This window comes from Tachysurus vachellii, chromosome 14 (genome assembly GCF_030014155.1).
Source record: "Tachysurus vachellii isolate PV-2020 chromosome 14, HZAU_Pvac_v1, whole genome shotgun sequence".
NCBI classification, from domain to species: Eukaryota; Metazoa; Chordata; class Actinopteri; order Siluriformes; family Bagridae; genus Tachysurus; species Tachysurus vachellii.
Genome location: NC_083473.1, coordinates 19,376,518 through 19,520,696, shown reverse-complemented (window position 1 = coordinate 19,520,696; position 144,179 = coordinate 19,376,518). Strand labels below are relative to the sequence as shown.

At 40.0% G+C, this 144,179-nt stretch overlaps 6 protein-coding genes across 17 annotated transcripts; 2 read left to right on the top strand and 4 right to left on the bottom strand.

Moving 5' to 3' along the window:
• Positions 1-4,450: 4,450 nt before the first annotated feature.
• Positions 4,451-10,293, bottom strand: btg1 (B-cell translocation gene 1, anti-proliferative). Its single transcript, XM_060886131.1, has 2 exons — positions 9,935-10,293; positions 4,451-7,496 (listed from the first exon to the last, which is right to left on the bottom strand). Exons 1-2 carry the CDS (start codon positions 10,077-10,079, stop codon positions 7,093-7,095), a joined length of 549 nt encoding a protein of 182 aa, XP_060742114.1. The 5' UTR covers positions 10,080-10,293; the 3' UTR covers positions 4,451-7,092.
• A 26,153-nt stretch (positions 10,294-36,446) lies between these two features.
• caprin2 (caprin family member 2) lies at positions 36,447-44,436 on the bottom strand. Of its 3 annotated transcripts, none has more exons than XM_060887443.1 (20): positions 44,309-44,436; positions 43,552-43,795; positions 43,390-43,452; positions 43,224-43,310; positions 42,878-43,113; positions 42,677-42,759; positions 41,911-42,045; positions 41,786-41,823; positions 41,383-41,643; positions 41,265-41,306; positions 41,051-41,185; positions 39,589-39,679; positions 39,457-39,506; positions 39,254-39,367; positions 38,558-38,683; positions 38,305-38,476; positions 37,983-38,168; positions 37,683-37,780; positions 37,521-37,587; positions 36,447-37,435 (listed from the first exon to the last, which is right to left on the bottom strand). In XM_060887443.1, exons 1-20 carry the CDS (start codon positions 44,311-44,313, stop codon positions 36,891-36,893), a joined length of 2,778 nt encoding a protein of 925 aa, XP_060743426.1. In that variant the 5' UTR covers positions 44,314-44,436; the 3' UTR covers positions 36,447-36,890. The 3 variants fall into 3 exon arrangements, with proteins under 3 accessions (XP_060743426.1, XP_060743428.1, XP_060743427.1); XM_060887445.1 differs by having other exon boundaries at positions 38,046-38,168; XM_060887444.1 differs by having other exon boundaries at positions 39,613-39,679.
• Positions 44,437-48,136: 3,700 nt separating this feature from the next.
• sinhcaf (SIN3-HDAC complex associated factor) lies at positions 48,137-55,837 on the bottom strand. The gene is made up of 6 exons (XM_060887244.1): positions 55,685-55,837; positions 53,027-53,154; positions 52,685-52,784; positions 52,457-52,580; positions 51,589-51,739; positions 48,137-51,439 (listed from the first exon to the last, which is right to left on the bottom strand). Exons 2-6 carry the CDS (start codon positions 53,152-53,154, stop codon positions 51,181-51,183), a joined length of 762 nt encoding a protein of 253 aa, XP_060743227.1. The 5' UTR covers positions 55,685-55,837; the 3' UTR covers positions 48,137-51,180.
• A 3,631-nt stretch (positions 55,838-59,468) lies between these two features.
• dennd5b (DENN/MADD domain containing 5B) lies at positions 59,469-96,472 on the bottom strand. 10 transcript variants are annotated; one of them, XM_060887455.1, is made up of 24 exons: positions 96,107-96,472; positions 85,915-85,974; positions 83,632-83,741; positions 80,286-80,982; positions 79,350-79,537; positions 77,299-77,853; positions 76,904-77,135; positions 76,426-76,576; positions 75,488-75,581; positions 74,861-74,971; positions 71,716-71,847; positions 71,364-71,516; positions 71,094-71,175; positions 70,929-71,010; positions 70,474-70,602; positions 69,791-69,912; positions 68,936-69,081; positions 64,765-64,806; positions 64,172-64,290; positions 62,785-62,972; positions 62,607-62,689; positions 62,373-62,499; positions 61,736-61,910; positions 59,469-61,637 (listed from the first exon to the last, which is right to left on the bottom strand). In XM_060887455.1, the coding sequence occupies exons 1-24, from the start codon at positions 96,201-96,203 to the stop codon at positions 61,454-61,456; spliced, it is 4,059 nt and encodes a 1,352-aa protein (XP_060743438.1). In that variant the 5' UTR covers positions 96,204-96,472; the 3' UTR covers positions 59,469-61,453. The 10 variants fall into 10 exon arrangements, with proteins under 10 accessions (XP_060743438.1, XP_060743437.1, XP_060743430.1 ...); XM_060887454.1 differs by having other exon boundaries at positions 75,488-75,578; XM_060887447.1 differs by lacking the exon at positions 74,861-74,971 and having other exon boundaries at positions 96,107-96,471.
• A 3,041-nt stretch (positions 96,473-99,513) lies between these two features.
• Positions 99,514-121,323, top strand: pkp2 (plakophilin 2). Its single transcript, XM_060887047.1, has 13 exons — positions 99,514-99,797; positions 103,015-103,073; positions 103,279-103,877; positions 103,973-104,108; positions 106,870-107,077; positions 108,570-108,747; positions 109,725-109,842; positions 110,031-110,201; positions 112,610-112,786; positions 113,144-113,297; positions 113,852-114,038; positions 115,650-115,737; positions 118,038-121,323. The coding sequence occupies exons 1-13, from the start codon at positions 99,593-99,595 to the stop codon at positions 118,104-118,106; spliced, it is 2,349 nt and encodes a 782-aa protein (XP_060743030.1). The 5' UTR covers positions 99,514-99,592; the 3' UTR covers positions 118,107-121,323.
• Positions 121,324-133,571: 12,248 nt separating this feature from the next.
• Positions 133,572-142,175, top strand: nudt4b (nudix (nucleoside diphosphate linked moiety X)-type motif 4b). The gene is made up of 5 exons (XM_060886869.1): positions 133,572-134,072; positions 138,492-138,602; positions 139,802-139,846; positions 140,021-140,108; positions 141,627-142,175. Exons 1-5 carry the CDS (start codon positions 133,977-133,979, stop codon positions 141,806-141,808), a joined length of 522 nt encoding a protein of 173 aa, XP_060742852.1. The 5' UTR covers positions 133,572-133,976; the 3' UTR covers positions 141,809-142,175.
• The last annotated feature ends 2,004 nt before the right edge of the window (positions 142,176-144,179 follow it).

The window sequence follows — 144,179 nt, the reverse complement described above, 5'->3', positions numbered from 1 at the left end:
ATGGGCTGTGTTTGGTCTCAGATGAAATCCTGTGCACTGCCTTGTGATTTAAACACTAATTTTCTGACATAATTGTTCATACTTAGCCAGTGTCCAAAGTGTGATTTCAAAAAAAATGTTTCATTTACTTTTTGCTGTTGGACTAAAGCAGGGAAGTGACTTGATTCCTTAATTTGCCTTTGCTTTACCTAAAGTGTTGAAATTTATTTAATTTATTCAAATTTATCTTAAAATTCCCTAAGATCCTTTCTAATTCTATTGTCAAATTTTACTTTATTTTGTTTCTTTCTATAAATTAAGGCTTAAAATTCAAACTAAAATGTCTGTGTGAATAAAGTTCAAACGGACAAAAGTCGATCGACTTTTGTCCGTTTGGACTTTATTCACACAGACATTTTAATTTAATGTCATTTTATTTACAGAGCTGTCAGATCACTGATGATGTTTTTTCTTCTCTACACCAGCTGCTGATCTTCTACGCAAGTTGTAACACTGTCGTTACTGTGTAAAGAAATAAAGTAAAGGTGCAGCTAAAGAGCATGTTGTCTGAGTCACACGTCAAACACTTTGTTGTGTGGTTTACAGCAGGATTGATGAGAGCCTGCTTTACTTTGTGGGCTCAAGCTACAGCACAAGGAACAGAGTGTAAATATTGACTGCTGTTCTTGTTCTGCAAAACTGAGTCTAGCTTTATTTGTGTGTGTGTGTGTGTGTGTGTGTGTGTGTGTGTGTGTGTGTGTGTGTCTTACACAAATAGATGCTGCTATAAAATATCACAGAAAAACAAATTAGCAGGTGGGAGTGTGTGTGGTGGTGTGACTCATAGGTGTGTTATTAGAAGGGTGTAGATTTGAGTAGGTTTTTACTAATACTGATATGAAGGATGTGATTGTGTGTGTGTGTGTGTGTGTGTGTGTGTGTGTGAGAGAGAGAGAGAGAGAGAGAGCGAGAGAGAGAGAGAGAGAGAGAGAGACTTTAAAAGATTTTAAGGAGGACAGGAAGACAGCACTACTCTCTCTTTCTCTTTAGCTATGTGTGTGTGTGTGTGTGTGTGTGTTTCTCAGTTTGCGGTGTTCTCTTCAGCAGAAAACAGGAAACAGCTGTAGTGCTGACTTCTCTCAGTTCTCAGAAACACTGATGTGTGACTCTTCTTGTTTACAAGCAGTGGGCTTTAAATTCACCACGTGTTTTTTTCTCTGTTTTTTGAGCCATTCTAAACTGTACCTGTTACACAGCTCTAGAGACGTGAGAGGTAGAGAATTCAGAGGTGTGTTTGACTCACTGTAAATCTCTTTATCCATGTAAAGCTGAGATCAGCTGGCTCACATGTCAATCCAACCCGGGGTAAAGAGAGAAGCTGTGTAAAAGATTTCTGCTGTTGTCATTATGAGTGGAATTTTTTTGAATTACCACAAGAAGCCTCCAGCCTTCAGAAAGAAAGTGTTTTGGTTTTTTTTCCCTTAGTTTCTATGCAAGTCCCTAACCCTAGTTCTTCATAAGAGTCCCAAAGAAAGTACCACAATTGCCAACTTCATGTTTTTCCTGTCTTCTGTAACCGATGTAAATATCACACAATCCTGAAACTAAACATCGGCTCTAAAATCTTCTACGTTAATTTCATCCTGCATGTATGATATCCTGCTCTCATAGGACACATAGGACACATAGGACACATAAAAGAAGAAATAACGCGCTCCGGATTGTGAAATTAAACCATTCGTAACATGAGTGTCATGACTACTGGTTGCCATAGTAAGATGTCATATGGAAATCAGCTTTCTTGCAGCAAAAATGAACCATTCTGAGGGAGATTTGGTGTTTGTGAATAAAATCCACCAGTGTTTATCTGCATCATAATTACATATGATGCCCTTTGTCATGGATCACATGCACTCTACTGTGTTTACTCCCATTGGTAGTCGATGCTCTGAGTTGGTCCTTATTTGATTAGAATTCCCCCGCTCTGTAGTTTACGTCTTTTAATTACACCCCGTCTCCTTTACAGCTCTGACGTAAACCTTTTGAAAAGAATACGTCTTTCCCGCAACCTCGATGTCGTTACAGGTGAGAAACAGCTGGTGTGACTGCATTCTGCCCTGGAGCAGAAGGTAGGAGAGGTTCTCGCCTCTCATCTCTGCCTTCTTGCAGTAAAGGTGCACATGCATGACCCACGTGAGAGACCTGCTCAAGGACAACAAACACGCCAAAGAAACCTGTTGTGGCTTTTTTTCTGCACGTTTGCATGTTTCATTTCACAGCAACAATAAACTAACTGAATTATGTTACTGAGCAGTTTCATCATATTAGTTATTTACTGCTGTTTAGGTCTGAAGCTGTGTTTTGGATTACAAATGTAATATTTAAACCACCTCAGAGCTTTCGCACTGTGCTTAATTCCAGGTAGAGGAGCGTTTCACACTTGTACCATAGAATTCAACTCAATTCATTTGTTTAGCGCTTTTAACAATTCACATTGTCTCAAAGAAGCTTTACAAAAACACAGAAACATAGAATAAAATTGTAAAGTTTAAAATTAAATGACTATTTATCTCCACCATCTATCCCTAATGATCAAGCCTGAGACGATGGTGGTGAGAAAAAACTCCCTGAGATGATATAAGGAGAAAACCTTGAGAGGAACCAGACACAGAAGTGAACTCATCCTCATTTGTGTGACACTGGACAGTAAATAATGTAAAGGTATATAACGTTCTTTCTAGCCTTTCTAGTTTATAGTGAATTGTGCAACCAAGAACTCCTAAGGAACTAACAGGTCAGCGTTCACACAAGTTCCTAACAAACTTAACACTAATTCCTTCCTGCTGAAGTTTTCACTGATGAAAATCTGAGCAGAAAGCTGACCAACACAACGGCAGTTCAAGAAGCAAAATCTTCACATGTATGCCATTTGGCAGATGCCCTAATACAGACTGACTTACATTTATTTACATCTCATTTATACAGCTAAGCAATTTAGGGTTAAGGGCCTTGCTCAGGGGCCCAGCAGTGGCAGCTTGGTGGACCTGGGATTCAAACTCATGACCGTCTGATCAGCAATCCAGCACCTTAACCACTGAGCTACAACAGGATCAACACTGGTTTTAACCCAGAGTTATGAAGGTTTACAGTGTGAAACCATGTTATGACTAGCAACAGAAACCTAATCAGAAATGGAGCAGCAATTCAGCTTCATATCACCTGCTTTGTACAGCCCCTGAAACCTACGTGAATTAGAAACGGTAGTTCTCTCATGGATGATGTGCACAACAGGACATGTAAACATCAATGTCAAATAATTTCCTTCTCTGTGTTTTTGTCTTTCTTGTCTTCATGCATCTAAGAAGGCTTAAAACATTAAAACAGCCAAGGAGGTGATACACGGTGGCGTTTTCCCTCGCTGACCGTGATGTGCAGTTATTTAATCCGATCATGGTCGTTGATATGCAAATATGCAAATCAGATTGAGGTTAATGAATCTAGGGTTTGGAATGTACAGTGTGATACATCTGATTATTAAGATCCAGGATTCATTGTTCATCCCGGGTTGTGTGAACAGTGTGAAATATCAAATAACCCAGGATTCTGTTTACCAAGAGTTTAGTCACCCACAGGAGCTATTTCACTACTGCTTCCTTTTACATTGATCTCTGTTCTACAGCATAAACCTTCACCTGAGTTTTGCTCAGCCGCTGCAGTGCCGAGATTTAAACTCACGACCTTCAGAACAATCGTCTTTAAACCTGCACGAACACGCAGATAATCGATTGACACCGTTCAGCCCTGTTTTGTTCCTTCTTCCTCTCATTCGCGTGAACCGAGCGGCTGCTAAGCGTCTTCAGGAAGTGGAAGGAATAAAAACAGAGCTCTGTTAACACAAGCCACATACTGTTCACAGGAGTCAGCGTTTTGCAATGCCACGACGCGACACGGCCGACACGCACATCCTCCGTTCTGGTTATAACAACCAGCTGCTGTTATTTGTAGTGTGTAGAGAATACTGTTGCTTTATATGTGTAGAAGCTTTATGGTTTTCAGCTTCTCTCTGAGCCAATAACTGACTTCACCATACGGGGTGTGTGTGTGTGTGAGTGTGAGTGAGAGTGAGAGTGTGAGTGAGAGAGAGAGTGTATATAAAGAGACGACAATATTAAAGAGCTGTAATAATGATGAGGTATTATATTGAGGGCCAGGTGGCTGAACTGCATGTTATCTGTATGTGTGCTTTAACGCCCGTTCCACTTTTTGGCAGGACAACAGCTGCAAAGCTGCTCTGGCCAGGCCCATCTTCCCCTGGTGGTTTTCACATCTACCGTCTGTCATTTCCTGCTATAAGAATGGCCCGTTTCCCGTTTAACTCGAGCGCACGGCCGTCCGATTCCGTGACCGAGGAACCAGCACAATGGACGGAGGGAGGAGTGAAGAACAAAAAGGAGGCTTTTGTGAAAACCGATGCCAAGATAGGAAATCTTTTTATTACAGACGGGAGAAAAAACCCTTTTCTTTTCAAAATATAGAAATCTATACAACTTCCTCACAATCAATTTACATGAACTGTACAAATTTACAGCAGTTCATTAAAACATACCCAAGAAAAAGAAAAGAAATGAAGAAATAAAAACATGATAAAAAGATACACTGATTACAATGTAGACAGCTTTTCAGATCATCTTGGGTAGCTCAGGGTTTTTTTTTTTGTTGTTTTATAAGTTAAAGAAAAAAAAAAGAAAAAGAAAAAAACAAACACCATGAAGGGGAAGGAAAAAAAAAAAAAAAAAAAGAACAAAGGATAAATCTATTGGCACAGAGCATGGAAACATTTACGTACCAAAACAACTTTGGTCCTCACCAACACTCCTGACACGAATGGCTTCGTTTATGAAAGAGCGATCTGTGTTAAAATATGAAATACAAAAGGAACATATTGAAACACCTCAAAATAGAAATTATTGGCACTTCCCATTGTGTAATGGTAGGTCTGTATTCTATGACACGTTACGACTACAATACATGTTACAAATATGCAAAGCAGCCCATGTGTGAAAGTGACAATAATTTGACTTGAAAAGAGTGACAAAAATAACGAGAATAATAATAAAATGACACCATTGAAAGAAAGGCCCTTCCATGTTGCACATCTCGACACGTTTCACTGAATGTCTGAGGCCTGAGTTTGGCAATACATTCCTTTAGAGACTTTTCACATCTCAGTGTCACGTGACTTCACTGTTTAACATAGTGCATTTTATGTGCTCTTTTATTATTTCCGTGAGATCTTGGATGTTGCTGAAGCCCACTTAACTCAAAGGCTCAGCGTGGGGCTCTGTGTTTAGGCAAAGGAGGGCTAGCTGTTCTAAAATTACAGGTCCTAAAAACATTTTAGTTTGAAGTAAAGTGTGGTGAAATGCTCGTTTATGGTCACGCTTTGACTAACCTGGGGTTTGAAAAGAATTAACGCTGAAGACTGTGTGCGAGAGAATGGTACATCACAACACACACACCTTCCTTACACTGATCTCTTGTAAACAGGTTCATCATGAATCCATCAGCAGCACCTTGAGCCAAAGCCAGCTTCACTCTCGCACACTAAGGCTCAGTGGGTCTGGAGTGCAGTGTGTATTCAGGCTATTCAGTGAGTATGTGGAGATAGGGTGGGGGTAGATCAGGGGGAAGGGTTTTTAGCTGCCCTGGTCTGGTGTGTGTGTGAACCCCCGCCTGCCTCGACCCATCCTACCACATCCACCCAGCCTGAGGAGGGAGATATATGATAAGTGGGATCCAGCTCTTTGTGTGACAGCAGGCCCAGTAGTCCTTGGCAGAGACACCTACATGCTGAGCCTGGTGCGGTACGAGGAAATGGTGGAGAAAAACCTGCTCCCGCTTCGGAAAGGCACAAGAATATACTAGCCGATCCGGTTCGGGGTGGTTTAGGCATTAAAACAAACGTGATCGTTATCTTAAGCTTAAACACACACACACACACACACACACTCCACGTCCAGACAACCAGTGCAGGCTCATTAACACTCTCCCTGCTCAGAATGGTCACAGCTACACTTAAGCTCATGCCACTCGGTCTTGGTTTGAAATACACTGGAACGCTAAAACCAACATGTTGCAGATTCCTAAACGAACCGTCATGTTCAAATTATCTTTAAAATGATCTTTACCAGGTTGTGGTCACCCCCCTTATTTTTTTTATTCTGAGCCTCAGTCTAAGATGAAATGTGATGAAGCAAATTCACTTCATACAAATGTCAGATTTTCTGCCATCACAATGTCAAAAAAGTGCCTTAAACGTCTTGTCTATGAGACTGGGACGACTATGCTACGCATTCTTTTGGTGCCACACAATGAAATGTGTCTCTAAGGGACACTGCTTCAGGAAAAAAGTGGAGCATGTAAGCTTGGGAAGAAGCTATACATATGACCACATTTCCTTCACATTTCTGTCACAGCAGAGTGAAAAGCGGTGGCATTCCCAGTGAATTGAAGAAAATGGGAAAAAGAAACTAGGATTTCCCAGAGGCCGAGATGGAGATTAAAACAAACAGTTCTTCGTGGAGCGCTGGGGGGGAGGGGATTTAAAATAAAAGGGCAAAAATTATAATAAAATAAAAGATTTAGAGGCAGCCCCTCAGCACCAGTGCAGCAGCTGGTACATGGGCTTCAGAGCAACCGTTTTGGTTTATTACCATGTTTTCAGTGTTGGTGATGCTGATTGTGGTGGTGATGGTGTGTGGTAAACTAACAAATAGAGCAAAAGTGCAAAGTCACCATTGATAGACACGAGAAAAAGCCCCAAGTCCAGTCACAAAAACCAGTCTATTCCAGGAAGAGGGGCAATATCTCGCATCTTCATAGCTGCCCCAGGGTCTAAGCCTCTGGTTGATTAGACACAAAAAAAAAAAGAACAGACAACCAAAAACGACTGAAATTACACCTACACGGTTTCTATCACCTGAACATTAGGTTACATCCTTTGCTTTTTTTTTTTTTCTCTCCTCATTCATGATTTTTTCCTCTCTTTTTTTGCATTATTTAAAAAGGAAAGGAAAAAAAAAAAAAAAAAAAAAAAAGAAGGCCATGGCTCCTTTAGCTGGACACGGTCATCATGTAGGGCTTAGCCGGGCTGGTTCGACCGAGCACCAGCAGCTCTTCCTTGCAGCTGATGTGACTTTCCAGCATGGACGACACGGAGCTGCTGGTTCCAGTGGAAGAGTTGACGCTGGCGTTCATGTTAGCGCTGGGGATGGGGATGGGCTGGGATTCGTAAAGAACGCAAATAGAGCCGTCTTCACCGATGCGGTAGGACACCTCAAACGGGTCGACCCAAAGAGTGAGCTCGCTGGGAAGCAGAAGGTAGAGCTGCTGTGTGCTGAGGCCGATGCGCTGACCTGCCTGGCCCACCAGCGGGTCCATCTTGTGGTTGATGCGAATGCAGCGGTAGCCCGAGCCCTTACATGGCCGATCAGGAAACCAGTGGTGCTTGTATTGCTCTGTTGGGAGTAAACAAGCAACGATTATTAATAATACAATTATAAAATACAATTATGAAACAAACTAAACAAGTGTCTGACAAAGAAAAACATGCATAAAAAAGTATCAAAATGTAGACGATTTAAACCATTATATACCTTAAAGATTATAAACAATAATCTGTATAATAGCAACACATTCATGCACGTTACAATAGAGAGATAAAATTATGCCATGATAAGCAGTTCTGAATCTTTTTTCTTTAAACTAAATTCAAGCAGTTGCTTCCATATAATTTGAACCTACGTTTTTTGTAACCCACAAGTTTAAGAGATTCTTGTTGGGTTTGAAATTTTATTGGAATTCAATTAAAGTAGCATCAAACTTAATTTAAACAAAATTGTTTTTGTTCATTTTTACACGTTCAAAGCATCATTTTCTATTTTGCCTGGAGTCTGTTACCTAAATTAATGATTATTATTTTTTTGTATAACACAGCCTTGCTGCAAATGTGTTTACAGCTTGTGTCCAAAACTGTTTATACAGTACCATAAAAAGCCAAAGTCTCGGGAGATTTGTATTTATGGTGAGAAAAGTATTGCTAGCTAACTGATAAACGGCCATAAAGCGTCTCACAAAGGCTACGGGACGCGGCCATATGATTGCACAATCCCCCTTGGCCCGTGCGTCACAAAGTCCTCGATTGATGGAGCTGAACAACAAGAGCAAAAGGTTCAAGCCCTGGCAGAGCAGCTGTAGGGGAGGAGCTCTGCTCTTAAAGAGACGCCGTCTCAGCTCAACCAGCTGCTCTCCAAACAGCGCTCAGAGGCTGGGCTTGTTCTGTGCGTCGAGTGTAAACATGCGACCGATATACATTTGGAGGCGGTTTGCAAATCGGTTTGCGGATTGTATCACTACATGGCACGGTATTTTTGTTCACAACATGCAACAAAAGCTTAGTTTATCATCAGGACAGACCAGGACACTCGCCCTCTCCACCTCTCTATCTGAAGCAGTATCAGGTTTCAGGAAAAGAACAGAAGATTACAGCATTTTAGAGACGCCTAAAAGAGGCCAGGCCACGAAGGCTACCTGCAGACATGCGCCAGATAACGCTTGATGTGTGCCATCAGGAAAATGGCATCCATTTTATATATTAAAAAAAAAAAAAAAAATCCACACAAGAACCGCCTTATGGACTTCTACGGACACGTAAAGCAAGTTATATAAAAGTCCTGGCACATTTTTTGTAATGAATCTAGTCACCGCATACCGTAACAAATGTAGTCAGGTATTTTAATAGGTCACAGTTCACTTTTATCAGAATAAATAACCAGGTGTTGGACGACTAGCTCCTGAGATCTGAGGAAATTGCTGACACAAAAACAGTAATGTTTAAAAAGGCTGAAGTCATTACACCCGTATTTAAACTGAGCATTTCTTAAAAAAAATAAATAAAAAAAACTCTAATAAAACTCTAAAAACCGAGTAAAAGCAAAAGCTCAGAAAACTCCTGAAGTGAAGCTGGAGACTCCAAGCCCCTCTCCTCCCCCAGCTGCGGCCATTTTGTCTCAGAACGACAAGAACAGATGTTTACAAACACCACCACAGCTGCATGGAGCTCAGCGATGTAAAGAAAACTACAATCGAAAACATTTCTAGCTACATTTACGTGCACATTACCACTAAACTAAATAGAATAGCTCCGTTTAATCCAGACTGTACAAGAAGAGACACGAGGAGGGAGAAAAAAAAACAAAAAAAAAACATTGGATCAATTTCTAACAAAAACAAATACAATTAGATTTGTTTTTCTTTTACAAAAACTATTATATTATATATTAATGTGATATATTTCTGTCCTAAATGACGAGATAAAACAAAACAATAATAAGCAGAAGAACAGAGTAGTCGTGTGCATCATAATGGGGATGTTTTATATAAAAACAAGGTGTTTTATTCAGTAAAAACAACAACATGTAGATCTATATAGTATATAGTCTATACATGCACACACCGTAGTGTATATGCAGAATTGTTATGCATGCATATGTTTGTTTGCTTCCTGAAGCATTACGTAATCCTCTTGACTTTTCAGGCAGTTCTCATGAGATGTTTTTTTTTTTTTCATCACAACAAACAAAACAGAGCAAACAGAACATTCTACCACCTCTTTAACACCGTCCTAACCTTACAGGAAACTTGTAAACTACCGAAATAGAGACGTTATACGCAGAGTTTTGGGTCGTTTCTGGTGTGTTTATACGTGCTCGTTTCCGTCTATGTGGCTCCACGGGAACACAAAGACACGGTGCGTCTCGTGCAAACAAAACACAGCGAGGAAGGAAGGCGCGCACACGTACGCGCAAGCCAGTTTTTTTCTATTTTTATCGCCTTTTAGCAGGATTTTTTTTTTTTTAAATGTTAGTCGTCGACCGTCGCGTTCTTAGCGTCTTACCTGCCATCATGTCCTGGAGTATCTGGCTGAACGTCTGAAGTTGTCGGTCGTTTACGTGTCCCTTCACGCGCAGGAATCTGGACAGGAATCCGACGGCGGCGGTTATCTCGGGCTTCATGGTTCCTCGTGCGCAGAGAGGATGCATCGGGGAATCGAACACCACACGGCGTCTCGCGCGCGCTACGAGGTCAATTCGTCGGTCGATCCGTTTTTCGAGCTGATTGTTTTTTCCTTTTATGGCCTACGCTGGGCATGTATTTTTCCAGGAAAATAATTTTGTTGTTGTTTGTTGTTGTTGTTTTTACTCCGAAACCGAGCTAGGTCACCGAGCGTCACTTCCACGTCCACGGAGCTCTCTGAAGTACTGAAGAAGAACTGAGAGGGGGTTCACCTGGGTTTAAATACGGCGACAGAGCCCCGCCCACAACAACAACACAGCAACAGGACCGGACCAATCAAAGACTAGCGACGCTGTGACGCATGCGCGGAGGAGGAGAGTGTTTGCGTCACACCCGTAGGAAAACACAGGCTATGTTAGAAAGGGCTGAACGACTAGAAAAGAAGATGGATTTTACTTGTTTCATGTATTAGAAAGTATTATATTCTCCCACTCAGATAGAGTCAGAGTGCAGAGTCAGAACTGTGTTAAAGATGTACAGAGGGTTAAGGGCCTCACTCAGGGGCCCAAAAGTGGCAGCTTGGTGGTGCCAGGACTTAAATCCTTGACCTTCTGATCAGTAGCCCAGACAATGAGCATGAGAATTGACTTACAAAATTTATTTTAATTTATACAACAGCAATTGAGGGTTAAGGGCCTTGTTCAGGGGCCCAGCAGTGGCAGCTTGGTGGACCTGGGATGCGAACTCATGACCTTCCAGTCAGTCATCCAACACCTTAACCACTAGGCTACCACATCCCCAATTATCTGTCCCTAAAGCCACAGCTGTCCCTTTACAACAAGAAAGATAGCTTTCAGGTCCACAAGATTGAACAGGATACTTATTCTCATATCATAAACTTATTTATGGTGTAAAAATAACTTAGGTTTAATATGCATTCTACTGTGTTTTTATTCATCTCTATACAGTACACGGTCTAAGTCAAAGCCTCTGTCTCATTCCAGAGTTATTATTTAAGAGAGTCTATAAAAAACACTGTACATGTATACGGTATAGATGGTGTGAGGGCACTTTTTCTTTTACCTTACCAATACTGATACTGAACCTTCGAGTACAGAGCTTTAAAATGTTTTTTAAAAAGAACAGACAGCTTTCACACAAAAATCATTTACACTATACATTTACATTTACAGCATTTGGCAGACGCCCTTATCCAGAGCGACTGACATTATCTCATTTTATACAACTGAGCAACTGAGGGTTAAGGGCCTTGCTCAGGGGCTCAACAGTGGCAGCTTTGTGGACCTGGGATTTAACTCACAACTTTCCGATTGGTTTAACCAAACACTTTAACCACTAGGCTAACACACACCCCATATAATACGATATAAATACAATCGAATCTCTATAGACATCTTTTCCAAATCCAATTCCAGTGTTTTTCATTTGTTACAAGATCAGATTCTTTCTATCTTTTATTCTTTGTTATAAAATTGACCAATACTGATCCTGGGTATGAGATTCTTTGCTGTCTCTAGCATAAGGGGAATTCGGGTATATTGGAACATTGGGAACGTCAGGATAGTTAACTTGAGGTAGATATCATACAGTATACATGCTATAGATGTTCAAAAAATGAACAAGAGTGGCATAAAGGTTGTACAAATCATGTACAGATGTTATTCATTTACTCCTTTTAATTTTTGTTATATTTTTATATATATATATATATATATATATATATATATATATATATATATATATATTTTTATATATATATATAATAGACAGTGAGTAAATAGAGATAACATTTCACACCAGGACTTTTACTGCTTTTCATTTAAACACGCAGATGACTTCTGCAACATAGACTAAGGAATTACCCACTGAGTAAGGGGAAATCCTGGGTGCAGGGCCACTTTAAATGTCACTTCTCTCTTTTCACTGCTAGTTTCATGACAAAGTGCAGGTTCCTTAGGTCAACTCATGCTACTGTGCTTTATTTCCATTAATCACCCTTACCTGAAAGTGATCATCCAGGAAAAAGACTTTTTTAGGCAAAGGGGAGGGAAAAATTTCCCTGAGACGAGATAAAGAAGAAACCTTAAGAGGAAGCAGACACAGAAGGGACTCAGACTGTGATTATAAACTCTTCTATGACTGTGTATTATATGCTCAAATCATTTATTTGTGTAATTAGCAAATTCATTCTAAATTTTTTAACATGAAGTCTATTTTGTTGAACTGTTCACTGAGTTCAAAACTGTTCATGGCATTTAGATGGCCATGATAGCAACTGTGGTCAAAGCCATCATGACCAGCTTTAGACAAATACTACTACAAACTCGCTTTATTCCAAATAATATCCCCAGTTGTTTTTTTTACACAAGTTAATCCGTCTCAGGGAAAGATAAACCTGTATGGCTGTATCGGGTAGAAATAAAATCAGGAAGAAACACTTATCTATTTGGAAATTTATGACCTTGCTATTCTAGACTTACTGTGTGTTTTCCATGTGTTGGACTGATGCTTTATCAGAGCTGTCAGCACTCGAGAGACACTTTACTCAAGGCCCAATCAGCTTGAGTAGCACGCTTGATAGGTAATCAGCCAGTCTGTGCTCGTTCTTGCTTTAAATGGTCACTTGGTTTGTGCTCTTTGACCAATATGGCTGGAGTCAGATTGGACTGGCCTTGTGTTTGTTTGTTATCTATAATGCCCTTTTTAAAAGACTCAGAAATATAAGTCTTTGGAGTAATGTGTTAGTAAACTGAAAATGACAGTATCTATATATCTATATCTAGAGGGTTTTTACAAAATGATGTGAATACCCATTGTTCTAGGGGTTAATATTATTTGTGTCGGCTACTGTGAAAAAACAGACGTGGTGACTAGAATTTATTTCTTTTTCGTTGTTATATATTGTCAAGGTTGCATGCCTGTATAAAACAAGTTGTGCTCAGCAGTTAAATACATTGTTGAAATGGGTGACTTGTCAGACTTTTACAGCCCAAATGTTTGGTGTTTCAAGAGCAACAGACTCCAGCTTGGACAGCTGAAGAATGGAAATGAGTGATACGGTCTGATGAATCATCATTTATGTTATTTACAACAGCAGGTCATGTTTATGTATGAAGAACCCCCCAAGGCTGTATATAACTGGGACTGTCCGGTTCCAACTGTCAGTCATAGGGGTGGATCTGTAAAGATTTGGATGGCCAGATCTCAGTATTCTGCTGGTCTCTTCATTAGTCTACATGGTTGTGTTACTGCCAGCAAGATATTCTAGAAGATATTCTGCTAGATGAATGGTAAATAATTCCTCAAGAAGATAGTCAGAAGTTGTATGAATCTATTTGAAGACGTTTGGAAGCTGTATTAAATGCAAATAGTGGTCCAACACCTTATTAATAAATAGATATATAGTTACATATTTCATCAGTGTTCACATTAATTTGTAGAACCCATATATATACACACTGATCGGCCATAATATTGAAAACATTGATCATCTCGTTACATAGATCACCAGTGAACCGGTGATAAGGTCATGGACGTGCAACCTAAAGTTCAGTAAAACTGTGAATAATGTACTAAAGCTCACATCACTGGGGAAGTATTTAATGTATATATTTGCTAATATATTGAATTTGTTGTATCATACGCTTATTTTTATTTCCTCCTTCTGTAACTGAATGAATAAAACATAGCCGGATGGAAAGTGAGGAGGAGGCACTGACTCTGATGAGTCAAGCCATCAGAATGTGTAAGCAGCTTTTTATTCCCCATGCCCAGAGCATGAAGACACGTGTAGCCTGAACACAGACCAAGCCATTTTTCTTTTTAACAATATAATCTGGGAACAACAGACAGATTCATGGAAATCTGGGGAACAGGTTTAGGACATTACTATATTTTATTACTAGTTTATATTTAATGGTTTAAAAACTTGTTTTTCTCTGCTTTGGCTCCTGACTTCAAATTTCATGGAACTGAACAAAATAACAGAGAAAGAGTCACAACACTAGCTTCAAACGTAGCCAGAACTGAGGAGAAGAAATCCAAACACTGAGCAAAAATACTGACAAGTCATACACAAGGCAGCTTCTATTTAATGAAGAAAACTGGTAATATACTTGAAGTGTCCCTGATTACAATAGTGTCAGTGTTAGTACAACATTGTATGAAATCACTGACTGATTTCCAACCAGATGCTTCATTTGCTAGTGGATCAGTCAGATTAAGTTTGTAATTCTAAGTTTATGGGAGGATATTGCTGCTGTTTCAGACTGCCTTAAGGTGTTTGAGCGCATGTGTAAACAGGCAGGAAGGTGTGTGTGTGCGTGTGTGTGGTGGGGGCTCCAAAGGAGACGTGCTAACAGCAGCACTACTTCCTGGAGCAAAATACACGAGAGCAAGCTTTAACTGGACGTGTGAACAGTCAATTAATCATCTGTCAGGTCTCAACTTCACTCAAGGTGTGATCCCAGTCAGCAGGGAGCCTAATAAACGAGCTGTTTCATGTCTCCTTGCAGGTGTGAGAGTCATGGGACGAGGGAGGGAGACGAGGACGGCAGACTGAGTAAAGCCACTCACACCCCATGACATGACACACAGGGACACAACAATCTTAACACACACTCATTCATTCAAACATGCATTTATTATGAACAAGCACTTACTCATTATGGAAGAAAACTTGGTGACGTACCAGCAAATTCGTTGCTTTTATTACTTGCATTTGTGCTGAATATGAACTATTAAACTATGCAGCATTCAGCAAACCTACACAGACTGAATGATGTTTCCAGACAGCATTACTTTCACATTTAGCAAACTTTAATACTTTCACTTGATTTTTGATACAGTATGCAATATTTGACCAAAAGTGTGTGCACCCCGACCATCACACCCGTATGTGCTTCTTCCCCAAACTGCTTGAGGCAAACAGATGTATACTGTAACAATTTCCATTCCATCACCAGAACTAAGAGACTCAAACACTGTACCAGCATGACAATGCCTCTGTGCACAAAGCACAGAGCTCCTTCAAGACATGGTGTGGAGGTTAAAGTGGAAGAACTTGAGTGTCCTACACAGATCCCTGACCTCCTCACTCTAATAACAGCAGTGTCTGATCTCAATAATGCTCTGAAAGCTAAATGAACACAAATCCCCAAAGCCATGTTCCAACATGTTTCATAAATAAGGAGATTATTAAAACAGCAGACACAGAGGGAATAATTCTGTAATAGGGTGTTCAAGAAACACATATAGATGTGATGGTCACCAAGGTGTCCCCTTTCAATTAAGTATAATTTCACAATACATTTTATTTAAGAGGCCTATGGGGAACCTGTCACAACATATCAATAGTGAATGGTGAATACTGAGTACTCACCATAATAACAATAACCCTCCCATGAGGCAGGCTCTACAGACCTTGGCTGTATACTGTACTTCTCACAGTAGTGAGATATTCAGTTACAACATTCAGTCTTCTTCCATTTATTATTGTTCAATATATATATAATTTTATGGAACACTCAGAAAAAATATTAAACAATGGGTCACCGATTCTTAGCTATTTTTCCAAATAACCATTTTTAATGCTTTTAAAGGTTAAAGATTTTTTTGTAACAGTGTAGATATTAAAAAAAGGGTAAAATAAATTGACCAAAAAGTGTGTGTGTGTGTGTGTGTGTGTGTGTGTTTGTGTGTGTGTGTGCGTTTGTGTGCGTGTGTGAGAGAGAGAGAGAGAGAGAGAGAGAGAGAGAGAGAGAAAGAGAGAGAGAGACCCAGAACAGTCGTGAGGGTTTTTCTTTTATGCCTTGAAATGATTTTGTCGAGTCACCAGTGGAATTGACTGAATTCCTTACTGAAATTTACTTAATGTTTTTAAGTTCCACAAACACGCTATTTCTTGTCTAAACCTCTCAAATCTAGGAATTGTGTCAGAACATCCACAAGCAGATTAAATGTGAACAAACAAGAGCTCAACACAATATAAGTCCCTGGAACTGTAGCATGAGAGTGAATTTGCATAATGAATGACACTGATACTGATGGCCTAAAGGGTGTGTGTGTGTGTGTGTGTGTGTGTGAGAGAGAGAGAGAGAGAGAGAGAGAGAATGACACAAACAAAGCTTTGAGATTGCCCGCAGTGCAGTGACAATTCTATTACCAGAAGCTGTTTCATCATACTTGTCCAACTTGAATAGTAAATCTGTACGCGATATGCCAGCCAAAACAACCTCAGAGATAATTAACACCTTAATTGAAAATGAACTGCGCTCCAACCAAAAAAAAAAAAAACGAATAGTCTGATCGGATAAATCATGAATAAAAGTGTACTGTCTGATGTCATGGCTCTCTGAATATGGTTTAGAGTTGTAGCTTTGCTGGAGCACTGCAAGATTGTTAAAGATAAGTCGGAGACTCTTACACTATCAGCTCATGTCCCTGAAGTGGAAATCATAGCCATCAGTCTCTCTTCAGACCGCACTCACTCTATAAATAGATGGGAAGTAGAGACCCACTCAAGCAGGCTAAATGAGGCTGAAGGGACATGTCGAGACATGGTGAACTGCTTCTGTTTGTGGCCCCTGGTACAGAGGAGACTCATTTCACCATCTGCAGTTACAAAAATCACCAAAACTCTTTTACCTTTTGCTCTCGGATACCAGCATCTTTTCTAAATTCTGCTCCATGTGTCCACTTTTATAGTGAAAGTGACTGAATAAATGAGTATGACTAAACAGTTACCTTAATTCCCAATACGCATTGAATGTCTTTATCACGTCACACACCACAGTGGTGGTTAATATGAAGCTCATATGAAAGAAGACACTCAGGGTTTTCAAAGGTTTTTATCTTCAAAGTAAACCGTGATATCAAACCCATTTCTGTTTTCTGAGCATAAACCATTTCTGTTCTCATAATCAGCTACAATTTGAAGGCGTCATCATAAACCTCTAAAATTCTGTGTAAGTTTATCCACAGAAGGAAAAACTAATGAGTTCTGAACATTTTAGATCAGACTTGTGTCCAAAAAATAAAAATTCATTTGCACATATACTGAATGAAAATGTCCCATAATTCAATTTCCAGTGCAAGTGTACTGATAAAAAAAAGGGCTAAGTAAAGTTAAATGTCAAATTAGTTGAGACTGAAAATGGTTTAAGACAATTGATTTACTGATAGTTTCACTTGAGATATTGAGTAATATGCTCAAAGATCACACACTGATATATTTTGTTGTGTTTGAGGTGAAGTTGCAGCTCCACATTCTGTACAATCAGTAAAAATCACAAGAATAAAAGTCTTCTTAACTACCACTTCCTTTGCTGTTTACAGAGTAACGCCAAATTAACATAACCACCCTCTCTTTGAACACTGTAAAGTCAGTGTAAAAACTAATCTAAAGCATTGATTATATTGATTGTATAGTTTGGAGAAGCTAATCATCAACATTAGTGTTATCGCTAATGTTAGCTGACTAGCTTGACGCTAAGCTAATTTTTATTGGTAGCTGTTGTTGCTGCACTGTTGCTGCTTCAGCTCAAAGTGTTGCAGGAACATTTGAAGTTCACTAACAGTAAAGTAGATCCAGTAGACTCTCAGGTCTGTAACTGTAAAAGTGCATCTAAAGTAGGGTTTTATGAGCTTTACATGTTCTGACAGAACAACCTGAACACGCTTTTGCGGAGGCGTCCATGTAGTTTTCCACATCATGTGTCAACTGTGCCAAGGTGGAAAATTACGTTATTACATCTTGCAAATTACCACTTACAGAGTAGCAGCATTATCCAGAAGTTTTAGAGGTTAAATGCTAAAATGAAGCTGTTTTGTTTCTAAACGAATCTGTTCTTAGAAAAATGGCCTCATTATCAGTTCAAATCAATAGTTCAGTTCAATTAACAGACAGTAATGGATTAATGAAGCTTTGCTGCTGTGTTAGTTGGTGTGTTAGAACAGGGATTTATCAATGGTCAAAAAGGATAGTGAAAAAACTGACGGCAAGCTGCTAAAATCCTTCAAGGTCACAAGAAGCAACGGACGAATCAGACTGTGTCCAGGTTTCAGACCTTTCACTCCCAATCACACAAGAAGGTCAGGTTTTGTTCCTGAGAGAGTTTCACACACACACTTCATAAAGCTACTTTATCCACAGCCAGCACTGACCCTGGCCAAGAAAGGTTATACACACTAGGAGTGTAAGACAATGCCTTTATCTATCTCTATCACTTTAGTGCTCACATTATTCATATCTTTTTTCATATATGGATTAAAACCAAAGTGGGCGTGGTCTGTCCCAGAAGAGTTTTGTGATTAACTGTAATACTAAGCCCTATATAACACACTGGATAACACAGGACACAGGGCTGGTGGGGGGAAAAACATAAATAACAGCAATTTCAGCCTGAACCTGACACATTTTACTTTCTAAACCCTTTTTATCTATCTATCTATCTATCTATCTATCTATCTATCTATCTATCTATCTATCTATCTATCTATCTATCTATCATCCTGTATAACTGCTCAGGAGCCTACAAATGGCCCACGTCTTCATTTGTCACATGGAGAAAGGGGGCTCTGTTGATTAAACCCACTTAATGACGTGTGTCTGTTCTGTGGACATGAGGTAATCTTGGTTCTTGCAGCAAGTTGCTATCTTTGTGGCCACAGACGCAGTGATGTAATGTTTTGAGCCAAGCTGCATTTATAGTCCTACTAAGGCTGGAGAGCAGTTGGGTTTAATAGGAAGGTTCTTATGTGAACATGTGTGTGTGAACGTCATGTTCACCACCATTTGAACGTCATGTTCACCACCATTTGAACGTCATGTTCACCACTACCATTTGAATATCTATCTGTATTTTTATTAGCTTTTTTACTGTATCTTGTGTTTCTGATCAATTGGAGATGAGCTTCATCATTATCATGTAACACTAAATGATCATCATTAAATTGTGTGTGTCTGGGAGATACGGGCACGGGTGAAGGGAGGCATTGGGGGTTAATTGGGGTCTTCATGCCGGGGAATTCTAAGATAAGGTGGGATAAGATGACAGTCATGTTTCTGGAAATTCTACACTCTCCCATTTGTCGCAGTATCCTGAAGCTTGCCGATGAAAGAATTCCGTTGTGTTAAAGTCATTCAGAGGAATCTTAGGCTGTAGATTCTGATAAACAGCTGAAGCTTGACAGCGTTACATGTAAAAATCCCTGCTGAGACAGGCACAATACCAGCTCAGGCATGAGGAGTGGCAGCTAATCAGTGAACTAACTGCAAAAAAAAAATACATAGCATACAGTGTATTAGTGTTTAGGAAAGTCATGGTAGTGCACTCATATGCTATATTTTGTCTATTTATTTTTCATGGTACAGCTAATTCAAATTTAAATTCAAATTATATTAGTCACACAATCTTACAGTGCTTTTTTACGACTGTCCGTATTATAAAAGAATCAAGCGCTCGTAAAAAAGCATTCCACTGAATTTAGTTGCATTTATTGTGAATTTTATTCCAATTTATTTGATTTTCTTGTTAAATTTCATTATTTTGAATATTTTTATTTAGGCTCATGAATAGTACTTCACTGCATGGTATACTGTGTTATGTGTGTCTTTGACATACACTTTGAATGTAAATTTCAATGTATAGCTATAATTATTCATTCATTCACTCATTCATCTTCTACCACTTATCCGAACTACTCGGGTCACACACACACACTCTCTCATTCACGCACACAATCACACACTACGGACAATTTTTCAGAGATGCCAATCAACCTACCATGCATGTCTTTGGACCGGGGGAGGAAATCGGAGTACCCGGAGGAAACCCCCGAGGCACGGGGAGAACATATATAATATTTATGTTAATAATTATGTTAATTATGTTAATAATTATATTATTATAATTATAATAAGAACTTGTAGTATATACAGTATATATAAGCTGAACTAAATGATTGCAAATTACTGTAAATATTGTAAACAGTAAACATTAACACTTACTGTGCTCCCTTTACTGCTCGAATTTCTGGCACTTATAAATAACTTTGGTAGGCACAGGCTCCCCGTGACCCGAAGTAGTTCGGATAAGCGGTAGAAGATGAATGAATGAATGAATAAATAACTTTGGTTTTCTCCAGATTGAAAGTTGTTTCTGCAATACTTGATTGAGTTACTATGGACTTTTGTGTGTGTCTGTGTGTGTGTGTGTGTGTGTGTGTGTGTGTGTGTGTGTGTGTGTGTGTGTGACTGTGTGTTAATTGTTCTCATGTCTTTTGCTGCTTTTTCAGCCAGGTTACTTACTCACCCAACAGGATGAAACTGTTTTTTCTAAACAGTACCTTACTGTAGATTGTAGATTAGCAGAAAAACACTGTTAATTTCACAGTAACTAAATGACAACCGCTGCCAGTTGTTTAAATGTTTTTATTTCCATGTTTTACAGAGTAGGAACATCCTCTTTTTAACTCTCTCAATTCTTTACTCTCCCTAAAATGAAGTGCACTTACACTTCTGCTGAAGCATTTCTGCATGTCGAACAGCAGCTGCTCATTTCTCATTTCTCAGGTTTCAAGTGCCTGTGTGTGTGTGTGGGTGTGGGTTACTAATGAAAGTAATGGAAGGATTGGGACTGTCTAGGACTGTGTGTGTGTGTGTGTGTGTGTGTATGAGGGGGGGGTAACACACCGAGACGCTGAGCAGGCTGTTGGTGGATTTACCTGTGGGAGACGTCTGCTAAGTAACGTTTGGCAAACATCCGGATCCAAAGGAAAGATGCCAGAAGTTGGTGTCAAGCTGTACAAGCAATTTGGAACACACATGCAGACACACACACACACACACACACACACACACACAACAGGAGCAACACCTATGCGACCTTATCAGGAGCAACACCTATGCGATATGGCTGCTTATCCTTCCTTTTACTGAAGCGGTCTTTATATTTCTATTACACACACAGACGTGTGATAGGGAGGTAGACCATTAGTTATTCTTATGTAATCTTCCAAACCTGATATCAACAATAAAGTAAAATCAGGTGATTTTGTACAGGTAAGTGTGAAGTGGTTGTGTAAATGCAACCCCATACAACACACACAATCATTTCCTGACCGTTCATGTTATCGATCCATATCCACCTTTCATGTTGTTTTCATTTACAAGCACAGCACCGTTGCAATATTTGGGTGCAGAAAAAGGCAGTCCTTTACCAAGTGGTCTGTAATAATTGCTTCTTTTTGAAGGCTCTTTGAAGATTAAAACGCTGTTTTTTGTCTGCTTGAGCTTTGAGCTTTGATTCATTCATCAGCTGAGGCACAGACATGATGATTTTTTGCTTGGTGTAATTATACAGAATCCATATTTTCTCTGAAGAAGAAAGTCGTGCTTATCAACAAGCTCAAAATGGAACCTTATACCAATGTCAATCATCTAAAATCACGTGTGTGTGTGTGTGTGTGTGTGTGTGTGTGTATGTTTTGAAACCTCTTACAAAATCAGTGGGTTGCATTTTAAACCCGCAGAGATTGTTTTGCAGGAAATTGTGCCAGAGAAGTCAAATAGACAACACTGGAAGAGAGATTTTTATAAATCTGACTTCAGATTTTGTCTCGTTCTATTTTGCATCAATCTCCAGTGAATTTATTTATTTTTTTTCCATCTTGTGCTGCTATGGGAGCTAACAAGGAAGTTTTGGATGAGTTTCGGACATTGACTCCGGCTCCATTTTCATCCGTTTCCACGATTCCTTGATGTCACACGAGCCATGACATGACATGTGTTATCTTGTACTCGTAGGTTAACTTGCCTCATCTGGCTAAAGTAAAAATACAACCAGGAAAATATTTGAGGCTTTGACACACAAACCCATGCATTCACAGCTAAACTGCTGGTCTTCACTCTGACACACAGAAGCAAATAAATGGACTGTGTTTCTAAACAACGGTCATGAAAGCAGGATATGTTCTCACTAAATAAACAGTGAATTTATCTACATGGGTTTTTTTTAATACACTTCACTGACCAGTGTTGACAGATTCTGGCAGATAAAAATCTGCTAGTAAAGTTAAGCGTCTGTTTAATACGTGCAGACTATATATGTTGACTTTCATCTGAAATTTTGAAACTCATAGAATTTGTGATGAGGATTCATTGTGACATCGTGTTGAGTAATGAAGGGAAGTGAGGATATAGAGAGTGAGACTCTGTCGACATGGTCAAGTTCATTTTCCAAAAACACCTTTAATACTTTGTAATTTGTCACCAGTTGTTCCAAATACAGATAATTAGTCACCTGCATTGAAATTACACCTCAGAGGTTGCAGGATTTTTCTTGAACAGAAGTGTCAACAGCATCTACACCATTGCTTTTAACCCTTTTTTACCAGTACACTGGGACATTTTCCCTGACCTCCAGTTTGATATAAAATGAGGCAGGACTGTTTTTTTTCCTCTGTTAATAACTGTACACAAGATTTTAGTGAAAGATCTTAGCTGCTTATGATCAAGCACTTGGGGCATCTCAGAGAGCAGAAATGAATTTGATATCAGTTACTTTGAAGATAGAAACACTCACTCTCACTCATTTTCTACCGCTTATCTGAACTACCTCGGGTCACGGGCAGCCTGTGCCTATCTCAGGCGTCATCGGGCATCAAGGCAGGATACACCCTGCCAACCCATCGCAGGGCACACACACACACACTCTCATCCACTCACACACTACGGAAAATTTTCCAGAGATGCCAATCAACCTACCATGCATGTCTTTGGACCGGGGGAGGAAACCGGAGTACCTGGAGGAAACCCCCAAGGCACGGGGAGAACATGCAAACTCCACACACACAAGGCGGAGGCGGGAATCGAACCCCCAACCGTGGAGGTGTGAGGCGAACGTGCTAACCACTAAGCCACCGTGCCCCCAAGATAGAAACATTTGTGTGAAAATATATAATATATAAAAACAAATTCTGCCTTCAGGTCCATAGAGCTTGTTTGGGATTGAATTGGCCTCGACACAAATGGAAATTTGGATTTTCATTTCAATCACAAATAGTTTGCAATTCCTTCTGAAAAGTGTCAAAAAAACCTCCATTAAATGCAACCCTTACTTATCCTCACAGGTCAACGAATGGTGATTGTTCCTGTCATTTATTGTCTTCATCTCAGATTATTCACTTGTTTTTCCTAACAGATCAGATTCCCATTTAGGACACTTTGAGAAATGTGTAAGTTCTAGACACTGCTTCATTGCTTTCATTGTATTGTAATAGCGTGTTATAAAAACTGAAAACCAAACAAAGTGATCATTTTAGCTTTACCTGACGCTGCTCTGTGGGGTGTTTGATAGATGATTTCAGCCTCTGTGCCATTCACAAGCTGCTGGTCAAACCTGGCACAGATGGGTGTCACGTTAAGTTGTTTTTTTGGGGGGTTTTTTAGTACATTTTTAACACCCCCTTATTGAAGCAGACTTTAATGAAGAATGCAATGTTAATGAAGAGCAGTGTTAACTCCTTGGTCATATACAAAGCTGACAGTTTAAACAAAATTTAGTTTATTTAGTGTCATGAGGAGAGATTGATCGTCAAAGTTTGGTTTCCTTTTGATCCACACGAATCAATCTAATCGCACCAAGAGCTGGAAATCTGAGAAATTACTGAGCTGGATTTATAGAGTAGAGCACCGGATATAGAGCTGATGTCATTCCCCCAACAAAAGGCTCGGTTTCCAACCTTCTCACTAATGTGGACAGTTCGATTTGTGTCTTTCAAAAGGCAGACTGGATGTAACTCAAACCTACAGAAGAGATCTAGCCTGAAAGAAAATCCTTAAATGGTCTTCATAAGCAAACACCCACAAGCCCACGCCTCACACCACTGTTCCCAAAAGGTTATACACGGGAAATGCACGCAGGAGACAGTGATGTCATTGGCATGATCAATATGAGGCTTTAATGTAATGCTGCCTTATAGCCCACAGCTACACACACACACACACACACACACACACACAGTGTCATGAAAAGACTAGATAACATATTAAACATTTCGGGATCATTATCAAGAAACAAGAGCCAAACCTCAACGCATTAACCTCACAGACTCGCAGCGAGGATGAGTCAGTGCCTTTGTGCTTTTGTGTTAAAAGGCAGGAGGCAGGAGGATTTCTCCTTCATCAAACCTACACTCACCGTTCACTCAGTACAATGTCTAACCCATTAAGCACTTATCGCTCATGTGGAAGGGATTTTTTTTGTTAAATGTGACGTGGCAAAGAGAATCCATGTGTGTATACACTCACTCACACACACACACACTAAGAGCTTGATTAATGCTGAGGTCTTAACTCTTAACTCATAATGCCTGACTTCCAACCAGGAAAAAAATACCCTCTGAGTTGGGATCTCAGGATGTTCCTCTGTGTTTGTCGACGTGGCTGCTCTGGAAAGCACTTCTTACCTTTACCATGTATATACAAGTATACTCAATATGCAATCATGTTAACCGGTTAAATCTAGAACAGTAACTCGACATAACATTGACCTCTGCTTGTTGCTAACCAAAGACAAATATTGAGTTGTCTGAGGGTTTCTCCACTCTGATTGGTCGGCCAGTTTCTCTCTTCTGGATGCCTGGCCGTGGATTGCTGTGATGTGGCATCATCAGGATACTGTCGATAGAGTGAATGTTTTAAACACAGGCTACATGCTAGCTTGTTAAGCTACATGCCAGACTATTCTTCTTGTTCTCTTTGTATTTCATTCATTCATTCATTTTCTACCACTTATCCGAACTACCTCGGGTCACGGGGAGCCTGTGCCTATCTCAGGCGTCATCGGGCATCAAGGCAGGATACACCCTGGACGTAGTGCCAACCCATCGCAGGGCACACACACACTCTCATTCACTCACACACACAAACTACGGACAATTTTCCATAGATGCCAATCAACCTACCATGCATGTCTTTGGACCGGGGGAGGAACCCGGAGTACCCGGAGGAAACCCCCGAGGCACGGGGAGAACATGCAAACTCCACACACACAAGGCGGAGGCGGGAATCGAACCTCCAACCCTGGAGGCATGAGGCGAACGTGTTAACCACTAAGCCACCATGCCCCCCCTTTGTATTTGCCACTTATAAAACTGTATAGCGGTGATGTTGTCTGGATCACACATTATCCTGTCAGTTGTATTTTTACAGACTTACACAGACTGTGCTAGTCATGGCGGTATTCTGTGCTAGCCTGGACTGCCATGTTTGGAGTTGTTGACATCTGGGGGTAGTCTTTGTCGCCGTTGTCACAAATAATCTCATGCCATGTTGCATGAATGTGGTCTTTCTTTAGATGGAGGCAGTGGGCTGTGGTGGTGGGGGGTAATACTACCTCATTCAGCTTTGTCCAAGTCACACTCGGTCATGAGGCATGACGAGGCTTTTAAAAATGCACAGGGTCAAAGAGTCCAAGCTGCAGGGGTGAGGACTCTATTGACCAGCAGTGCAGACAAAACAACAATGTCTGTCTGTGATTTGTCTACATCACAGTGCTGTTCCTACTCATCCCAGCTTTTCATCACAGACACAGACAGATACGTAGTTATAACACACACACCAACAAATTACCTAACTAGATTTTATTATGGCACACAATGGATTCATTAAAGTATATCATGGGATTCAAATGTTTAAAACATTTATTTCCTTTATTGAACAGAGGATCGAGTGTATTTGTGTAGAGGTGTGTGTGTCTGCTAAATCTCTGACAAGCTTGTGCAATACACCAGCAGCTTTCTATAAGGAAGTAAGTCAGATATTTTCACTTCCTTCCCTGCTACTGAAAAAACACCTCCAAAAATGCCTTCTATATATACATATTTATATATAAAACAAGGCTGAATAAATGTTTTTAAAAATAATTCATGTAATAAAATACATAATTCAATATTTGGTTGTTGGTGTTGGTTGTTTTTTTTAAAACAACATGCCTCAGCTAGTCTCACTGATTTACACAGTGTAATAATATAAGGATTAGTGAGCAGCATGAATCTGAATCTTACCTATTTTTCTGGGGAATTTTGTTCACACTGGCTTCTGTTTTTCTAGTTAAAACCTGAAGTCTTCATTAAGATTTGGGTCTAAAAACTGGTCAGTTCTGTAGTACAGTATGTTGCTTCCTTTACTGACATACAAACATCTTTCTGTGTCTGGAGCACAATTTTACTTGTTGGAAATTTCATTATATATTTTTATAGATATATGAGCATGGAGCATTCGGCACTCCAACATGTCCAGCAGGTCGTCTCCACCCCTAGGTGTGTCATATGGCATGTGCATTCACTGGCCTTTCCATATCTGATATTATCAGCTGTGTTTGCATGTTTCTAAAACCCTTCTCTAATGAAAACAGAAAAACAGCCTTAGGCCAATGTGCTTCTTTAAAAACAAACCAGCATCTGCTCGCCCACTCACTTACACGCCCACACTCACACACACACACACACACACACACGCCCACACACACACACACCCATACACACAAACACACATATATTTCCCCAACCTCTATCACTACCACATCCTCTATCATAGGTGATGCGGTGCCTATTTGAAATGTCTTTAGTCCGCCATGATTCATCCCCCACACACTGAGATTCAGTTCATCTTTCTGTTCTTTCTGTTCCTTTAATTGCCATGCTTATAATATTAATATTAGCATGAAAACTGATAAAGAGCAGTGACACAACACTAAACAAAATGGCCCCAGAAGCCCCAATTTCGTAATTATGTGATGTCAACCAAAAGTCTCACAAATCACCTGCAGTAAGCGCTATATACTGATCAGGATAGCAGTGGAATACACCATACATCGGTGCACACATACATTCACACCTAGAGACATTTCATATAGGTATGTTATTGGGAAGTGGGAAGAAACCGGAGAACCTAGAGGAAACCCACACACAAAGAGAACATGTAAAGACCAGGCACTGCAACTCGAGCTCAGGATCGAACCAGGGAGCCTGGAGCTGCCAGGTGTCTCAATCTTCTCCAAATCTGGGAAATCTAATCTTCATGACTTTGTGATGCCCTGTAACCTTTTGGTTGACTAAAAGTAATACTTAGCAGTTGTTTACTGGGTGGGTGTGATGGATATCTTACAGGTAAGCTTACCAGCATACATATGGGTGTTCTCTAGAGTCAAAGAACAAGCACTGGCTGATCAAGTTGTGCTGTTTTCTAATTTGTATAACAGCTTGATTAAATCACTCACACAACACAAGCACCACACATCTTTGATCACTGCTGTATCCATAAAAGCACAAATATTTGAACCAAAAAAGGCTTTGTGCTACATCCAAATTTCATTGGATTGGGCAATACCATGTGTCTATATTAAATGTCTATATGTTGTATATCAGATGATTGAAATGTCAGATGATTGAATATATAGCTGCAGTATCACACTGTTTGTTTTCGGTGCAGCCAACCTGCTGGAAGTTCTCCTTTGAAGACCATAAATACACCCCTGTTAGGACTCCTTTGATGCAAGGCAGATTTACATACCCTGTATTTCTTTGGTTGCAAATATTAATGCCCACAGGAAAACACACGAGTCCCAAGTCACTCAATCAACCAGTTAACCAAATGTAGTTGATAATTGCCTTTGTTTAGATTAGACATACTTAGGTGTGATTAATTTCATCCCTGATGACTACACATCACTAAACACATCACTTTCCAGTGATATTCATTCATTCATTTTCTACCGCTTATCCGAACTACCTCGGGTCACGGGGAGCCTGTGCCTATCTCAGGCATCATCGGGCATCAAGGCAGGATACACCCTGGACGGAGTGCCAACCCATCGCAGGGCACTTTCCAGTGATATGGAGTAAAGTAAAAGGTTTTACCAAGAAACACACACCATGCTACGATTAATAGAAATCTGGATTCTGGAAAGCCATTTCATGGAAGAGTAGTGAATCTTCACAGAAGTAGAAATTCAGAACTCAGATAAGAAGTAATGTTTATTATTCCACCATTAAAAAGAGACTGGGTAAAAGGGAGATGTGAGAGGGACAAGGCAAAAACCACTGAGGAACACTTTTTTGATGATCCATCTAGATCTATATGAAAGAGTGGAAAGTGTTTTGGAAGACATGGGTTCCATTATAACTAGTGTAAAGCTAACACAACAATAAGAGCATCATACTGACAGTAAAACATGGTGGTGGAAGCGTGATGGTGTGAGGATGAATTGATGGAACCGTGATAGTGTTCTGCTCTCTAAAAGAGGTTATACAGCAAGACAATGTTCCAAAGTGCAAGAGCCAGTCTGAATGGCTCAGAAGAAACATGATGTAGATGTTTGATGTAGATGTTTGATGTAGTCTGACCTGAACCCCAGTAAGATGCTGTGACAAGACCTTAAACATTCTGTTTAAAAGTAGCTCAGAAATCCTCCACTGTCATTTGAAAGACTGATCTCCAGAGCATACTATCAGGAGTGTTTGTGGATGCTAAAGGTGGCACAACTGGTTAGTATTGCTCAATATCAGTAATTACTGACCTCTGACCAGGAGAAGTAAAAAAATGTAAAAAAAATTCAAAAAGCCGACCAACAACATCCACCTCATCTCGCAGCTTCTACTCTTGACCTATGGTTATTCTTCTCAAGTTAAGGCTCCAGTTAATGGAACGACAAATCAAGCACAGCAACACTTCTTGCTATTAAATGAGTTATAGATAAATGAAATAAAGATTCTTTTATGATCATGAAAGTCATCACACAACGTTTGTCATCACACAACGTGAGCCAGTAACTTGGACCATGTGACAGACAGCTATTTTACTCCAAGCTGCATTGTTCAGTGAAGCTCCACAATTCAAATTCCTCCATCTGAGACACGTTTTTTGAGTGTGTGTATAATGTGTTTAGAGAGAAAGAGTGTGTGGGTAGAGTAAGTATAGGTTGTATGTGTAGGTTGTGACTATTGTGTGTATAGTGTGTGTAAAGCGAGAGAGAGAGAGAGTGTAGAGTTTGTATAGAGTGTATACAGTGTGTATAGGGTGTGTGGCTTCTGTTTAGAGAAAGAAAATCTTTTTTCTCTCCTTTTCTCCCTTTTTTCTCTTTCTCTCCCTCTTTATCAAAGTTTGGCTCGATTAAACACAGAGTCGAGGTCAGCAGGCTCATTTCCCCTCCAGCACACAGAGACTTATTCAGGCTTGTGTGATTACAGTGACCTGTGACTTGCCCCTTGGCCTCTGCACTATATTGAGGCAGTCTGCACTGAATTGGGTCTCTGGGTCGTCACCTGAAATGTAAAAGACATCATCTGTCAGATGTAATAAGGAGGACAGGCCATGTGGAAATTTTAGACTTTCACACCATTCATCACAAAATGATTCATCTATCAAACATTTTCTTCCTTTTTTTTGTACTTCTCCTTTAAAACATGCAGTCAGCATTTCACACCTCGCTGGTGTGTCTCTGGTTTGTTTTTGTGAACAAAGGAAGTGTGTGTGTGTTGTGTGTGTGTGTGTGTGTGTATATGTGTGTGTGTGTGTGTGTGTGTGTGTGTGTGTGTGTCTGAAAACCGATTTGGGATTTTTTGTCTTATGCAAGCGGTGTATGCTTAAGGCATGAATTTTAAAATTCAGGCACAAGGTCAAGATTGTTTTCCTGATCAATATTGATTCAAGTGAGTGTATAGTCTTCAATCATAACAATGAATGCACAAAATTAGCTTTAGCTTGAGTGTGTATAATGTGTGAAGATTGTGAAGAGAGCATATAAAATGTGTTTAAAGTGTGTATAGTGTGTAGAGTGTGTATAGAGTATGTAGAGTGGATTTGTAGAGTGTATACTGCATATGGAGTGTGTATATAGTGTGTAGAGTGTGTATAGACTGTATACAGTGTGTATAGAGTGTGTATAAAGTGCATATAGTGTGTAAGGTGTATACAGTATGTAGAGTTTGTATCGGGTGTACACAGTGTGTAGATTGTGTACAGAGACTATACAGTGTATAGAGTGTATATATAGTGTATATAGTGAGTAGTGTGTGTATAGAGTGTATACAGTATGTAGAGTTTGTATAGGGTGTACACAATGTGTAGATTGTGTACAGAGTCTATACAGTGTATATAGTGTGTATATAGTGTATATAGTGTGTAGTGTATAGAGTGTATACAGTATGTAGATTGTGTACAGAGTCTATACAGTGTATAGAGTGTATATATACTGTAGTGTATATAGTGAGTAGTGTGTGTATAGAGTGTATACAGTATGTAGAGTTTGTATAGGGTGTATACAGTATGTAGAGTGTGTACAGAGACTATACAGTGTGTAGAGTGTGTATAGAGTGTATATAGTGTGTAGAGTGTGTATAGAGTGTGTAATGTGTATACAGTATGTAGAGTTTGTATTGTGTGTACACATTATGTAGATTGTGTACAGAGTCTATACAGCATATAGAGTGTATATATAGTGTATATAGTGAGTAGTGTATAGAGTGTATACAGTATGTAGAGTTTGTATAGGGTGTACACAGTATGTAGACTATGTACAGAGTCTATACAGTGTATTGAGTGTCTATATAGTGTATATAGTGAGTAGTGTGTGTATAGAGTGTATACAGTATGTAGAGTTTGTATAGGGTGTACACAGTATGTAGAATGTGTACAGAGTCTATACAGTGTATATAGTGTGTATATAGTTTATATAGTGTGTAGTGTATAGAGTGTATACAGTATGTAGATTGTGTACAGAGACTAAACAGTGTATTGAGTGTATATATAGTGTATATAGTGTGTATATAGTGTGTAGAGTGTGTATAGAGTGTATATAGTGTGTAGAGTGTGTATAGAGTGTATATAGTGTGTAGAGTGTGTATAGAGTGTATACAGTGTGTAGAGAGTGTATAGAGTGTATACAGGGTGTATACAGTATGTAGAGTGTGTACAGAGACTATACAGTGTGTAGAGTGTGTATAGAGTGTATATAGTGTGTAGAGTGTGTATAGAGTGTATACTTTATGTAGAGTTTGTATAGGGTGTATACAGTGTGTAGATTGTGTACAGAGTCTATACAGTGTATATAGTGTGTATATAGTATGTAGAGTGTGTATAGAGTGTATACTTTATGTAGAGTTTGTATAGGGTGTATACAGTATGTAGAGTGTGTACAGAGTCTATACAGTGTGTAGAGTGTGTATAGAGTGTATACTTTATGTAGAGTTTGTATAGGGTGTATACAGTATGTAGAGTGTGTACAGACTCTATACAGTGTGTAGAGTGTGTATAGAGTGTATACACTGTTGGTGTCAAACGACTTGGTGAGACTTTATTTGTCCTTACAGTGGTTTTTTTTATTAAGCAGATTTCCATGTGCCTCATGTTACAGTGGAGTTAATGCTTAAATTGGCGTAGGCCGTGAAGCATTTTGCGTCACTGCTGTCCTCTGCAATGACGAGCCTTAACTGAGTCAGCTTGTTGCATGCACACACACACACACACACACACACACACTTAATGACAAGGGCCAGACAGAAAAATCACAAAGAAAAAAAACATTTTATTTATGTTTATGCTGCAAATATTTACTCATTGTTAATGTTCTAATTAGTGCACTCACACACACACACACACACTTAATGACAAGGGCCAGCAGACACGTTACAGAAGAAAAAAACAGTTTTAAAGTTTATGCTGCAAACATTCACTCATTTTCTGTGTTCTAATTCACTCACACACACAAACTCTCACACACACATACACTCACAGCTGATATTGATTTTCAGATTACAGGCAAAACACCCAAACTGGATTTGCCTGCTTGACATCTTCAGGAGCCAGTCAGCAGATACACCGTTACACCCTTTTCAAAACACAGAAGACTTATTATTATTATTATTATTAAGTGTCAAAAGGTTAAGTTAAGATTTGCTCAGTTTTAGCTTTCACATTTGGAAATAAAGCACAGAAAATGTGATAAAATTGCAGGGTTTTTTTGTTTTGTTTACAGCTCCAAACAGGAATGAAGGAATAATGACCACAGGGCCGTGTGGCTAAACACACAAACACAAGAAACGTTCATTTCTCTGCTGATTACCAGGTTGTGTGATCAGGCCGGTTGATTACAGTGTGCGAAACCAGCCATTAAAAGTTTAACGATGCAATGCAGGCCAGCCCTGTGTTGAGAAGACTGCTGAAATGTGTGTGTGTGTATGTGTGTGTGTGCTGAACAAAAAACAATAAAATTACATTCCCCATCCAATATTTTCTGCATCTCATGGATTATATGTTATCTGTTTTATGCCAAATGCTGTAGAGAATTCACACACACGGCACACTTCACACACTGCTCCAAAGAATGTGTATAGGATGTGTATAGTGCATATAGAGTGTCTAGAGTGTGTTTAGAGTATATAGAGTATATATATAATGCATATAGAGTGTGTAAAGTGTATAGAGTGTGTGAAGAGTGTCTCTAGCATATGTATAATGAATATAGAGTGTGTGTGTGTGTGCTGAATAAAAGTTCTGGACCATTTCTACATGATAAACTTACAGCTCTAATATGAGCCAGCCTGCTCCTGAAACACACACAAACACACACACACACTCACACACCTTCTAAGGGCTGTGACAGATTTAGCCACCACCAGGCCACTCATATTACATAAGACACCCCGGACACAGGCCTGTAATCTAAAAGAAGCCTCTGTAAGTGTGAAGTTTCAAGAATGTCTTAGAGGCGACACATCGGGACATGAACGAGAATGACAAAATTCTTCAGCAGTAGGAGATGCCTTTGTGTATAATTCACTGCCTCACCCGTCCTCAGGTGGCACAGTGGGTCACGACTCAAAGTCACTGCCTCACAGCTCCAGGGTCACCGCATCAACACTGAGATCAGATTGGGTTCCTTAGCTACATGGGTTTCTTTCCAGCTCCCAGCTTGTCTTTCAAACACACAGAAACAATTTAACCAGTCGATGTACTTAGAGAACGTTGGAGGAAACCAGAACAGACCCATCGCATGTTTATAATGCTCCAAAAGTCTCAGGGTTAAGTTGCAGTGCACATGTTCTCCTGTTTTGGAATCTCATCCCTGAAGTCTTATTCAGTACTGATTAAAAAAATTCTACCCATGTAAACAAAGCTCTTTCTGCTGTTGCTCCACAATACATTACTGACAAAGCTTATTCTTCTTCTAGAAAGATCTAAGATCTTCTAACTTACTTCTATCTGTTTGGTCTCAAGCTTTAGCTTTGGTTCAGTCCTAAACTCTTTCAACAACAGTTTCCCTTTTCATCTGAGGTCTGCACCACACTATAAATGTGATTTAAAAATAAAATTGAACTTGACTAGACATGGAAAATTTCTGTACAGGCTTCTTCCTCCTCCATTACACCACATACACATATGTTCTCCATCCTTATAGACATAAGTAGTGTAGAAGGAGTTTATAAGCAAACGGTGAACTGCACATGTTTTTCCATGTCCCATAAGCCCTCTCACTGAGCCGCCAGCCCAGCCAGGCAAATGCAATGAAATGCATTCCTTATTCAGACATGATATTTATCAAGGAGTTGGTTTTGGCCTTCGACTGAACAGCGGCACGAGTAAAACCCTGAATGGCACACGGGTCAGCTGACTCGACCAACTGTGCTGCTTTCCATAACGTCCATGTGAGAAAAGAGACTGTCCATGTGTCAAAGAGAAAAGGCAAAGACACTTATAGGAATAAACTAACAGCCGGCCATAGGGACTGTTAACAAATATACACAGGAACGGAAAATGTCACTGGTCTGGAAAGGGATTCCGGGGTAATATCACACATCGGGCATTTCCTTGTTTTTAAATTGACCATTTAAACAGCACTAAATTTGTTCAAAAACACAGGAATGAATGTGTTTGCTGTTAGAATAATCTCCACTCTTCTCTCTGGAAATCAGTGATCATTCAGACACAAGAACATTAGTGAGATCAGACACTGTTGTTGTAAGAGTGAGGAGGTCTCGGGTGCAGGGTTGAGTCAGAGTCAGGGCTCTGTGCATGACACTCTAGTATTTCCACTTCCAACCTTAACACACCATGTCTTAATGGAGCTCTGTGGTTTGTGCACAGGGGCATTGTCATGCTGGAACAGGGGTTGAGTCTTTTAGTTCCGGTGTAATTACAGCAAACAGAGACATTGGCACAACAGTGTGCTTCCAAAATTGTGTTAACAGTTTGGGGAAGAATCACATGTAGGTGTGATGGTCAGGGGTGTACGTACTTTTGGCCTTATAATGTATATCTCTACCAGACGTAAATAGCACCAGTCATTAATTTATCTCTTATTATCAAATAAACTTGAAAGATGTTGCTAAAATAAATGATTGCTCTTGCTCATTCTTCATTTTCTCATTCTTTTCCCCTAACTTATGTATTTATCAAGCATGCAGTGACATGATGTGGATCTCAGAAGCAGCTCGGGTTCCTGGTGGTTGATCCTACTGACCACAGCATGCATCACCAAAGTGCCAAGTCATGTGCGAACCGGAACACGTCCCATTACGAGTCACTAAAATGAGACGGTTTGAACTAACCACATGATCAACATGAGCAAAATGTTTTTTGCACAGTAAAATCGATGGAGAAAACATCTGGAGAAAATCATCAAATGTTATGATGACACTGTACTAAGACGGTGCCTCAAAGAATTAAACATCATTAAGCAAGGAAATAATAGGATAATAAATGTGGGTGTAGAAACCGGGGGCTGGTCTTTCCAGACATGTTGGACCAATTGACTGGTTTTATTGCTAGAGAAGAAATGGACCATTTGGTGCTAAAACAAAACCAACCTCCCTGGAAACCTGCCCTGTTAATGCATAAGCATACAAATGGTCTTATTCTGTTTAAGTTTTAACCAAGTTATGCGTTTTCAGTGTGAGCGTAGTGGATTAATGATTAGCATGTTTGCACATATCTCCAAGGTTGGGGTTTGAGTCCAGCCTCTGTTTTGTGTCTATGTGGAGTTTTCATGTTCTCCCTGTGCTTCAGAGGTTCTCCAGTTTCCTCCACCATTCCACTAACGTGTGGTGTAGGCTGACTGCCATTTCTAAATTGTGCGCTGTGATGTGTTGCCACCCCATCCAGGGTGTCCACCACTTTATACCCAGAGAACGCAGGGATAGACTATGGACTCCATGTAGTACTACAGAACACAGATTAGCATTAATTAAAACCGGTCATATTTACAATTATAATTTCCAGGAAGAATTTCTCTGCACCTCATATTAATGAAGATATAACACAAAAATCTGATAAACTCAATTATATACTGGGTTTTTAAACCATTATAATAAAATAGCACAGACCAGATTGAGAAACTCAATTTGATGGCCTGTTAGTGCCAGAAAGAGAAAGAAAAGGTCAGTGTGACATGCATCAAGCATATTTCAACATTCTCAATCTCTCTCTGGCCTTTTCTTTTCTTTACTGACTAAACTACTAACTTTCCATCTCTAGATGCAAACAAATGCCTGAAAACTCTGAATTAAACTGTATATTCTTCCTGTAACTGGCTACACGTGTTCTGGTAAACACCACCAGTGAGGATTAAACTGATCGACACGAACAGATGGGATGCTAATGACTGAAGAACATCTGTGGAGATGTACTACTGAGACACTTGTTCCTTTGATGAGAACATTGAACAGATTCTTATATTATCTTCCTCATATTCATACGTGCTGATAAAAAGAAAACACTGGCTGGCTTGCGACAGCATATTTAAGCAACAGCTTGGATTTTCACATGAACAAGACAAGAGATTTTACACAACTCTACTAGTTCACAGCAGCAGAGCAATTATGCTTTTTTTTTTTACTCTGGGTCTTACACCCACAGCAAATTTATGACTATTAGAACCAATGTACATCACACACCTAATAGATCATCTTTAAATCTGAAAACTGGTACTATAGTTCATACAGTTAATCAGCACAGAAATCTGTAAATACCCTGGAGTTGTGCATTCAGGCATTTTCACACTGATATTTTGAGAGAGTTTGTGTTCTTTAAATTCTAGTCCTCTCTGGTGTCCCAACTACTAAAGACTGCAGGTCCACTCCTAGGTGTGTTCTTTAAATCAAGCTGGAACATGAACACAATACTTGGTGACAAACATTCCCTGAACTAGAACTGATAAGACCTTTTATTTTTTTTAATTGGAAAATTGTTTTAGTTTGATGCTGCTGCCCCCTGGTGGAATTATTCACTGAAAATCCTAAATTAATAAACTTTCAGGATAAACCTGATTATTTACACAAAAGGTAACAAAGAATCTGTGAATCCGGAAACAGAGTGAATTTGCACATCATCTTTTATTCAGGCACAAAGAGGGACCCACATTTGGTTAGTTTGCCTGATTGGCAATCAGCATTCAAATCAATCACAACAGTCACAGTGTCACCTTTTAAAGTGCTCATTGTGTCAAGTATTCAGATTAATCTACATTCATACAAGCGATTCAAGTGCTCAGTAACCAGAAAGAAAAGGCACAGTTAGCAGACATGGCTTCACAACATGTATGGCTCTGAAAAAAAGCCAGCATTTAAATTAAGGGTGTCTGTAAGTTGGAAATCCACACAGACTAACCTGCCTCAGAATTAGCAGACAAATGTCACCACATCTACTTTATGCTACTTTGTGCAATAAGGAATGGAGGGGAAAAAAGTGCTGTGAGTGATTTAACAGGCAAGCCAAAAGATCCAAATCAACATCCCAGTGTACAGTAGAGTTGATAAACTCAGTCCGGGTAGAGCAGGAAGCCTGAGAAGGTGCTGTACTTCCAGCTACTGCCATAGATGGCGCCACGGTGGAGGCGCAGCCAGATGTGATCGCCGATGCGCAGAGGCAGCACGGCGTGGTTGCTGGCCGTCTCGTGGTCGGGTGCGCCGTCGTTGGCGTACGCCGAAGCCACAACCTCATCATTGCGCATCAGATTGATATAAAGCGGCACACTAATGGCCAGCTTAAGGATGTGGAAGAAGAAGACATATGTGCCTGCTGCCGGGCAGGAAAAGTGGCCAGAGGGCGCATCAAAAGCACCACCTAGATTGCTGTGGAGAAGATCGAAGGCGATGGGCTGATCCAGAGTACCCGGTGCCAAGTTTGTGGCACGGGCAGCTGAAAAGGCCACACGAATTTGGGGGTACACATGCATTAGGGTGTGAGGAGGACCAGTGATTGGTGCACCAGACCCCGCGATGGTCAGCGTGTCACCATGAGCAGAGTCAATTATGTAGGTACCCTCACGATCTGGGCTGCTCACCTGGGAAGAGTCACTCCAACCTGATTTGCACACAATTTACTTTTTAGACACGATTTGAACAAAAATCTTCCTTAGAGTGGAAGCCGAGAAATGAGCAACACGTACCAACTGAGCTGGTCCTCCGAGCTGCTGTGCCTCCGGTACGTTTAAGACTCGGCTGATACCCGTTTTCCTTTGTAAAAAAAAATCATTTAATCCAGCATCAAACTGCTCATTCCAGATGAAAAATGGCTGGGTGACTAAGACCCAAGAGATGCGATGTCGTACCTGGGAGGTGTACAGAACTGATCCAGTGTCACGTTGGGTCTGGGCACTAAAACCTCCTCCAGGTGCACGTGCGTTTACTCTGTGCACCTCATAGCCACCTGGGAAACAAAAATACTACATTTCAACCAAGTCACACATGGAAATAAATCTTATACTTTATTACCCAAACCAACAGCCCCATCAACTCCCGTAACATCATTAAGAAAAAAAAAATTTTCAAATCAGCAGAAGAAAGTATATGAAGGAGCAAGAGGTAAAGTCCAGAGGAACACAAAAGGAAAAAGTGTAGAAAGAAGATACCTCTGGAAGCCCCAGGTGAGCGGAATGAGGAGTGAGAGAGTCCTCTTGTACCATGTGTCATACCTCTGAGCGTACTGCGGGGGTAATAATGCTGCACCAGACTAGACTGAGGGGCAGAATATGGACCAGGAGATGAATAAACCTGACTGGTAGCGCTGATCTCGCTTTCTGAAATGTATGCACTCTCTGTGGGGAGGGGGAAAAATAAATAAATAAAGAAGAAAAAAAACAAATCTGCACTTGTAATTTCTACCCAATGAACAAAAACTGGGAATTTTTTCCCCCTCTCAAAGTTAGAACAAATGCACCCTTTTTTTTTTACCCATCTGCAGGTCTTCTTGCGGCAGGCTGAGCTCCGGTGGGGTCTGTGTGCTCACGGTGGAGTGGCTCAGTGTGCTTGCAGTACTGTAACTCAGACACACTGATCCTAAAAAGCCACTTTCGTCAGTTTTCACCTCAGAGCTCCTGGTCATAGGAACCTTTCCGCTAAACACCTATACCACAGACACTGCGTTCAGCGTAGAGTTTAAACAAGCCATTTCGAAACATGCACGTGTTTAATACAGAACACTGACTGAGTGCAGGCTGCTGAAGGACGTGGTGCTGGTTGTGGGTAGAGATCGTCTACTGGGTGGAGTGGTGAAGGTCTGCGCCAGAACAGTCGGGGGAACTTCTCCATTAGAGAGTGGCTGCTTTTCTGTCTGTAATACACATGTTAAAATAACAGTTGTGCAATGTTGGAATGTCCAAATCCAAGTGTAAATTTACTATGACTTCATACAGGCAGCATCCATGGTCCAAGAGAGCAAAACTAGAGTGGGAGGGGCTTACTCCCTCACATCATAGCAACATTAGCCAATCAAGAGCATCTGTGAGCTCATTTTTTATATTACTTGAATTATTGATTGATTACAATCTTGGTTTTCTATATAAAAACCAGATTGTAAACACAAGATCCCATCCTTTTCTGGGATCTTTGGTGTATTATTTCATCCTCATATTTTTAAAAGAAAAGAGTAATACACACAGTAAACGAGTCGATCTCAAACTTCTAGCAGTGCCTGATCATTTTTGTTTAAAGACAGCTGTGGCGTAGCCTCCAGTCATAGTTTCCTCATAGTTTGGGGTTTTACAGTGAGCAACAAATATTTAAGTTTATGGAAGAAATAAGTTAGAGGTACTTCATGCATCCAGACACAACAAGCTTGTTCTGTTCGCGTGCATTGTACGAAAGGTTAAGAACAAACTGCATCAAGGAACGAGAGGCTCACATGTGGTCCATCTTCAGTGTGCAGCTTCAGGTCTGTGGTGTCTGTGAGTTGATTTCCATTAGCCAGAGGGCTTTGGGCATCTCCAGAATGCTGGTGGCCATGAATGGGAGTCGACTGGCATGAAGGAGAAAAACAGACCCACAAAGATTCATGAATCCAATCCAAAAACATTTAAATCTTGGAATTTTTGTTTTGACACTTACATTCTGAGATGGAGGCATGATGTCAGCTGGGATCATCTGTTCTCTCTGAGCTGCAGAACAAACAAAACTTTATACAAGTTCTCCAGGGCCACAGCTGTCAGCTGCAACAGGTCTATTATACTATATTTGTACCGTGTATCGAATTGAGGATTATACCAGGAGCCAGACCCAGCGCTCTGCTTTGGCTGTTTCCAGGCATGGCTTCTCCATCCAGCAAAGAGTCCTGAGTGGGGACACAATTCTCTCTAGGATTTATTCATTCATCTCTTAGTAAAGCTTTGCTTCACAGCATACAGCAAACAAACCATTTTAGAAGTGCAGGGTTAAAAAGATTTAAAAGCAGTCATCCACCAGGGAAAAATTACTTGCACTAAATATCCATTCCCTCTTAAGCACAGCTTAGCAAAGTCTATCACGTGAGGCTTTTCTTTTCACTCAAGTTTTCTATGGAAACTGGGAATAATGCTCAAAACAAATTGTAACAAATGGTAAATTTGGGAAGTCTGGTTGCACTTTAGATGCTGTAGCACTATAGGATATTGTTAAATTTCTCTCAGTAAAAAATAAAAAGACTCCTATAAGCATCTGTAGCAGAGCAATCACTTCAGTGAAAGGGAGAGAAGAGTGATTTCACTTATTGATTCCAGACACTGGTGGAATTCTGTCTGTAGAAGAAAAAAAATCTAGATGAATGCATGGGCAGCAGGGTGGCATTGCTGCTGCCCCAGTGCCCTGTGGTGGTGCCACTGCTTCTCTAACGTGGAGCCAGGAATCCAGATGATTTGAGTAAAACCTGCTTGAAGACTAGACAAAATTTGGAGCAGTAGCACCAAAGCAGGCAGTTGAACGTTTAGCATGTTATTAGCTGATGACCATCAGGTTGTACAAGGAAGAAATTTGCTGCCTCACCTCAGGGCAAAGGACTGCCAATTCCTACCAGTTGTCATTGTACAAAGTCATTGTCAATATACAGCCTCACACCCTGTTTGGCAGTGTCCCCATCAAACTTCTTAACTTGTGAGGTTTACTCACAATGACATGCACCAAATTTGTTAATGAGCTGACAACACTTGTGGGAGGAGATGCAAAAAAAGAACCGATTGAAAATGATGGAAAATCTAATTAAATTACTTTAGAACGCATTAACTCGTTTCCACTCAGGGAATTTCAGAGATGTCTGGCTTTTTACTTTCACAGTTCAAGACTTAACAAAAAAAATTGGGAAGGAAGGGGTGAGCATCCACACTGTACTTCCAAATTCAACCCAAATTTTATCCGATGGTGGCCATACAATGTTGGCAGCACTTGGCCCAAATTGTTCCTTTCCTCAGTCAGTATGCCAAAATTTTTACCAGAAGGGTCTATACTCAAAAATAAATAAATAAGCCCATCACAATGTGATGGCCTTAGGTAATACTGCCTGAGGTTAAACCATAAACATCCAGTAGATGGTGATCTTCAATCTACCAGCTAGTTCTTTTCAAGAAAAGAAATTAGGCAAAATGGAAAAAAAGTTAGTCTAATTAGTTACTTACAAAACAAATGCCAGTCATTAAATAGAACAAAACGGGTATAACAGCATGCTGCTCTGCACCTGCATAAAGCTGAAGGAGCCAGTTATCTGGTCCATCAGGTGGTCCAGCTGTTGTCTGCGCAATGCAGGATCCTTAGCCAGAGAGGATGGAGAGTTAAACACCTCCACGGGTCCAGCCCTCTTAACCTCGCCATCCTATTGTAACAGATGATTATTAGTGCGTGTGAGAAAAGGGCATTTAAATAAAATAAATAAAGTGGAGAAACATGCTTACTGATTTAGAGCCTTGGCTTCCTTTATTTTTTATCTGCCGTTTCTTTAAACAGTAAAAAACAAGAAAGTGTCATTATTTGATAAAGCAACCAAAAAGACATTTCAAACGCAAGGGCCACCTGTTTGCTCGTAGCAGCAGACTTCAGTGTGACCATGGATTTGGGTATGAATCCTGCTGGTCCTTTCCAAGGCTTCTGTAGCACCGGTTTGGAGGGTACTGCTGGATCAGAAAACTCCATATCCCAAGAGTCTGGTGGTTCCTGTTCCTTCACGGTTACAAACTCAGACTTCCAGGTTGGTGACTGCACCTTCATCTCCTTGCCCTGACCCAGCAAGGGCCTGGTGAGGTCACGCTCCATTATGTAGCGTCTATTTAAAAACTGGCATCATTCTAAAGTTACTGACACACTTCAGCTCAAAGAATAGAAATGTTAGAGTTTTTTTTAAAAAGCTACAGCAATGCTAAAGTTCCCAGCAGTAAGGTGAATAATCTGTAGGTTCGTTAACATTAGTTGTTCTTACCTGCCGTGAAGCCACGTCAGATTTCAAACTGTCCCCTGCTGCAAGGGAAAACACCAGATCACACAATAAGTCACATCAACACGTTCACATGCTACTCTACCGAGGTTTCCCCTCAGGAAGCTCACCCGGCAACATGCCTGATGTAGACAACGCATCAGGAGTTTGTTCCTCACTCTTCTTGGTATCTTTTTTAGGCTCTGGAATACGATCAAATAAACCAGAGTCCACCAGACTGAGAATCTTTTCCTTCAGACATTTATCTTGGAGGGAGAGGGAAAGAAAAAGAAAAAAAAAACCAAAGTAATAAAGTGAGTTAACAAGAATCTCAATTTCATGAATCGCTTACAGAATTATTGGCACCCTGCATAAAAAAAGCCTTCATGCAAAAGAAATGACATTTCTTTGTCAACAATAGCTTCGCTCTAACAATTTGAAGGACTTTTTAAAAGTCAAGCCATGCAAACTTTTTTTTTTTTTAAATATCATTTATGAAGCTTTTTTAGGGAGCCAATGTTCCAGTGCACCGTTAGGACATGCTAAAATCAAACCCTTGATTTAAACGCTATTAATCCATTACTAAAACCTGGTTGCCTCTGCCAGGAGGTTCAGACTTGGCCACATAATATCGAAGAGAGCCATACAAATGAATAAAGTCTCCCAAGTAGAAAAGCAACATCTATACAAGTTCAGGATGGAGAAGTGGACAAAGATCACCCTTTCAACATCTCCAGGCTTGTTAGATGTTACACTTCAGTGCGTTTCTGTAAATGCTGAGAATTTTCATGACAGGACTATTAATTGAAGGTTTAAATGAAATTACTAAATTTTCAAGGAGGTGGCACATATGAACATTGCAGAGATGTGTTAATGCTGTAATAAGTGTGAACACACAGGTTGAACCAGCAACTGGTTTGTCTTTTCCATCCAGTAGGTCCAGGTAAACAAACGAGGCCTGTTCCATCTGATCCTCTAATCTGAGAAAACAAGACATGGCTATAACACTTCTACGAATAACAGTCCATGCCATTTTTTATTTTGCCCAAAAATAAACAAAAATAAAGCCTCCAGAAAAACATTGCCCCACATACAAACCTCATGTTCTCATCCCGCTTGCAAGCCAATAACAAAGCCAGGTTCAGCAGCTTCTCCACTTCCTCCGCAGACAGGAAGCGAGCATGTTCACGCGTGCTGAAGGTTTTCCTGACATCGTGTCTCTGGAGACTACAAAGGACATACTGCACCTGCAGCATCATACTCAGACGCCTTTGTTCCGCCTCGGCCATCTGGACCTGCTCGTGCAGCATGGCCTTCCTCTGAACCGTCAACAGCTAACAGAGAGAGAGGGATATTAAAAATGCTGAAGGGAAATTTAAAAAAAAAAAAAAAAAAAAAAAAAAAAAAAAAAAAAAAAAAAAGGAGGAACGGGATCTGTTCTTACATCCTGAGTGAGCGCACAGAGGGTTTTCTGTAACTCTTTGGCGAACGTCAGGTTGTGAACCACTTCTTCATACCTCCCTACCGCATCCTGCAACAGGACAACTTTTTAAATAGCCAAAAAAATAATAAGAATCTCAAATCAGTTAAAGAATTCTGAGAAGAATCACCATTTGGTCTTGATTCAGCTTTTCACCATTCTTCAGCCGCATTTGGTAGCCTTCCAGCTTGAGCTGCACATGTTACCATGGAAGTTTTCAACAAATGAACATTTATGTCTCTGGAAGTTGGCAGGTATTAATGAGCTTACGATGCACACAATGCAAAGCTACCTTCTTTTTCTCAATGTTGCGGATCTTGTGCCTGAGGCAGATGAGCCCGTCCTCAATGTAGGTCTCGTATCCGTGGTAGACGGTGGATGAGGGGTTCAGGGCGAACTGCAGGGCTGTAAGCGAGTGAGGAGAACCTGTGCCCGGGCTGCCATCTCGCCCGCCATCCCTTTCTTCCATCAACTCTGAGAGAGCCGTGGCATCCGAGGATTGAACCCTGAACAGCTGAACCATGGTCCGTGTCTCTCTAGAGCAGAAGAAAATATCAAACTCCCATTGCATTTCAGAGACTATTCAACAAATACAAACTCAACAGTTTTAATTCTTCATTTTCACTCTACACCGACAAGCCATTTAATGAAAACGCAGAGGCGGTCGCTTAGTTAAATAACAGCACCCACATCCTGAACTACACACAGACGTACATCTTTTAGAAGAAACCCAGTCTTTTAAAGCAGGTCACTTCACATACACCAGAGCTTGCACTTGCATTAAGTCAGTACATTTAGACGGAGTGTGGCAGTGTGAGAGAGGAACTTTGTGCCTCTGACTAAGCAAATGTGTGCCAGGCTCCAGAATCATCCACATCAAACTGCAGCCAAACTGCACAACAGTCACTCAGTGCCACCGCCCAGTATGGAGGGGAAACCCCCATCTCTGTCTAGCGTTTTCTGCTGGAGATCATCATCATCATCATCATCAGCTGACTAATAACCTGAACACCATCACAAACAGAGTACAAATAAAAGCGTTCACTGACCTCATGCGTCTCTTCTGCTGTGAATGCAGCCGTTCAGAAAAAAGAATGAAATGAGGGGAGGTGGGGAAGGGAGAGAAAGAGAGAGAAAAAGAGAGAGAAAAAGAGAGACAGAAAGATACAGCAGTTGGTGAAAGGGAGGCCAATCATGAGCTTTCGCTCACCTTTTTATGCACTCTCATCAAGGGAATCTCGGCAGCTGCGAGAGCAATCATGACGTCATAACGCTAATGGGTGCAAAAGCCGCGCTCGGTGAGTCGTATGGAGGGCCAAAATGGTCAAAAATGTTGCTTGGGCCGTTGGCGGTATAACGGAGATTTTCACACCAGTGATGTAACTGAATTGTGTTCTAAACAAGTTGGATCCAGTAACATCGCAGGAGCTAGAACGTGAGAGTGGTTATCAGCACAGTTCTGATTCAACTGGAGGCATAATGTTCAATAACCAGATGTTCAGTTTATTCTGCTCCATTTGGGGAAATAGATCCTGTAGAAGCCACACTCACCTTGAAGCTGATCAGATAGCATAGATCGATTAGTACCTCTTTATGTGAAAAAGTACTTCTGGTGATTGGAAATTCTGGAAATTGCCTTCTCCTTCAGAGAAGCTTTCGTATTGAAAACAAAAAAGGTAACGATACAATTTTCAGGATGACTTGGAGAAGAAGTATGAACCGTGACAAGATCGAAACGAAACAAAAATAACACGCAGAGATAGCACCTCAAGGTTTACTGAGACCAACCGGGAGTAAGTATACAGTATAAAAGTGTAGCATGTGGTTATCTATTCGCAAACAAAAGATGTCAGCAGAAACAAACACGGAAAAGTGGTCCATGCTAATTGGTGAATTTGTTATGAAAAGCGTTATCTAAATTATGGAAGAAGAAACTGTCACGGAGCGTCTGTGAAGAAAAAACAGAACAGAAAGAATTTCTAGGTCAAAACAAAGGATATCACAGTCATAAGATGAGGTCATAAACAACTGGCATTAAACAGTCAGCCCAGTGCAGAGCGTGCCTAGATATATTCAGAATATATCAGGTAAATTCCTGAAAAGTATTGTTTGCCCTGTCCATAGATGGCATGTATTAACCATAGAACACAGATAACTGTGGTTGTACTACATATAGACAGTCTTGGAATGTTGCTTGACCAATCAGATTAGTAAACCGGAGCTATATATATATATATATATATATATATATATATATATATATATATATATATATATATATATATATATGTGTGTATATATGTGTATATGTATATGCAGTATATATCTGCATGAATGAATAGGATCAAAATCTCACTTGCATTTGTGCTGTTGTACTGAATATCAGCAGGTAATTCAGTATAAGAGCATGATTGTTGGTATGATATCATTCTTTTGTAAAAGAGGTCTATAATCAAGAAAATAAGGGGTTGTGGCAGTGGTGACCCTTATTTCTTTAAGTGGTGGCTTAAGTGGTTAAGCACCTAGGTTGTTGATTAGAAGGTCAGGGTGCAAGCCACAGCACTTGCCACTGTTGGGTAATTGAGCAAATCCCTTAACTCTCTCTGCTCCAGTGGTGCTGTATCATAGCTTCCCCTGCGTTCTGATCTCGAACTCAGTTGGTGTATGCCAGCAGTAACCAATCTTATCCGGAAAGGGCCGGTGTGGGTGCAGGTTTTCATTCCAACCAAGCAGAAGCCACACCTGATTCCATCTGTTTATTCAGTTGTTCTTGGCTTTTAGTAGACTCTGGTGTGCTTGGTTGGAATGAAAACCTGCACCCACACCGGCCCTTTTCCGGATAAGATTGGACACTGCTGGTGTATTCAAAGAAAATAATTCCACTGCGCTGTAATGTATATGTGACAATAATAAATAATGTGGCTTCTATGCCCCAATTTTATTCCTAATATGGACTAAATGAGATGTTAGACACAGTGAGGTCAATTTTTTTATTATTATTCATTCATTCATTCATTTTCTACTGCTTATCCGAACTACCTCGGGTAGGTATCTCAGGCGTCATCGGGCATCAAGGATACACCCCGGACGGAGTGCCAACCCATCAGAGGGCACACACACTCTCATTCACTCATGCAATCACACACTACGGACAGAGATGCCAATCAACCTACCATGCATGTCTTTGGACCAGGGGAGGAAACCGGAGTACCCGAAGGAAACCCCCGAGGCACGGGGAGAACATGCAAACGCCACACACACAAGGCGGAGAAAATGAATGAATGAATGAATTAATGAATTATTAAGCACCTGAGATTAGGATCATTATTACATTATTTTAACCGTGTATCCTGTGGTCATGGAAAAGATGTTACTGTGTTTCGGAAATATTGGTCTGTAACAAGCAAAGAAAACAATTCTGAGATTCCTGAAATCATAAGATCTGGGTCACAAAATCTGTAAGGTATCAGATAACTTGAACTAAGAAATGTGTTTGGAAATAAATCTTGAATGAACGTGATCAAAGTTTAAAGAAAACACTTGAAGACAAAAGATCTGTGTTTAATAGTGAACGTATGAGCATTTCCATATGAGAACTTACAGGATTTGGACTAAACATCTTGGTGGCCAGTTGTTAGCAAAGCTAATTAGGGTGATTTGTGATAATTTGATTTGCTACGGAGAGTAAAGATGGGACTGTAGAGCAATGGCAAATGGTCATGTGGTCTGATGAGTACAGATTTATTAAAATCAGGATAAGAAGAGAAGTTCATAATGTCATGCGCCAGTCAGTCAGAGGCAAGCCTTTGGAGGCAGTGTGATGATCTGAGGTTGGTTCAGCTTGTAAGGCCCAGGCTCAGAAACATTATACAGCAATTAATGACAGTGTCAGCTGAGAATCTGAACAACTGAATCACAAGATCTTTTTTTCTTTCATACCTATATTCCAAGATGACAACAGCAAGATTCATCAGGATTTATGTTCAGAGAGCATGAGGAATGATTTTCAAGGACATTATTCATAATAACACTCTTCTTTTTTTTATAAGTGTATAATCACACCCTCCAGTGTCACCCAAATGAGGATGAGGTTCCCTTTTGAGTCTGGATCCTCTCAAGGTTTCTTTTTCTTTCATCTAAGGGAGTTTTTCCTCACCACAGTCACCTCAGGCTTGTTCATTGGGGATAAATACAAACACATTTAAATATTAGTCTAATCTTAAATTCTTGTATGTTAAACTTTTTGTAATAATTTCTTATATTCTGTAAAGCTAAAGTTCTGCAAACAACGTCCATTGTTAAAAGCGCTTTACAAATGCATTTGAATTTAATTGAATTTGAATTCACTGATCACCACAAGCAGAGTCCTGACCCTAATTCTGTGAAGTTTTTTAGGATGTTATGGAGAAGACTTTACGCATAAGCTGATAAAAACAATGCAACAAACAAATGCACAACCAGAGAACCCAAAGGAAACCACCGAGGCATGGGGAGAACATACAATACTCCACACAGACACACACACACACACACAGAGCTGAGGCGGGAATCAAACCCCAAACCCTAGAGATGTGACACAAACATACCAGAACTTTAAAGCTAAAATAACTATATAATGGCATTTTTCTACTAAATGCATAGTGTAAATTTAATTCACACAGTAATCTATCAATGAGAAAGAAAATTTATTTATAGATTTATATTTTATATTGAATTTAATATGTTCATTTAAAATACTATCTAATAATATCTATCTATGAATTCTATAGATAATCTATACATAATCAATAATCTATTTACACATGATCTATATATCCAGATTACAGGAAAAATATCTATCGCATAACAAATTGCACAACAATAACAACAACCACCAATAACTTCACAAGCTACATTTATTGAGATACAAGTAAAAAGTAGAGTATGTAAAAAATACAAAACCTGCTTCATATTTTTTTTTCTTATAAGGTTCATACAAAGTGCATAGCTACAATACATGCCTGTAGAGTATAAACAACTGAGAAGAAACTGAAGCAAAGAAACAGGCAGGTACTGGACATAATTTGACCCGAATTAAAAAAAAAAAAAAGAAAGATTAAATAGAGCTGTCACAATGTGCTTAAAGTCTAAAACCTGTGTGAAATCATGGGTTGTGATAGGATGCGTTTTCCTTTAATATTCAAAGCCATTTAAAAAGGTGAGGTGTTGCAAATAAATATGAAATAAATAACAGAACGAATATTATAACCATTCAGTTCAAAATATCTTCAATTATTTACAGAAAACCGAGTGCTAAAGAGTGACGGAGACGAGTCGAGAGCGAAGAAAGGAGAGAATATACGATGATGGAAACAGGAAACCCTGCAGAGATAAATGTACAGTTCATGTCATTATATAACAAAAAAAAATAAAAATATCACACAGCTGCCAACACTGATCCACTCGCTTACACAAGAATGGAAAGAAAAAACGCACAAGTCGAATGGAGTGTTTTTTCATTTTATAAGAATAGAAAATTGGTTTCTTTAAAAATAAGGGGGGGGGGGGATATTCCCTCATATCTGAGATATATTTTATAGTTTATTGCTTATGCTGCTGTTTAATTCCGTCTTGGGAAAAGGAATCAGGAACAAGTCATTTCTTGTCCAATACATGAGGGGGGGAAAAAATAATAAAAAGAAATAAAACAGGATTACAATTCAATGCAGAAGAAATGTCAAGGCTACGTTGTTAAAGAGTAAAATAACTTTTCAGCATTTTTGATACAATTTAGAGCTTTTCACACTGAGTTTAACTGGATCTGGTCGCTCGAAACCCTGCTTTAATCCTGGGTAGAGGAACATTTCACACTTGGAACATAGAAACAGGATTTATGCTGCATTTAATCCAAGATTTTCCAAAACTGCTGTAATGCTACTGCAGCATTAACGCCACATTCCTGTCAATTGGAATGAAAAAAGGAAGGGGACAGTTGTATTTTTACAATTATGTCGGAAATGTTTGTTCAGGACAAAGTGGATTGGAGAATAGATCAGAAATAATAATAATAATAATAATAATAATGTGTTTAAGGAACAGAGTAAAAAAATTATAGAACGATGGAGATCAACGAACGCCTGGAAAACACACAACATAATTTTTTTATTCCTCGCTGAAGTGAAAGCGTGAGACGAGCCGTTATTTATCCAATCAGGGTCATGAATACACAAACATGCAAATCAGAAGAAGAATGTACAGTGTGAAACGTCTGATTATGAGGAGCCATAGTCCACTGTTAATCCCAGGTAAAGTGTGAGCTGTGTGAAAGGTCAAACAACATAACCCAGGATTCTGTTTACGCTGAGTTTGGACACCCAGAGGGAATATTTCATGTGTGAAAAGCGCTAAAGATAAATACAATAAAAACAATGTTCTCGATTAAACTAACTAAGAGAACAAAAAAGATCTGACAAACACACAAAAAAGATTCAGTTCTTAAAAAACATTAAAGTAAATGTATAACTGTTTTTTAGTACAATATTTACAAAAGCAGACTGAAGACAGGAGGTACTGTTGGTGAAATTGTGTGTCAGTGAAGTAAATAAATAAGACTTGATTTTCTATCAAATTCTGAACCATAACTTTTTTTTGGCAAAACTGTTGTCATGTTCAACATCGAAAAAAACATTGATATCTTAGAACACAACATTGCCATTGCAGTGATTTTCTTCTTTTTTTTTTTTTTTTTTAACCTACAAAAATATATACTTATATATACTTATTTATTTATTAGAGTTGTATCAAAACCTGGCTAAAACAAATCATTAGATAAAGGAACAAAGGAAAAGTCTTGAAAAGGCCGTGCAAAAGATTCATGCGGATTCGCCTTCAGGACAAACGGCTTTGCTTAGCTTTCATGCATGACGACGGGAATATTGCTAAAAATAGTGGAGATATATTTACATACAGAGAGATGGACAACTGTCTGAGAGAGAGAGAGAGAGAGAGAGAGAGAGAGAGAGAGAGAGAGAGAGAGAGAGAGAGGAAATAAAAAAGAGAGACCGAAACGGGAAGAGACAGAGAGAGACGGGGGGGGGGGGGGGGACAGCGTGAGAGAGACAGAGAGGGGATAGGCAGAAAGAATGAAAGATGGGTAGTGACAGAAAGAGAAAGAGAGACATAGGGAGAAAGAGAAACAGAGAGAGACAGAGGGAGACAAAGCAAGAAAAGAGAAACAGGAAGAGAGTCAAAGACAGAGAGAGATGAAGAGAGACACGGGCGAGACAGAGGGAGAGTTTCTGCTGGAAGTTTGACTTCAGTACAGTAAAGTGTAGAGTCAGTGTCATAGAACATTTCTGGTTATTGATGAATCTAAAGCTAGTACTCGTGTATATACAGTGGAACACGTTTAAAGGTAAGAAGTGCTGCTGTGTTTACTGCTCATGCTGTGAGTCACTCCCTGAACTCAGAGTTGAGGAGAAACATCCCGAGGTCCTGACCTTGAGTGGAATGCAGCATGAGTTGTAATGAAAAGACACAAAAGATGAATAGGAAAAGGATCCTGTTAGAATGTCAACGGTGTCGCTGCATCACAGTTCAGTCTTGTCTGTGATAAAGCCAGTAATTAAAAAAAAAAAAAAAAAACCAATTTCCTCCAATGACTAAAACTCTACCACTTTATACTGCCCTGGAGCTCATATATGCCACACACACTAAGATAAGCATGGGGGGAAAAAAAGTAATCCATGCACTAAAGCTTATGTGGAGACATAAGAAAATATGTGAATGTTGAACAATAAGGACACGATTGTGCAAACACACAGTACGCTTGTTCACCCTACTTCAGAGAGAAAGTTCCAGCTGCTCTTGAATTGTAGAAAATCGAGAACTTTTTTTACTACATAGCCTTAAAAATGCCCAATGAGTTCACCAGGAATGAGAGTCACCACTCCTCTTCCTCTTCTGCCTCTGTTTTGTGAGGCATAGGTGAGGAGTCAGCTGGTGCGAGTGGGGACGCAGGCATGCTTTGACTTGCTGGTGCTTCCTCTTTCTCCAGCTCTGTGTCTTCTTCCTCTTGCTCGTCCTCCTCTTCCTCACGGCCCTGCTCCTGTTTCTTCTGGCAGCAGGGTTTGTAGAGATGGGGGTCGATGAGCACTTCTCCAAAACGGCCCTTGTAGATGATGCCACAGCACACCCGCTGCCTACACACACACACCCCGAATTAGAGCACAACCGTAAACACACAGTCTCAGGTTCAGTGTGGATTCTACTATAAACCATCATCATTAACTATCCTGTTAGAACAACCAGAACGAACATCAGCAAAAGCCATAGAAAAAGTAATGTGCACCTTCTCCAGTAGGTAAGGTCCAAGAAGGAGAAAACCGGTGCGCGGGTGGAACCAGGAGCCAGTTCCGAGTCAGAGCCTTCGTCTGATTGGTTACTATAGCTGGGAGACTGGGCGGGGCTAGCACTGGAGGTGGTGCTGTGAGCATCAGAGTCTGGACAGAGAGATTCAACAACGCTAACAACGCTATCACAAAACCGACAAGCCATCAGTTAAATTGTGCTCCCACTGCTGTGCTCCTGCTGAGCTCCTTCTATTGTAACATTTAAAAAATCAATTCTATAAAGTTTGGAGCTCTATCTGGACCTCGACTTGGTCCTATATACAAGGAGTATTGTTATCGTCTAATCCCTGGCTATTTAAGGTGTTTCTTTTGAGTTTTCAACTTTTAGTATTATTTATTATTAAGCATATGCAACAATTGTGTAATTCTGAGCTTTGTGGTTTGTTTTATTGTTTTTTCCTTATTGGTTCTCTTTTGTTCCTTGTATGTCTTGTGCTCTATGGAAAAGCTTGATACACATAATTATACATGTGTTATGTATGTTCTATAATGTTATACTGCATTCGATCGGTTTTTCTAAACGTACTGTACTATTGCTCGTATAATCTCATTAAGCCCATTTCTAGACATATTTGGTAATTACAAACCTAATTCCAGTGGCGGATCCTTTTGATTCCTTCTATAAATAAATGGCTAAAATAATGAAAATATCCAAATCTACCAATAAAGCAACACCGTTTAATTTTTTTCCAGGATATTATTGCTGGCTTAGATGTTATTTTGCAGTTTGTAATAAGATTCCAAAGGAAATCTAATAAAAATCTAATAAGAAATGATGATATCTTAGAACATATACAATACACTTACTGTTTCTTTTCAGTTCATTCTGCACTCTGCGGATCTGACTTGGCCTGATTCTTCTAGAAAGAGGCTTCACCTTCTTAGATTTCACAGTCATCTTCAGGCTGGGTCCACCTCGCGCGTCCACCACCTGTAGACCAGTGAGTCCACTCTGAGTTTAATCAGAATCACCGAAATTCCTTTAATTCATAGTATCTAGTTAGTAATTGGGTGAATCAGTTAAGTTTTGCTTACATGATTCCAGTTCTTTTTGGATCCGACCGGGAGCTTCTTCCAGCGTTTCACCAGCAACACACAAGCATTACAAATTTCTCCCGAGCGTGTTTCGCAGAGGCTGAGTGAACATTGTGTAACCATTTGAATTTCAGTGCAAAAATGAATTCATTCAAGTTTTCATGAGCTCTACTTCATTTTAATAACCATTCTGTGAATTTGTAGTTATGCGGGTTTGATTTTTCCTCACACAGAATCAATTCACATTTAAACAAAAACAACTACCATGACATCCGCAAAAACATACAAGTTTTGTGAGAGTTGTGGCTTATTGATTGTATCATGAGTGAAATATAAGCTTACCCAAAGCAGCTCTGGAAGTCTCTCTCGTAGCGTTTGCTGTCTGTGAAGCGAGAGCTGGAGGATTTCGCCCTGCAGATGCAGCACCCATTCAGACTGCGGTACATCTTTGGCTTATGGAAACCAAACATCTGAGAAGACGTGCACAATGAGAAAGTAAGTGCATTGTATTAATTACTGATAATTCAGCCTTCAATTCAAAGTTCAAAACACTTTTTGTAGAAAATATTTCATTTTTTTCCTTCATAGAAACTCGGGATGGACCACATAACTTGAGGAGGGTCAAAAGAAGTAATATCAACTTCTGAGTTCTGAGGAAAGTCAAAGTCAAAGGCAGCAAACTATACAGTATGTAGCATCTATGGGCAAACAAATCAAATTATATAAATATATTGAAGATAAATTATGTTATTTCAATTTGAATAAATTCAAATGCTCTGGTTGTCGTAGCAATTTGTGTTTTTTATTCACAACCCTTCTTTACATATGATGTCCTACATAATTTCCAGCCTAGGAAAATAAGCATGAATGTGTGTGTGCCTGTGCGCGCAACAACACAGGACGGATGTTTTATTTAACCCTATTTAATACTTCTGCTATACTTTAAACTAACAAAATGTTGTGAGACTTTTCAAGTTCACACCAAATGTGCCAAACGTGCACTAAGGAATGTTTTGTGACTTAATTGACTTTATATAACAAAACACACACACACCCCACCCCCATCCCTTTGGTTGAGGAAATCCCATTGACCTTAACCTTACTAACCAAAACATTTTGTCTCATGGCAGCCAACCAAATGTCCCCAAAAGACCAAAACACAGAAATTCCCCTCTTTGTGGGGACATTTGTAAACACGCGCGCGCGCATACACACACACACGTTAGCTTGGTCAGTTCATTACACCTGAATGTACGTGTTTACATCACTCTTTTTCGTATTACATTTCGTGTGTCGACAAAACACTTCCACGACGCGCTTATTACTGTTTAACTATACTTTTATTACACATTTATGTCAAAATTCGGTATAATAACCGTGTGTTTTTGTGTGTGCGCGAGCTCGCTAACTCTGTTTGCTGACGTCATTCAAACATGGCGCCGCCTTCCACAGGACGGAGAAGAAGGAGGAGGAGGAGGATGATGAGGGCGGCTACAAAAAAATGGAGCCTTGTGGTGCGAACAGAGCCACAAAGTCCACAAACACTTTCGGGTTTGTTTCTGTTTAGCCCGGACTAAAGAAAAGTGGCTTGAGAGACTCAGATATGGTTATTAGTTTAGAAATGAGATGAATATAAACCCCGCTGTGCTGAGTGTGGAGCTCCATGTTGGCGCCTCAGCGCGGAAACACGACACTCCGAACACACCGGACGACTTTTAAGTTCGTTCCGAGTGACGTAAGGATGCCGTGTTCGCTCAGTAAACACACTTGGTGATGAAATGATCAGTGTTACTTTTACGGCTGGATAAAGAGTTGGACAAACGCTGATGGACGTGTAGCTGCGCTGCTGCTCTTTCTTTGTTTGTGCGCGCGCGCTGCGTCACCGACTCCATGCTGTCGGCTTGGGTACTTTACACACTATCTCTCTGTCCCTCTCTCTGAGTCAGTCTCTGACTCTGTGTCTGTCTGTCTCTCTCTGTCAGTGTCTCTTTCTATGTCTTGCCTTCTCTCTGTCTGTCTCTCTCTCTCTCTCTGTCAGTGTCTCTCGTGGTCAGTGTCTCTCGCTCTGTCTGTCTGTGTGTCTCTCTGTCAGTCTGTCTGTGTGTCTCTCTGTCTTTCCTTCTCTCTCTCTCTCTCTCTCTGACTGTCTGTGTGTGTGTGTCTCTCTCTCTCTCTCTCTCTCACACACACACACACACACACACACACACACAAATGCATCTTGTAGTTGCAATGAAAAAAAAACATCCTTCCCAAACCACCTAGACGCAGGAATTACAGGTCTAAACACGACAAGTGTAACATATTCCTTAGTGCTCAGTGAAACCTGAGATTAAAGTTACTATACTACACATTTGTGCTTATATTATTATTATTATTATTATTTTAATGATCAGTGTATTATAGCTTTGGCCGTCCGGGATGCAGTGAGCGCGTGCAGCAAAGCTCGCAGGGATGCAAGTTTGTTTTGAAGCACACCCACCATCATGAGGAGTGTGTGTGTGCGCGCGCGTGTGTGTGAGACGTACAAGACCACACACGCACCAGGTATTAAACAAATAAGCTAAGAAATAAGATAACTATCCATGAAAGAACTTTTACGCATGAACTGATCACCGACGCATGTTGCTTACAGACTTAAAGAGTCCGTGTTGACGCAGCCGCGTCCGTAAAAACGTACACAAAGTGAAAAAGTGACAAGTTTAGAGAGGAAGATGATGATGCCTATGAAACGGTTAGAGGAAAGATGCGCGCGCACTAAAATGGCACCGCAGCGCGTGGACCATGTGGCTTAATGCGCAAAAACAACCACGAGGATCATTATCATCACTCTGACAAAACACGGCGCACGTTTCACCGCAAAACACGGCCCTGTGCCGTACAGCATGAGCTTTCAGTCGCATTGTCACGTCCATGACATTAAAACTTAGTAAAAGCGGCCTTATGCAATACAACAGGCATAAACAGTTGAATAGTACAAAATAAAAGTGTCAGTCTTACCTTGATAAAGCTCAATCAATCGAATTGAACGCCGTTACTCATTAAACAATGCGCCACTGCTGAGCACGCTTAATGTCTCACTTTCTGTCTCGGCGTAGTAAACGATCTGCGCATGCGCCGACATCGCCGTCCACCATTTTCTGAATTTCTTCAATCAACCTAATTTGAATACCCGGCTGACGTCAGGCTGCGTCTGCGTTGTAATTGCCCATATAAGGACGAGAAAATTACGCGGGAAAGAGGGAGGGGCGGGTCGCGTAGCCAAGGCGCTCTGCCTTTCACAATCTGAGCGCAGCGATCAGAGTGGGCGGAGCTACGGATCTTTACGCAGCAGCTGTGCAGCGCCCGAGCTTGTAAAGTCGGTCAAGGATGAAATGAGGGAGGGGGCGTTGGGATTAAATACAGTACAACAATGAGTCCGGAAACACCACGCAATCCAGGCTTAGGTAGAGAAGATACTGATGCTGATTATTCCCTCTTTACTGTTCTAATAATATCCACTCTGCTTTTCAATCACTAGATGTTGTGGTGGTGGCTGTGGGGACTAGTGGGTGTGGGGACTAGTGGGTGTAGTGATTAGTGGCTGTGGGGACTAGTGGGTGTGGAGACTAGTGGCTGTGGGGACTAGTGGGTGTGGAGACTAGTGGCTGTGGGGACTAGTGGCTGCTGAGATTAGTGGCTGTGGGGACTAGTAGCTGCGGGGACTAATGGCTGCGGGGACTAGTGGCATTGGGGACTAGTGGCTGTGGGGACTAGTGGCTGCTGGGATTAGTGGCTGTGGGGACTAGTGGCAGTGGGGACTAGTGGCTGCTGAGATTAGTGGCTGTGGGGACTAGTGGCTGCGGGGACTAATGGCTGCGGGGACTAGTGGCAGTGGGGACTAGTGGCTGTGGGGACTAGTGGCTGCTGGGATTAGTGGCTGTGGGGACTAGTGGCAGTGGGGACTAGTGGCTGCTGAGATTAGTGGCTGTGGGGAATAGTGGCTGCGGGGACTAATGGCTGCGGGGACTAGTGGCAGTGGGGACTAGTGGCTGCTGGGATTAGTGGCTGTGGGGACTAGTGGCTGCTGGGATTAGTGGCTATGGGGACTAGTGGCGGCTGGGATTAGTGGCTGCTGGGATTAGTGGCTATGTGGACTAGTGGTGGCTGGGATTAGTGGCTGCTGGGATTAGTAGCTGCGGGGACTAGTGGCTGTGGGGATTAGCGATCATTCAGCAACAAGAGCACGAGTAGGATCAGACACTGATGCTGTACAATTTAGAAGGTCTGGGGTTCAGACGGTGTTAGAATTCATCCCACAGGTGTCCAGCGGGGTTGAGTCAGGGCTCAATGCAGGACACACGAGTTCCACTCCAGCCTTAACACACCATGTCTTCATGGAGCTCTGTGCTTTGTGCACAGGGGCATTGTCGGAATCAGTGAATGGAAATTGTAAAGTTACAGCACACAGAGACATTCTGTGCAATTTGGGGAAAAGTTTGGGGAAGAAGCACATATGAGGATGACGCTCAGGTGTGCACATACCTTTGGCTGTATATCGTAGCATTGCAGGAAACGGGAAAAGTTTGCATATACATTTAATAGCTTTATTTATATGTTGTCAAAAGCTGCTTCTGGATTCCTCACATATTCCTTAACTTTAAAGTTGAAATCATAAATCCAGTACCAGGTTTGTTGCTATTTTTGTTTTTGCACTGAAAAACAAAAAGCGGATGACTAAAACAGCAAAAAATGTACTTTAATTGATTTCAAGTGACTTAACCAGTTGTTAATAGTCAGATTTTTATCTATCAAAATACGGTTAATTTCTGTATAGAGCACATGCTGGGAACTGGTTCTTTTAATTCTTTTAATCATTTTGGTCAAAGAATTATTTATTAACCAAACCTCAATGGCCTGTATATGTGTGTTTAGGGGGTTGCGCAAATCCGGTGTATAATTGGGTTAATTTTGATGTTTACATCATGACAAATGATGTACTTAAGTTGTCATTACAAAGAACCAGGAAAAACCCAGCTCGTAAAATTTAAAATGGTAGTTTTATTTCCCATTAGTAACATGAATCGTATTAATGTAAGTGATAACTACGTTATTACAGCAGTAATAATAATAATAAGAAGAAGAAGAAGAAGAAGATGTTTTTATTTATGTTGCTGTATGCAGGCATTTACAAATTACCGCTAAAATACTACAAATACACACTGTTGGTGTGTTTTATTTGGGAATATTCTATTTAAGATGTATTTTCTATCAGCCATGTGCATGGAAGGGATCAGATATGCGATTTAAACAGGAGCCGGCTACTACTTTGCTCCTTGTAATTCTTCTTTGTTACTATACTTAAGTAAAAAACAATATTATAATTGAAATTAAAACTTATAATTGAAATGGAATATAATATTCATACCAGACCAGTTAGCGCCACAGTCATACATTTGAAGAGGGATCATCTATTACACTGCAAAATGTAAAGACAAATTGCACTGAGGTAAGTTCTGTTCAGTTTGGCATTAACTGGCAGTAATTAACAAAATTAGCCTGTTTTCTGTGCTAATGCTAGGTGAAACGTTATGGCTAAGCAGCAGGTCAGATTCTTGCTAATAATAAATATTGCAGGTTTATAGAGATTGAATAATGTTTTCAGGTTAAAACAGGGTCAATTCTGACTCTTTTATATGAGTAACAGAATTTTTTTTCCACAGGAACACATTAGCATAATTTCACCGTTTACTCTTTTACATTTGATTGCATTAAAGTAGAACCTTTGAACTTTTACTCCATCACATTTTTTCTGGCTCTTTTAATTTAGTAAGACATCAGCACGTTTTCGTTATAATATCCTTTCACTTAAATATCATTTCTAGTGAAATGTCTAACTTTAGTGAGAATATCAGCAGATGGTGTGCAGGAAATTTTTAATCTCTCATAATACTCATACTCTAATTTCAAAAATAGAAAAAATAAAAAATATTTATCGTGTTAATTTCTGCGATCACATCAATAGCCGAATCCCTTTAGGACTGACTGTAATACGGTCTGGTTCCAAATTATCAATTACGAATCACCAAAACAATCCTCGCTTTCTCAACAGGTTAGAGATACCATTTATTTTTTTGTTAAATTGGATTAAACTTTCATTTCATTTTTGAAAATATGGGGCCCTATTTCCAGCTGGCTAAGAGGATGAACTTCATGGTTTGGCTGGGTGTTAATATCGTGTAGGGTGTAGCAACGGTGATGGTTTGGTTGTTTATCTATCTACTACGGACACACTTGAATGCGAATTTACAGGGACTTTTTTTCTTTACTCTTGTTTGTACTCATGTACTCATGTTTGAAGCTAGTGAACAGAAGTGGATTGTGTGTTTTGATGTCACATAGGCCCAAGTCTTCCAAAATTTTGATAAACTGCGAGTTCCTCCGAATATTCCTCAGACTTCGCTTGATTTTGTGTTAATTTCTGGGATCACGTCAATAGCCAAATCCCTTAGGGACTGACTAATACTGATATCCTTCATACAGTGTAATCGTACAACATCTGCAAGCATCTCACACACAAGCGGTAAAATAATGAACCTCGGTGAACACCCAGTAATGAATTTGCATTTGAAATTAAAAAGTTTCTGCATAAAAAATCTCATTATAATATTATTGTTTATAATAACCTTTTGTTGTATTTATGTTCTGTAAAGCTGATTTTAGAGAATATTACAAATAAACTTGAATTGAATAATTCCAACAAATGGCTTGTTAAAAAATAAAAAAATAAAGTTTGTAGACATCAGAAGTTTAAACACACAGTGATTTTAATGAAAGGTTCCATAAATGTCATGAACATAACAGCAGTTGCTTCCTGACAGATGGGAAAATAAATTCCAGTTCACAATCATTGCAATGGTCAGGAAGGAAAACAAACAGTCCTACAAAGTGGTTAAGATCCTGGTAAAGATATGAACCTAAAGTGGAGCTAACTAATCCCCAACTAAAATTCCCAGCTCCAGCATGCAACAGCATTAAAGGCAAAAGGGAATGATCCAGTGTAATAATCATGTTTGCCAGCTGCGTCAACACCTTTTTTTTTTTTTAAACAGGAAACAAACATGTTGGTTGAATTTTACATGGCTCAGTTTACACCAATATTACACACAAAGTCAGAACCAACCACACCGAGCCAGCAAATATGGAACAGGAAGTGATTCATTATAACTTCTTGCTTAATATGGGAAATAAACACTTTTTAGCAAAATGTATTTTATTTACAAACTACATCATTTCTGTCATTTCTTTGTAAACACACACGGAACCCGTGTTAACACGTGATGTCTATCGTGACAGCTTCCTGATCCAACCAAAAGCCAGGCCTTTGGAAGACATTTTGCTAAAAAGTGTCATATAAAAGTGACTAAATTAATTAAACCGCCTTTATTTCCAGCTCTATACAATCTTCAGCCAGTGTCACAAAAGTATTGTTTAAAAAGAAATAAATATTACACAGAAGTGATCATGAATTAAAAGAAAAGAAAAGAAACCATATATCACACATGCAGCCTCCGGCATACATAGGTGGAAAATCAGAGAAATTAAACACTTTAATGAGTTCACATGGCAGGACAAACAATTTCATAACTCACAGGATCCTTTAGCTCAGTCCATGGATTTCATTAATGTCCATCTTTTAATACATGTGACTGTGTGTGTGTGTGTGTGTGTGTGTGTGTGTGTGTGTGTGAGAGAGAGAGAGAGAATATATTTTTGTGTTGGAGCCCCAAATCAGAAAAACTTGTGAAAAATTAGCTGAAATTACAGCAGGACAAATAGCTTGCTTACAACCGCTTTAATATTGGCTCCAAAAATGAGAAGAAAAAAAAATAACAACAAAATAAAAACGCATGGTAAGGGAAAAAAAGCTGCCCATTAAGTGGTTAAATATTTGTCCTTATGAAAGCAGGAAACTTCAGAAAATTATGCGTTATTGCTTTTTTCTCTTTTTTTCCCCCCATTTCCAGTGTTTTCTGATAAATATAATAGTTTGCTTAATTCTTCCAACACAATTCAAGTTAATACTGAACGGCAAAATAATAAAAATCCTCCTCTAGAATTCTCTTCACGTGATCACGCTTCGTGTCGCTGGAATGTTCTCTTCTGGTGTGGGTTTGACTCGAGTGATCCAGGTGTGTCGTGTTCTCTCTAAATGTCATCTAAATGTCCAATTTCCTCACGTAAAAATAATATATAAGAATGATTTTATTTGGTTATTCATTGCTTTAATGAGGGTGTGATTTGACTTCTAGTAAAAGAGGCAATAAATTCCTCTGAAGCCTCTTAATACTAAATGTCTGCAAAGCCATTAATACCATTTTTTCCAGTGAATTCTGTTCCTGCAGGCTCACGTGAAGCGCTGGTGTGGTTTTTTTTTTTTCTTTTTAGCTGTCCGAGGAACGAATGCAAAGTAAGAGACTGTCCCACATCAATAAGGATTCAGAAACCAGTCCAAACCAGAAGGTTCTTCTTCGATAAAGTGAGAAACTCAGAGCGGTTCAAACACCACGACAGAATTCTTTATCTCCAAAAGGCTTTTCTCCCTTCTGCATGAACCCTGATTTGTCTGCGCTTTTGAGAGCAGCTGTTTAAACGCTGTGTTAGTCTGGAGCGTGTTTTTCTTTCGTGCTCCCGGAAAGCAGCAGGGGCGGCGGCGGCAGCAGCGACGGCAGCGTAAGGATCAGGAGGCTAAGGTGGAGTAGGAGACGGATTCTTAGTGTTTCTGCATGGCTATAGCTCTACCCCTTTTGTGAGGGATGTCTCTAGAGTTATGCGGAAGTCGTGCAGAGAGTGTAGGACGCTGATGAGAGAGTTGGTGGCGAGATTGTCACGCAGCAACGCTGTCTCCTCGTACATACGAATGACTATGGGACTCTCAATCAGCAGGGGGAGCCAATGAGGCAGCAAACGATCTCTGAAGGAGCAAAGAAAAAGAAGCGATTACACAAAAACAAACACACACACACACACACACTCCTTTATCAATGTTCACTCTTCACAGATGTCCCATACCTTGCCCCAAGGCAGATGAGAAGCTGGAACTTGCCATCTTTGCCCAAGTTGCGTGACGTATTGTTGATAGCGTTGGCATAACGACAGAGAGAGTCGCGGCTCGAGCTGATGGGTTCAGTAAGTCGCTGCAGATCACCCATCTGATCAGAACTCTCCATGTACAACACTGTCCTCTCTGTTCAACAGACAACCGCAGGCATGATATATACACGTACATGCAATCACTCATGAAAAAGACTTTAACCAATAATAGAAATTCACTAAATAGAGATATTTTTAAGTAAAATAAGCGAACATGATACGCACATGTGAGCATGTTCAATGGAGGAGTTTCCAATTAAAAAAAAAAGTGGCAGTATATCATTACAGCCATCGCTGAAATAAGTAGCAATAGTAGTAACTATTGAATAAATCATGTTTTCCGGAACCTTAGATAATTATGGCTAATAATTACATCAGTTCAAAAACCTGTAGCTTTATAACAAGTGAACATGGCAGTAAGACTAAAGCCACAGGCTGATGGACTTCAAATGAACCATGTTGGGGCATAAGTAGAAGAATCCATTCAAGAACACAGCAGACACTCAGGAAGCCACTCATTTTATGCAGTTAGGATAAAATTTTAAGATGGGCTCACCAATAAAGTCCCAGAGAAAGATGCTTTTCTGGAAGAGACGAGCTGTGCGAAATCCGTGGTAGAAGAACTGCTCCAGAGCTCCCACCAGACCTCCTTCTCCACACAGTAGAACCGTCAGACTCCCTCTCTGAGCACAAAGAGTGAGAAAATGAGTCAGTCCATAACAAACCACATTAAACACCTGTAAACAATAAAGCGCGCACACACACACACACACACACACACACAGAGTACCTCTTTCTCTGGTTTGTGGAAATGTTTCACGATGTTGTTGACCGCTTCACTGATGGCTTCCTGTATCTGATCAGCTGTCGGTTCTGAAACAATGGACATCATTCATAAATTCATGCCACAGCACTAGGCTGGATACGAGCACTACACGGTAATATCCGAGATCTTTATTCAAACTTACTGCTGCCTCGGCCCGTGATGGAGCTGATGCTGATACGACGGATTTGTGAGGGTGAGCGCTGAGCGGGCGGAGTCTTTGAACCCCGTCCCGCCTCCTCCTCGTGGTACGGAGACACCAATTCACCGATCAGGATTCGCTCAAGACTGCCGTCGTCTACACCTTTCCCCAACCACCGACCACAAGGGAATCTGGGAAAGACACCAGTCCAGAAAGAAATAAAGAGATAGAGAGAGAATTGGAGTTTTATAGATTAAGGCTAATGAGCAGAGAGAGAAAAACTGTACAGTTGTGAGTTTTGTACATATTACACAAACAGAGTGTGCTTTTATTTTAAATTGGTCCATTTAAAATTAGTCTGTGCAACAATTATACGGTGAGTTTCATTTCATTTTTCAAGATGAGCTCCAGATAAAAATTCTCAGAGCTTGAGACAGCAGAAAGCACACCTGTGTACACACACACACACACACACACAATAAAGACATGTACATACACATACAAAAAAAACCTGTACACATTAAAACACCTGTACACACACACACACACACACGCACTAAACACCTGTACACACACACAGACACATGCACTAAACACCTGTACACACACACACACAGACACACGCACTAAACACCTGTACACACACACACACACTAAACACCTGTACACACACACACACACACACTAAACACCTGTACACACACACTAAACACCTGTACACACAGACACACACACGCACGCACTAAACACCTGTACACACACACACACACTAAACACCTGTACACACACAGAGCTGTGCAGAGCTGTGCACACCTGTGCACACACACCTGTACACACACCTGTACACACAGAGCTGTGCACACTATAAACCTGTGCACACACACACCTGTACATACACACTAAGCACACACACACTAAACACCTGTACACACAGAGCTGTGCACATTTGTGCACACACACCTGTACACACAGAGCTGTACACACAGAGCTGTGCACACTATAAACCTGTGCACACAGAGCTGTGCACACAGAGCTGTACATACACACACTAAGCACCTGTACACACAGAGCTGTACACACTATAAACCTGTGCACACATGCCTGTACATACCTGTGCACACACACCTGTACATACACACAAAGCACCTGTACACACACACAAACTAAACACCTGTACACATAGCTGTGCGCACTAAACACCTGGTAAATGGCTGTATGTGCGCACACACACACACACACACATACAGGAATATGCTTTGGTTTTATTGATTTATTCACATCAACAGATCTTTTCTGTTCTTTTCTCTCTTCTGTTCAAGCTCACATTGGTGTTAACGTGAAGGACATGTTGACCAGCTGAAATGAAAAGGATGTAAAGTAATCAGCTCACTTGTACGTGTGTCCCGTAATCTCGTTGCGAACCATCACACAGTCCACCAGCCACTTGGCCAGGAGCCCAGCATTATCGTGTCCCAACTGCACCGTCGTCAGCTTCCCCAGGTTCTGACACTGCAACAACAATTAAAGAAGTGCTCAGGTGTACAGACAAGTGACAGGAACGGAAAGAAAAAGCCAATAAACCCATAATGAAGAGTCCATTTTTAGAGAAAAAGTGCCAAAGGCTCTCACACCCCAGAAGTATCATGCAGTGCTCCAGAACTACTTATCTACACAGTTAAAGCACACAACTGCCCAGTGTCCTGGGAAAACTACAACATATTACCATGGTCTTAACTGTCATTTTCATGTAAATTCATATATACAACATCTAGTATTGAATGGACGGAAGCAGCAAAGCGCCTGAAAAATAGCATAAAGCTAATAAATGTTATTTTCCTCTCTGAGAAGCAGCTGCATGAAAATGACAAGGTTTTGTTTTAGAGGAATACCCAGAAAGAAGGAGAGAGGAAAAACAGAGAGAGAGAGAGAGAGAGAGAGAGAGAGGGATGGAGCTAGAAAGCTGTGGTAAAATGTGCTCCTAACCTTGAAGGGGATGGAGAGGTGCGTGTGAGCCCTAAAGGCAGACTGGAGAAAGAAAGATGACGAGTTAGACATGACACATGACTGACAGAGTGGGAGTGACTGAGATGTTCTCGCTGCTCTGGTATCCTCACCGATGCAGAGTCTTTGTCTCCCGTTCACTATAAACCCCTCATCAACAGCTTGTACACACATGCATGTAGACTTCATTTTCATACAGTGGAATCCAGATTTCAATAATCTGTGTGTGTGTTTATTTTTAAATGTAGTTCTACATGAATCTCAGGAAAATAAGCTGGTGTGCATCATATCATACATCATATCATCCTGAATACATTACCACACTAATCTCTACCAACCTTCACAACAGAGGTAGAAGAGAGTAAGCATTACAACTGCATACACACACTGACAATGCATAGACAAACCCACACTATACCACAGATACACACTGTACACAAAAAATCACATGTTCACACACCTGCACATACATGCGCAGAGGTACACACACATCTACCTCTGTATGTATGCACACACTCCTGTACACACACCTGTATGTATAGATACATACTCTTGTGTATACATACACACATATGCACACACACCTGTATGTAGACACACATGTATATACACTCACACGTATGCACACACGTATGTACACATATACACACACCCCGGCATGTATACACACACACACGTATGTTCACATATACACTCATACATCTGTATGTATACACACAAACACAAAATATAAACACAAAGATAGACTATTTGCATCTTATAATATTAAACAGGGGGACACGGTGGCTTAGTGGTTAGCACGTTCGCCTTACACCCCCAGGGTTGGGGGTTTGATTCCCGCCTCCACCTTGTGTGTGTGGAGTTTGCATGTTCTCCCCGTGCCTCGGGGGTTTCCTCCGGGTACTCCGGTTTCTTCCCCCAGTCCAAAGACATGCATGGTAGGTTGATTGGCATCTCTGGAATATTGTCCATAGTGTGTCAGTGTATGAGAGTGTGTGTGTGTGTGTGTGTGTGTGTGTGTGTGTGTGTGTGTGTGTGTGTGTATGTGTGCGCCCTGCAATGGGTTGGCACTCCATCCAGGGTGTATCCTGCCTTGATGCCCAATGACGCCCGAGATCCCCGTGACCCGAGGTAGTTCGGATAAGCGGTAATGAATGAATGAATGAATATTAAACAGTAAAATAGCCATCAGATCAAAATCCTGATCAAAGATATTTGTTAAAAGGACATTGTTTTCTCTGCTCTCCTGTTCTGTTTGGTGCAAACACCTTCACACTGCATACGTTGATGCGTAGTATAACCGCCGTGGGACGTTTCATTGCGTTTATCACTCTGTGTTCATCACATAAACCTTCATTAAGTATTCTGAAACTGTTACTACATCAGAGTTAGTGACATCAGTAGATCACACTATTGCTAGCAACAATTCATTTGCAAACAAATCAGTGAATCTTTGAATCATTCTTATTCACTTCCATGTGCCATCTCATTGCTCGTGTAAAATACGTGGCTGCTTTGGCCGCTTTAACAGCGCAGTATCTGAAAGAACACATCACTTGTTAAACGTACAGTTGTGTGAAAAAGTGTTTGTTCCCTTCCTGATTTTTGCACATTTGTCACACTTTGTTTCAGATCAAACAAATTTTAATATTAGTCAAAGATAACACAAGTAAACACAACATGCAGTTTTTAAATGAAGGTTTTTACTATTAACAAAATCCAAACCCACATGACCCTGCGTGAAAAAGTGTTTGCCCCCCCTGTTAAAACATAACTGTGGTTTATCACACCTGAGTACAATTTCTCTAGCCACACTCAGGCCTGATTCCTGCCACACCTGTTCACAATCAAGAAATCACTTAAATAAAACCTGACTGACAAAGTGAAGTAGACCAAAAGATCCTCAAAAGCTACACATCATGCCGAGATCCAAAGAAATTCAGGAACAAATGAGAAAAAGTTATAAAGCCAGACTTTGGGACTCCAGCGAACCACAGTGAGAGCCATTATCCACAAATGGCAAAAACATGGAACAGTGGTGAACCTTCCCAGGAGTGGCCAGCCGACCAAAATTATCCCAAGAGCGCAGCGACGACTCATCCTAGATGTCACAACATATAGACCCCACAACAACATCCAAAAGAACTGCAGGCCACACTTGCCTCAGTTAAGGTCAGTGTTCATGACTCCACCATAAAAAAGAGAAAAAATGGCCTGCATGGCAGAGTTCCAATACCAAAACCTCTGCTGAGTAAAAAGAACATAAAGGTTCGTCTCAGTTTTGCCAGAAAACACCTTGACGAACCCCAAGACATTTGGGGAAAAACTCTGTGGATTGACGAGACAAAAGTTGAACTTTTTGGAAGGTGTGTGTCTAATTACATCTGGCGTAAAAGTAACTGAATTTCAGAGGAAGAACATCATACCAACAGTAAAATATGGTGGTGGTGGTGGTAGTGTGATGGTCTGGGGCGGTTTTGCTGCTTCAGGACCTGGAAGACTTGCTGTGATAAATGGAACCATGAATTCTGCTGTCTACCAAAAATGCTGAAGGACAATGTGTGGCCATCTGTTTGTGACTTCAAGCTGATGCAATCTTGGGTTCTGTAGCAGGACAATTATCCAAAACACACCAGCAAGTCCACCTCTGAATGGCTGAAGGAAAAACAAAATGTAAACCTTGGAGTGGCTTAGTCAAAGTCCTGACCTGAATCCTACTGAGATGCTGTGGTATGACCTTAAAAAGGTGGTTTATACTCACAACCCCTCCAATGTGGATAAATTACAACAATTCTGCAAAGATGAGTGGACCAAAATTCTTCCACAGCGCTGTAACAGACTCATCACAAGTTTGATTGCAACTCTTCCTGCTAAGGGTGGACCAACCAGTTATTAGGTTTAGGGGTCAAACACTTTCACACAGGGTCATGTGGGTTTAGATTTTGTTTTCCCTTCATAAAAAAACCTTCATTTAAAAACTGCATGTTGTGTTTACTTGTTATTTTTGACTAATATTTAAATTTGTTTGATGATCTGAAATATTAAAGTGTGACAAACGTTCAAAAAAGGAAAAAAAATAGGAAGGGGCAAACACTTTCACACCACTGTATTCAATGAATATGCCACTTACTAAGCAAGGCTTTGTGTCGAGTCTTAATGAAAGTGACTCCTATTCTGTATGAACTGGGACAAGTGGCTGAGTAAGAAGTGAGGGAACCAGTTTGTGAACAAAATCATTCATTCAGTTCATACATGAGTCTTAAAGAGGAGAAAAAGAGGAGAGAGTGAGATGGAGCCATGATATAAGAGAATATAGCACTTAGTATGTAGACATTTTATATCTGTATATGAAACATAATTCCAGAGTATGAATGCATACAGACTGACGAACGCCTTAGACAAAACAAATACAGGTTTGCTGTTACCTTTTGAAGTAAAAGTAGTTTTAAACACTATTTTTACAACAAAGCAAAATTAAGGGTTACACTGAATGAATCAGTGAATGAATCGTTTTGTTGGACAGAATCAAAAGAATCGAGTAAGTGGGATGAATCCTAATCACTACAGCTGACTCTTGTTTGTGTAATATTGCTAAATTAACAACACTGATTAAGTCTGAACGAATCTAGGCCTCAGACGCTGAGGAATCACATCGAACGCTGCTTTTTTTTCCTTTCTTAAACACCTCTACTTTACAGTAAGTAGGAATACACACACCTACTGCGAGGTTTTCTGCTTCCACAGTGCAAGTCTCCCAGTCTTAGAGCACTATGCTAATGTCAGCTCTCACCTGTCAGCACTTCTACCTAATTATTTGTTGGATAATCAAACAGCATTGGCTTACTAATTTCTGCAGGTCAATACGCATCTTAAACACGACTAATCAATTCTATGTGTAATCTGTTACTGACTAATCCAAACATCTGAGAACATTGTAATTAAAAATTTTTCTTGATGGAAATATAAACCACATGGCCCTGAGAAGCATTTCACTTCAGAATGGGAAGCAGTATTAAAATATCATAGGCAGAGCTATCAAACACGAGAGGTGAAAATAATTCAGCTTTACTTTCATGCTTTCAACTCAGCACAGCTCTATCACCACGGAAACCGTTGCCATGAAAACAGCAGCACTGATGTCAGTGGCACTCACATCAAACGTCATCTCCAGAACATTCTTTGGGATCTGCATGACTCCTGAATCTCCTAGTTCACCTGACACGCACACCCAGGGATTTGACGTGGTCATGGCGTTACTCAGCTTCTTGATAGGGATGATGACGGCACGGTATGGAATCACTGAAAGGAAAAATAAATTACAAAAATAAAAAACACCAATTTAGTGGACCGGAAAAGACAAAAATGAAGTAATAGAACAGGTGCAATGTGTGGTATGTCATTTGGGACACAGATTCATTCAATCTCTCTCTCTCTCCCTTCCCCTGTCTGCCAGTCTCTCTCACTCCGCCTCCCTCCCCCCATCTGCCTGACTGCGTCTCCCCCGTCTGTCTGTCTGCCTGCCTGCCTGCGTCTCCCCCGTCTGTCTGCCTGCGTCTCCCCCGTCTGTCTGTCTGCCTGCCTGCCTGCCTGCGTCTCCCCCGTCTGTCTGCCTGCCTGCGTCTCCCCCGTCTGTCTGCCTGCCTGCCTGCGTCTCCCCCGTCTATCTGCCTGCCTGCCTGCCTGCGTCTCCCCCGTCTGTCTGCCTGCCTGCCTGCCTGCGTCTCCCCCGTCTGTCTGCCTGCCTGCCTGCGTCCCCCATGTCTGCCTGTCTCCCCCCTGTCTGTCTGTCCCTCCATCTGTCCCCATCTCTCTGTCCCCATCTGTCTCCATCTCTCTGTCCCCATCTGTCTGTCCCCCCCGCCCGTCCGTCTCCACCTGACCTCAAATGAACACACATCTAGGCAACGTTTCTGTACTTTTGCTGTACTGAGTATGCATGACAAATCATTTAATATTGGAGTTGTAGTGTATTAATGCAGAAAGCATGTGTGTGTGTGTGTGTACTCACTGATGGTGGTAAAGACGCTGGTGAAGCAGAAGTAGTCCACTGTGTTCAGACTCAGCAGATGGAAGAGAAACTGCTCCTTCTCTTCTTCACACCTCAAGAAGGCATATCGCTTATACAACTTCCTGTGGACGTGTTACACACTTATTACAAACAGACACAAAATAAAACGAAGCACACACAACGTACACAGTGCTTACAATAATTATTGCCACTCTTCAGAAAATGATGAACAACAAGTTTCTGTTTCTCTTTGTACAAACAAACAGAACTAACTTTGCAGAAGAACAGGTATAACTCGCACTTTAAAGAGTATTTTAGACAAATGAAAACAAAAGATCATTCTGGAAAAAAGATCAGCACAAGAGCACTGCAAGCGATGGAAAACCATGGAGGTGGATCACTGATGCTGTTTTGTGACAGGTTGTAGATTGACAGCATTATGATTTCTGCTCTAAACCTTCCACTGCCAGTGAGATCAGACTGTGTTAATAAGCCACGGGAATGAATTCTTAATTATGTGTTGTGTTTTGTTGTTTTTTTCTGTTAGTATTAACTGGAAGCATGAGTGATTATTATTTTGATGATCAATGCTGTATTTAGCTTGGTGTGTGTGTGTGTGTGTGTGTGTGTGTGTGTGTGTGTGTGTGTGTGTGTGTGTGTGTGTGTGTGTGTGATCATCATACTTTGTTATAGCTTGGTGAGAAAGCAACTGTTTGAGGTGTTGGGAAAGCAGCTTCTTCTCCAGGGACAGACGAATCCAGGCTCGTGCTCTCCCTACATCAGTCTTGATCTCTCCCATGCTCTGAATGTGTCTGTGTGTGTGAGAGAGAGAGAGAGAGAGAGAGAGAGAGAGAGAGAGAGAGAGAATTTTCCAATTTGTTTACATTGATCATTTATGCCTGGAAATGACTGATTCCTTTATTTTCAGTAGCTGAGAAAATATTTCCCATCATTGGCACACAGCCTTAAATATTAATGAATTTTGTGCTCTGGAAGCACACACACACACACGCACACACACGCACACACACGCACACCTGCAGCAAATGTTATGTCATTAAGAAGGCTGGCTTTTGATAAAAGGAACTATTCCCATTCTGTTCAGTTCATTAACATGTTGCAGTAATGTCTCAGTCACCTCATGTCCTGTATGACTGACACACGCAGCACTGGCAGGCCAATGGACGACTCCGACTTCCGTTTGTCTTGTCCGTTAGATGCTATGTAGCAGACGAATAACAGACACGTAAGTGTGTGTGTGTGTGTGTATGTGTGTATATATTGTATTGTGTAGGTGTTGTACCTGATGAGTCAACCTGCTGCTGCTCCATCCTCTCCACTGTGTCCTGGTAATGCCTTAAATGGGACCATAATGCAGACTTCCCCTGCAAACAGACACCGTCTCAACCGCAGTAGTTCTAGACAATGTAAATGTCTAATCAAAGTAATTTTTGAATTTTATTTACAGACCGAATTACAAGAAGCGCGTTCTCGTTGCCATCATAGCTTAAATGCAATTCCTCTTTTCTATATCCAGAATGCTGACTACGTGTCCGAGTTGTTAAAACCGTACCTGTTTGACCTGCAGGCCATGGCTCCATATTCTCTCTAGCAGGTCACACAGACTAGCGATGAGCGTGTTCTCCTCCAGCCCAGTGATATTGGCCTCACCGTGGCCGAGCTCCACAGCCTCTCGACCCATCTTCTCCACCAACATCCGCTTAGTCTGAACCAAGAACACATGTGTTAATATAACCGCAACCTCAGGTGAGGTCTTGAGCTTCATCAAAAGGCAGGACTAGTTGAGGAAATATCAAATAAGCCACACTAAACCACATTGTACTCAAGGAACACTAAGAATAAATGAATGAATAAATTAAGAGAAAGAGATAGTCAAGGATCAGACAGGATAAAACCATACACACCTTCATTTTGCACTCCTTCAGTAATCCTTCCACGAACTTGGAGTTAGTCTGTGCGATGACCGCAGGTGAAAGGTCAGACAGTTTGGGCTGCCTCAGATTTTTACCCAGGCTACGAGCCTCCTGCATGTATTTCTACAGAGAAATGGACATGTTAGTGTCTGTCTCATTCTGTGTGTCTGTCTATATACAAATGCCTATTCATATAAAATTGTAAACAAACTGAAACGTCCTGTCAGAAACTGGCTTTACACTGGGTAATATCTAGACTGCTTTCCCATCAGAGGGAAATCTTTCCCCCAGAATTGAGATCTTACTTGAGAACGGATATAACAATCATACAGCAATCACTGTGAACTGTGATTGTGCATATCTATCTAAGGGCCTTTTTACACCTGGTCACTTCATGCGTTTTCTGTGACCCGATAGCTATCCGATCGTAAAAAGACCAGGTCTAAATGCCCTCCGAAACGGTTTTGAGACGGATATAAATCCGATCGTTCAAACCACTTCAGGAGGTGGTCTGGGACGCATTTCAGATGAAACTGGACAGGTGTAAATGAATACGGTTGTTCAAGCCACATACGTCAGCGCTATACTCCTCCCAAACGGACGTACATCACTCGCAAGTGACTCACGAGTCGTGCATCGCGCCAGAAACAAATAACATGGACGACACGCAGGGCAGTTGTGAAACGCAGGCACTTATTGCTCTTTGGAGCGATGAAAGCATCCAATAAAAGCTTTGTAAAACATATATTGATTGCATTCTGAAAACCGCATACACCAAAGCGTGTTCAATCACAATTACCCCGGAAATGAGGTAAAATATATTTGCATTTTGGGCGGGAGTAGAAAGATCGGATTGATATCCGATTCGCCGAGACGCATTTATGTGGCCTAATGTAAATGGAACAGTTTTAACAAATCAGATAGCTATCGGATCAGAGAAAACACATGAAGTGACCAGGTGTAAAAAGGCCCTTAAGGTCCATCCATCCATCCATATATCTATCCCTCAATATATATTGTATCTAGCCCATCCATTTATCCATCCCTCTATCTATATACCTGTATATCCGTCTATTTAAACATTTATTCATCCATCTATCCATCCATGCATAACTATGAAATCTTTAAGTGTGAATGCTGTGATGAAGCTTGTCTAAAATCCTTGCCTAAAAGATTTAAAAGCAGTTTGCTGAATTGCGACAGCATGTGAGTCTGACTTCACATTTCTGTCCCAATAATAAGGGTGAATTTCAGGGCCTGTATTCATGAAAATCTTTAGTGTAAAGAGTTTCTCCTAGTGATGAAATTCTAATACAATTTTTTTGTATTAATGTGGGCATTTCCCCTTAATATTAAAAGAGAAGGTCCTTGTAAAGATGAAAGTTATTCATAAAGCATCTTAAGCCTTGAAAGAGCTTTTAAGGTCAAAAAGTGTTAGGAGTCTTAAGAGTTTCTTTATCAGAGGAGAAAATGGCTGAAAGTTGAAGAGGGAGAAGAAATGTATTGTATATGATATTTAATAATGATACTGAGTTAATAAGATGATGCAGATTAGATCGTGTAGGGATTATATTTGTGATCAAATCATATATAATATCTGATAGTGCAGAATGTTTTATATTTTATTTATATAATCATATATATACACATACATACACTGTATATACACACACGTACATACACACAATATATATATATATATATATATATATATATTGTGTGTATGTACGTGTGTGTATATACAGAATGCAGAATTTTTTATATTTTATTTATACATCATATATATATACACATACATACACTGTATATATACACACACGTACATGCACAATATATATATATATATATATATATATATATATATATATATATATATATATATATATATATATATATATTGTGCATGTACGTGTGTGTATATATACAGTGTATGTATGTGTATATATATATGATGTATAAATAAAATATAAAAAATTCTGCACTATATATCTATATATATATATATATATATATATATATATATATCTATATATATATATATATATATATATATATATATATATATATAGAGAGAGAGAGAGAGAGAGAGAGAGAGAGAGAGAGAGAGAGAGAGAGAGAGAGTGAGAGTATTTTATTATTTATATAGTTTTTATTCATTAGAGATACACTAACATCTCCAAAACAGAGCTGAAATGCCATAGCCACAGAAATGATCTAATTTCTTGCTATGACATTTCTGCACTGTCATTTATAACATACAGATGTTAACACATCTCTAATATGATCGGTCACGAACATAATCCGTACAAATCGAAGCCTTATAATAGACCAGATTAAAAAAAACAACTAATTTTATTGGACAACCAATCACAGTCAACAAAAAAAGTGTCCCCTACCTAGTAGCAGGGTTAAGCCCCGCCTCCTCTCTAAGATAAAAGTTGTTTCAAGTTGCTCTTGAAATTGGTCCTGAATCACTCTTAAGTTTCCTAGTTAGAATTTTTTTTAATCTAAATTAGAAGCTTATTATAGCAGATTATTTTGAAAGCTTTATGAATACAGGCCCAGGTGTGTAGCAGGCTAATTAGCACATAAGCATTCTGTTTATGACATTATATTTATTATTATATACTCATGTACTGCATCGCTCCTCACATAGAAGGGCAGAATTTTTTTAATCGTAGATTTAAGATCTTCAGCATATAAAACGATGTGAAAAACATTTCTTTAGGTTCATCAGGAAAAGACTACAGTGTAAAACCAGCTTAAGGCAGAATGTATAATTTCTATATCCAGGCTTGTTGAATGTAACGGACACAGCGCTTCATCTAAATCACGATCCAGGAGAAAAGTGGTTTATTTCTCTAAATACAACTAACTAAACATGGCGAACTAACATCTATTAGTTCCTCTCCTGGTGTTTGAAGGCGTTTGAAGGAAAGGTGGCGTCTACAGATACGTCTGGTTTAGCAGTGTGATGTTTATGATCCAGTGAGAGCTTCTGTCAAAGCTTTGGTATTTAGGAAGCGCCGGGAACTCGTCATCAGACCTCTTTGTGCTTTTGTCAGGTTTATGTTTGTACCTAAGCTTTGTTCAAACAGCTCTCAGTGGCTCACACAATAGCAGGCCTCAAACGTACCAGGCTGCAGGTGGAGTAGGACTTTTTGGGTGGTTTAGCATGAGGCCTGGTTGCTTTGGCACGCTCCAGGGAAGCTGTAGAGCTCTGCACAAATGAGCACCCCTCCACCGGCTGTGAAGCGGTACAGCCCACAACCCACAACCGAAAGCATGACGCAAACGAAGGACACGAACAACAATGGAGAGCACAAAGAAGCAAAATAATAATAATAATAATAAGCTGATGAATGAAACAAAAACTACAAAGAAGCCATGCAAGACTTATGACAAAAACAAACTGCACAAAGCAAACACAAAACAAGCTATAAAAAGACTTTGCATGCTAATTAAATAACTTAAAATAAGCAAGAAATTGGGGGAAAATTAAAACCAGTAAATGCTTAATATTAATATTGATTGCTGCTCAGACAAAAACAAGTGCTGGCTGAAGTAGCGCTTATATAGTGTGATGAATAATTCATGACTAAATTAGTGTAAGAGTCAGACAGTGTTGTCTATAGATTCTTTATAAAAAATATAAACAGGGAAAAATGTATTGGGCTCAAATACAGAGCCATGTTAGAGAGCAAGCAGCGCGAAAGAAAGAATGAAACACTGCTGATGAAGAAAGGAATAAGCCGTACTGAACCTCTTTGAGGTCGTTGTCCAGGCCGTGATGATCGTTCGGCTGCCTGTGAAAGTCCCTCCGTCTCTGAGCAGGAGCGGCGCGATTAGTCCACCTGCTGACAGCAGACATGTCAATAACACACCAACACGTCAGCAGATTTTATCTGCTATATAAATTAATTTGGATCACAACGTTGGATACAAGGCTCCTGATTCCAGACGGTTGTTTCAAACAAAACATTCAACTGACAAGGAAGGACATTGGTCAGAAAATGTAGCTTATATTATGGGATTGTATGAAAGATGAACATTAATAATAACAATTAAGAATTTTTTTTTTCTATAGACTGTGAAGTTAGTGTTTAAAAAAAATAAATAAAATAAATAAATGCCCTTTTCTATGAGGTGCCATTAAAAATGCTCTCGGTTTGTTTTTTTAATTTATTTCTTTTTAAGCTGAAGAGTGGAGTTGGCATTAGCCAAGTAAATATTAAAAAACTGAATTAAATGAATTGTAATCCACAAGTCACAGAGTGGCCGATTTTTATAAATACGGCTAATAAAGATTAAAATTCTTCCCCTAAGAGATAAAACCCACTCCGCCTCAGGCTCCAACATGGTGCACCAACCCAGCTAAGAGTCAAGAAATAGTCACTCTACATTTCCTTTATTTACGCTTTACTGTTTAAATATTTATTGGAATACAGTTAAGATCTTTCATGTACGTAGGACAATAAGCAAACAGTTTGTCTTTCTATCGCAATCGCAGGAGCATTCATGTCATTTTATCTACTGTTCTGGATGACTAACTCCATCTGACTGACAGACATCAACACGGCTTCATTAGCGAGTGCTGCAGAGACAAAGATTAAACATGTGGGCGGAAGGGATGAAGGACAAATCTGGCACATTGTGAAGCGAGAAATCAGGAACCTGGATCAGGATCAGGACCGTACTCACTTGTTGTTGGTGGGGCCTGAGGCGAGCACGTCTGCCTGCAGCTTAGGGAAAAAGCCCTGCTGGTATTTGCCCTGACCGATCTTCATATCCAACAAGTGAGGATGAATGGCTGTGTGGTCGATTTTCCCCAGACGCTGCTCAATGGCCTGAGCTGCAAAGTGGAGTAGAGAAAATTAAAAGCTTCCAGATAAATGCTGTTAAGCCTTGAGCCAAATACTGGATTATTAATCTTTCAAAAACAGATAGATGGAACATTAAGTTTCAGACCAAAAAGAACACACACAAACGTACGCGCACACTTTTCTGTAGCACCATTTCACAGCACTTGATGAATGGGACTTGATGAATGATTCAGCATTATTCACTACTTTACTTTATTCACAATTTTCTCTTCCCCTTAAAAGTTTGCAACCCTTTACAAAAAAAACAGCAGTTTATCAGCTGTTCTGTAAGTGTTAATGAAAGCAGAACTGCTTACCGGACTCGCTGAGGACGCTACACCTCTGGTAGACGGAGGAGCGCAGGCTGGGCGCTCGTACGTTGTAGAGGCGAGCTTTCTCAATACGTCCATCAAACACGCGCAGAAGGGGCTCCTTTTCCTCCCACTGGGACAAGATTTTATTGTCAATGAAGGTGGCGAACATCTGGGTCTCGATGAAGCGACACAGAAAAGGTAGGTATGGCTCTGGCTGGTCTGACAGGAAGGAAGCCTACAGAGCGAATTGGGAGAGCAACAATATTGTACGTACATTTCGGAATGATAGATTACACACAATAAAAAAAATAAACAAACAAACAAACAAACACTGAAAATGCCTGACGAGTAGAAATGTCTACACGTTTAGAATATTAAGTGTTAAGTTATTTGGTCACCTTGTCAAAGTTGTGCATCTGCTCCCGGTTGGAGAGCCAGGACTCCAGGTCTGGAGAGTTCTGAATGACGAACGCCTCGTAGTCAGCGAACATCGCAACAAAGCGAGCAGCAAACACCTCCCTGAGCTGCACGTTTAGCTTGGCATTCCTCAACTCCTCCTGTTCGATGCCAGTCCTCAACACCGCCGTGTTTTCCTCCACCAAAGGCTTCTGCCTGACCGCCAGCTCCTCCAGACGTGCAACCTTCACCCCCGTGCGCTTGGCTAGAGCCTGAAGGCGCTCCAGAGTCGGGTTTCCCTGCAGCATGTCCGCAACATCTAACGGCAGATTTCCGTTCCTCCCGTCGTCCACCAAGTCTCTCAGGGCTTCAGGGCCGGTCACACGGGTCTGAGTGGAGGCAGGCGAGGGTGAGGAAGCGCCTCCTTCTATCGGCAGGCCGTAACTCAGCAGTAGCTCGCTTAGCTCCTGGATGAACTCAGCCTTGTTTGGGAACTGGGGGAAATCCTCAGGCAGCTCCAGGCAGTGATTGTCAATGTCCACGAAGCAAAGGTTCGCCTGGAAATGACACGCCAGCCACCATTAATCATTAGAAGAGAATTCAGTAAAAGCATTCACTGATGTAAACACAAGCAACGGCAACACAAGAGAGGGGTGGGTGTTTGGAGTGGGGGTTTACACGGGTGTGGTTGGCAAGAAGTCCCTAAAACGATGCTAAAGTCTAATCTTGTTAAATATCCATACACATACAGGACTACTGATAAACCTGTAAGATGCGATATTAAATACATATAAAGCACCAATATGTTTTAGAGATGTTCTCCTCACACCCTTCTACCACACCTGATCGTACAGAAGCACGTGAACAGCTTCACAACACGCGTCCTCATTTTCCCGATGTATAAATAAAACACTCCGGCAGAGCAGAAGCACTGCTTATACTCCTGGGATCGAGTGCTGCTGCAAACTTGGCACAAAAAAACACGCCGAAGCACATCACAACGTTTGTGCGCATTAAATTCCATTAAGAAAACCTTTGATCAAAAACGGAGCCGCTGAAACAGAGCAGAGCGCATGACTTAGATGAGAAAGTACAGATTGAGAAGCTTTCACTGAAAGAGCACGAAAAAGGACAGAACAGACTAGAGGTTGTGAGTGTAGCAGACATCTTATGAGGTTATACATAATTTTACACACACACACACATATACACCTTCTTCAATCTCTATCTGTATTAAGCAACACTGATAAGCGAGAGATGGACGGATAATAGGATTTAGGAAATACAAATAAGGAAAAGCTCACAGTTCCGGATAATAATAATAATAATAATAATAATGATAATGATAATAATAATAATAATGCATCACAGCAAAAGAGCAGGGTGTGAAACCGTCCAAAAACTTCCCATAATCTCTTTGTGTACAAGATCATCGACAAAAGACTGAAACAAAAAAAAACTGTTCATACTTACAGCAATAGTTGTCATATTTTGTAAAATAAAAAAAGGTGTGTGGGGGGGCAGGTTACTTAAAAATTGCATAATATGAATAAATAAATTTAAGCAAAAGAATATAATAATATATGAATAAAAAAAGTAATAATTGTAATAATACTAAAACTGTACACTAGCAAGTTTAAAAAGAAAAAAAAGAAGCATAAAATTCTAATAGGATTTTATTAATTTTGTTATTGAAACACAGCCTTTAGTAAACTCAACATTTTATGTAATGTTTATTAATGTGCGCTGTCCCTGTAAAATAAATCATGAAATTAATTAATTCATTAGATTAATAAGAAGTGTGTGCACATCTTTCCGATCTGCTGGTTTTATTCCGTCCCCCCACACACAGTTTACTTCTCCATACAAAAACCCCTTTATGAGGCCATGTGCAGTCTGTTCAGTCCCAGTGTCTGTATCAGTTGTGTAATCAGTGACCTCACACTCCACTCTGTTTACTACAGAGATTTCAGTGTACATTCTGTGTGTGTGTGTGTGTGTGTGTGTGTGTGTGTGTGTGTGTGTGTGTGCGTGTGTGTGTTTTCCCAATCACCTCTTGAGGCAGTTCCAGTTTGGAGCGGTCTGTGCCCTCTTTTGACTGTAAGCCCATGATATAGGGCACAGGGGCATCTAGAAAGTGCAGCAGGGAAGCAGGCAGGATAGGAACGTACACATGCTGCCACTGGAACGGAAAGAGCAGCGTGGAGATTCCCTCTGCTACCACCATCAACCTCTGATAATCTGTACACAGACACAGAGAGAGAGAGAGAGAGAGAGAGAGAGAGAGAGATTTTCATTGAGACACACACACACACAGAGAGAGCGCGAGAGAGGCAGACAGAGGCAGACACAGACACACAGAGAGACATAATAATCTGACCTGTCAGTATGAGTATATGTATGCATCCTATAATTAAGAACCCGATGTATGATGTAGAGTAATAACTACAGAGCGGTGACATGGCGTGATGCTCGCTGCCTCGAGACTTCATACTTAATGCCTTGAGTTTGTTAAAAGTGATTTTAAACATTTTTATTCATTACACTTTCTCCATATCAAACACACGGCAGATGGTTTGGAGGCAGCTAACGTCCATGCTAACATGTTCTGCTTCAGCCTAGCCACCTGATACTAATCGTTTATACTCTGACTGAAAAATGTGTCAGGAATTTTATTTAGGATCGAGTTAACTCAAATGTTCTCCACTTATACAGGCAATGATTATTAGCTAAACTAACATTTTAAAATGGTTTAGCTGTAGAAGATCCTCTTTCAGTAGATTAATGATGCTAAGCATGGAATTAGCCTGCAATGAATGAACATGTACCCACAAACACATGTTCATAGCTAAATATACAGACAACACCACAGAATGAATGTGGCCAAGCTGTCTAGCATTAGCTAGCATATATATACACAGGGAAAGTCTAACAAAAAACTAAACTTTCCATTTTTTTTGTTTTAAACCAGCCTCGGTTTGAGTCTCACCTTGTGAGTAAAGCAGAACCTGCATCTCGAGCAGGACGCAGGTAAAGAGCTGCACCAGGTTTTCAACGCCTAGCAGCCGGAAGGCCTCGCCCAGGGGAAAATCTGCCAGCGGGAGCTCGGCCGGTCCTGGCCGCTGACATACGATGGGCTCATAAACGGCGTGGAACTTTAAGGAGCGCCCAGGAGGCGGAAGCGGGACTTCATAAAGCACATTGTGTATGTAGCTCTCTAGAGGTAAAGGAGGTGGCTGTTGTGCCGTGACAGCCCTGTGCACCTGGGCCAGGAAGCGGCGACACGCATGCATGAAGGGCATGGGTGTGATTAGACACAGTGCTTTAGAGACATACAGCGTGTCCTGCTCGGCATCGTAGCTCTGAGATTTGCAACAATGTCGACTCACGGAACAGGCAGAGGACAGAGACTCCGCTTCGTCTGAACTGCTGGTTAGCGAGTCCATACTGGTAGAGGATGAGGAGGAGGATGAAGGGCAGGTATGGGATGAGGTGTGCTCTGCATGGTGCATCTGGTGCAATGTCTGCATGGCGGAACGGATCTGAGCGCTGGTCACCTCCTCATAGAAGGTGTGAACAAAGCCATAGGTGCGAGAGCCGTCCTCACGTGTGATTAGGAACGAGTGGAACTTCGGGGTCAGGGAGTCCTTTTGAGTGCGGAACGACAGACCTTTAGGCATGCAGAGCTGGAGAGAGAGCAACACATAAATACTAAGCTACAGCAGTCAATAAATACTGAATACGTCTAAAAAATAGAGAAACTGAATAAACACACACACCCCCCAACAACAGTGTGACCTTGTCCCTGTTTGGATAAACTCTAAAAAATCTAAAGAAATCTAAAATCACAATGTACATCTGTTGGTTACTCTGAATCTCCTATTATATAAATCCTATTAACACACTCCTGACACAAACATGCATCGCATTGTGGAAAGGCAAGAGAAAAAAATATTGCATACAATGTGGCAGCCAGTATCAGTATTGGGCCGAGGAGAGAAACATTTTGGATAAGATATTTAATAAAACAGAATCACTGGTAAGTGCTTTTGGAAAAGAAAGAGATTACTGGGTATGTATGTGAGACTAGTTCAGAGCTGTGTACATGTGAGAGTGAAATTACTATGCATATTCATGAGAGAAGTGTGTATATTTGTGTGCATATGTATGTGCATGTGTGTGTGTGTGTGTGTGTGTGTGTGAGAGAGATAGAGTGAGTGAGTGAGTGAGTGAGTGAGTGAGTGAGTGAGTGAAAGAGACATTACTATGCATGTTCATGGGAGCTGTGTGTGTTGTGTGTGTGTGTGTGTGAGAGAGTGTGAGTGTGAGTGTGAGTGAGAGAGAGAGAGAGAGAGAGAGAGAGAGAGAGAGAGAGAGAGAGAAATTACTATGCATGTTCATGAGAGAAGTGTTTATATTTGTGTGTGAGAGAAAATTACTATGCATGTTCATGACAGCTGTGGGTATATTTGTGTGTGTGTGTGAAAATTACTACTGTATGTATGTTCATGACAGCTGTGGGTATATTTGTGTGTGTGTGTGTATGTGTGTGAGAGAAAGAGAGTAAGAGAAAGTGAAATTACTATGCATGTTCATAAGAGCTGTGTGTATGTGTGTGTGTGTATGTGTAAAAGAGAGAGAGAAAGAGGGAGAACGCTCCTGTGCTGACGTCACTGAGGAAGAAGCAGCACTGCTCAGCTGTTCCTGTCTGAGACCTGACAGTCTCCACAATAGGCTGCTCGAGTGCTGATATCAGCAGAGAGGAAAGTGAATAATTCATGGCTCCATCAGCAGCGCCAGGCTTCTGTTTACGTTGCTTACGCAAAAAAATGACCTTGCAGCACAGGGATGGCAGGTCAGGGAGTTCCGTTACATTCAGCAACACAGCGGCTGTAACATGAGCCTCACTGAGACTCGGAGGCTCTCAGAATTCTGAGCTGAAGCTTCCGACGTGTCTGTGGGTTAATGTGTAGATCACAGAAGCTCACTGACCTCTTAAAAAAAAAAAAAAAAAAAAAAAAAAAAAAAAATGTGTATCGAGGATGTTGTCTCGAACAAAACGTTAACTGAGCCGGGAAATTATCGACTGTTTGCCGTCTAAGAGCAATCGAACATACATAATTCATGTCATCTGTGCAATTATTTCATAGGATGTGTCTTCAAGCTGTCTTTCACAATTCCTCACGGTATCTCTGACTGACGAGCACTGAGCGAGTTCCCGTCAGGCTGAATTATTAACGTGATCAGACCGAGCTATAAAAAATGTCAAACGTACGACTTTTAGTCTTTTATTTTAATTCTGCCCCCTAGTGGACGTTAGTTTAACCTTTGATTGTTTATTATGTGAAATTTACAAAAATTTATTTTTATAGTGGAAATAAATTTTATTTACTTTCATCATTATATAATAGATTTATTTAGATATATTTAAAAAAAAATACGTGAAAAAAATACATTTCAAATATTTAATTAATTTAAATCGGCTTTAAAACGATTCAACCACAAATCATTGCTGTTGACCTTATTGACTTGGCTTCATGGGCTTTAAAATATCTTCGCAACACAACAACACTTTTCCAAACGGTGCCTGCGGAACTCCGTGACAGCACTGTGACAAGTTCAAAGTTCATGTCAGTGAGATTGTCCTGTGCTCCTTGTTTGTATGTGATAACAGAGACTAGTGACAAGCGCTAGGAAATTACTGTTGATTAATTAATCCACGATAATCAACAATAATCGCAAACCTGAATGATTTTTACACTCTGCACCTAATGCCTGTTTATTAAGACATAGATTTGGACATTATTGTATCGTCCAAGAAACTTTTTTTTTTAGTAATCGCTCACACAGCTAGCCGCTCCTACAGCACAGCACATTTCACTGATACACTGATTTAATCTCCACAAGTCTCTAGTCACTGTACTATGAAGTCGCAAGAAGGTGGTTCCTTCTACCGGTTACCATAGTAACAACGTGTTTCACGTTTGCAACTAAACTAAGACTAAGCATTCTGTTTGTTTATAAAATCTAGCAGTGCATATCTGAGTCATCGAGCCGCTCTGTATTTGTATAATGTTTAAATTTTCTCAAATTTTTTGTTTCATGTCTTGAATACACAATTTCTTTGTATCAGAATGGAGGCTGTAACATTATTGTTATTTTTAAACTCCCTCTCAACTCAACTCATGTTTGAAAATCTGGATGGTCTCCTTCACCTAGAGTTCAATAAGTGACATCAAATAAACATGGCTGCATCAACAACAAACAAAGTATTTTGAACAAGGCATCATATCTGATCGGCGCTACATGATACAACCCACCAACGTTAAACCCACCATGTTGACAGCATCCTGGTCAAAAGAGCTGCATTCGATGTTCTCTGGGTAGTGAGCCAGCACTTTGGATTTGAAGGTCCGTTTTAAGGGACTCTGGTCAAAGTTCTCGCCTGGAAAAAAAAAAAAAGAAAAAATGATGAGTGGAAGAAGGGAAAGAGGGCAACATCTAAAATTATAAAGATCTTATATTCAAGTGATGATAAGATCTTGACCTTATATCTAATATCAAGCCTTTTTTTGTTTTTGATCTCGGATGAACACCGGGGCAACATCAGCATAAATCAGGGTGGAGTCCATGCATATGAGATGTACATGTGAGTAAACTGGGGCATGCCATGTGCACCTGATGTGTGATTTTAATAAATAATTAGAGGACAGAAGCTCAGAGTCGGATGTCAGATTGTGATCAGATGCTCATTTTGTGTACCTTGGATGAAAAATATATTTAATTGCAGAAGTTAAATAACATGGAAGTCTGTTTATTTGGATAGAACACCAGGAAAAAAGAAAATCTCAGACAGACAGACAGACAGACAGAGAGAGAGAGAGAGAGAGAGAGACCCTAAGAAAGAACCCTATTAACCCAAACCTAAATGAGGAACATAAGCCCGATACATGTCACTAAAAACATGTAGTTTAAATATAAAGGAGAAGGAAGCAGAAGCAGCAGATTTCTAAAAAAAAATCAGAGCAAAATGACCCACATTTTAGCACCGTGCCTCATGCAGGAAGGGTTGAGAGGAAGAGAGAGAACAGTGATCTGTAGGAGAGGTGTAACAATAGAGAAAGAGTATCACGGTGTTCACGCACTGGAGCGTATGGGTGTGGGTGCGTGTCTTAAGGTTGTGTAGCATCCGTTCAGCTGTTTAGTCACTAAAACGTTACCGAAAGCACATTTATTTGTCTTTATAAACACATTGAAAAAGAAAATTGGTGTCAACATTGGTATTAGCTTTTAGCACATTAGCAGGGCATGCTAACTGTATTAGCTACAAACAGTTTCACTCAGTAAGACTATAGACAAACCTATATGCATGTATATTCTTTTACTAGTTAAAGGCAAATTAAATAACACTAAACTGTGAGACAGGTGTTCAACGTATATAATGTGTCAGGTTTTATCTAGTGTCTAGATGATCAGCAGTTCAGGCGAACTGTATTAGCTATGTGTAATATACAATATATATGTACAGAATATATATATATATATATATATATATATATATATATATATATATATATATATATATATATATATATATATATATACACACACACACACACACAAATATATATGCATGTTACTTGCTAAAGGCAAATTAAATATTATACTTTATAATTATAAAAAATACTTTATATACTTTTTATATAAATATTATACTTTATAATTATAAAAAACAGTTGTTTGATGTATATTATGTGTCAGGCTTTGTATTAGCTATTAGCCAGTTAGCAGCACAAGCTAGCTGTAAACATTCTCTTACAAGGCTGTTCATCAAAGTATTTTCTTCTACCTAGTTAAACACAAATTAAAGAACACATTAATCTGTGAGGGTTATTTGATAAATTATTAATAAAACTATTAATAAAATTATTTGATTAATAAACAGTTATTTGATGTATATTACATGTCAGGCTACATATTACAGTAGCTTCTAGATGATCAGCAGCAAAGGCTAACTGTATTAGATACAAACACTGTCTTCAAAGACTCCACACAAACCAATATATGCATATTAAATAATAGACTAACGTGAGGAAAAAAATTATATTATTAGTTGTTGATGTATATTATGTGTCAGGTTTCATTTTAGCTATTAGCAGATTATCTGCAGGCTAACTGTACTAGCTTCAAACACACTCTAGAGACAACGATGATCTCTTCTACCTCCTCCCAAGCTTTATTTTTCTTCCTAATTTCTCTATACACATTTAACAAGCTTCCGTATATGTCATGATAATAAAGATAGTGTCAGTTGAAAAAATTTATTTGAACCAGTTGTTGGGATTTGTCACTTTACTGCATCATACCTAATTTAACATAACTTTAAAAATCTGCGTCCTCATCATCACTTAAAACTCAGCTCCGGTTTCACACATACGCAGAAAAGAAGCTGCCATCTGGCTTTTTTTTTTGGATGCTCGCTAATGTGAACACACCATAATAAGAAGAGAGAAAAATAAAAATAAACTGACAATGAATTGGGGAGAAAAGGATGGGAAGGCAAAGGTAGTAGAATAGTTAGGAGATTAGTGGTAGAGGTTAGTGATGCCGAGGTTTACCTGCCGTCACGGCCTCTGGGTCTCTGCCCTGACGATCTGCCTCTAGCCACTGGTACAACGCTGACATGGAGCATAAGCAGACAAACAAAAATGCAAATGTCAAACCAAACATGGATGGAGAAACATAAATGAATAAATGGAACGAATACATGAAAACAGGCAAGTGGGGGTGGTGGTGGTGGGGGCTTTAGTGCTTTAATTGGTGAGTAGTGGGTTAATGTGGGGAGTGAAGTACAAGACTGGAACAAAACCTGGTTAAGAAGGTTAAAGAAACGGTTGTGTTATGAGTAAATCATGTGTGAGATTCTAAAAATGGTCAAATAGCCTGTCATTATATGGTGACACATTAGATCTTGACTTACTAAAGTCCTTAGCTCTGTCTTTGTTCTACGTAGCACTATGGTCCTGGAGAAACCTTGTCTCATTTCACTATGTACTATATGTACTGTACAGCTATATATGGTTGAAATGACAATAAAAGCTTCTTGACTTGACTCTTGACTCTTATGTGTGCCAGCTGACTCAATTACTGAAGTCAAAAAAAGGGTACCATTGTGTTCTGATTAAGAGAAATAGAAACTAGCAACAGCACGAGCGCCCTCTGGTCCTTTACCCTTATGTCCTGGCTGTATGGACCAAAGCAAAACACCTTCAATAAGAATCGTGTGTCCCAGACGGTTTACTGAGCATGAAGTAGTAAAGAAACCAGAATGGAGAAAATCAGAGCTATCTAGGTAGTAAAAGTTCAGAAAAACTATTTAATCCTGTAGCCAAAAAGTACAGATCAATGCTTAAAATGGACCAAAGGCAACAGCACAATATGGTGTAAAGTAGAGATTTACCACCCAAAAAAAAAAAAAAAAACAGAAATGATGTGCAGTAATGACAGAAATTCCACAAGTTCCACAACTATTTCCCCAAATTAGACACAGCTAAAATTCATCATCGCTACAGAATCTACCAGACGCTACCAGTCGTTGACCTTTGACTCCTGAGTCAGACCTTTGTGTGTAAACTCTTTGGTGATGATGTCTGATGTATGATGTATGAAGTAATGTGAACCTGCCCCTGTGTAAATTCTGACTCCACACAGCTCATCTGATTACACAGAACTTTGTATATATTGTTCTATCACAAGCTCTCGCTTTCTGGAGAATATCTTATGTTCATGAAATCTCAGTGTTTGATCGATTTAGTAAACTTTATACAAGAAAACATTTAACATCAGATTATTATCCTTATGAAGGAAGCCACCAGAACATTTCTGCAGCAGGTGGGGAAACAAAAATGAAAGATTTTGACCCAAAAAGATTAAACAGACCTAAAACGTGTCAAATAATTTTGACAATAAAAATAATTATAAAGTAAATAAATCCTGTTTTTGTTCGTTTTGACCGTCGCTCTCCTCTTTATCACCGATCATCATCATCATCATAAACGTCACCGTGTGAACATCGGACACCTGAATTCTAAAAGGATGTTGAACTGTTTACTGTGTTACTGCAGAATCGCTCAGAAATCCAACATCCAACTGAGATTTAGAGATTGCTGCAGTTCCTGAATTCACAGTCAAAAAATATTAATACACTAATTAATTTCTAAGTTCATTTTATTTCTAGACCTGAAACGGCGTAGATGCTGAAGAAATAAATAGTTTACTACACTATATAATAAATTAAAATGGAAAATCACTATCAGGTGGTCAGTGTGAACACAGTAGAAGTGTGTGTGAGGGTTAGAATGCTGACTTTATGAACACAAGCAGTCATTGCTCGTCCTTCATCAGAGCAACCGTGTGAATAAACTGCTCAGTAGAATTCCCACATCATTAATCACAAGATTGTTGAAGCAACACATCAAAACACAGGATCAAGCTTGTTTCCAGAAACCTGTGAAAAAGCTCTCTGGGAGTCTGGCTTCCTGCCACCAGCCGTTTAAAAAAAAAAATTTTTAAAAATGGGGTGGCGCTTAAGATCAGCATTTACCACATAATTCACATTCGCACCTACAAACATTGCTACGTCCATCATCGTCTTTTTTCTCTCTCTCTCTCTGACCTGCACAGAACTCCTTTAAAAATTTCATACCTCATATGAAATAACCTCATACCTCACGTGTTCAAATTAGACCACAAGCATCTGTGTACTGATTTCAATTAAGGTCCAGACAACAGAACGAGTATTTATATATAAGTGCAGCATGTTAACAAAAGGAAAAATGCTCCATTTCAATAACAAATCAGTGACATGTAAAGCAGGTATGTGGTGTTTGTGCAGCCTTATCAGAGGACGATGTTTATCTTATGAGTTGGCGCTCATCACAGAGCAAAGTCGACAACACACACAAACACACACACACGCACAATGACACAGAACGAACCATTGACAAATCCCTTTGACCTTCTGCTTCACTCAAAACTCTACGACACAAAACTCTCTACAACAAGAGCCTTAACCAACAACTTATTTGGACTGCGGCATAAGTTCTCTATTTTTCAATAAAAAATATATAAATAAATATATACAAATAAATGCAAATAAATAATTACAAATAAATAATTAATTATTAAATAATAATACAAATAAAACCATGCATTACTGTTTATTGACAGAGATTCAGAACTGAAACATGATGTGCTGTTGTTCATATACATATATAGACAGACACTCTTTTTTCTTTTTTTTTTTTAATGTTCTGATGTGATTCAGGACAAGCGTCACACAAACACAATCACGGTTAATATTCAGACGGAAACCGTATGCGCTCATGTGTTACTCAGACACACCCGAAGGTTTATTGTGTTTATTCCTCTGCTTCATCACCTTCGCAGCTGATATCTGTTTCTGAATCATTTCATTTGATGAAGCTCACACACACACAGACACACACACAGACACACACACAGACACACACACAGACACACACACAGACACACACACACACACACAGACACACACACAGACACACACACAGACACACACACAGACACACACACAGACACACACACAGACACACACACAGACACACACACAGACACACACACAGACACACACACAGACACACTATTTTAGAGATGCTAATCAGCCTACAGGACATGTCTTTGGACTGAAGGAGAAAACCAGAGAACCCAGAGGAAACACAATGCACTGAAAGCACTGGAAAACAGGAATCAAACCACAAGCCCAGAAGAGTAAACATCTCTGCCCTGAAATCTTACACCCGAGCCTCCTTCCATAAATGATTCATCATTAGACCCAGTTTATGTGAAGTCTCAAAGTATAAGCGGTCCTGACTCTTATTACTGGAATATTCAACAGTGCCATGTTGGAAGAGTCTAATTTGACATGTTGTTGCGCTCAGGGTTAAACGTTTTCCCCCTGAAAGACGCAAGTACCCTGTACCTCAGGGCATGTGGCTGAATTTCCGATTCAGATTCTTCAAATCAGCTCCTCAGTCTAGTCTCCTCAGAGTGACACGTCCTCTCGGATAATCAGACAATGTTGAAATAAACGAGCTTTAAATGAATACCGACCGCAGTGCTGATTACATTAGCATAGTCTTTGTACGTGTAACCACTCAGGACTTGAGACATCTAGGACCATTCTGTGCTTGACGATTCCTAAGATCTACGACCTTTCTCCACCATTCTGATGTGTAGAGCTTTTATTTCCCCAGTACTAAGCACTGGATAACATTATTACACAAAGACAGAGATGGGCTTCAGTGTACGGACGTCACAATGCTTGCTTTGACTTCCTGACTCCGGAAGTCTCGCTACACAGTCATTGCTTATGGAAGCAGCATGTGGATCCTAATGCTTGGTTCGGCACATAATGCAGAATTACTGAAAGTTAAAAACAGCACGTTTTGCATGCATATCTTCATACATTTTAGCCTCAAATAGGAATTCCTACTCAGTCTCGATTCATCTTCAAATTCTGCAAGTGACGTCAAAACGATATGGCCGCTCATAGCATCGACACAATATGGTCACACATAGCGTCCCTATTCACAGCTTTGTTGCGTCTCTGGACTCGGCCACATCTAGTCAGCAATGCTCGTTGTCATTCATGCCGCGATCTCGCTTTAAAAATAAAAGATCTCCAATGGCTTTGTCGTAGCATTACTAAAGGTCGTAATTCCCTACTCAGGAAACCCAGAGCTCAGCAAGTGACATCAAATCAACATGCCTCCTCAAAGCATCAAGCATTTTTAAATGAGTTTTACTGCAAGTATTAGCTTTAAATACATCAAAATGTTCGTGTACTAAAAGATACACATCAGTCGTTACAGTTAACTGGTTGCTAAGAAAAGACAAACGCGAGGGAGCGGTCCATAGTTTCTCCCACAGTTTGAGGTGGAATCAAAACAAAAACCTAGCTCGAGTATACCCAATGAAATAAAACAACCTTAAAAATGTCCCAAAACCTTCTTGTCTAGCTTGAACAAAGTTGAGTCTATGGTTTTATTTCACTTCTAGAGACAGGGGGGAAAAAAACAAAAACACAGACACACCAGGATCTGTTTACGCAAGTGTAATAAAGAGAATCTGACAGAAAGCAGCACTGCACTGATTTACTGCATCAGCATGGATCACACAGTGACGGGAAACTGACTGATCCAGGCGTTAAAGCCTGAATAACTGGGAATAAACGGAGCGAGACGGGTTTGAGGTGTGAGAGACGGAGACTGTGGAACAGTAAAATTCAAAGAGCAGCGTCCTCTGAAGCAGCATTAATGCTAACGGTGCAGGTGTGAATTAGGGAAATGAAAGCAGTGAGAAGATTCGAACAACTAGTGCATCAAACGTAGCGGCTCTGCTACACGTGTGACCACAGAGTGACAGTACATCCTCGAGACGAGACCGAGAACACACACACACACACACACACACACACACACAGATACTACCCTTACTCACTCACAATAATACGATCCTCACACTCACGCACACACACATGCACAGCTCAGTGGTTAGAATCTGGACTACTGAAAGACTGAGTCTGCTATTGTTGGGTTAGTGAGCAGTGTCTGTAGCTCTCATCTCAACTCAGCTGTAATTCAATTCCGATAAAATCATCTGACAAAGAACGCACAAAAATTGGGGTGAACATCTGCCACCATTCGGTGTGACACCGTGCTGATGTTTTTCACCGTTTGTTACATGATAAGAGGTCATGAAAAATGTACATCACTCACATCATCAGGTTCCCAGTACAGCAGTAGACTACTGCTCGGTGTGCTGCTCTCAAACTACAGCCAAACCTCCTGACAGTCAGAAATCTTACAGCAGAGATTCTTAAACTTAACGCTAAGAACACCTGGTTTATATAACAGCAAACTATAACACAGCGGTAACGCAAGTGGTATTATTACACACACACCCTCATGCTCTCTGTGCGCATCTTCAGGACTTGCATACGATTTAAAGGACAAAGTTCTAGCCCCATCCATCTGGTTTTCAGCTCAGACTAACATTAAAACGCACTGTAGCAATAAAATATTACACCGTTTTCATGATTGTCCTCATGAGCTGCATCTCAAACCGAAAACCTTGCTCAATTTTTTTGCTCTTTCATGGTATTTGTCTATTTTACCAATTTATATCAGATAAGCCTTTAAACTATTAGATTGCATGTTATTTTAATCTTTTCATACGCTTCCTGGTCTCAATACACAGCAATATGTTTCGGATCACATCCTTATGTACCTTTCTATAAAGGTAGTACTTTTATTGAGTACAGTACTAAGCAGGATTCCTATTCCAGTTCATCTAGCTTTCAATCTTACAGAAAGTTGGTCTTACAGGTCAGGATTTTGAGCCCAAGCACCTCCAAGCTGCCCCCAAAGAGCCCATAAACAATACCCTCACCGCTCCAGAGAGCTGTATCTTCCTAACAAGATGGGCTTTGAAGGGGAAATAAAACAAATCTCCCAGTTCTGTGACGTTTATGTGATAAATAAAGGCTTCTTCTTATTCTAACCAGACAATAGGGTCAAGAGTATATAGCATTCAAAAGAATTGAAGAGTATTTGGTTAAAACAAGACGCTAAGTCCGATATTTCATTCCTGTATGAATTTGTTTAAATTGCATGGCGTAACGCAGGTGGTGCTTATGTATGTATGTGGATGTATTTGTGTTGTAATGTATCTTGAAACTGAAACTCTACTGAGCTATAAACAAGTGAGCAGGTGTGTAATGCAAATGTTCCTACACTGCAATAACGTGAGTATTTGTTTTCTAACTAGATTTGGACATTTGAAGCCAGCGATCATCTTGTGTGCAGTGAGGAACTCGCTGTAATATTTAAAGAATAGAGAATTATCGATCTGATTTGAAAAGAGAAGACGACGACGGGATAACTCATGAGACTGTAGAAGAGGGGAAAAAAATTAGAAACCTGCGCAATAATTTGTCAAGCAGAAAAAATCTTTCTTCTCTTTTTTTTTTAATATATAAAACCTGTTTTCTGCATGTCATAATGTTGAGAAACATTAAGAAAACTTCAGATGCAGTTAAACAGCTCTAGGGAAAGTCTGTGATTTGATCTTGGGCATGAGAAAGCTTGTCTTGTGTGATGAAATTCCCAAGGAGTCATCTAAAGTCTGAAGTGATTCGTTTAGGAACTCGTCTGTTTGCCTAGCTAGTAAAATGATGTATTGTTTGTTGAAACAAGCTGAAAATTTGAGCACTAGTTTCTGCCGTAACCTGATGGAGTTATGAGTAAATAATATTCAATATCCTTTCTAAATAGACTGGCGTATGAAAAGCAGGCGATCAAAGTAGGCACAGAGTCAGAGCAGCCTGCAGTCCAATCATCAGGATACTCACCTCAGATATACAAGGGCCCTGGACAACGATCATGTCCGTGAAATCACAAGCTTAATCATAGTGAATTCTTAAACTCTAAGCCTCCTCAAGTGTACGATTACACAAACCCACAAAAAAAGGAAATGGGCAAGAAAATGATTTCAGTGCTGGATTACTGTGGAAAAGGTTGAGTGTGTGGTGTATGTGTAGTGTGGTTTGTCTAATATGTGTGGTGTGTGTGTGTCTGAGTAGTGTTTGGTATATGTGTGAAATAATTCCAGTGCCCAATTACTGGAAAAGCTTGTGTGTGGGGTGACTTTGTCGGTGTAGTTTGTGGTATACGTGCGAAATGATTTTAATGCTGGATTACTGTGGAAAAGCTAGTGTATTTGTGTGTAGTGCATGTCTTTGGTGTAGGTGTAGTGTGTATATGTGTAGCATGTGTAGGGTGTAGAGTGTCTGGTATACGTGTGTGGTATTTGTAGTGTGTGTAGTATATATGGTGTGTGTAGAGTGTGTGCAGTATGTGTGTAGAGTGTGCACGCAGTATATGTGTAGTGTGTAGAGTGTGTGGAGTATATGTGTAGTGTGTAGAGTGTGTGCAGTATATGTGTAGTGTGTAGTGTGTAGTATATGTGTAGTGTGTAGAGTGTGTGTAGTATATGTGTAGTGTGTGTGCAGTATATGTGTAGTGTGTAGAGTGTGTGCAGTATGTGAAGTGTGTGCAGTATGAGTAGTGTGTGTGCAGTGTATTTGTAGAGTGTGTGCAGTATATGTGTAGTGTGTAGAGTGTGTAGTATATGTGTAGTGTGTAGAGTGTGTGTAGTATATGTGTAGTGTGTGTGCAGTATATGTGTAGTGTGTGTGCAGTATATGTGTAGTGTGTGTGCAGTATATGCGTAGTGTGTGTGCAGTATATGCGTAGTGTGTGTGCAGTATATGCGTAGTGTATAGAGTGTGCAGTATATGTGTAGTGTGTGTGTGTGTGCCTGCCCTCTGGTATTTAATACATCTGTTCAGTCATGCACAGATGATCAACAGGAAATGTGTGTCCATGGACTTAACGAGATCAGAGAAAGTGCTGCATTCCGGTTTGGCAGGATTGAATCTGGAAAACTCATCTCTCTCTCTCTCTCTCTTTTCCTCACAATTTAGCCCTGCTAGAATGAAATATAAACAAACACTTCTTAATCTAATCTGCAACAATAGCAAGCCTTTGAATCGAGTTTAGATAGAGAGGGATAACAGTCTCGCTCCTATTTTTCACCACAATTGAAACTGAGAGTGTTGTCATCTCAGCCAGCCTCACTGCTACAGCATCTTTTTTGCACCCTTAGCACTTTTATTCGCTTACAGATGATAAGTTGATTGTCACTGTTCCATGATTTCCATCACTTACAGCATCATCGGGTTGGGTACGAAAGCTAATTACAGGCTTCTCACACCGGTTGCGATATACAATCATCTCCACAACAAAACACATGACTGCTGAATGTGAAGAAAACACACCGAGATAGTTCAGCATTTGCTCAGTTTTAGTGCACTTTCATACATGAAACTATCTTATGACTCGTTAGCTATCTGGTTTCGAAGTGCAAGTAATTCAATGAACCAAAACACACACACACACCCCAAATTGTCTGAAAGGCTACAAATCTACATATAAAACTATTATTCATTGATTAGAGATCCAGCAAAGGAAAAATGCAAACAAACCTTTACCAAGTTCAAATACAATGGAAATGAAACGTCTACACAATCCTGTTAAAATGGCAGGTTTTTTGTAATGTACAGAAATTAAGCTACAGGAATATCTGGCAAGTACTGACAAACAATCGGTCATATTCTTTAGGTCTGGGTTATGGGGTAGGATGGATAGACGGATGCATTTTCTCACAAAAAAAGCACCAAAAGATAAGCATACCTACAGTGTAGCATGGTGGTGGCAGCATCATGCTTTGGTGCTGCTTTTCTTTAGCCAGAAATTGTGCTTTTATTGAGGTAGAGGGAATCATGAATAACTACAAATACCAGGAGATTTTAGTGCAAAACATTCAGCTATCTGCTAATAATCTGAAGCTGTAAAAGAATCTCACCCTTTCCACACGACAATGACAAAGCATACATCCAAACTGGAATGATCTGGCCAGACACCAGACTCGAATCCCACTAAAATCAGCGACATGAAGCAGTCTGTAAACAGGAAATGCCTCTACAGTTTGATGAATCTGGAATGTTTTTGCAAAAAATGTGAGAAAATATTGCCAAGTCAGGACGTAAGCGCTGATAGGCTGCCTCTTACACAGCCTTACTTACTCAGTTTTCATTGAATATTTATACCCTTCACATTCAGGGTGGAAAAACACTGGGTTAACAGGGGTGCGTAGACCTTTACATCCCGGGACGATAATCATCATTTGGCTCAATTTTCATCTCACGTGTACCATACAAGACCGCTAAATATACACCATGATTGGTTCACTTCAGGATGGATTGGACTTGGAACAAATCTACTTCACTCTGAGGACACTCTGAGACAATCACCTGAGTTTGAGTCGACACAGGTTCGAACAAACTTTACGCATTATAACGAGCAGATGATTAAAATCTGGATGTGAAAAACTCAGGCGTGAGATGCCTGCTGAGTGAAAGCATGTAAGAGGATGGAGTGGTGTCTTAGCACCCAACTATCATGATGTGGTAGCTCAGCGGTTAAGGTGTTCGACTACCAGACTATCGGAAGGTCATTGGTTCGAATCCCAGGTCCACCAAGTTGCCACTGCAGCAAGGACACCTTAACCCTCAATTGCTAAGGTGTATAAACTGAAATAAAAATGTAAGTCACTCTGGATAAGAGTGTCTGCTAAATGCTGTAAACGTAAATATCAGAAATATTACATAAAGTCAGATTTGTTTACAATTTCAACCAGAATGGTGTTAAATGGCATGCATGCACAACACAGTTATTTTTTTTAATCTCTGGAATATTTACCGGAAGCTGACATTTAAATCACAGGTCATTTTATTATAAGGGATTTTAATCCGAATAACCGTAGATCGGGTGGGTTTTTAAAACGTTTACGTTTGAAAGAAAGCGTTATTATAAGAAGGTCAAATATTTAACCGGAGTGTATGAGAAAAGAATAAACAGTTAACGGGTGTGTGTTTATATTAAGAAACAAAGTAGGTTTTACAGCATGGCGCAGATGAAATAAAGGACGAATCGTCTCGTTTAGAGGCGGAATAGAGGTGGGATTTAAACAAACTCCGTCTGGGGGAAAAAATCAAAAGACAGTAAGCTTTGGATCAGCTGCGTGAGGTCATGGATGGAAAATAAACACCCTGTGTGTGCAGGATAAAGCGTGTGGATGAGGTGTTACCCGCTAAGGCGTCGGGCTCGAGGCCCGTGTCGTTGTCCAGTCCACATAACACGAAGTAATGGGCGAAGCGACACGACGCCGTTGTGCTCGCGCTCATCTTCTCGGCTCGCTTTGTCCAGCTAATCCGCGTTCTTCGTGGTTTATTTTTATGACCGCACCGAATCCATGTCCGAACCGGTTTCAGTAAGAGATTCTTTTTTTTTTCTCTTTAGAACGTAAAAAGATCAGAACACACACGCAAAAAAAAAAAAATCTCACGAGGACACGAAGCCCCTTTAAGTCGCCGTGTTTGTTTGTGTGCGCGCGCGCGCCGCCGGGTGAGAGATGTGATATAGAGCTCCGCTTACTGACAGTTCGGAGTCGGGATAGTGGCGTGCACGCGCGCGCTCATGCGCGCACCCTGACACGGTTCTCGACCAATCACGTTTTTAAAGCTTTTTTAAAAAAAAAAAAACCTTTCGGCTAATTCGTTGACTGTGATTTTGTGACCGGTTGCGTCGGTGCGGGATTCCTGCACCCACATAGGAAGACTTTTAACCACTTGGAGTCGCTTCTTATTTAAAAACGTCATATAAAGGTGTCGGGAAAACTCTAACTTCGGGAATGATGCACACACACACACTCACATTCACACATGCACTCACACACACTCACATTCGCACATGCACTCACACTCGCGCACACACACACAATTTAACAATTGTAAGCAGCTTTACAGAGGTATGGAAACAGAAGAGAGAGAAAAAGAAATAAATATATAATAATAAGAAGAAGAAAAAATAAGAATAGAAATAAATAAGTGAATATTTACAATTAAAGTTTAAAATTAAGTTAATTTAAAAAAGATTAACTTCAAATTTAAAATACATCCCTAATGAGCGAGCCAGAGGTGACGGCGGCATGAAAAACTCCCTGAGATGATATGAGGAAGAAACCTTGAGAGGAACCAGACTCAGAAGGGAACCTCATCCTCATTTGGGTGACACTGGACAGTAAATAATGTAAATGTATATAATGTCATTTCTACAACTCGACACCACTTGCCCTAGCCTAGAGAGACAAACCTTAACTTCTTGCCCAAACCTTTCCTTAGCCTAAGGCTCACACGTTAGCACAACCCTAACCATAGGCAAACCTTAAACAAAGCCTAAGCCTAGGCAGGGCCGTCATTTACTTACTGTGTGTAACCTCTCTATGAACTCCAGGCTCAGTGAACACCAGGAGGCGCTGTTTAAACACCCGGAGGCCTTCCTGTGAAAGAGCACTGATATGTCAAGATGTAGTGACCAAGCGACAGAATTTTGTTTTTCTATTTTCTTCTGTATTTTCTTCTTTCTCATTATATTTTTAATTGATTTTCTATTTTTCTACCGTGTTGTCTGTTGGTTTTTCTTCTTCTTTCTACTTTATTTTCTATTCGTTTTCTATTTTTCTAATACATTTTATGTTGTTTTTTTATATTTCTGCTGTATTTTCTATAGTTTTATTTCTTTTTTTTTCTTAGTATTTTCAATTGTTTTTCTATTTTATACTGTATTTTGTGTTGGTTTATCTATTGTTCTTCTGTATTTTTATTGCCTTTCTATTTTTCTGCTGTGTTTTATATTGTTTACATAATTTTTATTATAATGCATTAATAATAATAATAATAATATCAATAATAATTGATAATTATTATATTATCATAATAATATCATTATTTTGGTATATATAATTTTATATTTTTATGTGATATAATTTTCCTTTGATTTCTATTGGTTTTCTATTTTTCTTTTTTTTTGTTTTGGAAAACAATAATCTCTAAAAATCTGAATAAATTCTCTCTCTCTCTCTCTCTCTCTCTCTCTCTCTCTCTCTCTCTCTCTCTCTCTCTCTCTCTCTATCTATCTAAAAATGACTATCATACCTTCAAATGTGTAAATGTTTTTGTGGTCTCATTACCAGAAAAACTCTGTATTTTAATCACCAAATGACTTGTTATAATTAGAGGTGTGGCTCATCTCAGCCTTTCCTTGTGGTTGAAACTGAAACGGTTTACTAAAGTGTCTAAGTCATTAGGTGACTTCATAACTCATTGTTTGGAGAATGCTTTAAGGCAAGTTTGAAAAAGCACTTAATTTACACAAAGGGTTAGGGGTTTTCAGTATTCTCAGCCTCATATCTCCAGCCTCTATCAGTATATGGTTTGATAAACAAGTCTGTAAATGTATTTGATTAAAATTACAGTAAATACTCAAACCAGCACATCTGAGATTAACATCCATGCCACAGATAAAGTCACAGAGATCACACTTTTTAATTATTCTAATTTTGTTGTGAACATTAAATGAAGCTCTTGATTTATTGGCCCTTGCTGCCTTGTAATTGGCTGATTAAACAATTACAGGTTAATGATGACCACACTCCTTTAGATGAACTCACACGGATGAATGAAGTTGTGGTTAGTGACCAATGTTACGACTTGCACTTTCCAGGCCAGAAAATAGATAATGTTAAGCAAAACTGTCTTGTTTTTGCCTGAAGTTATAGTGTACCTGAATATAACCACCTTACTGATACTCTTACCTATTACTGTTATTTGTCTCTACGGGGCTATAGAAATAGCCCATATTGTAGTCTATGCAACTTATTAACGTGTGACTGAGGATGCAAGTAAAAACCTAAACAATGAAAAAGACATAAAAACATAAAAAATGGGCTTTAAAAAAAATAATATTAATGAATTTAATATTAATTAAAAATATATTCTTGTTAAAAAAAAACAACAGAATATTATCTTGCTTTTGGAAAAACAAGGTGAGTATTGAAGAAAACACTCCTCTCTCCTGCACTACACCTCTATTTCACACTTCCTGCCCTGGCTTTAGCCTAGTGGTTAAGGTGTTGGGCTACTGATCAGAAGATTGTGAGTTTGAATCCCAGGTACACCAAAGTTCCACTGTTGTACTACAAACCCCCTCTCTTTCCCCTCCCCTCTTTCCTTCTTTTCTTTCCCCCCTCCAGGTAGTCCCTTTTGCCCTGGCTCTGGCCGAGTGGTTAAGGTGTATGATCAGAAGGTTGTGAGCTCGAATCCCAGTTACACCAAGGTTCCTCTGCTGGACCCCTGAGCAAGACCCTTAACCATCAATTGCTCAGTTGGACAAGGGTGTCTGCTAAATGCCAGATATGTTAATGTAACAACATTTAATATGTTTGAATCTCAGGTATCGGTGATGTGCGTCTACATGTTAGACTGACTACAAAAAAAAACTCCCTGTTGTTTACAGACTTCACTCGATAGGGTGTATATAGGATCATTTATTCCAACCCTATGTAGTGGATATGTGTAGGGAGTTTGAATGTGTTTGGAGATTAACCAGGTGACGCGTGGAGGACACGCCCTCCGGTAACCACAGGACACGCCCTAAACAAAAAGAGAAACACACCTGACGCACAAAAGAGCTGCGTGTCCGGTTTTTATTCAGGTGAAAAAAAAACGTCGACGATATGGCGTCCGACGCGTCCATGTTCGTGAAGACGGTTCTGGCTCTTAATGAGTCGTTTAAAACCGAGGACACCAGTTTGGCTTTACCTTCTGAGGACAGGTTAGCTCGCTCTGCTGGCGCTGACGAGGCGCAACGGAGGAGTCGAGTGGAGCAACAAGTGCAGCAGCTCACTCTGTCTCGGAAAGCAAAACAGTCCATGATGAAAGGTATAAAATTCTAATTCATTTCAACTTCATATTGGAATGATTAAGAAATGTCTGGTGTTGGTGCAGCTTTGTTTCCTAGAGCTTTTGTGATCTAACCACAGACTCCAAACTGTATATTTTAATTCTTTATTGATCCTTAATCTAATAATGCATCCTATTTTTTCCTGCTCTACATTTAGGTCCTAATTGTGAATAAGAACGTACACAAAAAATGTCTAAACTTTTGATGTTTAGTGCTTAAGGTGCTGGACCACCAATCAGAAGGTTGTGAGTTCGATTCCCACGTCCACCAGGCTGCCAGTGCTGGGCCCCTGAGCGAGGCCCTAAATGCTCAGTTGTATAAAATGAGATAAAAATGTTAGTCGCTCTGGATAAGGGCGTCTGCTAAATTGCTGTAAATGATAAATATCTGCTTGTTTTGGGTCTTTTGAAAATTCCACCCCAACCCACACGAGAGAGACAAGGCATTCATTTCTTTTAATTTAATTTTTATAATTTTTTTTGTTTTCAAATACGATCTGAGAACAATATAATCCAACACCTATGTTAAGGATCATTCTTCTGGAATTTGCATGCATTTACATCCCAGAGTAAAATATGCATGCCATTTCTCCCTAGTCAGATATATGACAGGAATTCATTCGGACTGGATGAGAAATACGCTTACGAATGATCTATAGAGTGTGACATGCTTTTGGTGGATGGCAGAAGTGGAAGGATGATCCAGTACTATCCAGTCATCTTACCACATCAGCAACATTTATTAGTGTGTGATTTACTTGAAAAAAATGTATGATTCTGATTAGTTTGTCTTGTTTTATCATAGTGGCTGGAAGTCAATGACTTGTGATTTAACTTCACTGTAGTGAAATTATTGGGCAGAACATCATCACTGTGACACATGTATTATTAGCTGCGGTCTATGTTTCACTTGTAATGTGATGGGAACCCCAATCCTACTATGACTCTGAGATACTCACCTATCTATCTCTCTGTGTTCGTGAGTTTGGAAATTTGTTCAGACCCCTTCATGTTTAACCTGTTTGTAGTATAACACTATTGTGTTTTTAAATTCACTTAAAATGGAATAAATGTACTTTTTTAACTTTGATAATTTGGTCATTGATATGTAATTTGTTATTTGTTGAAAGACACTTTTAAATTCAAGTTCAGGTGCTTTGGTATCTTGAGAACTGATTTAGAAAGGCGTTCAATAGTGCACGAGAAGTCGCCAACCCCATGAGCCCTTTGAGGAGAACAACCTCTTAATCAATACACAAAATAACATTCTATATCTGCTATATCTCCTTCATTGAATATTTGAAGTCTTTGACATGGGTGTTGAGTCTATAATAGGTTAGATGTCGAACTACATTTCGAATCTAAGAATGAACTCGGATGATGAGTTCATTTATGAGTTGCTCGGGAGCTCCTGGTTACACAACTACAAAGGACTGTATATGACTGTAGAAAGGACATTATTTCTAATCACACTCTCTCCCAACCGAGGATGGGTTCCCTTTGGAGACTGGTTCCTTTCAAGGTTTCTTCCTCTCCATCTCAGGGAGTTTATTCTTTCCACAATCAACACAGGCTTCCTCATTAGTTATAAATACAAACAAATTTACATAAAATGTTATGTTCTGTAAAGCTGCTTTGAGACAATGTCCATTGTTTAAAGTGCTATACAAATAAAATTTAATTGTAATATATAAGGTCACACAATTTGCTGAGAATGTCAGACTAGAAACCGAGTCATTAACCAAGACTAAGGATCCCTCTATAGACCTCTGTGTCGTGACATTGCTCTGGGCAAGGACAGCGGATTCCATCACTATTAAATAGATGAAGGTTGGAACCATCAGGACTCCTCTAAGAAAACTAGCAGACCGTTCAGTACTGCTCCATCAATCGGGCCTTTCTGGTAAAGTGGCTAGAAGGTACTTCAGCCACTTCAGCTGTCTTAGAGAAAGGTGAAGGATGGTGGTGGCAGCATCATGCAATGGGAATGCTTTTCAGCAACAGGGCCAAGGAGGCAGGTCAGAATCTTATACAATGCAATGAAATGTAAAGAGGTTCTTGAAGAAACACTGCTCTAGAGTACATAAAACCTGATGAAGGTTCACCTTTCAGAAGATCCAAAGCGTACATCTACAACAGCACTGGAGTGGCATGAGATTGAGATTCAGAGGATCTGGCAAGAAGACTGAGAGAAACTGCTCAAATTTAAGCATGCAAGAATTACCAGAGAGACTCGAAGCTGCTCCACTTGCTTCAACAAAGTACTGTATAAAGAGTCTGGATACTTTTTTTTTTTTCTTATTAATTACCAACAAATTGGTTTATGCTTATGTCTCGATTTTCATTCTTATTCAATGGCTTATGTAGGTCAATGGAATTCATTTAAAATGAAATCTGTAACCATAAAATGTGAAGGGGGCTGTATCATTCTCAAACCCATGGTGCATCTTGTTATTCACTGGTATTTTCTCATTCAGCTTTTGTTTAAATCAAGGACACCAGTCAAGCCTCGTTTTTTGCAGCTTGCCGTTGGCCGCGCAGCATTTCTTACATAAGTGTCATCAGATGTGAGAACATCACAAAATTCCCCTGCTGTGACACTGCTACATTTACTGCTGAATTATTCGACCACACATTCTTTAATCACACCAGTTTAATATTGTAGTTATTTAGAACTGTCCAAGTTAAGATTTTAGAATGAAATTGATCACTTTATTTAGTCCCTAAAGGACTGGGTGTCGGTGTGTGTCGGTGGTGGTGGCAGTGGGGGAGGTGGCAGGTGGTGGGGGGTCAGTAGTCCAACACCTTAACCACTAGGCTTTTTTAACCACTAGATTTATGTAAACCAGTGGTAATGTGTTCTCTTAAATCTGTCCATACATTTTCTCTTTTTTTTCTTTTCATTTTTCAGTTCTTATACACGTGTGTTTCTATGGTGTGACTTAAGAATTTAGTCACTAAGCAAAAATCTAATGCTAGTGTTATGAGCCTGTTTATAGTTTCTAGGTCATGGAGTATTATGTAAATAATGATCAGGGAAGAATGAAAAGGTCTTTCTTCCCAAAGCTGTGACTTTTCCACACCCATGACTTTGACAGTACGAGACAAAGCAGAAGAATGTTAATAGACTGAAGTGTAGTAGTTGGTATGTTGAGGATAAATTAGTATTTGTTTCACTTTGTGACTTATTTCACAGGTAGTGTATCCAGCATCCAGTTAGCCAGTACCACACCTTCCAGAAATGGGCCTATGAAGGTACAAGCTTGCTTTCTTTTTGAAGGAATATAAGTTAAATTTGCATCTAAATTCATTCATTCATTCATCTTCTACCACTTATCCGAACTACCTCGGGTCACGGGGAGCCTGTGCCTATCTCAGGCGTCATTGGGCATCAATGCAGGATACACCCTGGACGGAGTGCATCTAAATTTAAACCGTAATTTTTTTTTTTTCGCTGCAGGCTTTCCAGAATTTTGACCGCAGTGACACTCCAGGACCAAGCAGACATCTGGTTAAGATGAACCAGCCTCATTGGGCGAGTCTGAGGTTTCCTCAGGCTAATAGAGGAGAGTACAGGAATGTTAGATACGACTCATCAGGAAACGGCTTTATCTGGAGATCTGCAGGTTTTACTCTCCCGGCGCTGCGATCCGTGTCTTCAGCCGAACGTCTCCAGAGAACCTTCCCTCTGCACACCTCCGCCTGTTCCGAGATGCTCCAAAACAACTGGCCGCTTGCTTCAGGCTGCGCCCCTAAGCTTCAGCTCTCTAACAAGCTTGTCTACGAGGACTGTCTCGATGATGTCTTTCTGCCTGACAGCTCACACTTCACCCCATTCAGAGCAGAGCATCAGAGAATGTTTTCGGAGAAACAGACTCTTCTGAGAACATCCAGTCAGCTCGGAGATGCAGCGTGGGAGATAGCGAACATGCCCCTGGTGGTTCAGGACATCAGACAGACACAGGAGACAGCCTTGAGAAGACAACCTTCATTGGTCATCACACACACAATGAAGAGGGCAGCGATCCAACAGGAAGAAGCAACAGCTGACACACTAAAGTGAGGCGAGACGTTTCCCATCACACTGACTAGGAGCCAAGCATTTTAATCGGTTTTATTTGATAAGGATTAAAGCTATATGTGTATTTCCACAGAAAGGGAAACCAAAGTGCACCGACCACAATGAAGATGGCTGTAAATCTCCTCGCAGATAACGACCCGGAAATTCAGATCACTGCAGCAAACTTCATACAGAACCAGTGTTTCAGCAGCGCGGATGCTAAGAAAAGGGTGAGTGAAACTGACTGGGTGAAATCTCACGCTTTACCGCTGCCGCTTATAGCAGAGAAATGGAGAGAAAGAGTGAAGGACAGCACAAGATGTGCCTTTCCCATCATAATGCTGCCTTCATTTACAAAGAAAAAGTGTCTTGCTGTTACAATTCCTGCTAAACCTCTAAGAGAAAACCCTATTTGTAGTGTCATTTATTTAATTAACACATTGTCATGTTGCATTCGTTAATTCGTTGTTTCATTTATTCAGTATTCCAGAAACACCTGGAAGGTATAAGGCAGGAATACATCAGTCCACTGCAGATATTTTAAAAACAAATCTAACTCTAAATGTTAACGTGTGTGTGTGTGTGTGTGTGTGTGTGTATGTATATGTATGTGTATATATATATATATATATATATATAATATATATATATATATATATAATATATATATATATATATATATATATATATAATATATATATCCCTGAAAGTCCTTACATTTTAATTTACATTAAGCTAAAGCATCAGGTTTATCTACAAACTGTAGATAAGCGTTGACCTGCTTTAGATTGTAACCATCTAAAAGATGACATGTCCTGGAGTGTGTGGTCTAAAGTTAAAGCTATAACATTCGCACCTTTTCCGAGGTAAATAACTGCATATGGTTTTCACAGTGGACCCATTTGCTGTGGTCAAAATCCAAGTCTGTTTGTTCTCATCTTCAGCACACCGACAGAAGGCACCTAAAATCTTCCAATAGTATATTAATGCGTTATATGTAGATTTAACAGATTCTATGGCAAAATATTATGATTATTCACAAAACAAAAAAAAATTCCACACACACGCCTACCTCCATACACCACACAAAAACGTTCTTCAGGCACTTAGTTATGTCTTCAAGTAAAAAAAAAAAAAGAAATCTGGATTCACTGCAGAGACTTAAGTGAGACTCTGACTATGGGAAGCCTAAAGGGTCACACCAAGCTGTACACAGTTTTGCATGCAGTTAAGAAACGTACACATCTTGATGTAGTTTTTTTTGTTGTTGTTGTTGTAATAAAGCAGATTTATGATGCTGCCTATAATACAGGGGCGTAGATTACGCGGGGGGACGCGGGGGACATGTCCCCCGCACTTTTTATAAAAAGAAAATTCGTCCCCCTCACTTTTTTAGTGGAGAGTTGTGTTCACCACATGTTGAGGTTTTAATGGAGCAATGTATATAAATGCAGAGTGATTTAAAATTCAAAGAGACAAGAAAGTTTAAGGTAGTCTATACATGACGTTCACGGCAATCAGTCACTCACTTGTCACGTCATCATCACGCGCCCCCAGTACTGTAGCTCGAGTCGCACCCACGGTCCAGCATTCGGTTACGGATGATCTCAAAGCGGCAAAAAACACTTCAGTCCTTTTTTATAAAAATTGTCAAGCAGTGTAAGTTGACATATGGTATCTGAATTGTGTTGCACAATGTTTAGTAACTCCGCCTGTTGCACTTGTTGAATAATTAGCAAGTTTTAATTTAAAGGATTATAAGGAAAAATAGCTGCTTTTACAAACGTTATATAAACTCTTTTATAACGTCTTTTGTTTTAAGTGTGTTATCAAAATCCTTCAAATATGAATAAAGATAATGTTGAACTGAGATTTTACAGCATGTTTAACTCTGCCAATTCTACATAATATCAAGTATGTGTCACTGTATGTACACGACAGAGACGAGGACGACGAATAGTGACATTAAAGATGTCATTTTAATAATAAGGAGCAGGTAAATCACACATACATCCAACGTAGTAAAGACGATAACCGACAATGAGTGAAGACAGTGGTGATGAGTATAAATAGAGTCCAGGTGAACAGACAGGTGAAGACGGGAAACAAACATGGTGGATGACTGGGTGCAAAGGATGATGGATAATGTAAAAAATGTAAATAAGGTACAAAGATGTCCTTTTAAGGGTACTGTCCCAGTGGCAAGCTGTTCTATTTCTTTCTTTCTTTCTTACTGTTTTATAATCATATATAATCATAACGCATATAAAGCATGATTAAAAAAATCATGATTAAAAATAAAACCTGTCATTTCCACAAGTGTTAACTTAAAAAAAAAAAAAAACACGACATTTCGTCCCCCCCACTTTTTAAATGATGGCTACGCCCCTGCTATAATAGATGAATGTTGAGTTGACAAATTGAACATTTTGTAGATTAGTTCTATTATTACTGATGAACCATTTCACCTGAATTCGGTACACTTTAATCAGAAGCAAACTGTGCATGAATTTAATTATTTATTTATTTTAAGCAACTTTTTTATTTAAACTAGTGGACCCACTGAACAGGTGACCTGCAGCACAGAAAAGCTGATTGGTTGAGCAGATTTCTGGTGTTGGTCGTAACGGAAAGTTTTCTCATGACCCGATTGGCTGATGCAGACACCGCATATCCATCTGACTGATTTTTAGGTGTGGGAAATGATAAGCAAGCATGCGTTTTTGTGCATTTCAAATGTTTTGTTTATAAAAATGAATGTAAAAATGATTTGTGCATCTGGTTTATTGTTTCATAGCAGGATAATTAAGCGAATAAATGTTGTGTTAATTTGTACGTGATGTCTTTTAATACTCAACAGCTTTTATTCAGTTGGCTATTTTGGTGTACGCCAACATGTAACACATTTAAATCCCATACAGAGGAACCAGTTCTGACTGATATGTAAAGGTTAAGGATTTTTAATTACCTGTCCTCTCTTCCATGCTCCAGCTGGCTATGCATCATGGGATCCCAAAGCTTTTGAAGCTCCTTGGCTCGGACAGCGACGAGGTGCAGCAAGCCACAGCCGCTGCATTGAGAAACGCCATCTACGAGAACAACGAGAACAAGATGGAGGTGAAGGACCAGGATGGTGTCACTGTGATCCTGCATCTGCTCAAGACAAACCGCGACACTGAAACCCGGCGGCAGCTCACAGGTGTGTAACCCTTAAAACTGTAAAGCCCCCTTTTTTATATATATCCATAAAACCATTAAAACTGTTTCTGCATAGTTAATCTGTAACCAGGCAATCAGACACACTCGTTGGCCACTTCAATAGGAACACTTGTACATATTGAGCAGAAAAGCATCTCAAAACACATCAAACATTGAGATGGATGAGCTCAATCCAGCCAAGAAGAGGAATCTGAGGCACAGGCTCACTGAAACTGAACAGTTGAAGACTGGAAATCATCTTGTTTTTTGAGTTACTATAGACTTTGTGTCAGCTTGAATCAGTCGGGTCATTTCCCTCTGAGCTCTCTCTCATTAACTATACACTTTTGCTGCTATTTCTCTGGAAATCCGGTTAGACATCAAAACTTCAGGAGATCACCAGTTTTCTGATCCAATCTCTGCTATTTGAAGTAAACATTAACTGAAGCTCTTGACCCCTATCTCCATGATCTTATGGTACTTGGGATTTCTTATGACTTCGTAGCCTTACATGGAGACAATCACAAGCCAGTTTGGAAATGAAGGATCTCAAGTTGTTGTTTGATTTTGTATCGGTTTGTCTCGCCATTCTTCTGTTAACGTCCATGCTTCTTTAACACGTCCTGTTACTCTTTTTGCCTGAACGTATTCAATCCCTATTTCTTAAAGCAAGGAAAGGGCTGACATTATGTTCAACATGTTTTTGAGCCACACAAGTGATGTCACATGAGAGCCAGTGATTGTTGGACATCTGTGATGGCTCACATGGCTCTAATCCACAGAGGAAGAGAGACACAATAGCAAACCTTCCACCTACATGGTTCATACTGCAGGCCATGTGTGCTGTGACATCAGCATTCAGAGGAACAACTTTCCTACAAGCCAGTTTGAAATTAAGCAAATGTTTTCAATTGCAGTTCTTTTGTTAATGCAAATAATGTCGAATAAATGTGTGGGCCAAGCATGAGTTTGCATTTGCATTTCTATGTAAAAAAAAAAAAAAATCATTTTTTTTCTCCAGAGTAATAATTAGAGAAAGTAAAAAGCAAACACAGCGAGGAATGTTGGATACTGTACTCAATGCTCGCAGCTTTGCTTATGTAGTGTAAAAGGGGTGGGGCTTCCAGGCACTGACAGCCATCAGGTTGTCACTCATCTGTGTTTACAATGGTGGCTATTAGTATGTTTTTAGTAATTTTTTCCTTCCTTCCTTCCTTCCTTCCTTCCCTCCCCTCCCTCCCCTCCCCTCCCCTCCCTCCCCTCCCTCCCCTCCCCTCCCTCCCCTCCCTCCCACTCCCTTCCTCCCTCCCTTCGTGCATTTCATGCTGGGACTAGAGCCAGTATCTGCCCTGGCTGTTTATTTAGCATCTAGATGCATTTGACAGCTTGGTTAATTCCACATGATGCACAGATACAAGCGAGAGTTTGAAAGAGTTTATGGTGGAACTTGAGTCGACTCTGTTTAAGCTTGTTGTGTGGTTGTTTTCCTGCAGGGTTGCTATGGAACTTGTCTTCTCATGACATGTTGAAGGAGCAGCTTGGTAACGAAGCTGTAAAACCCCTCACTGATTCTGTCCTCGTGCCATGCTCAGGTATAACCGAGGGTGAAGATCCAAAACTGGAGCTACTGGCAGATCCTGAGGTCTTCCTCAATGCTACAGGCTGCCTGAGGTGTGTGAGTGTGTGTCAGAGTGTGTGTCAGAGTGTGTGTCAGAGTGTGTGTCAGAGTGTGTGTCAGAGTGTGTGTCAGAGTGTGTGTCAGAGTGTGTGTCAGAGTGTGTGTCAGAGTGTGTGTCAGAGTGTGTGTCAGAGTGTGTCAGTAAGTGTGAGTGTGCGCGAGTGTGTCAGTAAGTGAGAGTGTGCGCGAGTGTGTCAGTAAGTGAGAGTGTGCGCGAGTGTGTCAGTAAGTGAGAGTGTGCGCGAGTGTGTCAGTAAGTGAGAGTGTGCGCGAGTGTGTCAGCAAGTGAGAGTGTGCGCGAGTGTGTCAGCAAGTGAGAGTGTGCGCGAGTGTGTCAGCAAGTGAGAGTGTGCGCGAGTGTGTCAGCAAGTGAGAGTGTGCGCGAGTGTGTCAGCAAGTGAGAGTGTGCGCGAGTGTGTCAGCAAGTGAGAGTGTGCGCGAGTGTGTCAGCAAGTGAGAGTGTGCGCGAGTGTGTCAGCAAGTGAGAGTGTGCGCGAGTGTGTCAGCAAGTGAGAGTGTGCGCGAGTGTGTCAGCAAGTGAGAGTGTGCGCGAGTGTGTCAGCAAGTGAGAGTGTGCGCGAGTGTGTCAGCAAGTGAGAGTGTGCGCGAGTGTGTCAGCAAGTGAGAGTGTGCGCGAGTGTGTCAGCAAGTGAGAGTGTGCGCGAGTGTGTCAGCAAGTGAGAGTGTGCGCGAGTGTGTCAGCAAGTGAGAGTGTGCGCGAGTGTGTCAGCAAGTGAGAGTGTGCGCGAGTGTGTCAGCAAGTGAGAGTGTGCGCGAGTGTGTCAGCAAGTGAGAGTGTGCGCGAGTGTGTCAGCAAGTGAGAGTGTGCGCGAGTGTGTCAGTAAGTGAGAGTGTGCGCGAGTGTGTCAGTAAGTGAGAGTGTGCGCGAGTGTGTCAGTAAGTGAGTGTGTGTAAAGCTAGTAATAACAGTAAGGATGCACAAAAGTTTTTCACGTGTTTTTATTTTTAGAAACACGAGTTCATCAGGACCGAACGCACGCAAGTCCATGAGGGACTGCGACAGCCTCATTGACTGCCTTGTTTATTACATCCGCGGAACCATTGCAGATTATAAACCTGACGATCAGGTATTTCCAACCTGCGATGAGGTTTATTTCATGTCGAAACATTTACCTGAGGCCGTGCCGGTCGGATTCAGTTTATAGTAAAGCTCAGGAGTAAGATTTAATACGTATACTGGGGTTTGCTTTTTTCATTTTGATTCATTTCTCTGCCTCTGTGGAGGGTTTATGATGTTGCCTTTTCTCCTTTGTAGGCCTTGGAAAATTGTGTGTGCATCTTACATAACCTTACATATCAGTACGAGTGTGAGGTTCCTGAAACAGTCAGGCCACTGGTGCACGAGTCCAGACAGAGAGCTGTTGCTGAGACCCAGAGACCTGGCTGCTTGGTCAGGAGAAACACCAAACTCTCCGAAGCAGATGAGGTAAGTTTTTTTTGTTTTGTTTTGTTTTGTTTTTTTGCCACTTTTAACCTTCTGTAGCAAGAGCCTAAAGCCCTATGTCTTTATTCAACCCTTTTAACCAGTATTCCGGAGTTCCATTCAGCCAGCGGAATGCAAATCGTCTCATGAGACATTTTCAGTGAGTGTAAACGAATTAATGATGCTCTGGCTATGAGTCAAGTCAAGTAGCTTTTATTGTCATTTCAACCATATATAGCTGTTGCAATACACCGTGAAATGAGACAACGTTTCTCCAGGACTACGGTTCTACATAAAACAAAGACAGGGCTAAGGACTTAGTAAGTAGTCCTAGATACATAAAGTGCAACTGTGCAACCTGGTGCAAACAGTGCAGGACAAGACAGTGCAGGACAAAAGACAATACAAAAAAAGTCAATTCACAAAAGACAATAAACAGAAACAGTGCCGACCAGTGTAGATACTGTATGTCCAACAATATGTGCAGTAATGTTAGAATGAACACAGTGTTGTAGAAGCAGGTCCCTGAGATATTGTAAAGGATTGTGCAAAACAGCATACGAAATGTGAACTGAAGGTCTGTGCAGTCCATACAGTTGATGTACGTGTGTGTTTTGTGCTCAGTACAGTTCAGTTGAGTTATTAAGGAGTCTGATGGCTTGTGGAAAGAAACTGTTACACAGTCTGGTCATGAGGGCCTGAATGCTTCGGTACCTTTTTCCAGACGGCAGGAGGGTGAAGAGTGTGTGTGAGGGGTGTGTGGGGTCATCCACAATGCTGTTGGCTTTGCGGATGCAGCGTGTGGTGTAAGTGTCTATGATGGAGGGAAGAGAGACTTCAATGATCTTCTCAGCTGCCCTCACTATCCGCTGCAGGGTCTTGAGATCCGAGATGGTGCAGTTCCCAAACCAGACAGTGATGCAGCTACTCAGGATGCTCTCAATGGTCCCTCTGTAAAAAGTAGTCAGGATGGGGGGAGGGAGATGTGCCTTTCTCAGCCTTCGTACAAAGTAGAGACTCTGCTGGGATTTCTTGGTGATGGAGATGGTGTTGAGCGACCAGCTAAAGCTCTGACGATGTTCAGCTGAGAGTGGTCGCTCTGTCCTCTCCTGAAGTCAACAACCATCTCTTTAGTTTTATCAACATTCAGAGACAGGTTGTTGGCTCTACACCAGGCACTTAGCTGTTGCACCTCCTCCCTGTACGCTGACTTGTCGTTCTTGCTGATGAGACCCACCATAGTCGTGTCATCAGCAAACTTGATAATATGGTTCGAGTTCTGCACAGTCATGAGTCAGCAAGGTGAACAGCAATGGACTGAGCACACAGCCCTGAGGGGCTCCAGTGCTCAGTGTGGTAGTGTTGGAGATGCTGTTCCCGATCCGGACTGACTGAGGTCTCCCAGTCAGGAAGTCCAGGATCCAGTTGCAGAGGGAGGTGTTCAGTCCCAGCAGGCTCAGCTTCCCAATCAGGTGCTGATGGATGATTGTGTTGAATGCTGAGCTAAAGTCTATGAACGGTATTCGTACACAAGTGTCTTTATTGTCCAGGTGGGTAAGGGCTAAATGAAGGGCTATGGCAATGGGATCATGCAGCGGTTTGAAGGATACGTGAACTGTAGTGGATCCAGTGATGGTGGTAACTGGGTCTCGATGAGCCTCATGACGAGCTTCTCGCAGCACTTCACAACGATGGGTGTGAGTGCGACAGGACGATAGTCATTGAGGCAGAACACTGTAGAAAACGAGTTAGGACTCTGTTGGCTTTCAGTGTGAGACGTGTGTTTTTCCATCTGTTGATAACCTTGTACAGAATTTTAGTGGTTGAAAAGAACACTTTTTGATTAATTTTAGATGATTAAGATCAAGCACTTGGGGCATCTCAGAGAGCAGAAATAGGTTTGATATCACCATTTACTTTGGAGATAAAAAAGTTTCTGCAGAAAAAACTAACCGTTTTGTTTTTTTGGAGCTTTTCGGCGAATAAACTACAACAATAAAAACACTATAAGCTCGGAGTGTCTAATTTCAAATGAACGTCATATTAACCACCACTGTGGAGTGGGACATAAACATTCGATGGTCAACATGGACACTACAAAAACAGGAGCAAATTACATTATTTGGCCTCTGGGAAAAAGACAAATAATAGGTACCTTTTGTTTTTGTTTTCCTCTCGTCAGAGTTTGAAGTGCAAGTGTTACTACGTGCCAGTCATGCCATAGGTCCACATTCTCACACACTCCTTCACGCACGATTTTTCTCACAATTTTTCAAAATAATAACATGGAGGTTTGCCGCGCGCGTTCTTTCACCACGTCCACATGGCTTTCCTCCTGATTGTCTGGTGTTCCTCCCACTTCCCCAAATCATTTCAGACCAACTTAGTGCTGTTGTTCCTGGATGTTTTAGTGCTCGGAATCTGAATGCCCTCTGCTGGAGGAGAAGTGTAACCCGCACGGCATGGAGTGGCTGTGGAACAGCATCACCATCCGCATGTACCTGTCTCTTCTTGCTATCAGCAACCGGCATCTCACGCAGGAAGCAGCTTTAGGAGCCATGCAGAATTTGACAGCTGGAAACGGAGGGGTAAAGTTCACATTTTTACCGGTTGTGCTTATTATGCCCAAGGAACTGCATTGCTTGATTTGCTCCTCATGGTAAAGAGGTAACCTGTAAAACTGTAAATGCTGAGGTTTATTCCGGATTTTGAGGCATAAGACAAAAACAAAATAATAAGAAATATATTAAGTCAATCAAATAGATAATCAAAGTAAAAGCATAAATTAAGGACTTAATAACATTGTGTAGTTATTCTGGTTCTTTTCATTCCATTTAAACATTCAACAGTTTCACATCCACTAGAGAGGAAAAGTCATATAAGGTCAAATGAACTCAGTTTGGCTTTCAGCTCTAACAAAATGAAGGATTTCTTTCGGCATGCAGATTTCCAAGGTTATGGCTCACACCATTGTTCAGAGAGAAGGAGGCCTACTGCAAGTGAAGAAGGTGCTGCAAGAAGGGGAGGCCGATGTGAAGAGAGCCGCCGTGTGTCTGCTCAAAAACATGTCCCGTTACAAGGAGCTGCATTCAGACATCAGTAAGCATTTCACAAACACCACACACTCCGTGAACACATTACACAACAGATTACACATCAGAACACCACTGCTTTACATCCTCCATCTGTCCGTCTGTCTGTCCACGTATTTATGTCTCTCTGTGTCTCTGTGTGTGTGTCTGTATTTTTTTCTTTGTCTGTCTGTCTAAATTTGTTTCTATCTATCTATCTATCTATCTATCTATCTATCTATCTATCTATCTATCTATCTATCTATCTGTCTATCTAGGACTGTCTGTCTGTATTAATGTTTCTCTATCTGTTAGTCTTCTATATCTATCAATTTATCTGTCTGTTTCTCCATCCATCCATTCATCTATTCATCCATCCAGCAAGAATGTGGTCTTTCTGGGTTTCCGTACACGCACGGATACGTAATTTATCTCTTGACCATTTATCATCTATAATGCTTTTTTCCCCATCATTTGCATTTAGTGCACATTGTGCACACTGGTTTCTAATAAAACCCCCTTTTTTGCTTGCCAGGTTTAATATGATAATTTCTATGTCATAATGTTGTGGATGTACTCTAGTTAAACAGGTGCTGCCAGAGCTGATTGCCATGCTTCACACCTCAGACACCAATACAGTTCAGCCCGATGAGACCACCTCTATCTGTCAGATTCTCAACAACCTGAGCCAGCCGTCCGTACAGAACGCCCGTGCCGTCCTCAACAGTGGCATCCTTCCCAGGATCATCAAGATCAGCAGCAAAGAGAGGTAGCCCATCTCTCACACATCTCTCAACAGTGCATTAGTACACATTTACAACACAATAGTGTGAAGGCCAACTTTAGACAGACTTAAACAGGCTTACTTTAAAAAAGTGCTGAAACAGTTCAGTTCAGAGTGGATCAGAGTTTATTATAAGCTCCATCACACACAGTACAACAGTCAACTCACTAAACAGCTGCTCACTAAACCAGTGCTGCTGCTGCTCACTAAACCAGTGCTGCTGCTGCTCACTAAACCAGTGCTGCTGCTGCTCACTAAACCAGTGCTGCTGCTGCTCACTAAACCAGTGCTGCTGCTGCTCACTAAACCAGTGCTGCTGCTGCTCACTAAACCAGTGCTGCTGCTGCTCACTAAACCAGTGCTGCTGCTGCTCACTAAACCAGTGCTGCTGCTGCTCACTAAACCAGTGCTGCTGCTGCTCACTAAACCAGTGCTGCTGCTGCTCACTAAACCAGTGCTGCTGCTGCTCACTAAACCAGTGCTGCTGCTGCTCACTAAACCAGTGCTGCTGCTGCTCACTAAACCAGTGCTGCTGCATCTTCATTCAATTTTCAATTATTGGCTTTCTTCCATCCATCCTTCCTTCCCTCCGTCCATTCATCCCTTAATCCGTTTATTTTTCCAACCTTCCTTACATCCATTCTTCCTTCCTTCTTTCCACTTATCCCTCCTTCCACCCTTCCTTCTTTCCAACCAGCTATACATCCTTTCCTTTTTCCTACCTCTCTTCTATCCATCTTCCTTCCTTCTTTCTATCCATCCATGAATTCATTTTTCCTACCTTATTTCCTTCCTTCCATACATCTATCTTTCCTTTCGACCTTATTTCCTTCCTTCCACACATGCAGTATGTCCTTTTTTCCTACCTTTAATCCATCAATCCACTGGCATTACTCAAGTAACAGGTAAATTCTGTAAATGTTTTTTACTCTCTCTCACTTCACTGACCAGAGAGAGTAAATAAAAATGTAGGAACATCTGTGAAACTCTTTCCTGTCTATGATAGGAAAACTTTGATTTTCGACCTTCAGCTAAACCAATAACATTTAATTTTTTTGGAAGTTGTGATGGTTCATAGGAAAAATGGCCGCATGTTTCTTTACAGGTTTCCTTAAGAAATATGGCTTTAATTCAAATTGTTGCAAGATGTTGATGCATCTAAAGCAGTTTAAAATGTAATGTGTTACTGTTGACACTGTCACAAACAGGTTTTCCTTGTCTTCTTAATGTTTTTTTTTTCTAATCAGAGATCTGAAAGTTACTAATAATACCTGCTGCTTCTGTTCATCTGATATCAACACCAGTTAAAGGGTTTTGCTAATCTTAAGGAGTATCTTTGGCTCGCTCCGGGTCATGAATGTGAATGCGACACAGGCCTGTGTAGCGATCCTCACAGTAATTCCTCTAATTACCAGCTCAATTCAATGAAAGGGACCAATTTGCCAATTAAGGATGAAAACGCTGGCAATAGAACAAGTAATTTCACTCCATTGTACAAGCTTTGAGCAATAAACTCATTTAGTGATTAATAGGATTATATTACACTTTAAACGTATGGATCTGATTTGTTTATCTTTTGTTTTGGACATGATGCAGGCATGGATCCACGAAGGCTGGTCAGGCTGCTAGTGTTCTGCTCCACACTCTGTGGAGACACTCTGAACTTCATGGTAGCTACAAGAAGGTCAGTAAGTCTGGAGTTTAAGCAAACATCAGTTATCTCCTAGATGTAGAACATGGACAGATCTGTTGTGTTGCAGTTACTGCAAAAGGATCATGTTAAGACAAAATCGGTGTGTTAGTTTTGCGTGCTGATTACACTTAATCGCACCATGATTTCTTTGTGTCATGAAGCATACTCACTGGGGTTAAGCACTACAAAGTGTGTAGTTTAATAACAAAATTCTCAAAAATGGCAACAACACTGGCAAAAGTATAGGGACAGTCACAAAAACAAGATTATGCAAAAGTATTGGAACACACAAACAGGCATGACAGGTCATCCAAGTCTAAGGGCAAAAAAAAACAGGAAATTATTAGGGGTATCGGGGTCACAATCACAAGCTGAGTTAAAAATACAGCTAATCCCACACACAACGCATAGTAACGATACGGACCGACTGAAATTAGCGTCTACCTCACAAAGAAGAAGGGAATCCAAGGGCTTATAAAGGGTGCAAAACAAACATACATAATGAGAAACAGGTGAACCTCATTAGAAGTCTGACGACTGTGAATGCAGGATTGTTGGCGGTTGCTAGGAGTTGGAGTTTGTGGCGTTGAAACAAAACAGTTTTTTTTTTTAGATATTTTTTTTTATTCCACAGTGGCATGGTGTCGCTGCAGGTAAAAGTGGCTCAAATCTGATTATATTTGGGGTCAAGTGACCAGGTCAGACTTCTTCAGGAGTAGTGTGAACACTCAAATCTAGCCCAGATCTGATTTTTTTCAAATCAGATTCAGACCACTTCCATATGCGGTCCTGAATCAGACCCAAGTCTGATTTTTTTCCAATGTGGCCACAGTGTGAACAACCAAGGTGGATTTGATGTGACTTTTACATCAATCTACATCGACATTCGTCACAATTATGTGCCGGCGAGTACGCACACAAACGTGACTACGCCTACAAAATGGATCAAATAATCAAAAGTTGCCCTCGACTCTGTGCTGCCATTACACAAACATTTAGAAAGAAAAGCGAAAATGCTTACTTCCTCCATAACCTCGCCAACTTTAGCGCAAAGGCGTGCTGCATGTGACATCATTGTTATTGTTCGTTTGCGCATGCAGGTCAGTTCGAAACAGCAAACAGTTCACACTGGTATCTGATATAGGCCACATTTTAAAAGGTAATGTGAACAGCCAAACAAAAAAAATCAAATCTGAGCAAAATATCCGAATTGAGCATTAAGACTTGCAGTGTGAACGCGGCTTTAGTGGTTAGCACGTTCTCCTCACACCTCCAGGGTTGGGGGTTCGATTCCCGCCTCCGCCTTGTGTGTGTGGAGTTTGCATGTTCTCCCCGTGCCTCGGGGGTTTCCTCCGGGTACTCCGGTTTCCTCCCCCGGTCCAAAGACATGCATGGTAGGTTGATTGGCATCTCTGGAAAATTGTCCGTAGTGTGTGATTGCGTGAGTGAATGAGAGTGTGTGTGTGTGTGCCCTGCGATGGGTTGGCACTCCGTCCAGATTGTATCCTGCCTTGATGCCCGATGACGCCTGAGATAGGCACAGGCTCCCCGTGACCCGAGGTAGTTCGGATAAGCGGTAGAAAATGAGTGACTGAGTGACTAATTCCCCAGTTTATTTCATTATAGCAGTTAGGGGCAGGTATATAACCAAAATATCATATCATGTATATGATAGAAGTTGTTTCTACGATGTAAAGGTTTGAATACAGAATGACAAAAAAATCATCTGCAGAAATTAAGACTGGAAAGAAACATTAAAACATTCTGTAAAATGGTTAACATCTAAACAGATTCAAAACACTAGATTCTGTTTAGCCCCAGTACTTTTCATTCATCTTACATCGCCACCAACACGCATGAAGATCACAACTCCATGCCACTCACCATATTTTGATTATTTATTATTTTGGTGGTGTTATGCGTATTAAGGCTTCTCGCCTTAACGCTCCTTAATGCTCCACTGCTACTCTTGCTTCATGCGTGTTGTGGAAACTAATGATGTCATTGATTTAAACACACACGCAGGGTAGTTTAATTCCTGAAGGAGTGCAGACCTGAATACGAATCACGTTCACAGGAATCACAGCACAATTCCAGTTTAACCGATCTCGCAGCACCTCCTACATGTAGTCTAGGGTTCCATATCACGCTGCACTTCCCACTTCACATGATCTGTTTAGGACTAAACTGTTAGTGTGAAAGCGCCTGTGATGTGAAAAAGTGAGTGCACAATTTTTACAATTTTTTTTTTTTTACAAATTTGTATTAAAATATTGTTAAATTTGTTGCAGGCTGGTTACAGGAAGACAGATTTCATCAACAACCGGACTGTGAAGGCAGTGAATTCAGCTCGTAACTGACCTCAAGTGGCAAACTGGAAAACTACACTAAACTACACACAAGGACAATTTACGACTCCTTCAACGCTGAAGTGCACTTACATTTTTTTCCCAAAACGTCATTCTAACACATTATGTATCGTCAAGCACTTGTGTGGATTCACATTTCAACCGTGATCCTAAAAACACCACAATTTAATAAGACAGTTCCATTTACATTTACGGCATTTGACAGACAACCTTATCCAGAGCGTCGTACAAAATATATTCATTGTTAGAGACTTCAAGGAGGTGTAATAAGGGCTTTGTAGGCAAGTATCAGTGTTTTGAATCTAATGCATGCAGCTACCGGAAGCCAGGGGTGGGAGCGCAGCGGGCTGGTGTGTGAGAACTTAGGCGGGTTGAAGAAAAATTGGCCGGCTGCGTTTTGGATCATTTGCACAGGACGAATTGCGTTCATAGGTAGACCTGCCAGCAGTGACTTGCAGTAGTCCAGTCTTGAAATTACAAGAAACTGAAGTACCTGAGCAGCCTGTGTGGACAAAAAAAAGCTGCTGTGTTACAGGCATCACAGATAATCCAACAGGTTGTTAAAATAATTTAAACAATTTAAAACCTTTATGTACACGCTTAAACTGGGAATAAACTCGTGTAGTTCATCCCTGTATCTCTGTGAGAACACGATCAGTGTACATTGCGTTCATTCGTTTTTATTTCTGAAATGGGATTAAAAAAGGAAACAAGGTTTAACAAATTATTTTTTGTTTTAATACATGTAAAACATGTTCGATCAAAAACGCTTGTGTTTCTCCTGCATGGTTTTTGACATTTCATATCAGCAGTAACAAGATTAAAGATTAGATTAAAGACGGCCAAGATTAAAGATTAATTAAAAATGGCCGTTAATTCCTCATAAGGAATAATAACATATATATATAATCCTATGTGATTTCTACAAAACAGTAGGATGGTGGCTATAAAAAAAACAGCAACTTTTACCAGGTGTCACAATTGAAGTTATATTTCTGCATATGCTGATTCCATTTTTATTATATTTTTATTTTCTGAATTATTTTCTATTTTAATGAGAGAAAAAAATATTATATAAAAATGCTGATTGGTTAAGATGTTGAACTACTGAACAGTAGTTTACTCAAGGCCACTGAAGGGTTTCTTGAGTAAAGCTTTAACCCTCAACTGCTCCATTGTAATAATTGACACAAATGTAAGTAGCCTTGGATAAGGCCGTCTGCCACGTGCCCTAAATCTAAATGCTTGCTTGCGTTCCCATTTTATTTTAAAACAAAAACAAATGAACGTAGTCTACACAGATTTAGAAATGAAAATTTACCCACTCAATAGTAACTGAATCTATAAGATTGTAAACACACTGAGCTACATGCTGAGGTAATATGTTAAGGTCACAAGTGCAAGGTAACTTGCTCTGGTAGCAAATCTGAGGTGTATGTACCGAGGTAAATCTAATATACTGAAGAAACTAACTGCTGTAACATGTTGAGGTAATGTCAGAAATGCAAGGTAAATTGCTGAGGTAGAAAACCTGGGTTGTATGTACTGAGGTAACTAACTTGTGTAGCATACAGAAGTAACATGCTGACTTAACTAACTGAGGCAATATGCTAAGGAAACAAAGTAGGGAAACTAACTGATGTAACATTTCGACATACTGAGGTAACTAACTGGTGTAGCATAGGGAGGAAACATGCCGAGGTAACATGCTGAAGTAACTAACTGATGAATGCTGAGGTAACGTACTGAGGTAGCGTTCTGATGTTGCATTCAGCAGGCTCGTGTTTAGCATACTGTATGTATAGCACACTTCCCTAGTCAAGAGCTTAACCTTGAGTTATTGTCATTCGAAACCCCGTTTTAACCGGCTAGAGGAATGTTTCACACTTGTCATATAGAATTTTCATGCTTTTTACCTGGGGTTATGAAATAGCTCTGAAGCAGGATTAGTGCTGCTTTTATGATGTTACCTCGCACTGTTTTGGCAGTATGACGGTGTGAAACGTCAAACATAGCCCAGGATTCTGTTTACCCAAAGTTTACAGTCACCCAGGGGAAGTGTGAAAAGCATAATGTTAACATTTCTTCACAGCAGAATTCATTAAAACTGGGTTCCTGGTCAATAATATGTAATTGAGTAATATAATCTGGGAATTTATCAGCATCTCTGGGGAAAATGTGGATATTCCTGATGTTTTTGTCTTCGCTCAAGCATCTGTATGAAAACACTTTGTGGCTTCATGCTAGCTTAATCATTAGCCTCAGTCATTGTCTAGTCTGTGATCGTTACCGAATGTTTTTAGTGTCTCTAACCTCATACAGACGTCAGATTTAGACATGACATAATGCCTCTAAGTTCAGCCTACATATGCAGTGTATTTCATGTTCCAAACACACCCTAGTGTTAGCTTTCACATACAGAAGCAGTTTAACAACACAAAGCTTTACGCCAGATGCTGAAACGTTGTTGAGCACTGAGAACTTTTCAATCTCATTATTTTAGTTCAGCACTTCCCTATAGTCAATAATGTTTGCGTTACATTAGCGTGTTATTTATTATGTTTAGCACTGAATACGTGAATGTGTCAAGCGGTTCCTGTACTTCTGTTTGAGCAGTGGGTTTAGAGAAACATGCCGAACTTCAGCCTGCTCGAACATTAAGTAAAAACAAATCTGTTTGTAAATTAAGATGCACTTAATATTGTGTAGATTTCTCTCTTTTTTTCTTTTTTTTTTTTTTTCATCAATACACAGGAATGTTAAAGTATGTAGCATGGGGAGACACTTGTATTTTGTTTGCTTTTTTTAACACGTTGGTAAAGTTTCACAAACCATGCCCCAACACCTAAAGATGGTTGAAAAACGACAACGATGAATGGCGAAGAATGCGTAATGCTGGTTATTTTTAAGTGAAATAAATTCATATGTAAATGATTTCAGTCTGACACTGAAACGTGCTGTCCGAGGAAAAATAGCTCTTTCATTCTTTATTTTTTAAAGCATTCAAGTTCAAGTTCTACATTTGTGCTTAAGAACTGCCAGTCTGCTCAAAAAACTGATATTTGCATGAGCCCATGCTCATGTGCATACAGAAACACTTCCACAATGTTATATATGGTAAACAGCTTCTAATTACAAAAGGCCAGTGGCTTGCTTGGAGCATGCTGAAATATAAAGATATAAGAAATAAACCAGCTGTATGTCTTTACCACTTCGCTGAAGTCTGCTCATTCTGTTCTGCAAAATACAAATGGGAGACCAATGATGGCTTAATCCCTCGTTATTGCTAACTAAAAAAACATGTTGATGTGAACGCATTGGCAGAGATCAGCTGAAAGTACAGATGAAATCGATTAAAGAGTCGCTCATCACTGTCAGCAAACAGAAATCTGTGGTCCATGGAAGCCCTTTTCTTCCCTTCAGGAAGCTGCATGTGCTAACATGTCCAAGCAACTAAATGCCTGCGTCATCCCTGTCAGTCTTTAGACATGGCTTTTATGGGGTTTGACTTCACAATACGTCACTGTCACTGGTTTGCACTTTGCTCCGAGCACTGAAGTTGTTAGTCATGCTAACACGATAGACCACAGTTGTCTAGTCTTAAACGTATTAATCTGGCTTGAGTGTAGCTTTTTATTCCAATCAAGTAGAAACCACACCTGAATCTACTGAAAGCAAAGATCAGTTAATTAAAAGGTGGAATTAGCTGTAAGGATAAGATCAGGCACCCCTGTGATGGACAACATAAGGGACGAGGGGTGTTATTACACCTGACTTTTTAAAGGTTTCTTCCTTAGGTCATCTCAGGGGTTTTTTCCTTGCCATAGTCCAAATTTTACTTCCATCCAAATATTTTCTGTAGCCTTTATCCTAAACAGAGTTTCAGAGATCCTGGAGTCTATCCTAGGGGACTCCCTAGATGGGGTGGAGGTGCATGACATTGTTGATGATGATAATTGGAAATTGTCATGAACAAGGTATGTAACTGAGAACATACTGAGAACAGATTGTCCTTAGTATTACATCAGACCGGCAGAGAAATGTCTGAACAGCACATGGCTTACCCACACATCCAGACAATTTCACTCTGCAACATCCGTCTAAAAAGACTGGGACAGACCTCATGCACTTTAAAGACAGCAGACATTTATGGCATTTGGCAGACACCCTTATACAATGTTACTTTAATCTCATTTTATATAGCAGAGCTATTGAGAGTTAACGTTAAGGGCTCACAGCTACCAGTTATAATGAATAATGAAGTCCAGTACAGACATGCAACAAATTGAAAACAAATTCAAGAACTATGTGATGTCAGTAGTAGGGTGCAGGAATATGGCACTTTGTTTAAAATGCCACAGACCAAAAGAAAAAACGAGGCTCAAAATAAGGAAAAGCAAAAAAAATTGTCTGCTAAATTGGTTGGAAAGGAAATTTGCCCTGAAGTCTTAAGTTTGGACAGTGAGCGTGAATCCTCTGATTCATCCCAGCTATAGTCTAGAGCACGTCCGCAGGTTTCTTGAAACAACGAAAGGCAAAAGAGACATAATAGTAGACGATTACTTTCAAAATTGTGCAAAGATGGAAGTTACAAAATGACAACGACATGGAAAATTAATAAGCACCCAAAGTGTGATATACTGGTGGTTATATTCCTTCTATTCCTTATTTATATTAATTTTTTTCATGAGTAGCTTTAGGATTGCATCTTTTTAAAAAAAAGATTAGTTTTTTATGAAAACATAGAAACAAAGGGTATTGACATTGCTTTTGCGCAGGAAACGCACTCGACCAAAGACATAGAGGTGGAATGGCAAAGGCAATGGCAAGGAAACATAATTTTCAGTCATAAAAACTCACTCAGTGCAGCAATTCTGTTCTCAAAGAAAAACGGTTAACTGTTCTATTTCTACCAAATGAAGAATAAGGGCAAGGGGTAACTCATTTATTGAGCAGAAAAGCTGCTTTTATATTACAGTTTTTACAAAATTTGCTGTATGCTTCATCAGTCGAGGGAACATGAATTTTGGAAGGGAAATTTTTAATGTTGTTGTATCAGCTTTTAATATAAACTGTATACCATCTTTTTACAAAAGTGTACTAAATGTATGAGCCACAGTGAAAATAAGAAGACCAGACCCGAGTACATCTGTGTACTGGTTTACGAAGGAACCGATTCTAAAGAGTGCACGAATAGAGTTCTCTTTACCATTAAACGTCTTACTAGATAAGAAAGTGATCAAGGTACAAAACCTAGTAGAACTGGTGGGGAGCAACTTGGACAACTCTTTGACAGTGCAAAAGTGTTGCAAATTCGATCTATTCAAATAGTGCAGCAGGTTCTGAGAAAATTCTGGGGGGCACTAACAGAAATAGAAACCCTAAGGAAGTGGCCCAGTGGACAGGTAACACCTGATGAGTCTGATATTTTCCCAAACTGTATATCAAACATAGGCTAACAGATAACGCACGGTCCAGAACATCATTGGGTTTGGGAAATATCAGAGCTTGGACAGAACTTAAATCTGCCTAAGGAAAAATCTTTACATGTGTCAAAGCGATAAACCATGAAAAGAAAAAAATAGACCAGACACACCTTGGAGAGATTATTTTAAGATAGACACAACAGTAAGACCAGTGTGGGGACTGCTCTATAAACCACCATTGACAAAGAATGCTGGTTATTTACATTGGAGAGTTCTGCACGGTATTCTTGCAGTGAATGCTTTTGTGTCGATCTTTAACCCCACAGTCTCAGATAAATGCCCTTTCTGTTCACTGAGAGAAACTTTATTTCATTGTTTTCTAAACTGTGGGAGATTGAAAAGATTGTTCGATGTGCTGTATACTTTGTTATCATCTTTTTTTAATGAATTTAGAGTTTTATTTTAGGTATTATTTTAGTTTTTTTATTTTTGAGAAAACAAAAAAGAAAAAATGCCTGATAATTACATTTCATTTTGGACAGACAAAGCTGGCTATTTATTTCAGCAGAAAGAAAAAGCTTGAAAAATTTCAAGCTGTGACCGTTTGACCGTATCTCTCTCTCTCTGCACTACTGCTTTATGAATAGATACTCATGTAATTCATGTAATAATACTTCAGAGCTTTTTAGGAAATCTAAGTCATAAACTGGCTTCAGCCATCTGCGCCTCAGAGCGATGACACTTGCTCCAGATTTAGCCCGATTGCACGTCAAGATTAGTATCAGCAGTCATAAATGAATGATATGCATAGATACAAATAGCTTCCTATCGGTTATAAAAAAATCATGAGTAATAATCAAGACATTTTAATACTATATTATAATTCAAAATGGAAAATTCTCACAAGACTGTGATGCTTATTGATGCTTATTATACCGAAAACATCCCTGTGTACATCCCTGTGTATCTTATATTTATAACTACAGTTTACTTTCATACACATTATTTTCCATTCTACAGTATACATATTTTTTATATTTTATTCTTATATATTCATTGTTTACTTTTATCTCATTCGTTCATTGTTGTGTTTCTCTAATGAGTGCAATGTCCATGGAGCGGACCTGACTCACATTTCACTGCTGGTTATATATGCCCTATATAATCTTGAATCTTGAATATCTCTTGTTCTGTCATCCTTTCCCACAATCAAAATGACACCCTCCCTATTCCAGTGTTTGTGTCTCTACCTAAAAGCATCACATGATTATACACGGCTTCTCCGGCTTTACTCTCGACCTGTCACTGATTAGAGAACAGCTAAAGCAGGAGCTCTCACTCAGAGTCTATTATTAAGAATGATTCGACACTCGGCTAGACCATAAATTCTCTTTTGACGGATGTAGAACTTATCCAGTACTGATAAACGGTGCTTAATGTCTTAACTTTTCACAGGCAAGGTAAATATTCTGATAGCAAGCAAAATTTCTCATAAGAAAAGGTTTTGCCTTGTATTTGTATACTGTAGGTATAGAAACCCATTCAGTACCATTGCCTATTTCAGATACCAGTCATACCTAATTTATTTTAAGATCTGTTGAAATTTTTGCCAGCCTTTAGGTTGATCATCATCTGAACATTGAACACAATTATTATTAGTGGGTGAGGATTATTCATCATGTTATAATCCTACAAGCTACAACTACGTAAACATGGTTGTTGAAAAACAGCTTTAATGAAGGCTTCCTCAAAACAGACTCTACACAGCGCTTTTCAACAGTACAGATTACCGTTTACATTCGCTGCTGTAATGTTTTTATGGTAAACAGATTAGATGCTAAATTACAACAACTTCACAACCAACAATGTTCGGAACCTCCTATTAAATGTCATGACAAACTTGAGATCCACAGACATGACAACAGATAGTGGGAAAATTTCGAGCAACAGAATACCACACAAGATTACCAGGGTTGACTGCCAAGACGAACATCAGGGAGCTTAATTTAAGGCAGGTATGTTCTGTCACAGGCTTGAACATGCAATGATGCCTGTGGTGTCTGAACTGACAACTCACTCATCTTAGAACTATACAAAATGTATACACTGTGGTATGTGCATTGGAGGATATATCATTCTTGTCAGTTCTGTGTTGTGAGGATACACTATATATCCAAATGTTTGTAGATACCTGACCATCACACCCATATTACACTTTTTTTTTAATTTAGTGTATTTGTAAAACGCTTTTAACAACTGACATTGTCTCAAAGCAGAAGCATAGAAACAGAATAAAAATTGTAAAGTTTAAAATTAAATAACTATTCATCTCTAACATCTATCCCTAAAATCTCTCTCTAAAGAGCAAGCCTGTGGTGACGGTGGCAATGATAAACTCCCTGAGATGATAAGAGGAAGAAACCTTGAGAGGAACCAGACTCAGAAGGGAACCTCATCTTCATTTGTGTGACACTGGACAGTAAATAATGTAAATGTAAACAATGTCCTTTCTACAACAGTTTGGAGTCAAGTGGAATTGCAACCAACATCTCCTGAGAAACTAACAGGTCAGCGTCATTTCTGAGTTCATTACAGACTTAACACTAATTCCTTCCTCCAAAGTCTTCAAATATGCATTTCTTCTCCAAACTGATGCCACAAAGTTAGAATTGTAGAGTTGTACAGATGTCTCTCTGTGTCTGTAACATGACAATTTCCCTTTACTTGGAACTAAGACGCTCAGACACTGCTCCACCATGACAGTGCCCCTGTGCTCAAAGCACAGAGCTCCATGAAGACATGTTGTGAAGGTTAAGGTTGGAGTAGAAGAACTTGAATGTCCTGCATAGAGCCCTGGCTCTGACTCAACCCCATTAAACACCTTTGGAATGAGCTCTTGTAGCTGAATGATCACAAATCCCCATAGCCATGTTCCAGCATCTAGTGGAAAAGCTTCTCAGAAGAGATGAATGGATATTATTATAACAGTAGAATGGAAATAAATCTGGAATTGGTGTGATGGTCAGGTGTCAACACAGATTTGGCCATAAAATATACCATCATCATTTGTTCCTGAAAGTTCCCACTAGGTTGGTGGATCTGGTTCCTACTAACAGGGAACCCTGTCAGTTATTTTCTAGTCATAGAACCGCAGCTAGATAGGTAGATAGCCTTCTATTTTACTCCTCATACCAGGAGGGGGAGGTGTTTAAAATCTAAATATCCTATATGGGTGTTCTGATATGATCACCATACTCACACCATAGCCTTGAAGAAGTGCATAGTGACACCCAGGGAGCTCTGGTGGAGTGGCAAGTCACTGCAGGGACTGGGTGTACAGGTTCCTTGTAGTCTGGGATTATGACATCCACCAAATAGGTTTTTTTTCCTTGTAACAGATGAATCAATTCCTTACAGAAAGACAGCATTCTGTAATGACTGCCACATCCTTTCATTTACATTTACAGTACATCATTTGGCAGATGCCCTTATCCAGAGCGACGTACAAAAGTGCTTAAGTCTCTATCATTGGATACATTAACTGGATACATTGGGTTCATTAGGTTACATACTTAAGATACCATGAGTCTAAAACATTGTTCAAAGTTTTTTTTTTTAATATACATAAAACAAACAAGAAAGAGCTAGTTGAAATGTTTCATGAAAAAGTAGGTCTTTAATTGTCGTTTTAAAATAGCCAGTGACTCAGCTGTCCGGACCCCTAGGGGAAGTTCATTCCACCACCTCGGTGCCAGAACAGAAAAGAGTACATATACTTTCTATATAGCTGTAGATTGTCTGTTGTCTAGAAGTCATGTACAGCCGCAGACGTTATACTGGGTGCACAACATTCACTGACTAGTTTCCAATTAAGAGCATTTAAAGCCCATGTACAAGGACCTCTTGAATTCACGAGCAATTCTTGAACTCCTGAGTCACACTCTTAAGTCTGTGCTTCCCCAACTGACTGTGACAACAGATCTGACTGAGAGGCAAGTTGCCACTAATCAGATTAGCAAGTGCAAACCAGGACCTTGCAGGTCACTATGAGTCACAAACTGGATTCTGTGGCTTGAGAACTAGGCAGTTTCTGGGCCAGTGTGTCTTGACCAAGTTGGCTAGAGGTCTACCTGTGCCAAACTTTTTCAACGTCTTAGACATCATCCATTTTAAGTGTATATGCTGCCTGGGCAGTGTGTCTGCTCCACCATTATGCTTACCCCATGTGTAGCTCATACTTTTGGTAAAGTCATATCCTCACCTGAGTTTTCATGCCACTGCTATGCGGATAACACTCAACTCATTCTCTCCATGCCTTCCTCTATACACTACTGTTTCTGCTCAGATCTCAGCATTTCTGGCAGTCAGCTGTTAATGGATAGCAGCTCATGCAAAACTAAATTGCTAGTCATCCCAGGTGATTCATCCTATTGAGACTGGACTACTGTAACTCGTTCCTGCCAGGTCTTCCACTGAGCTTAATTCGACTTTTGCAAATGATTCAAAATGCTTGTTTTCAATCTTCCAAAGTTGCCCAAATCAGATTTTAAAACACTGATGCTTTCTTACAAACCCTAAAACAGACCAGCATCCGATGTGCTCTGTATGCTCTTGTTGTATTTCCTTCTAAAAGTGTTTTAGACTGATGATATTCTTAATCTATGGTTTAGTGAACCATCATCGATGTATTCATTGAAAGACACTTCAAAATCTCTTCTGTAAGTCGATAAGAGCTTCTGCCAAACGCCATGAATGTAAATTTAAGTAGCTTCTGTGAAAGGCAAAGATTACTATTTGAACTTGTGCTGCCCTGAAATTAGTATTTCTGATATTCACAAATTGTCCAAATTTCTATTATGAAAAGTAGATTTTTTTTAGAAGGCAAGACCACTCAAAATTATTTATTTATTTATTTATAAAGCTTTTAGTCTAGAGGCAGAGTGAAGTCATGACTCATTTGCCGTGCGAGTCAAGTACGATTCAAGGCCCTGACTCCAATCCACATCTCTGGTTAACGAATGGCATTGTTTCCAAGTGTGCCACTTAAGCCTGTGTCTTCACTTTGTGTAAAAAAAAAAGAAAAAACAGATGTTATAAGTAGCATTCATTGTTATTTAACACTTCAGCAGTGCCTTTAATCAAGTCATTTGTTATCTACATGTGAAGTCGTAAGCTGACACAAATATACCGTAAACCTTGACTGATTTGTGCTTGATGTGAATGAGTATGAGTATTATGAGTATGCAGAGAGAGCATCTGTGAATTCCTCTTAGAGCAGTGGGATGAATTCATTAGCAGGTAAACAAAATGACATCGTCAGCAGTGCGATAATGAATGTATGAGGTTCAGAGTGACGGTCTGAGTGGGTGAGGTGAGGTCAGGCAAAGTCCTGGAAATTTTCAGCATCAATCCTGATAATCTCATTAATGCTAATGAAGATCACATATGCTAAGGTTAGAGAAGGATTCAAAGTTCTTAGTAGGCAGATGCATTGAACTAACTGATTTTTCTGCATTCCTCTGTGTTTCCTGATTAGCGATCACTTCTTTTCTTTGTAAATAGATTTCGCCATTCTACACGTTGATGTAGCCGATTGTAGAATATATCAATATATCTTATTTTCAGTTATTTTTGACATGTGACATGTATTTAACAAGTCAGGAAGCAGCTCATTCCCATATATCTGAGCTATGTGTTACGACACAGCACAATGATCCTTTCTCTTATTCCTTTAATACTTTAACCAAAACATGAAAGTTTTGTTCTTGATGTGTTTTTTTTATCCATTAAATTTTACTGCCTTCTAAGGACATACTGTTTACATGCTGCTTACAATCCAGCAAACTGTTTACATGCTGTTTTGCACACCTTTTCTGCTGTTTTTGCACAAACTGTCCCAACATTTCAGCCGTTTTTGCACATATTGTACAATATCTCAGCCATTTCGCACATACTATATAATATTTCAGACATTTGCTGTTTTTTTTGCACAATTCTATATATTATCCCAAGGACCTGCTGCTAAGAAACTGTGTTCATTCTAATGTTACTGCACGAAATATTGTTTGAACATTCAGTATTCACATACAGTATTAACACTGGTCGGTCGGCGCTGTTTCTGTTACTGTTTACTATTTATTGTCTTTTGTGTACTGCATTTTTTGTACTTTTTGTATTGTCTTGTAACTTTGTGTCTACACTGTCTCTTGTCCTGCACTGTCTTGTCCTGCACTGTCTTGTCCTGCACTGTCTTTTGTCCTGCACTGTCTTGTCCTGCACTGTCTTTTGTCCTGCACTGTCTTGTCTGTCTTGTTTGTCTTGTCCTGCACTGTTTGCACCAGGTTGCACAGTTGCACTTTATGTGGCTACAAGACTTACAAGTCTTTAGCCCTGTCTTTGTTTTATGTAGCACCTTGATCCTGGAGAAACGTTGTCTCATTTCACTATGTACTGCAACAGCTATATATGGTTGAAATGACAATAAAAGCTTCTTGACTTGACAGGATGAGGATCAGTTCAGTTGTTTTAGATCAAGTACCCTACCAGCAGCATGTACTGTTTAGTAAATATTGATTGAAGATTTAGGCTACCACTGATTGTTTACCGTCTTACACCGCCGTCAGAACGCACAGTGGTCAAACTGCTCAATTGTGTAAACAAAGAACAACTCACAAAAACTCAGGTATCTGTCCAGCACCTCACATGATGATTGGCAGGTTATAGTTCAGTGGAAACTCACAATCTTCACGGCAGCCTTTTTAGTTTTCTCAGAACCTGAACATCAAAACAATTTGAAATTATGTCATGGAAAGTTTTGCATCCTATATCTATATCATGTATATAGATGCATGTTTGTACAAGTAGAAACCAAATATAATAAAAACTAAAATGAGCAGAACTTATTTTAATTTAAATCCAATTTGAATGGTAAGGGTTTCTATGAAAATAAGATACCAGAGAAGGGAACATTTTTTAACTGCTTGGATTCTATTTACTTTAGAAAAAAATGTCTTTCAAATGAATAAATGTAAAAAATCTGTTAATTTTTTAATGTTTTTTCTTATTCATGATCTAACACACTCAACACAGTTAACCTGGCCAAAAAAAACAAGATAATGTACAAGGTAAATAAGTGAAGGTTTGTAATTTCAGTAGAAGAATTTGTAGTTTTTGTAAATTTCTTTAAATTTCTCTGTAAGTTTTACCAAGCCTACTGGGGTAAAACTGTAACTGGGGCAAAACTGTAACTTTTTTCCATATAAAAGTTTCTATCTTCACGTAAATGGTGATATCAAACCCATTTCTGCTCTCTGAGATGCCCCAATTGCTCTCCGACTCATTTTATATCAGACTCACAGCCAGAAAATCAGTCATTTGTTTATACTGATGTATAATAAGTAAAAATGTCTTATAAGTCAATTGAATGTTGATTGATTAGTCTCAGGGTTTCACAATTTTTAATCCTGTCATGGAGTCCTTCATTATCATTGATCAGTCACTTATCACAATCACAAAGCTCAATCACAATTTCAAAGCTTGAAATCTGCTCTTCCTTTGCTCAGGCTACAGACATTTGACTGTGAAATCTGGAAGTCGTAATACAGATTCTTCTTTGATTCTGTAGAGCTGCAATTTTATGCAACTGTCCAGCTACGTATGTGAGTAGATAATCCAGAATTCTGGAATGCGTGTAGATCGAATGTCTCGGGAATCTATTTTAAGGTTATAGCTCGAGTGTTTCTCAGTCAGCATGGATGAGGTAATGATCAAAGACTGCATGTGTGTAATCTTAGTAAGGTTATAAGTCTTCTAGTAACCTCTTCATGATTAGAAGATGACATGTATATACATACGCAGAAAGGTGTTCCTAGTGGAAAATCTTCAATAAAGCTAAGATGTGAGCCAATTCCAGTATACTGAAGAGATAAGGAGATGTTTTGTAAGTACTTACATGTTAGATCATTATCATCCTTATGTGCCCAGATCAATAGCTACCTTTAAAAGGCCCATACACATAGAAAGTCCAAAGTTTTACTTAATCAGTGTATACAATACACTGATGTTAAAAAGACCCTTTAAGTGAATGTAAGACTTATAACCTTAACAAAACATACAGACTTCGATGAGTCACATATTTTTTTATACATTTCCAGTAAAACGTTTTTATTTCTTCTTCTTTGTTTTGTTTTTTTTTTGTTAATAAGGTCAGAACTATAAAAATAGTGCTGACCTAATTAACCAGTATAGTGTGTGAGTGTGTTTCCTATAATAAAACTTTTAAATAAATATTCTATTTTAAAACCACAATCCTTTTGAACTTTATGGCAGGATGTGATGTAGAGATAATAATGAAACTTAAGTAACAGGTAAGTTAGTGACATTGATACTGATGCATCTAGATCTATGTGTGTGTGAAATATCAGATACAAGACACAAGACATGTCCCTGTCTTTACACAGTATTTGTTCAGGGTTTAATCTATACCAGGGGTATCACTCATTTGCCACACTATTCAAATGTCAGGCACATTATTTACGTATGTACAATATTTTGCCTATTTTATTAGTTTCAACTAGATGTAAGTTTAATGTATATGTCTATATGTGAGTTATTGAAGTTTGTGTAAAACCACCACTTAATTCATGTGTCCAATCAAACAGACGATTAAGGGGGCCAAGCACTTTCTGTCCACACCCTTAGAGACACCTGAAGACCAAAAGAGGACCACTGGTGCCTCCTCCCAGTGGAAATTTAATCCTCCTAAATTTCAGGGCGCAATGTCACTTCTTGAGATATTGTGTCACCTAAATTAAAGTAAAATCTTGTCACTTCATTTAAGGTATTGTTAAATTCATATGTGAAGTCTGATGTTAATATGTGAAAGCATCTCTGAGATACAACCTCATATCGTGTTTGGTGTCTTAGCTGTCAAATTCATTTGCAGCTTACGGATAAAACATCACACATTAAAAATCCAAGGTTTGGTTTGGTTTTCAGTCCAATCCGAATTTTGTAATGATCAGACAAACTGTGTAGGAGAAGAAGCAACAAATCTTTTTAATACAATTTCAGGAACTCAAAAGGTTAACCATCCTCATCTGGGTGACACCAGATAGTATTATTATAAATCATTATAAGTCATATCTGGACTCATTATAGTTTACGTCTATTGTATCAAACTGAAGTTATTAACTGTTCATTGATGGAGACTTGAGTGCATTTGGTCCTTAGAAGTTGCAGTCTAAAGGTGGAGGCAAATCACAAATCTGAGACAATAAAAAAAAAAAAAAAAAAAAAAAAAAAAACAAGAGCCGTGATTGCAGGTTAAGCAAATAATTAGCAGCAGTTTTACTTATTCTGCAGTTATAGAGCCCCTTAAGGTAATTTAGACAAACCATATTGGAGGCCCTTAGGACAAGGTCATTTACTCATCTCCAACGTTTGATGAAAATCCATCAGGTTTCAAGTGAATGTCTGCACACTTTCAGTGCCTGTGGTCACCCCTATATATCACAACATTTTAGTGAATAATAATGGTTTGTGATTTTAACTAAATCATGCTTTAAATGGTTATCAACCACTGAAGAACCTGAGACATGGGATATTACAAGATGTTACAGAAAGAAAGAAAGAAAGAAAGAAAGAAAGAAAGAAAGAAAGAAAGAAAGAAAGAAAGGTTGTTTCTCCTTTATTATCTAATGTTTTGCATGTTTTCTTGTAAAGAGAACCAAACTTTTATGCTATTTCTTTTATGCTTTTACATTTGAAGGCACTTTGTAATCTCCTGTAACCAATAGCACCAGGACTTACCCCATTTTCTTTCCCCCTCAGGCTGTGTTCCAAACCGCATGGTCCCGCACTATATACTACACCAGTACAGCGCTCTATCTACTCATGTGGCACTGCGTTTTGGTGCACTGTGTAGGGCGATAGTTTGCGGTTTGGGACGCGTGTGCTCATGCGCAGAGCTGTGCTGAGGGGTGGGAGTGTACAGCAGCAGCCCACACACACACACACACACACACACACACACACACACACACACACACACAGTATATAAACCAGAGACTCGCAAATGAAATCTTCCAACAACAACAACAAAAAAGAATGGACACTTTGGACACCAGAAGGATAAATGGGTGATTTGTCAATCGAGAGACGCCGTTGTTGTGTTTTTCTGATAGATCCTCTAAGGAGGTGTGTTTGAGGACATTTTGCGGTTTCTTTTGGCACACCGATGCCGGTGCTTCTGTATGTCCAGCTTTAACACTTGCTGATCCAGCGGACTCGATTATGTTCATTGTGCCTTTATCTACTTTTGGAATATCTGGAGAACTCTAACGCGACGCACACGCATACATTTACGCACACGCACACGCATACCCTCACGCACACGCACACGCATACCCTCACGCACACGTACGCGCGCGGCGTCATGAAGTTCAAACCCAACCAGACGAGAACGTACGACGGTGAAGGCTTCAAGCAGCGAGCGGCGTGTCTGTGTTTCAGAAACGAGCGAGAGGACGAGGTACGACTGACTCAACGTAACTTTTAATCACTGAATCCACACCAAAATCATGACCAATGAAAGCCGACACAACATCAGATGTCATTTCATAGGAATGACAGCTCAGATCATCTCAACTGTAAATAATCCAGCTGTATAGATTTGCCCTTGCCTTATCAGAGCCTTCTGTTTTGTTCACACTCTGGTTGGTGTGCAGATGTTCCAGTTCAGTCTGGACAGGAGAACCACAGTCATTACGGTTTTTTCCCTGATAAATTGCTACCATATTGAAACCCAAATGCAGTCCAGGTCGAAGTGTAACAGGTATTTAATTGGAATTTGCTTAGCTTGGCCCTTTGAGCCAGATGAGGTTTGATCATTACTCATACAAATCTCAGTTAAATTCTGCTGTAAGAATTCAGTCCCCTTTTAAAGCCTTTTCTCGGGGGTTCATCAAGCTCAGTAGTCTGCTGCCTTAACCAGTTTCCTATCATAAGAGCATTAGATATATTTAGGACCTTATGAATGTAACCGTTCAGGGAGTGAGGCACTGTGGCTTGGCGGCTAGAACGTTTGCCTCAGGTTCAGTTCCCGCCTCTGTTTTTCAGGCTTGGAGTATGTATGTTCTCCCCATGCTTTAGGGCTTTCCACCCGTTTTCTCCCTCAGTTCAGTGATATGCCTTGTAAGCTGATTGGCACTTGTAAATAATCCATAATGTAAAAGTGTGTGTGGTTGTGCTCTGTAATGTCTTGGCACTCCATCTAGGTTGTCCCCCAGCTTGTGCCCAGACTCCCCAGGGATAGACTCCAGGCTCCATGTGAACCTTTATAGAATGGATGCTACAGAAAATGTATGAACAGAGTAGTTTTGCCTGAATCGGGTCCAAATGGCATCAGGTCCTTTTTTTATCAGTGTCAAATGAATTTAAAGGATGCCCCGTGATGATTTCTCATCATCCTAAGTGAGCCTTGCTGTCTGAGCTTGAGCCATGTTTCTTCTGATATTATTGATCGGAAGAATCCCCGTGGACGAAGTGCAGTGGGATCAGTGGTGACTCATCAGGGCTGGCGTGTGTGTCGGTGTGTGTATCAGCTCAGATCTGGGTTGTGCTTGTTGCTGAATCACTCTGCTAAGCACTAACATAGGAGCGAGGGCTTCTAATTACTCATGAATTCTCAGGTTACTGTCTCTGTTGGAAACAGACCTGAAGCCAACTCTCTTTTTGTCTCTTGATTGTTCTGAGCTTAATTTCAACCCTGACCCGGAATCTGTGTGTGAGAGATTGTGTAGTGAGCTGAGCTGTAGCGTAGAACCAGAGAAGGCCAACACGAGCTGCACTTTGTTTGAGTGAAAGGAGAAAGCGCAGGGGGTGAGGGTTTGGTGACAGCACTGACAGCAGTTAAAACCTGACGAGCGCACAAAGGAGCTAAATATCCGAACGATTACAGATTGCTTAACCCTTACAGCACGCTCCAAGCCTATTACACACTGGTACAGCTCTACAGTGTAATGCTTATTGCAGATCAGCCACAGATGGTGTGATTTTTAATGATTTATTTCACTACTAATAGGTAGTTCATATTCTCCCTGTATATCAGAGTACTTTTACATATAAGTGATTGACAGTGACATGAATAATCTGAGAGAATCTGGGTAGAAAAAAACAAAGTATGTTGACATTAGCATCAGCAGTTTGGTTGGAGAACAAAATAAATGCCGAATGATTTGACTAAAAGATAAAGTCCATCAGTTTAGATACAGGCTTACTCTGTATTCTGAACACAAATTATAGGATAAAGTGGGCTTTCAAACAAGTAGAATATTCATATGTTCATTTTATTAGGAACACTTCTGGGGATATCTAGAAAGCCAATCATGTCGCAGCATTGTAGTTCATAAAATCTCATGGATGGAGGTTAAGAGCTTCAGTTAATGTTCATAACAAACATCAGAAGGAAAAAGTCTGATCTCTGTGACTTTGACTATCGCATGGATGTTGGTTTCAGAAACTGCTGATTTCCTGGAATTTTCACTCACAACACACTCTAGAGTTGGTACACAGACTGGTAAGAAAAACAAAAAACATTCAGTGAGTGACAGACAAGCATCTCAAACCTACACAACACAGTGAACCTCAAGGTGGATAAACTACAACAGCAGCAGATTACATCAGGTTCCATTCAACTGTCAGCTAAGAAGATGAAGCTGCATGAACATGGATCTCCTCTGATCTCTCCTACAGAGCTTTCACTCACGCAATGTTTGTTTTTGTACCATTCTGTATTCACTCTAGAATCTGTCAGGAGGTCAGCAGTTTCTGAAATACTCAAATCAGCTCATCTGGCACCATCAACCATGCCAGAGATAAAAGCATTTCTAAATTCTGATGTGAGGTTTTTGAGATACGGCTGCAAAGAATATTTACTGTACCCATACCCACGGTATGGGTACAGTATGTTCCTAATAAAGTGGCCGATGAGTGTAAAGTAAGCGTGTGGTGAAAAATAACAAACAGTTTGACAGTTCACTTAACGCTTCTGTGCAGGTTAAAACATCACCATACAAATCATACAAATACAAATGAAAGCTTCCCTTTAATCTAAAATAATCACAATATTTAGCAGTTATCTCTGACTGCTAAAATGTTTATTTTTTGTGATTATTTTTATTTATTTATCTTTTGCTCCTGTGGTAGAAATCACAATCCACCATTAATAAGGTTTATTCTAAATATTACTGTAGACAGGTGAATTAGGATTAATATTGAAATGAGTCGTTTGTGGCAAAAAATAAATAAATTAACAGACTGTATAATAAAGTAGGCAAATTGACATAAGATGCAGATTATATATTTCTATTCAGTAGAGGAGACGGGGCTAAACCTGTTACTAGGTATGACCCATTCTTTTAAACACTGGTTGTCCAATGAAAAAAAAAAAAATAGCGCTTTTAAAATATGGTCTATTATAAGCCTTCACTTTGTCTCTGTGTAGATATTTAAGACTATATCGTGTAGGGATTGCGTTTGTGACCGATCATATTAGAGATTCGCTAACATCTGTATGATATAAATGTATCTGACAGCGCAGAAATGTCATACAGACAAATTAAATCATTTCTGGCGCTATGGCAATTCACCTCTGTTTCTGAGATGATCTCTAAATGCCATAGCGGCAGAATATACGTATATACAGACAGTTTATAGATGCCAGTCAGACTACAATGCATGTATTTGTATGGCTTTTGCATGGTCTTCCTGTGTTTCAGGGGTTTCCTTTCGGTTCTCTGGTTTCCTCCTCAATACACACACAGCAGAGATGGGAATTGAACCACTGAACCTGAAGGTGTGAGGCAAACCAGTACAGTGTGTCTGTTCAGAAAGTGGGGAAAGCAGGTTCAGAAACGGGTGCAAGCTACGGAGTGCTGCGCACCATCCTTTCACCCCAATAGCTAGCAGCAAAACGTGAACGAGGCTAGTTTAGCCAACACAGATCAGAAATGACTGAGAAGACTGAGGGAAAAAAATATGCCTGTTTTCACTACCCAGTTTTCTCCTAAAATGTATTGTATGGTATTGAGTTTTAAGAATATTTGAATTTTGTTTATCATTACAATTCGTGAACTGGGAACAGTCTGTCAGGTTGGTCATCTTCTGTTGCACTCTGCTAGCTATTAGCTGAACCGTAAAAATGGCCCTACGCCTGGGTGGAACAGACTGGAAAATAAGGCAGGTGGCAGCTTGTGACCTGACCTTGCAAGCAGCACATATGCATAAGTGTGTCTAAGGGCTTGTGTGGCTAAATCATCAATCACACAATCCCATTACAGTGAACATCATCTGATGCCTTCTGAGCAACCTGTGGATAAGCCAATCAGGGAAGTGTGTGAGTGGAGATCCAAGTGCACCTTCTGTTTTTTTGTTTCAGGTACACGTGTCTTAACATCACACAGTGATTTGTCTTGTTTCTGTTCAGTTCTGTGCAGATAACATGATTTCTCTTTAAAAGAGGGTGGAACATGCTTGTATACAGTAAACATCACTACTGAGAGCTCTGGGGTGCTTCAAGGAAAATGACAAATGTTGTGTTTTAAATAATAGCTGTGCAGCATGGTGTGAAAAGTGGGAAAATTCTGGGTATGCTGGCTTCAGATAAGTGGAAATTCAGATTGTTGTAATAGCTAACAGACTAGCCAGAGGGAGGGAAAGAATGGGTTTAAAAGCACACACTGTGAATGAATGACTTGTGATGTGACTGATGTTTAATACGGTGCCTTAATAAAAATGATGATCGGAGTAGTAGTAGGATGAAGGCACAGGCACAAGAAGTCCCCACTTAACCTTCGACAAAGTTAGAAATACCTAATCAAAATTCCGATTCACAGAATCTTGTCCTTTTGCATCTCCATGTGACTTGACGTCAAGCTTTCGTTAATAACAGGTGTTGCTGGTGAGCAGCAGTCGTCATCCGGATCAGTGGATCGTCCCGGGGGGAGGAATGGAGCCGGAGGAAGAGCCGTGTGGCGCAGCAGTGAGGGAGGTTTATGAAGAGGTGGGTGGGTCGATATCGATTCATTAATTCGTTAATCAGCTACGAAAAGTACTAAACGCATTCTGGATTAGTAGCTTGTTAAAGTCTGCTAAATAAAAGTAAACTACACAGAGTGATGCATTCCACTCTCATTACCGACCTCGACTTCCTTACTGCCTCCACTTTTTTTTTTCTTCTTTGGTGGTATTTTTCTCCTTAAAAGCTGTGAGTGTTATGGATTTAACAAGTGAACAGATGATATCAGCTCTTCCTTTATTCATCCTTTATACAAGTTACAGCAGCAAAGGGAAGGCAGCTAAAGGAAAAGATAATATTGAGGCATGGTGACTTGAAATTCTATAGATGTTATAGAGATATGTTTAAAGACTTGATATAAAAAAATAGCTAACTATAAAAATTCAGAAAATATATACAATATTAATAGTTAAATCGTTTATAAAAAATCTCCAGAAAACAATAAGAATTTACAATCTGTTATAAGAAAAAGTCTATGCCGATGGATGTAAAGTTAATACCTATTTTTTTTCCCTTGCCTTTCACAGCCTGGCATGAGGATTAGCGCTAGTCAGGAATTCAGGTGGAATTGTACAAATAATTCACGCCGAGTCCTAATATGATAATATGCTAACGTATTCAGTTACTACCTCTGTTTTTGATATCAATTTGTTCTTAAATTGTGCCTTATTTTTATTCCTTTATTTTATTTTTATTCTCTCATTATTTATATATTGTAGACAGTCGTAAAAAGCATTTCACTACATGTAATTACAATATATACAAATATATATTCAATAAAAAATTACAATCACAGTAATTACAATATGTACATTTAATATAATACCATGTGCAATATCTCATGTGCGGTATGTTCTAAATGTCCTAGCACCTTTTTGTACTTTTATATATTAAAATAAATATATACTTTTTGTACTTTTTATGTATTATAATAAATATAGAATATATTTATATATAGAATATTTTGTTTCTATTTTTGTCTTGTAATCTGAAGCGGTTGCAATGAATTTCCTTCAGGATCAATAGAGTTCTGTCTTATTTTATCTTATGACTGTATGTGACCAAATAAATTTGAATTTGTATGTTTATCGCGATTGAGACATTTTAGTGCTGTGTCTCAGATTTAGCCGTAGTGCGGTGGTGTTTTCCTAAAGCTCTGAACTGAATACATGTTGTCGTTCTAGGCTGGAGTGAAGGGGAAACTGGGTCGACTCCTAGGTGTGTTTGAGGTGAGTCTCTGCTCTGCTGGTGGTGTGTGAAGTTTACTCTAAAAGTTCTGACTTTTTATTTCTTTCTTTTCCCATATTAGAACATATGATGTTTGGTTAATATACGTGATGATGATTTAGATAATAAGAAGGAGTAGTTCTGGATTTCTGAAACGATGTCATGGTTTTTTGCAGCATAATCAGGACAGGAAGCATCGCACCTACGTGTATGTCCTGACCGTGACTGAGACTCTGGAAGCATGGGAAGACTCGGTCAATATCGGTATGTTTACACAACAGACTTGTAGTTGGGGTTATAAGATTTCAGGAATGCAAAAAAAAAAAGAATTCTGCGTTACTTAAAATGCCGTCGTGTGACCTCACAATACGCATTCAGCCAAATCCTTCTTCCATTCGTGTGTGTGAACCTGAGTACAATTCTCAGAGAAAGTCTTTACGTGTGTCTTCTTCTGAATTAGATTTAAAGAAGAAATAAAATCAATCTAAAGTTGTAAACAATCACATAAACAATACCACAAACAGTCCTTACTTTATAATCGATTTGAACACCACTCGATTTTAAAATAATTGTTTGCTCCAGTGCCCTGCGATGGGTTGGCACTCCGTCCAGGGTGTATCCTGCCTTGATGCCCAATGACGCCTGAGATAGGCACAGGCTCCCCGTGACCCGAGGTAGTTCGGATAAGCGGTAGAAGATGAATGAATGAATGAATGTTTGCTCCAGTGAATTTTCATACCTGAGAGAAGACACTAATATATGATTTGACATAAAACGACATCCTATCAATTGAGAACAGCTTCTGGTGTAACAGATTTATTTTGAAATTCGCCTTTTTCGACTGGGAAATAGCTTGTACTTCCAGTTAGGGGGAAAAAAAACAAAAAAACTTGTGTATCAAATCATTTGGGATGCAGCTAGTATGCTGAAGGATCTAAATCTAATATTGCAATAATAATAATAATAATAATAATAATACATTTTATTTAAAGGTGCCTTTCAGGGCACTTAAGGACACCGTACAGTTGAGTGGTGATGATAAAATCAATACAACAAACAATTATAGAAACTAAATAGTTTAAAATGAATCAGAGAAAGTTAATTTAAACAAGTGAGTTTTAAGACATGATTTTAAAAGTAGTCAGACAGTCACTTTCTCGTATAGGATGTGGAAGGGAATTCCAGAGATTAGGAGCAGCACAACTAAATGCCCTAAACCCCATAGTGGCTAAACGACAAGGTACAACAAGGGAAACAGATGAAGAAGATCTGAGAGTACGCTTCGGGATGTAAATATGAAGCAAGTCAGAGAGATATTTTGGTGCACAATTATGAAGAGCTTTAAACGTGAGAAGTAAAATCTTATAGTCTACTCGATATCTAACAGGAAGCCAGTGAAGGTGGTAGAGAACTGGAGTGATCTGCTCAATGGAGGAGGTTCTAGTAATTATACGGGCAGCTGAATTCTCAATGCGCGAAATCAATGCGCGAGGTAACTAGAGCATGTACAAGAACAGCTGCGGAATTTGGGGTGAGAAATGGACTAAGGCGGCTGATGTTCCGTAAATGAAAATACGCAGACCGAGTACTATTGTTCACATGCTTTTCAAAAGAAGTGTAGTGAAAAGTGAAGTAATGCTGCTGTTTTTACTATTAACTCAGTGAGTGGTCATTTTCATTTGAAGTCACTTGCAGAACTCAAGAGCTCAGGAGGTGTCTTTTCTTCAGTTTGGTGATACAACTGGAGATTTGTATTTAATTGTGCCGTGTCTCCCTCTGCAGGTCGAAAGCGAGAGTGGTTCCCGGTGGAGGAGGCGATAAAGATCCTGCAGAACCACAAACCTGTTCATGCAGAATATCTGAGGCACCTTCAGCTCAGCTGCTCCACCACCAACAATGGCAACATACTACTGCCTCCTCCACCTCCCAACGACAACACAACCCGCGCTGCTGCATGCAGATAGGACTGCCCACTCACTCACTCTTGTTTTTTTTTTTCTTTCTTTCTTTCTTTTTTCCCCCACACATGCATTCCCTCCAGGCTGTAATCTCCCTGGATCCCTGGATCGGCTGATTTTTAAAAACTGCTTTTGGTGCAAGGACTTTGTTACAAATGCCTTAAAAAGGACTTTTTTTTTTTTTTTTTTTTTTTTTACCATGCAGTTTGTTGTTTCTTTTAGGATTTTTCTCTCACCTGCTTTAATTATGTCTATTGCCACGGCTACGACTCGTGCTCTGCGTCTGTCAGCTTTGCAGACTGAATTACCTCAACTACCCAGATGCCCCCTGCATATACTGGGGATAATGAAACTGTTCTTTGGAACTGGTGCCTGCTGTCCCTTTTTTTTTTTTTTTTTTTTTTTTTTTTTTTCCTTTTCTTTTCTTTTTCTTTTTCTTAAATGCCCTATGCTGTCTGTGACGAAAAATGTAAACAAACATATTTCTTAACTTTTCTCTCTTCCTTCAGCACCGTTTTGTTAAAATGCCTTCGGAGTTTAAGAAAAATGAACAGATGTTAAGGTCTGGCTGCGAGTCATGCAGTTCTGGCCCGGAAAAACAAAAATGGGAGCCTGAAATGAAGATCAAGCCTCTCTTGCAGTGCAATGTAGTGACTCGCAGTTTTTCTAACGTATCTTTGCTACTTTAGGAGTATTAGAGTTCTAGAAACACTTCTAAACTTTACACGCTGCACCTTTAAATGGGAGTCAAATGGAAAAGGGTCATATTGAGTACGTTTTTGTTTACTCTCTGTTTTAAATCTGTTGATTAGTCTTGTATTGCTGCAGAAACCTCCTCAAGACATCCCTTTAATCAGCGTCCCTTTAATGCTAGTCTGGAGCGGGCATTAAGCTCTATTAGATTTGCACTAGCACTATGAGGCTGACCGGTAACGATGGCTTTTTATGACCACCGTTTAGTGAGATGCTAAAAATCCACCACAGTAACAAAAATTATCTGATTTAATTCTTTAAAGCAACTGCATGTAAATAGAAGTTCTACAATTCAGTATATAAACATCAGGCCAGTGTTTTTGTAAATATTCTGAGGAACTGAACATTTACTGTCAAGGTTTTTAAGTGGAAACGGATGTATTAACAATTATGCTGAAATCTTTTTTTTTTTTTACCTTGGTTTTATTTTCATGATCATGACCAGGATTAAAAACACAACTCTTAACAGTAGACCTGAATTTAATTTAAATACCAGAACAAAAGCTGCTCTCCACTCAACCTCTCAGACCGTGTGTGTGTGTGTGTGTGTGTGTGTGTGTGTGTGTGTGTGTGTGTGTGTGTGTGTGTGTGTGTGTGTGTGTGTGTGTGTGTGTGTGTGTGTGTGTGTGTGTGTGTGTGTGTGTGTGTGTGTGTGTGTGTGTGTGTGTGTGTGTGTGTGTGTGTGTGTGTGTGTGTGTGTGTGTGTGTCACACACAGCGAGAGAGGGAGACACACACAGCGAGAGAGGGAGACACACACAGCGAGAGAGGGAGACACACACAGCGAGAGAGAGAGACACACACAGCGCGAGAGAGACACACACACACAGCGAGAGAGAGAGACACACACACACAGCGCGAGAGAGACACACACACACAGCGAGAGAGAGACACACACACACACAGCGAGAGAGAGACACACACACACACAGCGAGAGAGAGACACACACACACACAGCGAGAGAGAGACACACACACACACAGCGAGAGAGAGACACACACACACACAGCGAGAGAGAGACACACACACACACAGCGAGAGAGAGACACACACACACACAGCGAGAGAGAGACACACACACACACAGCGAGAGAGAGACACAGAGAGAGAGAGAGACACACACACAGAGAGAGAGACACACACACAGAGAGAGAGACAGAGAGAGAGACAGAGAGAGAGAGACTCACAGAGAGAGAGAGACAGAGACACAGAGATAGACGTGTGTGAGAGAGAGAAAGTGAGACAGGTGTGTGTGTATGTGTGTGAGAGAGAGAGAGAGAGAGGAAGAAAGAGAAAGACAGACTCTGAGTTGTGTGTGAGAGATGTGCATGTGTGTGTGGGTGACAAAATAAATGACTGGATCATGAAACCTAAATTTAGAACCTCAGACTCTACAGCGTAATGCATTTACTTTACTGTTTTTTTTCCTTATTTTTATTTGGTCTAATGTATACAGTGTTGTTAACTGCTTTTGCTCCTTTTTTGTGAGAGTAAATCAGTTAACTCTGTGATGTTTGGCTGCAGTTGTAACCCAAGACGTGTCCGAGTGACTGTGTGAGAAAATGGGGCAAATCAGAGGTAATGATTTACCTACAAGTTTCTCATCCAGACAGTGGGTTAAAAT

Excerpts from the sequence above, each read along its gene's own strand:
- sinhcaf (XM_060887244.1), bottom strand. The coding sequence starts at position 53,154 with ATGTTTGGTTTCCATAAGCCAAAGATGTACCGCAGTCTGAATGGGTGC. Across the intron at positions 51,740-52,456 it reads GAATGAACTGAAAAGAAACA|ACTCTGATGCTCACAGCACC; the intron begins GTAAGTGTATTG and ends CTCTCTGTCCAG. Across the intron at positions 51,440-51,588 it reads GACCTTACCTACTGGAGAAG|GCAGCGGGTGTGCTGTGGCA; the intron begins GTGCACATTACT and ends GTGTGTGTGTAG.
- btg1 (XM_060886131.1), bottom strand. The coding sequence starts at position 10,079 with ATGCATCCTCTCTGCGCACGAGGAACCATGAAGCCCGAGATAACCGCC. Across the intron at positions 7,497-9,934 it reads ACTCCAGGACATGATGGCAG|AGCAATACAAGCACCACTGG; the intron begins GTAAGACGCTAA and ends TACTCCCAACAG.
- dennd5b (XM_060887455.1), bottom strand. The coding sequence starts at position 96,203 with ATGAGCGCGAGCACAACGGCGTCGTGTCGCTTCGCCCATTACTTCGTG. Across the intron at positions 64,807-68,935 it reads TTCTGGAGATGACGTTTGAT|TCTGCCTTTAGGGCTCACAC; the intron begins GTGAGTGCCACT and ends TTCTTTCTCCAG. Across the intron at positions 61,638-61,735 it reads CTCATCTGCCTTGGGGCAAG|AGATCGTTTGCTGCCTCATT; the intron begins GTATGGGACATC and ends TTGCTCCTTCAG.
- pkp2 (XM_060887047.1), top strand. The coding sequence starts at position 99,593 with ATGGCGTCCGACGCGTCCATGTTCGTGAAGACGGTTCTGGCTCTTAAT. Across the intron at positions 108,748-109,724 it reads AATGCTACAGGCTGCCTGAG|AAACACGAGTTCATCAGGAC; the intron begins GTGTGTGAGTGT and ends TTTTATTTTTAG. Across the intron at positions 114,039-115,649 it reads AAGATCAGCAGCAAAGAGAG|GCATGGATCCACGAAGGCTG; the intron begins GTAGCCCATCTC and ends GACATGATGCAG.
- nudt4b (XM_060886869.1), top strand. The coding sequence starts at position 133,977 with ATGAAGTTCAAACCCAACCAGACGAGAACGTACGACGGTGAAGGCTTC. Across the intron at positions 139,847-140,020 it reads GACTCCTAGGTGTGTTTGAG|CATAATCAGGACAGGAAGCA; the intron begins GTGAGTCTCTGC and ends GGTTTTTTGCAG. Across the intron at positions 140,109-141,626 it reads GGAAGACTCGGTCAATATCG|GTCGAAAGCGAGAGTGGTTC; the intron begins GTATGTTTACAC and ends CTCCCTCTGCAG.
- caprin2 (XM_060887443.1), bottom strand. Across the intron at positions 43,453-43,551 it reads GCAACATTGAGAAAAAGAAG|CTCAAGCTGGAAGGCTACCA; the intron begins GTAGCTTTGCAT and ends TAACATGTGCAG. Across the intron at positions 41,824-41,910 it reads TACATCAGGCATGTTGCCGG|CAGGGGACAGTTTGAAATCT; the intron begins GTGAGCTTCCTG and ends TTTCCCTTGCAG.